General features: G+C 45.6%; 1 protein-coding gene and 2 pseudogenes across 1 annotated transcript; all 3 read left to right on the top strand.

The window, feature by feature from the left end:
• Nucleotides 1–2025, top strand: part of LOC120987275 — a 6220-nt pseudogene extending 4195 nt beyond the window's left edge.
• A 28986-nt stretch (nucleotides 2026–31011) lies between these two features.
• Nucleotides 31012–35637, top strand: LOC120989009 (zona pellucida sperm-binding protein 3-like). The gene is made up of 8 exons (XM_040416852.1): nucleotides 31012–31494; nucleotides 32224–32342; nucleotides 33464–33567; nucleotides 33640–33817; nucleotides 33912–34032; nucleotides 34998–35089; nucleotides 35179–35312; nucleotides 35396–35637. Exons 1-8 carry the CDS (start codon nucleotides 31012–31014, stop codon nucleotides 35635–35637), a joined length of 1473 nt encoding a protein of 490 aa, XP_040272786.1.
• A 12651-nt stretch (nucleotides 35638–48288) lies between these two features.
• LOC120989018 lies at nucleotides 48289–98178 on the top strand (annotated as a pseudogene).
• Nucleotides 98179–144179: the final 46001 nt, after the last annotated feature.

Raw genomic sequence — 144179 nt, forward strand, 5'->3', positions numbered from 1 at the left:
TTCTTAAATTTGTCAAATTGTAGAAAAACTGGGAATTATTAGCTCTGGGTGGCGTCCCACCTATTATCGAGCTGCCTTATTCCCTTACCTCCAACCTCCTGAGTGCGGCTTTTCCTTTTGGTCGCCGTTCCTTCACCGTCCCACGTGTTCAGCTTCTCCTTAGCTTCAATTTAGGTGAAGGTGGAACTGTGTCATTCCAAGAAGCTATCAGGCATAAGTCTTTATGTAGGACGAATCAGTCACTTGAGGTTAAAACGGAGGTAGAGCTGTAAGTGTCCTTTGCGTACGCCAGAATGGTGGTAATGTGGGGGTCCAGATTCCTCCCAGATGCGTTTCGAAGTCCTAAAAGGTACTGAGGAAGAAGTCAGTACCTTTTAGGACTTCAAAACGCGTGCTGGAAGGAATCTGGACCCCACATTACCACCATTCTGGCGTACTGCAAGGACACTTACAGCTCTACCTCCGTTTTAACCTCAAGTGACTGATTCGTCCTACATAAAGACTTATGCCTGATAGCTTCTTGGAATGACACAGTTCCACCCTTCACCTAAATTGAAGCTAAGGAGAAGCTGAACACGTGGACGCTGAAGGAACGGCGACCAAAAGGAAAAAGCCGCACTCAGGAGGTTGGAGGGTAAGGGAATAAGGCAGCTCGATAATAGGTGGGACGCCACCCAGAGCTAATAATTCAGTTTTTCTACCAATTTGACAAATTTAAGAACTGTTATAAGAATAATATGACTCTTTCATAAAGTCTAACATTGCGTTATAACATCAAGAATCGCTTATTTTACTAACTGAAGAATTGGTGACTATCGAATCTCGGAGAATTACTAACAAACAGCCTATATAGTGCTGATAACCATTTTTCTGTGGGTGGACTAATCAGATTCAGAAAGCACCTATAAGCTGTCTGACATACACATTTATACCTCAAGTGATTTTTTTTACCTTACCGTCATTTGTGATGTTTTATCCTTTTGTTATTTCTGTACAACTTACGTATCTTGTATGATATTTTAAATCTTTTAATAATTGAGAACTGTTTAGTAGTAATAAAGTAATTTGCTTTGAGCAGTCCTCCAGATATTGAGTGCCATATCTTTATTAATCCCTTTAAATGGACTGAGGTAAATGTATTGGAATTTATATTCTCCTTTTGATACCTGATTATAATGGTATTCTGCTTGATACTGTAACAAATCAAACTAATGTACTTTAACTGTTTGAAATGAGAAACTCAATAAAAAACTATTGAAACAGAAATAACCCATATGGGAATCCTAATCCTTTCTAGTATGGGGCCCTGAGGGTAATTAACTTCTCCAGCTGTCCAAGATTATGCATGTACAAATTATTTCTCATTGGGATATAAACTAATTGTGGTGTCTTAGATCTACATAACCTGTCACCTGAGAGCTGCTGACATCAACCAGACCCCTGATCCAATGAACAAGGCCTGCTCCTACAACAAGGCTACCAGCAGGTATAACCTTGCCACATCTGAGTGTCTTCAGTTGGATAACAATGTATGTTCTCTCAATGGTTGACACTTGATTTGCACTTGCTTTTTCAGTTGGTCACCTGTGGAAGGCCCCAGTGTGAACTGCCAGTGCTGCAACACTGGGAACTGTGCTACAGTTGGCAGCCGGAGAACAGCATGGGGCCCACAACCTGCCAGGTCAAGAGGAGTTGGGAAGAGAGATGTTGGTGAGTTCTTCATTTAAACGTCTCCTAAAGCTTCCATACATGTCAAGCTATTTGAAAATGGGTGTTGCTAATTCTTCCACTAGGTTTCTCATCTAGAGAAATACACTCTGGCCAGACTGGGCCCTCTACTAGTGGACTGGATCTAAGCCTAACCAGGTCTCCAAAGGAGGAATTTCCCAAGGTTCCAGAATGGGTGTAGAAGAACCTCTGCAGTTGTGGGTGCTGGTGGCCATGGGCTCAATCACTTCAGTAGTTGTTGCTGTGACTCTTATTGTGGCTGCAAAATGTCTTCTGAAAAAACGGTCTCACAAATAGTCCAGAAATAAAAATGGGGGGAAATGTTACTTGTTCTTGGGTCTTTTTGTCTCAGTCTATGGTAATAATGGTTGTATGGGACTCACTGGTTTCATGTGGCCCATAACTTCATGCATGGTCCAGCACAACAGACCATCTCCTGGTACTTTATACATGAGTACTATGGGGCTACATGGAGGATTTTCTGTGGGTCACATGGAAGTATGGTATGGGCACATCTGTATAGAGCTCATGGGTGGTTCATGGCTCGCACTCCTCAGGAGCAGAAATAAGACTTGAAAGCTGCTCTAGAGGGCTTTGTGGAGCTGAGTTGTAATACCAAACGCCCCCCCATGGTCAGGTGTGGCATGGTTTCTGGCAGAAAGCAGCTATCCTGGATAATAAAGGGCTGAGCCACATCAGTAGGCTTAAACTGCCTTAGATTCAGACTGTTAATATTGATCAGGTCAGAAAAGCAGGTCTGTATAGATGTGAATGGGGTTGCTAATCGTTATACAGATGTAATTGAAAAAATAGAAAAGCTACAATTTCTGTGGAATTTGTGTGAAGTGTTCTTGCCTCTACCAGTAGTCTACAACTGGAGTGGGCCGAGTAACTGGCAAGGATGGAGTGGGCCGAGTAACTGGCAAGGATGGAGTGGGCCGAGTAACTGCAAGGATGGAGTGGGCCGAGTAACTGCAAGGATGGAGTGGGCCGAGTAACTGGCAAGGATGGAGTGGGGCGAGTAACTGGCAAGGATGGAGTGGGCCGAGTAACTGGCAAGGATGGAGTGGGCCGAGTAACTGGCAAGGATGGAGTGGGCCGAGTAACTGGCAAGGATGGAGTGGGCCGAGTAACTGGCAAGGATGAGTGGGCCGAGTAACTGGCAAGGAATTACACAAACCAAATTGACTAAATTTAAAAAGTGCACATGTCAAGCTTGATGGAGTGAGAAATGCATTTCAACACTTATTTTATATAGCACATTTAATTGCAATGTTGCCCAAAGTGCTTCAGTTACATTAAAACCTACATTTATAAGAACATTAGCAGGTCTATTTGTGTAGGTCGGTGCTGAAAATGAGGGAGTGGTGGCGGTTTAGAAATAATGTCCTGATTTTTTTCAGCTCCCGCTCTAGTTTTGAACATTCCGCCATTTATTCCTATCAGACCAATTTCGCCACAAACCAATATTTAGTGAACCATTCGGCGAAATGTTACACAAAGTAAGAGTGCACCAATCGGGAACCATCCGCGTGTTTCGGTATTACTGTCTATGTAGTGTAAAAACTGTGGGAGGAGTTAGGGTAGTAAATTTAGCTATAATATATGTGAGAACAGTAGGTGGTCTTGCCATGCAAGAACACTTAAATAGTTGTGCTTGAGGCCTAAGTGTTATGATCTGGACCTACTAATAACCGAGATAATCTATAATCTGGATTACGCCACTGGAATCCCCCCCCCCCCCAACAATGACATATGGATTTTCTCATGGCATAGCAATAGTATGTGCCCTTAAATGTCTGATGGGTGTGGGCTTCACCTTCAAGGAAGATCCTGGCTTGAAGTGCATACTCTTCCATTGACTATGGGAATTCTGACAAGACTGCTGGCTTAGCTGTTTTTGGAGATCCCATACCAGTCAATGGAAAGGGTGGCATGTTGTGTTCTTGGCTGGACTGCGTTCTAAATGTAGGTCCAGTGGCAGTCTTGAGACCCACACCATTCCTTGGAACCCTTTGACAGTGCCATATCTTTCATCAGGACATTGGGCCTATAGCTCAATCTCTGCTATTCACTATCTTAGGCCTCTAGACCTGAATCCTAGGAGTTGGTACAATAGGACAGGTGGTTGGGATGACCTGATGTGACAGTTCTTAGGCAGTGCACTAACTTGGTCTGCCTGGTGCAGGCTAACCATTGCAGATGGCAACATGAATGGGGAGTGAGGTAAGTACTATTCTATTTTGACACTTGGGAGGGAAAGTATAAATAAATGCAGCACTCCTGGGGCCAGCCATACTGGAGGGGCATTATAAAGTGGGCACTGTTGGGTCGCAGCAGTGCCCTCTTAGGGTCCCCTCCTGGTAGCACCCTCTTTATATAAAGAGGAGCACTTTCTGCAGCATACTGCATTGGGGGTAGCAACAGAGGTCAGCATTTAAAATCTTAGAGAAAGTGATTTTTTTTTTTTTTTTTTGTGGCAATACTCGTGTGCAATGTGTGTCTTACAACTAGGGAGCGTAGCGTTTGAAATCTGAGTGATAACGTTAAATACTAGTCCAAAATTTAGGCATCTCCAGACAGTTCACCAGAGTTTTTTCTTTTTTTGTGTGCGCAAAATATAGCAACACAAGTGTGCTATGTCTTTTAGCCCTTTCGCTACCAGCGCCGTACATGTACAGCACTGAAGCAGTGTTTAAACATTAAGCCATGGCTTGCAGAGCTCTGCTGTTTCAAACAGCAGAGGCCTGTTGCTAATGACCGGAGAATAATCACGGTCATTACAGCCTTTTAGATGTTGCTATCAAGTGTGTTCTAAGCATCTAAAAGGTGAAAAACCCGGAAGCACCCACTTCTGGGTTAATACTGGCATCCCCATGCGGCGAGGATGCCGGTAATGAATTCTAATAGGCTGGCTCTCGGAAGAGACCCAGCGTATTAGAGCTGCAATTCTTATGTTGGCCAGCAGGTGGAAGGCCAATATAATAAATCTGCAATTCACATAATACTGCACTATTATTTGCAATATGGTAATAGTGAATAAAAAAATAAAAGTACTGAACATGTTAGCCTCTTAGAGTGACCTGAAAAACATAAAAAAGGAACCCACCCTGACATAGCAGTTTGATAAAAGTTGCAGAGAGGGAGAGGACTCTGCTGAGGATTGTGTTTGGCTGGATCGGGGTGCCAGAATGCAGGCGGATAAGGCAATGTAGGGCCAAAACCTCCCAAAGAACTGGCAGGACCAGATCTGCTTAAATATTGTGGTGAGCTTAGAAACTGGTGATGCCCCTAACACTGTGGGCGCAGGCGCAAAATGTGCCAGACCTTGCAGAAGCTTGGCTTCTGCTACCTCTGTGCGAGCATCTCTATTTAGTATTTTTTCCTCCACAGGCCAGCACACAAAACAGCCGAGCGCAAGATCTGCAGGATTAAAATAAGCTGTGGGCACTCAAACATACATGGTATCAGAGCTCTCTTGCGGCACATGAGGTGGCATCACCGGATGATCCAAGTCCTTTGGGAATGCTAGCTGTTGTATTTTCCCAATCAGGAGTCTTTCCTTCTCCGGGTCCTCTTTGCTGCAGCCAACCCGCATCTCCCAGCAATAGTGTCCTTGTCGTCATCATCCGTGTTTCTCCAGCTAAGACTTCTTGTCCTCCACACCATCATGAACCATCCATAACTAAATGTATAGGCCATAAAATTTACTCTCTCAGCCATCAATTGTCTTGTCTCTGCTGTATTTAGTAGTGCCTTGTACTCTCATGTGGAAGAGGACGTTGGAGACTCCTTGTGATTCTCACTGTGCCGCATGGTGCAGGGACAGTAATGTCTTTCACAGCCCACTGGGTCAATTTTTAAAAATTAGGGATCTAAACAGCAACGGGTAAAGTTTGATCCCACCCTGATTGTGTTGGCCTGGCACTTATCCACCTCCTCCACCATGGACACTCTGCTGTCCCCAACAGCCTCCTCGCTCCCATTCCCCCCCCCCCCTAATTGCTTGGGCAAGAGTAGTCACACCAGCAAGCAGTTGCTAAAGTACATCAAGCAGCAAACATCCCACTGGTTGTCACCAAGCTGATTCCAACTGGGAAAAGGGTTCAGTGACAATGACACAACATCCTGGCTGCCCTGAACCTGGGAAACATGCATGGCACACCTCAATAAAGGGGTTATCCAGGAAATAATAACGATGAACTATCAGGATAGTCATCGTTATCACATAAGCAGGGGCCTGAGTCCCAGCACCCCCACCGATCAGTGGTGCAGGGAGCCACACACCAACCGAGCTCTGGTGAGGGCAGCTATAGTATTGTGGCTGTGCGTGGTATTGCAGCTCAGCCCCTTCAAGGGGCTGAGCTGCAACTAGGCCATGTGCCCATTGTATGGTGACGTCACATGGCCCGGGAAGAGGCCACGGCATTCACAGAGCGCCCAGTATTCCTAACAGCTGATCTGCAGGGTTCCCTGAGGATAGGTCAGGAATAATATTTGCAGAATAACCCCTTTAACCTAGTCGTACAACGCTTTAAAAAAGTACACTGGCTTCCGCAAGGTGCTGGCAATGTCCAGGAGACTTTCCTCGCATTTCAGACATTCTCATGTGGTGAGGAACGCTCTCTTGGACTTGCAGCAACAGAACGGTCTACAGCTACCCCACTTTATCCACAACGGTCTAACTCAGCATTGCACATGCAGCAGAAAGCCGTGAATGATTTTGTCATGCATCAGACTGCCTCCGCATGTGTTGTTCCCAGGTCAGGCAGTGGCAGCTCATGCTGTTCATGCTTCAGATGTCCCTCGTCCCTTCATATTTATCTTAGAACAGGTGCTCATGCAGCAGAGTGCGATGGAGGAAGAAGAACAGCTAATGCAGTATCCCAGGGGGTCAGTAGCCGCTTTGGGTATGCGGGGAGTCGTAGTGCAGGGCAACCCACTAACCTGGGATTCACTGTCGTCTTCAATCTGGGTAAATACTGGAACAGGCAGTTCATAAACGTCGTGACGCCAGTGCCAATTGAACGGTGACACACCGTGTAGTGATAGGTGGAATAATAGAGTAGTCCAGGTATTCATACAACAGGTCAACTTTACTGCATGGATTTGTAGTAGGCTGAACAGCCAGAGAATACAGTTCCAGAGTTATTCCACACTTTACCATACAGTTAACAGTAGTGGTTCAGGCTTTTACTTACAACAAGGTTAACTTCGAGACAGGCCTCCTAGGTTCAGGGATTCCCTCTTATGCTACTTGCAGCAATACCCTCAAGGTCCAGACACCTAATTCCTGGTGATAACCCTTGAGCAAATACTTGGTAGAGGTATTCTTCCCTCCTGATGGCAGGCTCTATCTTTTGAGTTCTTCAGGTATAACTAACCTGGAAAGCTGGGTGGGTATGACCCTCCACACCAGTAGTGCAATCTCTGCACTCTTGACTGAGCCCTGAATCTCTCAGCACTCTCTCCAGAAACTTCTAACCACCTTCCTAGACTAGGCCCTAGCCTATTTATACTGAACTGGGGGCTCCCTCTGCTGGCTGGAATAAAGATTACCTGCCACAGGCCTAACTGGCTTAAAGGGAAATACACATTACAATCTAGCAGTGTCGGGTAACCTACCCGTATGCTGCACACCCCAGACTTTAACGTGAGTAAGGCCTCGTACTCACACACACCTTCCTGAACCGGCATAACATGGTACTTAAATAACTTAACATTATAAATATAATAAATAATTATTTAACATTTGTAACTCAATGAACAAATGACACAAGGGAAAGGGGCGTCTTCTTGCTTCTTAGGCACGGCCGCTGACCTGGCACAGCGGACTTAAGGTGAACCAGGTTAGTCCATTTTTCTTTGGTTGCAGTGTAGTAACGGACCTACCCAGGGGTTTCCTGTGGGTGTATAATAGGCAAGGGCTCACGTGGAGGAGTCCATTCTTGCGCACAAACGTCAAGCAAGCTATTTCCAGTAGCAACTGCTCGGGAAGAGACACCACCAGCATAGTCAAAGTCTCCTAACCGGACTGGCGGACGTCCCCTGGTCATCCGGGTAGACCTTCTCAACACAGGGGTCTCCTCTTCCCTTAGAAGAGAGAGGAGCAACAGGAGGGTCTCCATCAGTGAGACCTTGGTCAGGAACAACAGGAACAACAATATCCCTTAGAAGGGGGACTGGATCCGGGGCATCTTGAACCGGCTCTTCTGGAGGTGAAGATACATTAGGTGCCGGAGCGGGCACCAACAAGTTCAACCATGGTGTCAGAAGCCAATGCATGGGATATGAGTCATACCTTAGATTATTGACAGCCTGCATAGGATCCTCGGGCTGTATTGCTGACTCTGACACAGGGGATTCAGATCTAGAACTCTCGGCACTGGGTTCTGGTGTCAGGCAGAGTTTTAACCGGTTTCTGTGTACAATTTGGGATCCCCTGCCTTCCCGGGTGATCTCATAAGTGTGAGTTCCAACATTTGGGATTGCAGTGACAACATAGGGACTTTGCTCCCATTTACTGTCCAGTTTACTTGTACGGCGGTTATTTTTTAACCATACCACAGCCCCTATTGTCAAGGGTTCTGCATGGGCTGCTTGATCATAGTCTCTCTGCTGTCGGTCTCTAGCATAATCCATACGTTCCTGAACAATAGCTTTGGCTGTATTCAATCGCCTTTGGTGCTCAGCAACCCAGTCGGTATTAGGTAATGGGTTGATGCAATCAGGTACATGTATGTCCAAGGAGTGATCAGCAGGCAATGTCCCTTGGCGCCCAAACATCAAATAAAAAGGGGTATACCCAGTGGAACAATGGATGGTATGATTGTACGTGAACATGAGCTGTGGCAACAGACTAGGCCAATCTCCTCTGGTTTCAGGAGGTACGGCCCTCAGCATCTCTATCAAGGTCTGATTCATTTTTTCACACAATCCATTACCTTGAGGATGGTAGGCTGTTGTCCGGATCTTCTTACAGTTGTATAAGCGGCACAGTTCATGGAACAGATGGGACTCAAAAGCAGGTCCTTGATCGGTGAGGATCTTTTCTGGACATCCGTAGGGCAGGAGGAAGTGTTTCCAGAACAGTTCGGCTGTAGTCTTGGCTGTCTGGTCTCTCACAGGCACCGCTACAACAAACTTAGTGAAATGGTCAATAATAGTCATGGCATAAGCATACCCTGAGCGACTAGACTCCAGCTTCACATGGTCGATGGCGACAAGTTCAAGAGGACGGGTACTTACAATGGGTCTCAGTGGTGCCCTCTGATCATGGTGCTCACTTCGTTTTAAGGCACAGGCTACACACTCCCGACACCACTTCTCAATGTCTTCTCTCATGCCCACCCAGTAAAACCGCTGGCGGATATTAGCCTCAGTCTTTTGGACCCCAAAGTGACCGGATTGATTGTGGTACATCTCCAACACCATACCTGCATCTCGTCGGGGTATGAGAATCTGGTGTACTCTTTCGTTGGATACTGGGTCTAGGCTTCTCCGTAGCAATAGGCCCTTTTGTATGAAGAGCTGATGGCGCTGTCTCCACAGTTTGATGAGTTCGGGATCTGCACTCTTACGCCGAATCCTCTCAGGGGCTCTGCCACTAGTAATGAAGTCCAACAACTCACCCAGCACTCTACTTTCAGACTGTAGTTTCACCCACCTTTCTTCTTTAGGTTCAGGCCTACTGGAGGGTGAAGGAACTGCAGCTCTGTCATTGGTAGCTCGAGCCTGATCCTGTTGAGCAAATTTGTTATAGAAAGCCGGCATTTCTACATCTTCCCAAGCATCTCGCCCATCATCAGGAGCTGTCTCTGTGGGAAGCCTGGATAAAGCATCAGCATTGTCATTAGTACGTCCAGCACGGTATTTTACAGAGAAATCATAGTTGGCCAGGCGAGATGCCCATCTCTGCTCCAAGGCCCCCAATTTAGCTGTATTTAGATGCGCTAGAGGGTTATTGTCAGTGAATGCAATGAACGGGGTGGCGGCTAGATAATCTTTGAATTTCTCCGTCACTGCCCACACTAATGCCAGGAACTCTAGTTTGAAGGAACTATAATTCTGGTCATTTTTCTCAGCCCCTTTCAGGGAGCGGCTTGCATAAGCTATCACCCTTTCTTTTCCCTCTTGGATCTGGGCTAACACAGCTCCCAGGCCTCGCTTGCTAGCATCGGTATACAGATGGAAGGGCTTGCTGTAGTCTGGATAACCTAACAGGAGGCTCTGTCAGTTTCTTTTTAACAATTGGAACGCTATCTCTCTTTCCTCATTCCACTCAATGGGCACAGGAGTTCTAGGACTTTTCTTGGGTTGCCCCCTCAGGAGTTCCTAGATAGGATCAGCTATTTGAGCAAAATGGGGTATAAAACGTCTATAGTAGCCTGCAAAACCAAGGAAACCCCTCACTCCCTTGACGGTAGTAGGAACCGGCCAATTACGGACAGCCGCTAACTTATCAGGGTCAGGTTGCACGCCCTCTCCTCTTACCACATGCCCCAGGTATTTTACTGCAGGTTTGAGCAAGTGACACTTGGATGGCTTTACCTTCAAGCCATATTTGATAAGGATTTCAAATACTTCTGCTAAATGTTTCAGATGGTCTTCATATGTTTTTGAGTACACAATGACGTCATCTAGATACAGCAGCACTGTTTCGAAGTTTTTGTGACCCAAACACCGCTCCATTAGTCTCTGGAAAGTTCCTGGGGCATTACATAGCCCGAACGGCATACAATTGAATTCAAACAGGCCCATGGGAGTAGTGAAAGCAGTCTTTTCCCTATCTGCAGGGGCCATGGGTACTTGCCAGTAGCCACTGGTCAAGTCCAATGTGGAGAAATAGGCAGAGGAGCCCAGAGCAGTTAGTGACTCCTCAATGCGGGGCAGTGGGTATGCATCTTTGTGGGTTATTTGATTAATTTTCCTATAATCCACGCAGAAACGGATACCACCATCCTTCTTCTTTACAAGGACCAGGGGTGCCGCCCACGGGCTACGACTGTCCCGGATTATATTAGAGTCTTTCATCTCTTGGATAATTTCCTTTACAGTCTGATATGAAGTAGGCGGTAAAGGTCTGTACCTTTCCTTGATAGGAGGATGTGAGCCAGTAGGTATGGTGTGTTGTATGCCACTAACCTCTCCATAGTCAGTAGCATGCTTACTGAAGGCCTGGTGGTGCTCTTTGACAAGCTGTATAATCCCTTCTTGTTGTTGTTGGGGGGTAGTCTCGTCCCCGACATGGAGCTCTTCCCACCAGGGCACTTGTGGCTGGGTCACCGGCGAACATCCGCTGTCTGCAGCTGGCGGCTTCTCTGTCGCTGGAAGACGAATGATGTCTTGGAAGGACACCTGGGACAGCTGAGCAACAGGGTAATGCTTAGTAAGCGCCACAGGATGATCACTCAGGTTAATCAGACGGACAGGTACTTTACCTTGGGAGACGTTCACCAGGCACTTGGCAGCTCTCACATAAGGGTATTTCTCCATCTGGATTGGTTCCACCAGGGCTGGATAATCTCGGCCTTGGACTCCCAGGACAGCACGACACCATAAAAGAGTTTGAGAATTAGGAGGCAAAGTCACAGGCTTAATATCACGGATCCTGGTAGTACAAATTTCTCCTTTCCCATTAGCAAACCTCTGCTGGGCACTTAACACAGTAATAGTCTTTTGAATCACCCTCTTGGATGCAGAGGAAGCAGTGGGCAAAGTATGGTGTAATACGGCAAGTATTTCTGAATTACAGTTTTTGAAGACATTGGTGCCTAGGATGACAGGATGTCCTCCTCTGTCGCCGGCCTGTACTACTATCACCCCCTGTTGCGGTAAGGTTACTTCTCCCACCTGCAGGGTGGGTTCCCAGTATCCATGAATCTTTACTGGTTTGCCATTGCTGGCGATAATCTCTACCCAGGATTCAGGCGGCTGGATCAATTGGTCGGTGTCCCAGAATTTTTCAAAGGCGGGCAGCTGAATAGTAGTGACTTGAGACCCAGTATCTAATAGGGCTTCAAATGGGACCCCGTTGATCTCTATATTGATTTTAGGATGGGATCCTACATACCGTGGCATCCAATTTGGATCCTTTGGACCTATTGTTCTACCTCCCGAGGGGTGGTCCTCAGCCTCGAGGGTAGCCCGTTTAACTGCCAGCACGTGGATTCTGTGTGTCCCACCTTTTCGCAGTATGTACACACGGGCCGCTTGCGATCTCTATTACGCCTCCCAGGATCCCTGGGGTGAGTCTCTTGGTATGGAGGTGGGAACGGCCTAGGAGGTGACAAGAACTCTTCCTCTGACATTATGGGTTTTTCCCATTCCTCTATTTTTCTGCACACTCTCTCTAGACTTTTAGTGAGGTGATTTACTTGCTCTGTCTGCATGGCGATAGTATCGGTAGCTGAAGCTTGAACAGCTTGACCGGCCTGAGCCTGGTTAGTGATAAGCGGTTTTGGCCTGCAGGCTGATGACTCATGTGGGGTGCTCAACTCCGTAGATACTGCTGACCCCAGAATTTTTATCGCCAGTTCTTTAAAGTCCAGAAAGGCACTGTTAGGGTGCTGGGCGGACAGCATCTTTAATTGGGTCCTTATTTGCTCACTAGACACCCCGGTGATAAATTGTTCCCTTAGGGTCTGGTCCTGATTATCAGCCTCCTTGGGATCTATCTGGATTACAGCCCCTAAAGCCTCCTGAAGTGATAGGGCATAGTCACAGAGGGACTCACCGGACTTCTGTTTCTTGCCAAAGAAGTGCATCTTTATCTCTGAGGCAGTCCTTGTTTCAAAAGTGGCCCTGAGGCGGGTGAATATCTGCTCCAGAGTACTCCGCTCAGTAGCAGGCCAGGATAATACCTCTCTGCGGGCAGCTCCCTCCAGTTGTGCTAGCAGGATTTCCATCTGCTGGTCGGCATTTATGGGGTACAGTTCTAATAATGCCAGCAACTTTTCTTTAAAGTCTCTTAGGGTATGGGTCTCTCCTTTATAGCGGGGAAACCATGGGGCCCCAAAATAGTAAGGCATGGTAAAGGGCATCATGCTGGGGGCTATAGGATGATTAGGAGCCGCAAGCTCTCCCGGGGCCGGCTGCTCGGGCACTCCCGGTTCTGACATGTTAGTCTATTAAGATGTGGCCGCTGGCGACTAAAGGGGCCGGAACAATCCCCTTCCCTCCGGTTACAAGTCCTTACCGGTATCGCCGGGTTTGCGCAGTCCAAATCTCGAGAGACTCAGGACGTCCTGAGTATGCGGTGACGTAGAAGAAGCAGGGCCGCGGCGGTGCGATGATGAAGAGGGGCGGGATTCTCTGTGTCTTTGAAGGGATCCGCCCACGAAGGTCCTCAGCAGCGCGGGAAACTTTACTCCAGGCGGCCGGTGGCCATCTTGGTCACCATTCCCTGACAGCAAGCAGGGTTGTTGACAAGTGAATAAATTGTAATCCACAGCCACGATTTTCTTTTCCTGGGGGTAGAGCAACACAGCACAGCGCCTCCGATTCCTCCCAGGCACAATTGTAATACACCGACTTGAAAATAAAGGGTTTAGTCCTTGCAATACGGTGGTGGAATAGTTAAAGCACACAGTTCACACTTCTCTGCACTCCAGAAGCATGCGGATCCTGTTCGTGACGCCAAAAAGAGCGATGCAGTATCCCAGGGGGTCAGTAGCCGCTTTGGGTATGCGGGGAGTCGTTGTGCAGGGCAACCCACTAACCTGGGATTCACTGTCGTCTTCAATCTGGGTAAATACTGGAACAGGCAGTTCATAAACGTTGTGACGCCAGTGCCAATTGAACGGTGACACACCGTGTAGTGATAGGTGGAATAATAGAGTAGTCCAGGTATTCATATAACAGGTCAACTTTACTGCATGGATTTGTAGTAGGATGAACAGTCAGAGAATACAGTTCCAGAGTTATTCCACACTTTACCATACAGTTAACAGTAGTGGTTCAGGCTTTTACTTACAACAAGGTTAACTTCGAGACAGGCCTCCTAGGTTCAGGGATTCCCTCTTATGCTACTTGCAGCAATACCCTCAAGGTCCAGACACCTAATTCCTGGTGATAACCCTTGAGCAAATACTTGGTAGAGGTATTCTTCCCTCCTGATGGCAGGCTCTATCTTTTGAGTTCTTCAGGTATAACTAACCTGGAAAGCTGGGTGGGTATGACCCTCCACACCAGTAGTGCAATCTCTGCACTCTTGACTGAGCCCTGATCCTCTCAGCACTCACTCCAGAAACTTCTAACTACTCCTAGGCTAGGCCCTAGCCTATTTATACTGAACTGGGGGCTCCCTCTGCTGGCTGGAATAAGGATTACCTGCCACAGGCCTAACTGGCTTAAAGGGAAATACACCTTACAATCTAGCAGTGTCGGGTAACCTACCCGTATGCTGCACTAACGTATCTTGCTGTCTGCCCTGCAGCTGTTGGGGACCCACAAGGAGAAACTCTCATGGAGGAGGAGGTTGATGATGATGATGATGATGATGATGATGATGATGATGGCACCAGCCACAACACCTAATCGTCTCAATGGGCGGCAGAGCTGGAACGAATTGGCTTCTCAGACAAGCTGCCCAGAATGGTGACCTGTACACTCGCTTGCTTGCTACCATGACAGGCGTATCAATGACATCAAGCAGTCTGATGATTACTGGATATGCAGCACGCCAGACCTGCAGGGTATAGCGAAGCGAGGTCACGGTTATAGGCAATCGAGGGTTGCTCACTATATTAGAGAACCCTGGGCAGGCATGCGGCAGTGAATGAGAGGTAGACACAGTTCCTCTGGGGCACACTCTGTTTGTAGGGACCAGGCCTGATGGTGGATGAGGTGCCCTGGATGTTACAGGTATTTTTAGTGCCTGGGGCAAGGTCCCTGTTGGTTTCGTGACGCCAGTGCCTGTAACGGTGGCACACCGATTTATAGGAGGAATAACTGAGTACTCAGTGGATAAACCAAACGTTGCTTTACTTGGTGAACACAGTCCAACTTTGTACATACAGTTACAGGTGATTGTGATGATAATGCAGTCCCTTGAACAATACTTCACAAGCAGGTAGACTTTGAATAATGGCAGGAATTGATCATGCAAGATACTTGGAGGGCACAACGGTTGATGCTTTACAGTACAATGCTGCTCTATTCCCTTCAGCTATTCTAGCTGGCTGGATCCCAAGGCCCGGATGCCTAAATGCTGGCTTTAATCCTTGGTATATAAATCCTCTCTCCAGTATTGGCGCTTGCTTTACTTTATAGAACCTCTGCCCATCAGGGTACTTATCTGACCTGGTATTGTCCTTACTCGGCTTGAGGGTAACTGCAGGTTTCTCCCAGGAGGTGCTGTCCTGCAACCGGGGTGTCTCTACTGAGCTAAGCCTAGCCTCAGGAGCTTCAGGTGGACGAAGTAACTCTCTCTAGTCCCTGGAATGAACTAACCCTCCCCTGTCTGGGCCTTCCTATATATATCTAGGGCTCTCTATCTCCCTCTAACTTCTGGGAGGCTAAACTACACCCTGACAGGCCTGACACCCAGCTAACACAGGGAAATGCATACATATAACATTACAGGTAATAACAACACATTAACCCCTTTTGTGCAGTGCCCACCTTAACCTAGTGGGACACTACAGATAGCGATGGTTTTAAGCAAAATGGGGGAATGTTTTACTTCTGCAGGAATGAAGGTCAAATGATTCAAACAGGGAACAAACACCTGCCACCATCATGTCAGAAAGAGAGTCCCCTCTCCACCCCCTGCAGAGTCAACCACCTCCCACCGCCACAAGCAGCAGAAGCCGCAGCAGCCATTTCAGTCTCCTTAACATGATGGAGCAAGATTAGCAAGCCAAGACTTCCCGCCACAGCACCCAGGTTCAGGCCTACCTACAATCTGGCTTGCCCCAGCACATACCCTGTTCTCTAACTCAATAGATTTCCGGGCAAGCACATCACGCTCTCTGTCCTCTTTCTTTCCCAGCCTCCGGTGTTATCTCAGACAGTTTTCAGAGCCTTAGGCTGCGTTCACACGGGCGAGATTTCTGCGCGGGTGCAATGCGGTAGGTGAACGCATTGCACCCGCACTGAATCCGGACCCATTCATTTCAATGGGGCTGTTCAGATGAGCGATGATTTTCACGCATCACTTGTGCGTTGCGTGAAAATCGCAGCATGCTCTATATTCTGTGTTTTTCACGCAACGCAGGCCCCATAGAAGTGAATGGGGTTGCGTGAAAATCGCAAGCAAGTGCGGATGCGGTGCGATTTTCACGCATGGTTGCTAGGAGACAGTCTATTCACTGTATTATTTTCCCTTATAACATGGTTATAAGGGAAAATAATAGCATTCTGAATACAGAATGCTTAGTAAAATAGGGCTGAAGGGGTTAAAAAAATAAACAAATTAACTCACCTTCTCCTCTTGTTCGCGAAGTTCCCGGTATGATAAGCCCACAACTCATCATACCGGGAACTTTGCGAACAAGAGGAGAAGGTGAGTTAATTTGTTTATTTTTTTTTAACCCCTTCAGCCCTATTTTACTAAGCATTCTGTATTCAGAATGCTATTATTTTCCCTTATAACCATGTTATAAGGGAAAATAATACAATCTACACTACAACTAACCCAAACCCAAACCTGAACTTCTGTGAAGAAGTTCGGGTCTGGGTACCACAGTCGGTTTTTTATCACGCGCGTGCAGAACACATTGCACCCGCACAATAAAAACTGAACATCGGAACGCAATCGCAGTCAAAACTGACTTCAATTGCATTCCTACTCGCGCGGAATTGCCGCAACACACCGGGACGCATCTGGACCTAATCCGGACACGCTCGTGTGAACCCAGCCTTAGGGGACTTGGTGACACCCAAACGGACCAAGTTGTCCTCCCCCAGTGTCCAAAACATCGCTTTTGTTAAAATGAACCAAGCCTGGATTGAGGAGGATTTTCACACTCCTCCCGCTGAGGCTGATGAATAGATCTGGCCTTGCTGATGGTGCCCCATCATGTAGCCTGCATACCATCATGCTGCTGCCTGACTACAGACATGTACCATATGTGCAATAGGCGCCTCCCCCCATGGCCCTCCTATAACGCGTCCCTGGTGTAGAAAATGCTGAGTGGTGTAGTGCGGCCTCAAAGTCTCTTTATGTGTCACGGTGTTCCTACCTAGATATGGCTGAACCTAGTGGCGTAGGGATCGCCATAGCAACCATAGCAGTGGCTATGGGGCCCTACGCCACTGGGGGCCCGTCCGACCGCATTTAGTTTTTTTTTTTATTAACACACACAGACAGCCAGGAGGTGGCGTAACTACCGGGGAAGCAGCTGCCTCGGGGCCCGACAGTTTATTTTCAAGTTAGTTAAATATCGATTCTTGTCTTAATGTTGAGGGCCCCCTTCACAGCAGCGGTCTTAATGTTCAGGCCCCCTCGCTAATGTGATCTAATCTTACTGTATTCTAAAGTCTCCTGATGTGTCTGGGATTCGAACCGACAACCTCCAATGTATCAGTGGCAAAGCATTTACCCTCACAACCATAAAGGAGGCATTGCAACTGATTGCAAATATATGAGACTTCTACTGTTATAGCTGGCTAAGTGTACATCTATACACATGACAGCTGCCCCAACACACCCAGCACTGCTATATCTCTATATGATAGCTGTCCCAGCACACTCAGCTCTGTTATATCTCTATATATGAGCAGCTGTCATGTGTATAGATCTACACTTAGCCAGCTATAACAGTAGAAGTCTCATATTTTTTCAGTCAGCAGCAAGGCATCTCTTATGGTCTTGTGGTTAGATGCTTTGCCTCTGATACAGAAGGTCGTGGGTTTGAATCCCAGCAGAAACCTTTTCTGAAATACAAGCACTGACTCCATATATGGACATACAGGGCGGGACACAGTCAGAGGCTGCATCGCATCGCTGACATGGAGGTAAGTAGAAGTGTTTATTTTTTTTTTTTTTAATACCTGTCTGCCATGGGCGGAGCGGGGGGCACTTGATACTGGCACATGAGGGGAGGGGGGTTGGCACCTGATACTGGCACCTGATACTGGCACCTGGGGGGGTTGGCACCTGATACTGGCACCTGGGGGGGGTTGGCACCTGATACTGGTTTAGGGGAGGGGATCTGTGGATGGCACTGTTTATGGGGGGGGGGATCTGTGTTTGGTATTGGGGTGTTTAGGGAGGGGATCTGTGATGGCACTGTTTAGGGGAGGGGGATCTGTGGATGGCACTATTTAGGGGAGGGATCTGTGATGGCACTGTTTAGGGGGGGGGGTTCTGTGGATGGCACTGTTTAGGGGAGGGGGATCTGTGATGGCACTATTTAGGGGAGGGGGATCTGTGGATGGCACTATTTAGGGGAGGGGGATCTGTTGATGGCACTATTTAGGGGAGGGGGATCTGTGGATGGCACTATTTAGGGGAGGGGGATCTGTGGATGGCACTGTTTAGGGGAGGGGATCTGTGGATGGCACTGTTTAGGGGAGGGGGATCTGTGTGGCACTATTTAGGGGAGGGGGATCTGTTGATGGCACTGTTTAGGGGAGGATCTGTGGATGGCACTATTTAGGGGAGGGGGATCTGTGATGGCACTGTTTAGGGGAGGGGATCTGTGGATGGCACTATTTAGGGGAGGGGGATCTGTGGATGGCACTATTTAGGGGAGGGGATCTGTGGATGGCACTATTTAGGGGAGGGGGATCTGTGGATGGCACTATTTAGGGGAGGGGATCTGTGGATGGCACTATTTAGGGAGGGGGATCTGTGGATGGCACTATTTAGGGGAGGGGGATCTGTGGATGGCACTATTTAGGGGAGGGGGATCTGTGGATGGCACTATTTAGGGGAGGGGGATCTGTGGATGGCACTGTTTAGGGGAGGGGGATCTGTGGATGGCACTATTTAGGGGAGGGGGATCTGTGGATGGCACTGTTTAGGGGAGGGGATCTGTGGATGGCACTATTTAGGGGAGGGGGATCTGTGGATGGCACTGTTTAGGGAGGGGGATCTGTGGATGGCACTGTTTAGGGGAGGGGGATCTGTGGATGGCACTGTTTAGGGGAGGGGGATCTGTGGATGGCACTATTTAGGGGAGGGGGATCTGTGGATGGCACTATTTAGGGGAGGGGGATCTGTGGATGGCACTATTTAGGGGAGGGGGATCTGTGGATGGCACTATTTAGGAGGGGATCTGTGGATGGCACTATTTAGGGGAGGGGGATCTGTGGATGGCACTATTTAGGGAGGGGGATCTGTGGATGGCACTATTTAGGGGAGGGGGATCTGTGGATGGCACTATTTAGGGGAGGGGGATCTGTGGATGGCACTATTTAGGGGAGGGGGATCTGTGGATGGCACTGTTTAGGGGAGAGGGATCTGTGGATGGCACTATTTAGGGGAGGGGGATCTGTGGATGGCACGGGGGGGGGAGGGGGATCTGTGGATGGTACTATTTAGGGGAGGGGGATATGTGGATGGCACTATTTAGGGGAGGGGGATCTGTGGATGGCACTGTTTAGGGGAGGGGGATCTGTGGATGGCACTATTTAGGGGAGGGGGATCTGTGGATGGCACAGGGGGGGGGGCATAGTTTTTTTTTTGCTATGGGGCCCATGCATTTCTAGCTACGCCCCTGGCTGGGCCCCAGGCTTTGGCTCCGAAGCAATGAAAAGGGGGAATAATTGAGGCATTGGAAAGAATAACTCGAGTCCAGACCTTGAGATGAAGTTCAATGGCAGATTTACTTTGAATAAACATTTCTTCCCTTTTGTCCTAACCAGCAGCACAAGTGGGGAGTTCTCCCCTGTGAAACTGGTAGATCAGGTGGAATTTTTATTGATAAAAATTTACTACCAAGCTAATTAAACAATTAACCCACCCCTATAAAGGGACGCCCGCCCTTCTGCCAGTGCTTTTTTCTCTGTCCTGTGAACATAGGACAGGTTCAGGCAGAGCTGCCTGTTACCTTGTTCATATTTTACTGCCAACTTGGACCCTTTGTCCTTTCTTTACTTTTCTGGCTGGGGATGCGGCTTTCTGCCGCCTCGGTCCTGGATGGTGCGCGGAGCTTCCTGTCTAGTTGGGCATTGGCTACAGTTCCAGCACCTCCAGTAATGGCGCTGTGCCGTGCCCGGCGGTTCGTGCTGTAAGGGACACTGCCCTCCTGCCTTGTGCCCCTAGGACCGTTGCTCCGGCGTTCACGCGCGCGCCATAACCCGGATGTGCGTCTGACGACTTCCGGGTCAGCGCGCGGTGTATTCAAAGGCATAGTTTCTGCTGCGCGTACCCCTTTTTCAGGTTCTTTAACCTAGCAGGTATAGAATACCCTATATTGTAAGGCCTTTTTTAGTTTTTATTAAATTATAAGGTAGTGACCGTGGGTCACTTCCGGCGAGGGGTGGCGGAGCCATGCTAGGAGGGGTCTGTCAGCTATAAAAGCGCTGTCAGACGCCAGTCTCTCCCTCTCTGCCCTGCATTGAGTTAGAACCTAGCTTGCTCTGTGCTTGCTCACACTTCAAGTCTCTTTATTTCAGATGGCGTCTTTGAATGGCGATCAGCATGGGAAATCCTCCCATAAATAGAAGCACCTAACTTGTGCCAGCTGTGAGATACCAATGCCGGACTCCTATGAATATAATAGGTGTCCTTTATGCCGTCCTCCCCAGACACAACCCACGATGGGTGACATGGATCTCAACCTCTCCTCCAGGAAGTTGATATAATTCTTTCTTGGGCAGAAACCAGTCTATCCCACCTTTTGGCTTTTCACATCAGAGGGAATCTCAATATAGTTGCAGATCGGCTGAGTCAGGGTCTGCCAGTTCCAGGCGAATAGTCACTGAACAGAGACGTCTTCACCTAGATCACTCTCCGATGGGGTACTCCAGAGATCGACTTGATGGTGACCCGGTTGAACGCCAAGGTGGACAGATTCTGTTCCCTCTACAAGGAGGACAATCCTCTGGCGATAGACGCTCTGTTCATAACATGGAGGTTCAGGCTGGCTTACATATTCCCTCGAATTTCCATGATACCAAGGGTATTGACGAAAATCAAACAAGACAAGACCCCAGTCATTGCGTTAATACTATTCTGGCCAAAGAGGTCTTGGTTCACTTAGCTCATGAAGCTGAGTCAGGGCATATATTGGAGACTTCCCCTAATGCAGGACCTAGTGTATCAGGACACAGGTCCTTGCCTACATCTGAGGAGACTCAATCTGACAGCCTGGAGATTGACAGGTCCCTACCAGAAGCCTGGACAAGGGTCGTCAGCCCCTATGGATGCGTCCCTGGGTTGCTGATAACGCCTCCAAGTTTAATCTTTGTGGCTTACCATATGAACTAGGAAGACTAGTTCATACCAGTGCTCTTTCTGCCTTTTTAAGCAGACCTTTAGCTCAAGACCCCCTACTCAGAAGGTTCCTCAAAGGAGCTGAAAGATTAAAACCTAGAATCTTGAGACCTATCCCTGAATGGGATTTATCTGTTGTTCTGAAGAGGCTATCCTCTCCCCCCTTTGAACCCTTGGAAAATTTAGACCTTAGATTTTTATCCTTAAAGGTCACATTCCTATTGGCGATTACTTCGGCCAAGAGGATTGGGGAACTTCAGGCCTTGGCGGCCGCTGAGCCTTGTACCCTCTTCCTCCTGGCCAGAGTCCTGTTAAGGTTTCTACCGACCTTTGTCCCCAAGGTGCCATCATTCAGGAATACTAACCAGACCATCACCTTACCGGTTTTATGTCCCTCTCCCTCATCTCCGGAGGAGGAAGCCCCCCATTCCTTGGACATTGCAAGAAATCTCAGAATCTACCTGAACAGAACTGCAGACTTCAGAAGATCCAAACACCTCCTGCTGTCCTTTTCAGGGACTCTTTGAGTAGATGGGTAAAAGAGACAATCCATGAAGCCTTTCTAGCTCAGGGCTTGGCTCCTCCATACTTTGTCACTGCCCACTCTACAAGGGCAGTATCTACTTTGTATGCAGAGAAAAGTTTGGTTCCGCTAGAACAAATCTGTGCTGCAGCTTCTTGGAGATCCCACAGCACCTAGAAATGTGCTAGAAATGTCGCAAACATAAAATTTTCCGTTCGCGAACGGCGAACGCGAGTTTCCGCAATTGTTCGCGAACCGGGCGAACCGCCATAGACTTCAATAGGCAGGCAGATTTTAAAGCCCACAGGGACTCTTTCTGGCCACAATAGTGATGGAAAAGTTGTTTCAAGGGGACTAACACCTGGACTGTGGCATGCCGGAGGGGCATCCATGGCAAAACTCCCATGGAAAATTACGTAGTTGACGCAGTGTCTGGTTTTAATCCATAAAGGGCATAGTTTGGAATAACGTGTTTTAAAACATCAGGTATGATGTTGTATTGATCAGGTGGTGTAAGGGTTACGCCCGCTTCACAGTGACAGACCAAACTCTGACAGACCAAACTCCCCGTTTAACGCACCGCAAACAACCGCAAACAGTCCATTTGCACAACCGCAAACTCCCCATTTGTACAAGGTTGGATACCAAGCTAGCCATATCCCGTTCCTTGTCCTCACTGACGTCATTGAAGGTCTCTTCCTCCACCCAGCCACGTACAACACCAAGGGTCCCTGAAAGGTGACAACAAACCCCCTGGGATGCCTGCTATGGTTGGTCTTCCACCTCCTCAAAGCCACCTTCCTCCTCTGATTCCTCTTCTTCAGACTCCTCTCTCTGCGTTGCCGCAGGTCCAGCAATCGACGACAACAAGGCTGCTTCTGGTGGTGATGGTGACCACAACTCTTCCTCTTCATGCTCATCTACGGCCTGATCCAGCACTCTTCGCAGGGCACGCTCCAGAAAAAACGCATATGGGATGAGGTCGATGATGTTGCCTTGGGTTTGACTGACCAGGTTTGTCACCTCCGCAAAAGGACGCATGAGCCTACAGCCATTGTGCATGAGCGTTCAGTAACGCGGCCCAAAAATACCCAGCTCCGCAGAGGCTGTCCTCTTTTTTTTAAATTAAAAAAATCTGTTCTTACCAGTTTAATCTCTGTTTTGTCCCCTATCAGGGGCCGGTGTATGAAATAGATTTTAGGAACCGGGAGATAGAAAAAGATGGTTGGTCGGTCCTCTTACTTCCAATCTGGGAACTGCGTGTGCGCCGTGCAATGTACTGTGCTACCCTATATGAGTGGTGTGTTAAGTAGTACTATTCCTATCAGTTTAATCCCTGTTACGTCCCATATCAGGGGACGTGTATCAAATAGATTTTAGACAACCGCAAAACATTGTCAATAGTTGACACACTCATGACATTAATTTTATTCCTCTATGCGTCAATCGTGGTGTAGTGATGACTGTGCTCGTGCGCACGTTTGGGAGATTGCAGGCGATGGCGGTTTTTCAAAGCCTATGGTCGTGCTGAGGTAGTTCAGTGACAGTTAAGTGACCCAGAAAACAATGATTCTGCCTTTTGGGCCCATTGTTGGCCTAGTAGGCTTTAATGATCACCTTAGATGATCACAAAGAAAATTCATGTTTTTTCTATGCAAAATTATCCAGCCGATCGTTTTTGGTCTGTTCACAATGAAGCAACGACCTTATCATCTGGGGTGTGCCAACATTGCCATTGCCAACACACTCATAGAGGTGATCGCCTCATTGTAATTCGCAAGCCCCTTCACCACAAAAAGGTAACGATCACAAAGGGGAAAAGGCATGCATGTGCCTTTTTTTTTTGTTTTGTTTTTGCAGCCACAGTGCAGCACCAGAGGCCCGAAAAATTAGGCATGTACACATGCCTGAAAAATCTGGTATTGTTGCAGCCGGCTTAAACCCTGGTTGGTGGCGGAGAAGTCACGCAAGTCATCCGGCATGCAGAGATTAAATACAGCAGCGTGTGGACCATTTTTAGCCCAAGGCATCTCATCAGGCCTTTTTTAGTCAAATGCATTCCCCACTGTCAGTCCCTTCGGGATCCATGCCTCATTCATCTTAATAAAGGTGAGGTAATCTAGACTTTTTTGACCTAGGCGACTTCTCTTCTCAGTGACAATACCTCCTGCTGCGCTGAACGTCCTTTCTGACAGGACACTTAAGGCGGGGCAGGCCAGAAGTTCTATCGCAAATTGGGATAGCTCAGGCCACAGGTCAAGCCTGCACACCCAGTAGTCAAGGGGTTCATCGCTCCTCAGAGTGTCGATATCTGCAGTTAAGGCGAGGTAGTCTGCTACCTGTCGGTCGAGTCGTTCTCTGGGGGTGGACCCCGAAGGGCTGTGGCGATGCGTAGGACTTAAAAAGCTCTGCATGTCCTCCATCAACAACACGTCTGTAAAGCGTCCTGTCCTTGCCGGCGTGGTCGTGGTAGGAGGAGGATTACTTTCACCTCTTCCCCTGTTAGATTCCCGTTGTGCTGTGACATCACCCTTATACGCTGTGTAAAGCATACTTTTTAACTTGTTTTGGAACTGCTGCATCCTTTACGACTTCCGGTAATTCGGTAACATTTCAGCCACTTTCTGCTTATACCGGGGGTCTAGTAGCGTGGCCACCCAGTACAGGTCGTTCTCCTTCAGCCTTTTTATACGAGGGTCCCTCAACAGGCATGACAGCATGAAAGACCCCATTTGCACAAGGTTGGATGCCGAGCTACTCATGTCCCGTTCCTCGTCCTCACTGATCTCATTGAAGATCTGTTCTTCCCCCCAGCCACGTACAACACCACGGGTACCAGATAGGTGACAACGAGCACCCTGGGATGCCTGCTGTGGTTGGTCTTCCTCCTCCTCAAAGCCACATTCCTCCTCTGACTCCTCTTCCTCAGACTCCTCTTCCAGCATTGCCGCAGGTCCAGCAAGCGATGCTGTTTCTGGTGGTGATGGTGACCACAACTCTTCCTCTTCACGCTCATCTACGGCCTGATCCAGCACTCTTCGCAGGGCACACTCCAGGAAGATAACAAATGGGATGATGTCGCTGATGGTGCCTTCGGTGCGACTGACTAGGTTTGTCACCTCCTCAAAAGGACGCATGAGCCTACAGGCATTGCGCATGAGCGTCCAGTAACGTGGCAAAAAAATACCGAGCTCCGCAGAGGCTATCCTAGCACCCCGGTCATACAAATACTCGTTGACGGCTTTTTCTTGTTGGAGCAGGCGGTTGAACATTAGGAGTGTTGAATTCCAACGTGTCGGGCTGTCGCAAATCAAGCGCCTCACTGGCATGTTGTTTCGCCGCTGAATATTGAAAAAGTGCGCCATGGCCGTGTAGGGATGCCTGAAATGGCCACACACCTTCCTGGCCTGCTTGAGCACGTCCTGTAAGCCTGGGTACTTATGCACAAAGCGTTGTTCGATCAGATTCAACACATGTGCCATGCACGGCACATGTGTCAACTTGCCCAAATTCAATGCCGCCAACAAATTGCTTCCGTTGTCACACACCACTTTGCCGATCTCCAGTTGGTGCGGGGTCAGCCACTGATCCACCTGTGCGTTCAGGGCGGACAGGAGTGCTCGTCCGGTGTGACTCTCTGCTTTCAGGCAAGTCAACCCCAAGACGGCGTGACACTGTCGTATCCGGGATGTGGAATAGCCCCTGGGGAGCTGGGGGGGGGTGCAGTTGATGTGGAGAAAGACGCAGCAGCAGAAGAGGACTCAGCCAAGGAGGTTATGGAAGAGGATGGAGTAGGAGGAGTAGAGGAGGTGGCAGCAGGCCTGCCTGCAAGTTGTGGCGGTGTCACCAACTCCTCTGCAGAGCCACGCATTCCATGCTTGACAGCCGTCAGCAGGTTTACCCAATGCGCAGTGTACATGATATACCTGCCCTGACTGTGCTTTGCAGACCAGGTATCAGTGGTCAGATGGACCCTTGCCCCAACACTGTGTGCCAGACATGCCATGACTTCCTTTTCCACAATAGAGTACAGGTTGGGGATTGCCTTTTGTGAAAAAAAAATTTGTCCCGGTACCTTCCACTGCGGTGTCCCAATAGCTAAAATTTTTTTGAAGGCCTCAGACTCCACTAGCTTGTATGGTAAAAGCTGGCGGGCTAAGAGTTCCGACAAGCCAGCTGTCAGACGCCGGGCAAGGGGGTGACTCTGTGACATTGGCTTCTTACGCTCAAACATTTCCTTGACAGACACCTGACTGTGGGCAGATGAGCAGGAACTGCCGAAGGTGAGAGGCGGAGTGGCGGGTGGTTGAGAGGGGGCAAGGAGGACAGCAGTGGTTGACGTGGCTGAAGATGCTGGACCAGGAGGAGGATGGTGGCTTTGAGTTTGTGTGCTGCTTGTACTCATCCTGTGTTGATCCCATAGGCATTTGTGATGTGAGATCATGTGCCTTCGCAAAGCAGTTGTACCTAGGTGGGTGTTGGACTTCTCATGACTCAGTTTCTTTTAGCACAGGTTGCAAATGGCATCGATGTTATCAGAGGCAGACACACAAAAAAAATGCCACACTGCTGAGCTTAGCAATGACGGCATTCTGGTGGTGGCAACAGCATGCGTTGATTGGCGTGTTGTCTGGCTGACCCCGGGTGCCGATACATGCTGTCTGACTGTGCCACTAGCTCCTTGCGACGACCTCCCCCTTCTTCCAACTCGTCTCCTCCTCCTCTCTGTCTCCCCATCTGAACTTTCCCCCTGTTCTACTTCTCTTCGAGCGGGCACCCACGTGACATCCACGGACACATCGTCATCATCAACCGCTTCACTTGTATCTGACAACTCAGTAAAGGAAGCAGCAGCGGGTTCAACATCATCATCATCACACCGTACGTCCATGTGTGTAATGCTGCCTGACTAAGACATATCCCTGTTATCTACATCCTCTGGCAATAATGGTTGCGCATCACTCATTTCTTCCAACTGATGTGTAAATAACTCCTCTGACAGATCAAGTGAAGCGGCTGTGGTGCTAGTGTTGGTGGTGGCGGCAGGCGGGCGAGTGGTAACTTGAGAGGTGCCCGAAGCTGAGCTGGAGGAGGATGGTGCGTCAAGGATCCGAGCGGAAGCTGTAGAAGATTGGGTGTCCTGTGTTAGCCAGTCAACTATGTCCTCAGAACTTTTCGAGTTCAGGATACGTGGCCTCTGAACACTGGGCATTATTCTAGGGCCAAAGGAAATCACAGCACCACGATCACGATGGCCCCTGTGGGGTGGCCTGCCTCTGCCTGTGGTACTATGCGTGCAAGGTACTGTGCCATTCGATGTGAGTGGTGGGCAGTGGGCACAGTACACTCTGTGGGCCTGACACACACTGGCAGGCAACTGCAATTATATTACAGAGAAAAAATGGTATTACTTTTTTATCTGCAAGCTACTGTGTCACCAGATATGAGTGGTGGGCACTGGCAGTGGGCACAGTACACTCTGTGGGCCTGACACACACTGGCAGGCAACTGCAATTATATTACAGAGAAAAAAATGTATTACTTTTTTATCTGCAAGCTACTGTGCCACCAGATATGTGTGGTGGGCACTGGCAGTGGGCACAGTACACTCTGTGGCCCTGACACACACTGGCAGGCAACTGCAATATATATATATATATATATATATATATATATATAAAATAAAAAAAGAAGACTGATGTACCAGCCCTAAAAAGGGCTTTTTTGGGTGCTGTCAGGACGCTGTCCTTACAGCAGATCAGATGAGTCTTTGAGGACTGGAGTGAACACAGAACACTGGCCTAGCTAACGATTTCCCTATTAATTCAGCAGCAGCAGCACTCTCCCTGCTCTCACTAACACTGCAGCTTCAGAATGAATCTAAGATGGATGCTGTCCTTGCTTTTTGATAGGAGGAGGGAGGGTATGTTGATTGGCTGGAATGTGTCTGCTGACTGTGAGGTACAGGGTCAAAGTTTGCTCAATGATGATGTATAGGGGGCGGTCCGAACATCGCACATGTTCGCCCGCCACGGCGAACGCGAACAAGCGATGTTCGCCGGCGAATAGTTCGGGACATCTCTACCTAACAGCAGCACACAAATTTCCCACCCGGCTTTTATTTGTGTACTTGGTAATAAAGCACTGGCAGAAGGGCAGGCGTCCCTTTATAGGGGTGGGTTAATTGTTTAATTAGCTTGGTAGTAAAATTTTAACGATAAAAATTCCACCTGTCCTACCAGTTTCACAGGGGAGAACTCCACACTTGTGCTGCTGTTAGGACTAAGGGAAAACAAATTTACGTTAAAATGAATGCTTCCAACAGTTACAGACTTTGTCTTGGTTCCAGCAGGCTTTAGCATGAAACTGGCAGGCAAACTCAACTCTGCTCTATCCTTCTCTTACACTGCTGTACTGACAAGCTGAATTGATAATTTGGCTTCTTCTTTATGCTGCACTTCACTCTGTAGTCGGACTTATCTTCAGCCAAGGAAGTTTACTCCTGGCTCCTGAAGTTTTAGGCCTCTTTCACACGGGCGTTATGGGTGACGTGCGGGTAAAGATGCGGGTGCGTTGCGGGAAATTTCACGATTTTTTCCCCGTGAACATGGTTATAAGGGAAAATAATAGCATTCTTAATACAGAATGCTAAGTAAATTAGGGATGGAGAGGGTTAAAAAAAATTTTTTTCTAACTCACTTCATCCACTTGATTGCGCTGCCCGGCTCGTCTTCATTCTTCTTCTTTGAGGACCTGGGAGGAAAAGGACATTTGGTGACGTCACTGGGCTCATCACATGGTCCATCACCATGGTGAAGGGCCATGTGATGGCTCCGCGCTCATCATGTTCTATTTTTTTATTTTTTATGTAACAGACATGCGGACCTACGGATACAGAATGCAGAAGTTTTTTTGCAAGCTCCATTGAAGTGAATGGTTCTGCATACAAACCACAAAAAAAACGGAACAGACACGTTTTACACAGGTCTCCTAATTTATGAGTAGGCTCAGGCCTCCTTAATAATTTAGACACACCGCCCGACAGTCCGTGTGCCTGGAGTAAAAGTAATACCAGACCCTGGGCACAAGCTTGCACGGTTTTTTTTTAGTAATTGGCAACGTTTGCGTCTCATAGAATGCGCTTGAAAATGTTGAGCAAGTGAGCTGAAATTAGGCGCATGTCTCCATGACAGTAGGGTGGCACATCTCACCTCTCAAAACAGAGACAGAAAAGTCTGCCGGCCCTGGAGTGGAGTAGAAATTAGACTGTTTTTATGACTAAATCAGGTGCAAAATCAGGTGCACCTACATAAATAGGTCGTAAAATAGGCGCAAAACTTTCAAAACCTCTGAATTAGGCCTCCTGCATATGAATGTATTCGTTCCGTGCATTGGGGACCACAATTTGCAGTCCCCAATGCACGGGCAACCTCCGTGCGGCCGCCGGGACAGATCTAGACCCATTCAACTTGAATGGGTCGGCATCTGTCCGTTCCGCAAACAGAGCAAGTTCTAACTTTTTGCGGAACGGAAGTACGGAACCCCACGGAAGCACTCTGCAGTGCTTCTGTAGTGTTCCGTTCCGCACCGTTCTGCGTCTCCAGATTTGTAGACCCATTCAATTCAATGAGTCCGCATCCGTGATGCGGAATTCACACGGAACGGTGCCTGTGTAATGCGGATCCGCATATGCGGTCCGCAATGCGGCACTGGGACACCTACGTTCGTGTGCAGGAGGCCTTAGTCTTAAAACTCAAAATAGCCAAAACAGGTGGAAATGCCTTAAAAGCAAACGCTAAATCAGTTGGTAAATGAGACTGAAAAATAAGACCGTCAGAGACAGGCATTGTACTCATGAAAACTATAGTAAATGTGACCCCCTGACTGGGATACTTTTTAATTCTCTTTTACGCCTATCTTCAGCCCTGGCCCTCACCTCTCCCAAGTGGAGGGGACGGCAAAAAATAATTTGTCACATGGGTTGCCGAGTGTTTATTAAAAGTCACACAACAGTTGATGAATTAGACTCGCCATATTGTTATTAGTCTGCCCTCTGGTGTTTTTTTTCAGTACAACAGGTTAATATTCACTTAGACTGGTCTAATTTATTTGCGCATGAAAAAAGTTGCATCTTTGCAGCGAAAAGTCACATGTCTCCAGAAAACGGTGACTTTTAATGTAAAAAATGTCGCATTTCACCACAAAAAACAGACGAAGAAAAGTATGCCAGCCCTGGGGTGGAGTGACTATTTTTGCAACAAATTCAGGTGCAAAAAAAGGTGCCCCTACCTACATAAATAGTTCAGAAAAAAGTTGCAAAAGTTAGAAAACGTCTTAATTAGGGCTCATGCACACAACTGTATGTATTTTGCGGTCTGCAAAACACGGATCCGCAAAAAAAATGGATGACATCTGTGTAACATCCGTGTTACAGATCCATTGTAACAATGCCTGTCCTTGTCCGCAAAATGGACAAGAATAGGACATGTTTTATTTTTTTCGCGGAATGGACATACGGACATGGAATGCACACAGAGTCATTTCCGTTTTTTTCAAACCCCATTGAAATGAATGGTTCCATATACTTACCTGTAAAAAAAACATAATGAAAACTGAAGTCAAATACATTTGTGTGCATGAGCACTTGGCCTAAAAAATTAAAATAGTCTAATGAGGGGCAAAAGCCTCCAAAACATGTGCAATTTCAGTAGTGTGACAAAAAAATAAAAAGATTTTAGGCTAAGGCTACTCAGCGACAGCTGTCGTGCGACTTCTTGTTGCACAAAAGTTGCGCGACAATTTTTATAATGGTAGTCAATGGTGTCGCACTGCAACACGACAGTTGCAAAAAATCCATCCAGGATGGAGCATGTCGCAGTGCGACACCATTGACTACCATTATAAAAATTGTCGTGCAACACATGTTGCAGTGTAGTTGTACCCTTTATGTCACCGTGCAGCCTTAAGCTAGGGCTACACGACATGTATCGCGCAACAATTTTTATAATGATAGTCTATGGTGTTGCACTGCAACATGTTGCGACTGCGACATGACAGTTGCAAAAAATCCATCCAAGATGGATTTTTCTTAGACTGTCGCGTCGCAGTCGCAGTGCGACCCCATAGACTATCATTATAAAAATTGTCACGCGACACATGTTGCAGTGTAGCCCTAGCCTTAAACTACAAACAGGCGCAAACACTTTTGTAAATGTGCCCCACAGTTTTTACCCACACGGCTTGTACAGGTGAATCACATTACAATCATGAACTTAACCTATAACAGCCAGGTGAAGTGATGACCACATGATGGGTGGGGTAAAAAGCTCTTCTCCCTCCACAGGCGCCTGGTGTGACTTCTCCTGTAGTCAGGATGTTGTTAGGAATTAGGTGGAGTTGGCTGCTTGTGGTTCTCATTTATGGGTCAGGCTTTAGCAGTGCTTTGATTAGACATCGGCGCCAGCCAGACACTCGGTGGAGGAGTTATCAGCCTGGATGGGAATCTTCTAGAACTGTATCTGCAGTAGGTTCTCCTAGGGGAAATCTTTTGTCTGGAATTGGGCCTCTAAGAAGTTCTGGTCCTGTGTCTGGATGGGGCCGCATGTATCCTGGAGTAGGTTATCAGTCCAGACAGCTTACACAGCCCACACCGATCATGCCGAACCCATCGTCCCCTGTCAGTGTGCAGTGTGCTGAGGACAGTATGGTGGTGACTGTAGAGAGAGACTTCTATGGTAATGGTAGGCTGGTGAATCCTTCAGATCTGGTTCTTGGGACCTGCACAGCTAGCTCTCAGGCTTCAGTTACCACTGTAGTCTTTCAAATTGCTCTTCAAGAATGTGGAAGCAACCTAGAGGTAAGTTGGTGGAGGACTAAAGGTCCCTAATAGTAGACAAATATGCACTGGGCAACAATTACTGTGTTTATCATGGAAACCCCCTATATTTAAATGGTTGTGGATAGAGATGAGCAAATTTCATATTTTGAAATTAGTTTATGCTTTTACTGGTAAAAGGTGAATTGCGTTATGGATTCCATTACCACGGACCATAATGCAGTTCTATGACTGGATGCATAATGGAATGCCTTTAGAGGTATTCCGTCATAATAGACGTCTATGGGTTGCAAAACTGCTCTGTTCCCGTTATGCAAGGGAGTCCTCTCCTGCATAACGAAAAACGGGACTGATCCATTTTGCAGGCCATAGACCTTTTCAAGGCATTCCGTTATGCATCCAGTCATAGAATTGCATTATGGTCCGTGGTAATGAATCCATAACCCAATTCACCTTTTACCAGTAAACAAAGCGTAAACAAATTTCATAACCTGAAATTCGCACATCTCTTGTTGTGTACATTAACCCTTTTCTACTGCTTGTGCCCAGGAATGTTGGCTAGTTTTAGCCAATATACTATGGTGTCATGATCTTCTGATGCAATCTAACCAGTTGTCCATTTCTGGCCTTGCAGTGTACTTGCCCCACTGCTTTGTCCAGTTTCTCCTTTTGTATATCTTATAGGGTGGCTAGTTCTTACTAAATTTTCCTACTGATTTGGTACTTATTATGGCTTTTTATCTTCTCAAGATGACTTCAGATATACTTATCTACAAGATCAACTTGTCTTACACCCCCACCACCTCCCCCAATGTGCTGATCATCCGGTCCAATCCTGCAGTGGTTCCCATCTGGTGTTACTACCCAAGGTAAGTCTGTACCAATAGTGGGTTCTATAGCTGTGTCTTCTAGAGTCTTCCAGTGCTGAAATGTCTTCCAGGACTAACAAGTTAAGCTAGATGGTAGTTGTTGTATGTGGTCAGATTGAGACAACTGGTTTTTCCCCAAAGAGCCATAAGACAGTCCCGTCCTGCTGGATCTGACTGGGACAGTCACAGCTTGATTCCACTTACATTATGAAGCAATGTTCTGTAGTATCAGTACTGTGATCTTTGGCCATGTAATGAGTATAGCAGCTGTACTGTCCATGTAGCCCCATCCTAATTATTGCATTAATCATCCTGCTCCTCTTTAAGGTTCATGATGACTCTAAAAGGGATCTTGACAAACATTCCCCTCTTGCTCTGTCAATACTAGTGAGAGGCTTTGTGCTGTCTCTTCTCCAGGCATGTCTGTTTCACCAACTACTTGCTCTCCATGTAGTAATTCTGGAGAACCTTGAACTGTGTTCCTCTGATTCCTAATGGAAGTTAGCAGTATGCCATAAAGGTCTGAGTGTTCAGTTTTGGGGTGTCTGACACTAATTCTATTGGTGCTGCCAGTCACTATGCAGGAACACCCAGATTGGCTTTTATTGGAAACTGCCAGCAATTCAATACTAGCAGGAATAATGGGGGGGGGGGGGATACTCCAGAAATGTTATGACCTGGGAATTGGTTACTAAAATGTTTGGGGAGGCAACAGGCCCTCTTTTAAATGGGACCTGCCTGTAGGACTCTAGGCAAATATTGAAGTCGGTGACCATCAAAGTCTTTGGTGTAAGTAGGGCAGGACTGGTCAGGGTGTCTTAACTTCAGTTAAATGCGCTACAACACCTAAGGCCTCAATGCCGTAAGTGTTCGCTACTTTACCATATGGTTGACAAGATAGTTTCAAGTTCCAGTCAACCTCTTAAAAGGCTTGTCCACCATTACGACCATGGCTGCTTACTTCCAAAAGTCACCCCCTAGTGACCATTGGCTCAGCTCTATAATGAATAGGGCTTAACTGTGGTACCACATGCCACCTGTGGAGACATGGGATGATTCTAGAAAACTGCCATTTACGTCCAATCATGTACAGTTGTCCTTTCATTTCTCTACTCTTCCAGATTTGGCAATGTAAGCAGCAATGCCATCAAGCCAACATGGGCTCCCTTCAGCACCACAGTGAGCTCAGAAGAAAGGTTGTCTTTCTCCTTGACTCTCATGACTGGTAAGACTTCTTCCAGTAGAGGAGGGGTGCATAGTCTCTTGTCTTGTACTAATAGCCTTATTTTGTCTGTAGAGGACTGGAGTGCTCCTCGTCCATCACTGGTCTACCAGCTTGGTGAGATCTTCTACATAGAGGCCTTTGTGGACATAGAGAACCACGTCCCGATGATGCTGTTTGTTGATAGCTGTGTTGCCACCCTTACTCCAGATGAGACCTCTAATCCTCACTATGACATCATTGCTTATAATGGGTGAGTTCCTTGTTCTTGCATTGCCTTGTTAATTCAAGGGCATGGTTCTCCCATTGTTAATTTAAGGGCATCTTTACTGAAATATCTCCTACAGGTGCTTGATCGATGGTATGCTAGGAGATTCCTCTTCAGCCTTTGTTTCTCCAAGACCTGAAGCGAATAAGCTTCGATTCACAGTTGATGCTTTCAGGTTCATTAACAGTGACCTTTCTATGGTAAGGACTAGAGATGTTAGTATGACCCTGAATGCCAAGCAATTAACTTTTTGCACCTGTCTTTAACATCCTTGTTTTCGCCCCACTAATTTAATGGGGTTGAAGGCACACAACTGGCCACTGTTCTAACCTACTCTTTCCACATTAAAGGGAGTCTGTCCCCAAAATTAGATGTTACACACTGCTGGCGCTGTAGCACAAGTGCCAGTGGTACCTTAGTTTCAGCTGGTGAAAGTCACACCAAAAGAACAATGTTCAATCCATATTCAAATGAGGGCTCGTAGGTGCCCAGGCCGCTCTGCCTTTCACATTACTTGTCCAGCCCTGTAAGTCTGTTGCGTCATCCCCAGTACCGGCCGAGAACCCGCACATGGCAGTTCACCAACGGCCTGGGCATGCCCGATGGTTTCACATGGCGCATGTGCATTTGATTTTTTTGCTGCTGCCCACAATGGGCATCGGTGACAAAGACTTACAGGGCGGGACAAGCAAGAGGCTGGGGAGTAGTAATATGGAAAAGGCAGTGGCCTGGGCACCTACATCACGCACATAGCCCCTGGGCACTTGCGAGCCCTCATCTTTATATGGATTAAATGTTTTTCGGCTGGTGACAGTCTAACAAAGGAACCATTGGTACTTGTGCAAGAGTGCCATGTAAGCAATGTGTAACGTCACATTTTGGTGACCTAATCCCTTTAATGGACTGAGGTAAATGTATTGGAATTTATATTCTCCTTTGATAACCTGATTATAATGGTATTCTGCTTGACACTGTAACAAATCAAACTGTAATGTACTTTAACTGTTTGACAAACTCAATAAAAACTATTGAAACAGAATAACCCATATGGGAATTCTAATCCTTTCTAGTATGGGCCCTGAGGGTAATTAACTTCTCCAGCTGTCCAAGATTATGCATGTAAAAATTATTTCTCATGGGATAAAAACTAATTGTGGTGTCTTAGATCTACATAACCTGTCACCTGAGAGCTGCTGACATCAACCAGACCCCTGATCCAATGAACAAGGCCTGCTCCTACAACAAGGCTACCAGCAGGTAAAACCTTGCACATCTGAGTGTCTTCAGTTAGATAACAATGTATGTTCTCTCAATGGTTGACACTTGATTTGCACTTGCTCTTACAGTTGGTCACCTGTGGAAGGCCCTAATGTCAACTGCCAGTGCTGCAACACTGGGAACTGTGCTACAGTTGGCAGCCGGAGAACAGCATGGGGCCCACAACCTGCCAGGTCAAGAGGAGTTGGCAAGAGAGATGTTGGTGAGTTCTTCATTCAAACGCCTCCTAAAGCTTCCATACATGTCAAGCTATTTGAAAATGGGTGTTGCTAATTCTTCCACTAGGTTCTCATCTAGAGAAATACACTCTGGCCAGACTGGGCCCTCTTCTAGTGACTGGATCTAAGCCTAACCAGGTCTCCAAAGAAGGAATTTCCCAAGCTTCTAGAATGGGTGTAGAAGAACCTCTGCAGTTGTGGGTGCTGGTGGCCATGGGCTCAATCACTTCAGTAGTTGTTGCTGTGGCTCTTATTGTGGCTGCAAAATGTCTTCTGAAAAAAACGGTCTCACAAATAGTCCAGAAATAAAAATGGGGAAAATGTTACTTCTTGTTGGGTCTTTTTGTCTCAGTCTATAGTAACAATGGTTGTATGGGATGCGCTGGTTTCATGGGACCCATAACTTCATGCATGGTCCAGCACAACAGACCATCTCCTGGTACTTTATACATGAGTACTATGGGGCTACATGGAGGATTTTGTGGGTCACATGGAAGTATGGTATGGGCACATCTGTATAGAGCTGATGGGTGGTTCATGGCTCGCACTCCTCAGGAGCAGAATAAGACTTGAAAGCTGCTCTAGAGGGCTTCGTGGAGTTGAGTTGTAATACCAAACGCCCCCTACTAATAACAGAGAATCTATAATCTGGATTACGCCACTGGAAATCCCCCCCCCCCCCCCCCCCCCCAACAACGCATACCAGCCTTTAAAGGACTATTTTGTAAACATCCATATAGAAAAATCAGTTATTTGATGGTTCTTAGGTTGGGACATACAGATTTTCCCATGGCATAGCAATAGTATGTGCCCTTAAATGTCTGATGGGTGTGGGCTTCACCTTCAAAGAAGATATATATAAAGAGGAGCATTCTGCAGCATACTGCATTGGGGGTAGCAACAGAGGTCAGCATTTAAAATCTTAGTGAAAACATGAAATACTAGTCTGAAATCTGTTTCAGGGCATCTCCAGTTCAGTTGATTATTTTTTTTATTATGGCAATACTCGTGTGCAAATTATGTATGTCTTACAACTAGGGAGCGTAGCGTTTGAAATCTGAGTGATAACGTTAAATACTAGTCCAAAATTAGGGCATCTCCAGACAGTTCACCAGAGGTTTTTTTTCTTTTTTTTGTGTGTGCAAAATATAGTAACACAAGTGTGCTATGTCTTTTAGCCCTTTTGCTACCAGCACCGTACATGTATGGCACTGGAGCAGTGTTTAAACATGGCACCATGGCTGGCAGGTCTCTGCTTTCAAACAGCAGAGGCTTGTTGCTAAAGACTGATCAGGAATAATTCCGATCATGGTCATTACAGCTTTTAGATGTTGTGATCATAGCATATAAAAGGTGAAAAACCCGGAAGCACACACTTCTGGGTTAATACTAGCATCCCCATGCGGCGATTGAGGATGCCGGTAATGAATTCTAATAGGCTGACTCTCTCTAAAAAGACCCAGCGTATTAGAGCTGCAATTCTTATGTTGGCCAGCAGGTGGAAGGCCAATATAAGAAATCTGCAATTCACATATTACTATACTGCTATTTGCAGTATGGTAATATTGAATAAAAAAAAAAAAGTAGTGAAGATGTTAGCCTCCTAGAGTGGCTACAGAAACATAAAAAAAAGTAACCCACCCTGACATAGCACAGTTTGATAAAAGTTGCGGAGAGGGCTTTGAGGATTGTGTTTGGCTGGATCGGGGTGCCAGAATGCAGGCGGAGAAGGCAATGTAGGGCCAAAACCTCCCAAAGAACTGGCAGGACCAGATCTGCTTAAATATTGTGGTGAGCTCAGAAACTGGTGATGCCCCTAAAACTGTGGGCGCAGGCGCAAAATGTGCCAGACCTAGCAGAAGCTTGGCTTCTGCTACCTCTGTGCGAGCATCTCTTTTAAATAGTATTTTTTTTTTTTCCTCCAAGGCCAGCACACAAAACAGCCGAGCGCAAGATCTGCAGGATTAAAATAAGCCGTGGGCACTCAAACATACATGGGTATCAGAGCTCTCTTGTAGCACATGAGGCGGCATCACCGGATGATCTAAGTCCTTTGGGAAAATACAACTGGCTAGCATTCCCAATCAGGAGTCTTTCCTTCTCCGGGTCCTCTTTGCTGCAGCCAACCCGCATCTCCCAGCAATAGTGTCCTTGTCATCATCCTCCGTGTTTCTCCAGCTAAGACTTCTTGTCCTCCACACCATCATGAACCATCCATAACGAAATGTATGGCCATAAAATCTATTCTCAGCCATCAATTGTCTTGTCTCTGCTGTACAATTTAGTAGTGCCTTGTAGTCCCATGTGGCAGAGGACGTTGGAGACTCCTTGTGATTCTCACTGTGCTGCATGGTGCAGGGACAGTACATGTCTTTCACAGCCCACTGGGTCAATATTTAAAATATTTTTTTAGGGATCTAAACAGCAACGGGGTAAAGGCTTTGAGTCCCACCCTGATTGTGTTGGCCTGGCACTTATCCACCTCCTCCACCATGGACACTCTGCTGTCCCCAACAGCCTCCTCGCTCCCATTCCCCCCCCCCCCCTCTAATTGGCTTGGGCAAGAGTAGTCACACCAGCAAGCAGTTGCTAAAGTACAATCAGCAAACATCCCACTGGTTGTCACCAAGCTGATTCCAACTGGGAAAAGGGTTCAGTGACAATGACACAACATCCTGGCTGCCCTGAACCTTGGGAAACATGCATGGCACACCTCAATAAAGGGGTTATCCAGGAAATAATAACGATGAACTATCAGGATAGTTCATCGTTATCACATAAGCAGGGGCCTGAGTCCCAGCACCCCCACCGATCATGTGGTGCAGGGAGCCAACACACCAACCGAGCTCTGGTGAGGGTAGCCGGCAGCTATAGTATTGTGGCTGTGTGTGGTATTGCAGCTCAGCCCCTTCAAGGGGGCTGAGCTGCAACTAGGCCATGTGCCCATTGTATGGTGACGTCACATGGCCCGGGAAGAGGCCACGGCATTCACAGAGCGCCCAGTCTTTCCTAACAGCTGATCTGCAGTGGTCCCCTGAGGATAGGTCAAGAATATTATTTGCAGAGTAACCCCTTTAACCTAGTTGTACAACGCTTTTTAAAAAAGTATACTGGCTTCTGCAAGGTGCTGGCAATGTCCAGGAGACTTTCCTCACATTTCAGACATTCTCATGTGGTGAGGAACGCTCTCTTGGACTTGCAGCAACAGAACGGTCTACAGCTACCCCACTTTATCCACGACGGTCTAACTCACTGGAACTCCACATTGCACATGCAGCAGAAAGCCGTAAATAATTTTGTCATGCATCAGACTGTCGCGGCATGTGTTGTTCCCAGGTCAGGCAGTGTCAACTCATGCTTTTCATGCTTCAGTTGTCCCTCATCCCTTCATATTTATCTTAAAACAGGTGCTCATGCAGCAGAGTGCGATGGAGGAAGAAGAACAGCTAACGTATCTTGCTGTCTGCCCTGCAGCTGTTGGGGACCCACAAGGAGAAACTCTTGAGGAGGAGGAGGTGGTTAATGATGATGGCACCAGCCACAACATTTAATCGTCTCAATGGGCGGCAGAGCTGGAACGAACTGGCTCCTCAGACAAGCTGGCCAGAATGGTGACCTGTATACTCGCTTGCTTGATACCATGACAGGCGTATCAATGACATCAAGCAGTCTGATGATTACTGGATGTGACGGACCCCCAGTACTCAGGAAGAGTATGTCCGCCTCTGTATTCTTTCTTTCTCAGGAGATATCGCAGATCTGTAGCTTCCAGTTTCCCCAGTCACTGGACGGGACTCAGTGTAGGTGAAACCAATTCTGCTTTATTGAACAACTGCACAGACTTATATACAGAAAGCGAACAGATGAGACTGTAATCTCATCACATCCCCCTTCCCCTCCCCAAACATTCTGTCTGCCCCCACACCACAGGTGTCCACCTGCTAAAATAGCTCCAGACAGCCCTAGCAGGAGCCTGGCCAAAGTGTCATTGCCCTGAGCTCTTTCAGAGTACAATGGGAGATAACGAAGGTGGGGTGCGACAGTCTTTTGAAACAAGTTACACAACATAACATAACTTGGTAATTAACTCAAACTGATGACCATGTCGTCACATAGCTCCGCCAAGTTAAAGGATGGCAGACCCGGTGAGACCATCTACGGGTCCACTTGAGGATGTCCATGAGGGTACAGTCACCCTCTTTAGTTCCCTTTGCCGAGATAGTCCATGGTCATTGGCCTTGGGTTTCCAGAGCCTGTATAGGGTGTAACTAAAGACTGAATTTTGCGTATGTATGTGGAAAATAGTTTTACTGCCTGAATATACGCTTTAAAGGAAATTTTATTTATCATATATTAAAATTGTGGCGAGCTTGCCACATGTAGGATTTATCAGGCTAAGCCTGGATGAGTGGCCCACTCCACAATTGTATGGGTACAGCCACTCACAACAGGCTTGTAAGACGTGCAGAGCTGGAATATCAGTATGGTCTGTTCTAGATATCTCTTCTGATAATTCACAGATGCACTCCCATATATTCACTAGTGGTGCTTGGATTCCCAAAGATGTGTCAAGGGTACCAGCAACAAAGTTTGCAGCTTCAGAGGTCAGCTGCAACAATGTTTCCACATAGTGAATATGGGTAGATAGAAGAAAGGATAGGTGAACTGTGGGTGAGAGCCGTTATGTACGAGCTCTACTTACAACCCAGCTGATTAGCATCCCTATTGTCCGATCACTATCTAGTAGAGAACTGTCTCTGCAAATATAAGCGTCTGCTCGACGCGTTTCTATGTCACTCTATGTGTGGTGACATTTCTTCAGGAGCAGAAATAACAGCGGCATGTATTTAGATTATTATAGTCATGGACAATCCAAACTCTGCACACTGATGGAGGACGCTGCACGCTGCTATTTGCGCGCATGCAGCTTCAAGAGATACAGCCTCCGGCGATATGTTAGCAGCCGTCCAGAGCCTGTGTTAAATTGGGAAATTGGATGGCTGTAGGGCCAGGCTTCACCGCAACATCCAACCCTGGGCCCTGGACCCCCGGTTCAACCAAACAAGGGGGCGGTCTCCAAATTCCTAGGCCCGTAGTCGCTAGGAAGGAGGCTGGCCATCAGCTCCCTCCAGGAGCCCAGGTCATGGTGGGTTCCATGACACATGGTTTTAAGCAAAATGGGGGAATGTTTTCCTTCTGCAGAAATGAAGGTCAAATGATTCAACCAGGGAACAAACACCTGCCACCATCATGTCAGAAAGAGAGTCCCCTCTCCACCCCCTGCAGAGTCAACCACCTCCCACCGCCACAAGCAGCAGAAGCCGCAGCAGCCATTTCAGTCTCCTTAACATGATGGAGCAAGATTAGCAAGCCAAGACTTCCCGCCACAGCACCCAGGTTCAGGCCTACCTACAATCTGGCCTGCCCCAGCACATACCCTGTTCTCTAACCCCATAGATTTCTGGGCAGGCACAGCATGCTCTCTGTCTTCTTTCTTTCCCAGCCTCCGGTGTTATCTCAGACAGTTTTCAGAGCCGTAGGGGACGTGGTGACACCCAAACGGACCAAGTTGTCCTCCCCCAGTGTCCAAAACATTGCTTTTGTCAAAATGAACCAAGCCTGGATTGAGGAGGATTTTCACACTCCTCCAGCTGAATAGATCTGGCCTTGCTGATGGTGCCCCATCATGTAGCCTGCCTACCATCATGCTGCTGTCTGACTACCAACATGTATCATATGTGCAATAGGCGACTCCCCCCATGGCCCTCCTATAACACGTCCCAGGTGTAGAAAATGCTGAGTGGTGTAGTGTGGCCTAAAAGTCTCTTTATGCGTCACGGTGCTCCTACCTGGATATGGCTGGTCCCCAGGCTTTGGCTCCGAAGCAATGAAAAGGGGGAATAATTGAGGGATTGGAAAGAATAATTCGAGTCCAGACCTTGAGATAAAGTTGAATGGCAGATTTACTATGAATAAACGTTTCTTCCAACAGTTACAGGCTTTGTCTTTGTTCCAGCAGGCTTTAGCATGAAACTGGCAGGCAAACTCAACTCTGCTTTATCCTTCTCTCACTCTGCTGTACTGACAAGCTGACTTGATAACTTGCCTTCTTCTTTATGCTGCACTTCACTCTGTAGTCGGACTTATCTTCAGCCAAGGAAGTTTACTCCTGGCTCCTGAAGTTTTAGGCCTCTTTTACACGGGCGTTGCAGGTGAAGTGCGGGAAAAGATGCGGGTGCGTTGCGGGAAAATGCACCATTTTTTCCCCGCGAGTGCAAAGCGTTTTAATGTGTTTTGCATGCGCGTGAGAGAAATCGGCATGTTTGGTACCCAGACCCGAACCCGAACTTCTTCACAGAAGTTCGGGTTTGGGTTAGGTGTTGTGTAAATTTTATTATTTTCCCTTATAACATGTTTATAAGGGAAAATAATAGCATTCTTAATACAGAATGCTAAGTAAATTAGGGATGGAGGGGTTAAAAAAATTAATATAAAATTTAATTCACATCATCTACTTGTTCGCGCTGCCAGGCTCGTCTTCATTCTTCTTCTTTTTTGAGGACCTTGGAGGAAAAGGACCTTTGGTGACGTCACTGCGCTTATCACATGACCCATCACCATGGTGATGGGCCATGTATTGGCTCCGCTCTCATCATGTTCTATTTATTTTTAGTTTTTTATGTAACAGACATGCGGACCTATGGATACAGAATGCAGAAGTTTTTTTTCAAGCTCCATTGAAGTGAATGGTTCTGCATACGAACCACAAAAAAAACGGAACAGACACGTTTTACACGGGTCTCCTAATTTATGAGTAGACTCAGGCCTCCTTATAAATTTAAACACACCGCCACAAAGTCTGTGCGCATCGAGTAAAAGTAACACCAGACCCTGGGCACAAGCTTGCATGTTTTCTTTTGAGTAATTGGCAACATTTGCGTCTCATTTATTATCCCTGAATAAATCAGGTTTTCTTTTTTGTCTTCAGTCTGACCTCTAGTGGTCATTTTCATGTAAGACAGATTCATATTCACTAAGACTGGTTTAGTTAGAATGCGCTTGAAAATGTTGAGCAAGTGAGCTGAAATTAGGCACACGTCTCCATGACAGTAGGCAAAATGTGGCACCTCTCAAAACAGAGACAGAAAAGTCCACCGGCCCTGGAGTGGAGTAGAAATTTTACTGTTTTTATGACTAAATCAGGTGCAAAATCAGGCGCACCTACATAAATAGGTCGTAAAATAGGCGCAAAACTTTCAAAACCTCTGAAATGGGCCTCCTGCATATGAATGTATTCGTTCCGTGCATTGGGGACCACAATTTGCAGTCCCCAATGCACAGGCAACATTCAACTTGAATGGGTCAGCATCTGTCCGTTCCGCAAACAGAGCAAGTTTTATCTTTTTGAGGAATGGAAGTACGGAACCCCACGGAAGCACTCTGTAGTGCTTCTGTAGTGTTCCGGTCCGTGCTTTCGTTCCGCACCGTTCTGCGTCTCCGGATTTGCGGACCCATTCAAGTCAATGAGTCCGCATCCGTGATGCGGAATGCACACGGAACGGTGCCCATGTAATGCGGATCCGCAATACGGCAACGGGACACCTACGTTCGTGTGCAGAAGGCCTTAGTCTTAAAACTCAAAATAGGCAAAACAGGTGGAAATGCCTCAAAAGCAAGCGCAAAATCAGTTGGTAAATGCGACTGAAAAATAAGACCGTCAAAGACAGACATTGTACTCATGAAAACTATAGTAAATGTGACCCCCTGACTGGGATACTTTTTACTTCTCTTTTATACCTATCTTCAGCCCTGGCCCTCACCTCTCCCAAGTGGAGGGGACGGCAAAAAATATTTTGTCTCATGGCATGGGTTGCCGAGTGTTTATTAAAAGTCGCACAACAGTTGATTAATTAGATTCGCCATATTGTTTTTAGTCTGCTCTCTGGTGTTTTTTTCCCCCAGTACAACAGGTTAATATTCACTTAGACTGGTCTAATTTATTTGCGCATGAAAAAAGTTGCATCTTTGCAGCGAAAAGTCACATGTCTCCAGAAAACTGTGACTTTTAATGTAAAAACAGTCGCATTTCACCACAGAAAACAGACGAAGAAAAGTATGCCAGCCCTGGGGTGGAGTAGAAATTAGACTGTTTTTGCAACAAATTCAGGTGCAAATAAAGGTGCACCTACCTACATAAATAGTTCAGAAAAAAGTTGCAAAAGTTTGAAAACGTCTGAATTAGGGCTCATGCACACAACCGTATGTATTTTGCGGTCTGCAAAACATGGATCCGCAAAATAAAATGGATGACATCTGTGTAACATCCGTGTTACAGATCCATTGTAACAGATTCAGGGTTAAAAGCCTCGAAAACATGTGCAATTTCAGTAGTAAATGTGACAAAAAAAATATATAAGACTGTCTGAAACAGTATTTTTTAGGCTAAGGCTACTCAGCGACAGTTGTCGTGCGACTTCTTGTTGCACAAAAGTTGCGCAACAATTTTTATAATGGTAGTCAATGGTGTCGCACTCCAACATGGCAGTCACAAAAAATCCATCCAGGATGGATTTTTGTGCAACCGTTTTGTCGCAGTCGGAGCATGTCGCAGTGTGACACCATTGACTACCATTATAAAAATTGTCGTGCAACACATGTTGCAGTGTAGTTGTACCCTTTATGTCACCGTGCAGCCTTAAGCTAGGGCTACACGACATGTATCGCGCAACAATTTTTATAATGATAGTCTATGGTGTTGCACTGCGACATGTTGCAACTGCGCCATGACAGTAGCAAAAAATCCATCCAAGATGGATTTTTCTTAGACTGTCGCGTCGCAGTCGCGGTGCGACACCATAGACTATCATTATATAAATTGTCACGCGACACATGTTGCAGTGTAGCCCTAGCCTTAAACTACAAACAGGCGCAAACACTTTAGTAAATGTGCCCCACAGTTTTTACCCACACGGCTTGTACAGGTGAATCACATTACAATCATGAACTTAACCTATAACAGCCAGGTGAAGTGATGACCACATGATGGGTGGGGTCAGGGCCGGATTAAGAGCATCATGGGCCTGGTGCTGAGGATTTTGCTGGGCCTTTTTATGGAACTGCACTCAAGTGTCTTAATCATTTGGCGTCTATCTTGGCAACATGGAGGGGGACCACGGGAGGGGGACCCTGAGGGTGGGGGCACCCTCAGGGCACTATAGTGTCAGGAAAACCGCTTTGTTTTCCTGACACTATAGTGATCATTTAACATGACTATGAAGATTACTGTTTTCTAGCTGCTGTGGACTGTGGACAGTTCATAGAGCTGTGTTATGATTTATGGACACAGCACTCAGCATGCTTAGCCAGTCAGATAGAAGGCTGGCTAAGCATGCTGAGAGCTGTGTCTAAATAACATAACACATTAAAGGGATTCTGTCACCAGGCTTCACCCCTGTCAGCTAAACATATGCTGATGTTCAAGGCGTGTTCACGATTCCTAATGTGGGCTTATAAATGTCATCTGTGGGCTTATTTAGCTAAAAAACTGCTTTTACTAACCTGTCAGTCAAACAAATAAGGGGATGTTAATGAATGCAAGGTGTCGGCCGCACCCGCCGCTGTTCGTGCCCAGCGCCGCCTTTCCGGACTTCTGCGCCGCCTCCTAATCCTCTGTGCCGCCTCTCGCTCTCCCTCCCTCCCCCCTCCTCCTGCTGTAAGATCTCGCGCATACAGGGGTTGAGCGAAGTGCCGGCGTATGCGCACTTCGCTGTAAGAAGCCAAATGGAGAAGTCTGCACGGGCGCATCAGGCAGAGCCCTGTGCGCAAGCGCGAGATCTTACAGCAGAAGGAGGGGGAGGGAGGGAGAGCGAGAGGCGGCACAGAGGATTAGGAGGCGGTGCAGAAGTCCGGAAAGGCGGCGCTGGGCACGAACGGCGGTGGGTGCGGCGGGCATCTTGCACCCATTAACATCCCCTTAGGCACCTTATTTGTTTGACTGACAGGTTAGTAAAAGCTGTTTTTTAGCTAAATAAGCCCACAGATGACATTTATAAGCCCACATTAGGAATCGTGAAGACGCCCTGAACATCAGCATATTTTTAGCTGACAGGGGTCAAACCTGGTGACAGAATCCCTTTAAAGAAAATTACTGTTTCTAGCTGCTGTGGACTGTGGACTAGCAGCTAGAAACAGTAATTTATTTAATGTGTTATGTTATAGAGACTGAGCTCTCAGCATGCTTAGCCAGTCAGTAATTCTCATAGTGCTGTTATGATTTATGGACACAGCTCTCAGCATGCTTAGCCAGCCTTCTATCTGGCTGTGCTTCTTGAGAGTCACAGTCCACAGGCTGTTTCTGAGCCTGTGGCTCTTAAGAAGCACAGCCAGATAGAAGGCTGGCTAAGCATGCTGAGAGCTGTGTCCATAAATCATAACAGCACTATGATTGCCCTCCCTTCCAACTGGATGAGTTTATCTGATACCTGCCCTGCTCCAGAAGCTCCTGCTGTCTCACAGGCTGGTGTGGCTGAGCGCTGTGGGACGTGTGCTGGTCGAAACTGCTGAGTAGGTTGTACACAGCGCAGCGTGCAGGAGGGATAACCGCGGGCGCACTGAGGTCATATCCGGCGGGCCGGCATTACAGGAACCGCACCAGCTGCTCTGACGTCCTGCCGCCGGATATCCTGTGACGTATATCCGGCGACAGGACGTCAGAGCAGCTGGTGCTGTTCCTGTAATGCCGCGGCCCGCCGGATATGACCTCAGTGCGCCCGCGGTTATCCCTCCTGCACGCTGCGCTGTGTACAATAGTGATGGGAAGTTCGTATCTTTCAGATTAATCGGTTCATGAATCGGATCTTCAGTTCACTTGCTGAGTCACTGACTGCTGAGCTGACTCACAAGTGAACCGAAGACTCTAGGTGCCGGTGCGCATGCGCAGATGCTATCCATTCGATTCACTTGCTGCTGCTGACTCAGTCGGCTCTTCAGCTCTCTAATGAGTGAGTCCGGATCAGGAAGAGTGATTGATTATAGTGATAGTGAAGGGAAGCTGAGGCTGACGCCGGACAGGAGGACTCAGGACAGGACTCAGGAGCTGTCACTGTGGTGTGCATTGTTGTCTGCTGTGCATTGTTACCCACAGTGACAACAGTCTGACACTGACAGTAGTACAACCAACCAAGTGAAGTGAAATGTGAATGCACAGGGAAAACTATGTGCTGAATTGATAACAGTATTACAGTAACACAGTCACTGGCTGATAATAAAATAGTCCCCACAGTCCCCACTTAACGGAATGCATAAAGGAGATGTGAACCCACCCTTAGTTATATAGCTACTGAATGAGATGCCTTTAACATATATATCTCCTGAGAAGCCAATTTGATCCTAAAGGGTTAATTCAACCTGTAATCTAAACTCTGTGTCATCTGTCACTTCTCTTATCTCTCTGCTCCTGTCAAAGGCGTACATAGAAATCACTGGGCCCCATAGCAAGAATCTAAATTGGGCCCCCATTCCCCTTTTATAGCCCCTCCCACTACCCATTCCAGGCCTCTCTCTTTGTTCCATGAACTATGTTCGCTGCTGTTTTATAATTTATGCCATCAGGGCCGGATTGGCACACAAAAGAGGCATAATAGATACAGTGTGTACAGATGTATAGTGTATACAGCAGTGTACTGATATGTGAGGAATGTGGTATAATATATGCAGTGTGTTCAGGTATATAGTATATACAGCAGTGTACTGATATATGAGGTATAAATTACAGCTCATACCTCACATATCAATCCAATACTGTATATACAATATACCTGAACACACCATCTATTATACCTCGTACCTCACATATCAGTACACTGCTGTATATACTATATATCTGTACACAGTGCATCTATTATACCTCGTACCTCACATATCAGTACACTGCTGTATATACAATATATCTATACACACTGAATATATTATACCTTGTACCTCACATATCAGTACACTGCAATATATATTATATATCTGTACATATTGCATCTATAATACTGTTTAATATATGCAGTGTGTGTGTATATATATATATATATATATATAGATGTGAGGCATACAAGGTATAATACTGTAGATGCATTGTTTATAGAAATATGTGGTCAGTTATACATTATGGTCACTGTGTGTGTGAGGTACATGAGGTAGTGGTGGTCACTGTAACTGTCTGAAGTATTATACATGAGTGAGCAATGAGTAAAAACAGGGCATGGAGGGGGGGGGGGTAAATGATGAAAAGTGGAGGACCTCCTCTTACCACTCCATTCCAGTCTGTATGGATCAATGCAGAGCTGCTTGTGAACTTCTAATACTTGCTGTTAGGGGTTGAAGGACCTGTGATGATGTCATCACAGGTCCTGGCAGATGTACCTTTCAAACCTAGGAACTACACCATTTTTGGTGCAGTTCCTTTGCTAGATTCTGCAGGACCTGTGATGCTGAAGATGATGTCATCACAGGTCCTAGCAGATGCACTGTTCTAACCTGGGAACTACACTTTACACTGTGCAGTTCCCTTACAGGACCTGTGATGACTCCCTGTACTACTCAGACGACTCAGAGCTGCTAGTGCTTGCCTTGCCTCAGCTCTGGTTGGTTGGTGGGCGGGGAGGGGAGGGGCTGGCAGAAGCATCTTCCACTCTAGGATCATATTACGCTCCTCCCGAGTCCCTCCCTCAGGCTCCTGCTGCCAGCGTGAGGTGAGCGTCTCTGCATTGTCTCTGTGCTATGTGACGCTGCGCTGTGTACAACAGAGGACTTTTAACCCTCCCGACGGCCTTTTGGCTGGCGGATGGGCCTATTTTATGGTAGGGGCCTGGAGCTGCAGCTCCATCAGCCCCTACGTTAATCCGGCCCTGGGTGGGGTAAAAATCTCTTCTCCCGCCACATGCTCCTGGTGTGACTTCTTCTACGGTCAGGATGTTGTTAGGGATTAGGTGGAGTTGGTTGTTTGTGGTTCTTCTTTATAAGTCAGTATTTAGCAGTGCTTTGATTAGACAATGGCGCCAGCCAGACACTCGGTGGAGGAGTGTATCTGCAGTAGGTTCTCCTAGGGGAAATCTTTTGTCTGGAATTGGTCCTCTAGGGAGTTCTGGTCCTGTGTCTGTATGGGGTCGCATGTATCCTGTAGTAGGTTATCCATCCTGACAGCTTACACAGCCCCCACCGATTATGCCGAACCCATCGTCCCCTGTCAGTGTGCAGTGTGCTGAGGACAGTATGGTGGTGACTGTAGAGAGAGACTTCTATGGTAATGGTAGGCTGGTGAATCCTTCAGATCTGCTCCTAGGGACCTGCACAGCTAGATCCCAAACTTCAGTCACTACTGTAGTTTTCCAAATTGCTCTTCAAGAATGTGGAAGCAAACTAGAGGTAAGTGGCTCCATGTTTTTTTAGTAGATAAACATGTTCTGGTCACCAATTATTTCTTGGCCATAAAACCACTTTAGATCCTCTATGCTCTAAAGTGGGATTATTGAAGTATCTGTGGAATAGTGATGGATGCAGTTCTGGTTTCCATGAGGATCATCAGCTCTCTGTACATGTGTTATCAGAATTGTTGCCTGTTCTTGAGTTACTGAACTCTTAAACACTTAGGGGTCTTATTTCACGATAATATTGATTTATGAATTTTATTTTATTTCCCCCCCCCCCCCAAGATGACTTTAGCTGAGTTTATCTACACAATCAACCTGTCTTACACCCCCACCAGCTCTAGCAATGTGCCTATCATCAGGTCCAAATCTGCAGTGGTTCCCATCTATTGTTACTACCCAAGGTGAGTCTATACTAATTATGGTCTATAGCTAAGTCTTCTAGAGTGCCTCCAAGTGATGAAATCTCTGCCAAGGCCACCCTGGTAAGTTAGATGCTGTAGGGGATATCAACTGGAAAAGTTGTTGCACTGGGACTGTATCTGCAACTACTTTTAGGTTGGTGCTACATGATGCTGGGGTTAAAGATGGCCGCATTAATACTACTGCACATTACAACTTGAAGGAGTTATCCCATGACTAGTGTTAAAAAAAATTCTAATTCTCTATCATAGTACATGAACCAGCCCATTATCACGCATAGATCCAGAGATCTCTCCATTCATTTATTTAATTCTGTTGGATTTTTTATTTATTTTTTAAGCTGGCAGCTTAGGGGGTGTGCATTCTCAGGGGTGTGTCCTTTCTACTGCAGTTGAAGGATACAAGTGAGCATGTGCATCCATCTTGGTGAGCAGGACAAATTAGGGAAAGAGCAAGTGGCACTATACAGATTCAGTGAAATTGAAACAACTTTAATTACACGCAATTGTATAAGTATTCTATCCAGGTGCAGGTTTGAAAAATGTTAAATATTTTTGTGGGACTACTCCTTCAGCCACCATGATGTACCTGTACGTCAGTGGCTGAGGGCTATAATGGAGCAGCTGCTGTGCTGAGCCTGCTCCATACGCGGAAGGTGCCAGCTATACAATTTAGATGCTGCGGTCAATATCGATTGCTGCATCTGTGAGTTTAGGCAGAGGCTCCCTTTGCATTCCGATTGGCGCCCCTACAGTGACTTGGCGGGGCTCTGATCAGTTACCATGACAGTCTGGGGACTACAGAAGTTTCCCAGGTCTGTCATGGTAAACTGCCTGCAAAGCTGTGCATGAGACACAGCTCAGCAGGCCGAGCAGCAGAATCCCATATGGCTATTTTCCGGCACTCCAGCTGTAGTGAAACTACGACTCCCAGCAAGCTCCCTTTATTTATATGGAGTTCTGAGAACAGCCAAGCAAGTGTACATCTTGATGCTTGTAGTTTTACCACAGCTGGCATGCCAGAGATTAGCCATCACTGCCATAGACCATAATAGTTCTCTATCCCTTGTCCGATAGACCATAATAAAAAGATTCCAGGTTCTAACCTTGGGTATGTTAAAGATAATACAACTGGATCTGTTCATAATGGATGCAGATGGTTGTATTATCAGTAACCGAAGCGTTTTTGCTGAACCCTGCCAGATCCAGTAAAAACACTAGTGTGAAAGTAGCCTTAATACGGGCTCCTTATATCTGCTCTCTGACATCATAAATGCTCATTATAGCTCTGCTCTTATTTTACTGTTAAGAATGTTATTTAAATACTGTTTGACCTCAGTGGTTTATTAGATGACAGGCACAAAGTGAAGTCACACTGTTAGAAGAAATAATAAACTCTTTGTGACAGAATGGCTCAATATTTTTAATAAAGACCAATTGAAGTGACTTTTATTTCCCCCCCCCCCACTTTCCTCCCTAAATATTGCAGTGATTGTCCTGCTCCTCTTCCAGGTTCATTATGGCTCACAAAGGAGCTCCTCAAACATCCATTTGCATGTGGCTGGTGAAATGCTTAAAGAACCTGTTGCCTCTCCGGTCATGTCTGTTTCAGTACCTACCATTTCTATACATGCAACAATTCTGGGGCATATTTCCCTAGAATTGTTGCATCTTTCCTTTTATTCCTTCTTGGAGCTTAGGAATGAGTAGCCAGCAGTCTGCAATGAAGATTCAGCTGGGTGTTGCCAGTTTGAATAGTGTCAGACTGCAGGGACCCCCCCCCTTCCCAAACTGGTAACACTCGGGCTGCTGCCAATTCATTCATAACTAGTGTTGAGAAAAGTGAGCTTTAGATGCTTTGCTTCAAAGTCACTTTATTCAAAAGTTTGGACTAATACTGTATGGAGATCTCTCTACAGTATTAGAATGTATGGGCTCTGATGAGCCAAAGTAAGTTATTCGCAAAGTTGGGCGTGACTTAGTTGAATAACTTCGGTAGTTGAGTTTTAAAGTGGAAAACCACTTTAAAACTTGAAACCGAACTCTGCTTTGGTTCCAACTAGCACCTTGGAACTGATTAGAAGTTCGGTTTCATAACTTCTAGTAGGAATACATGCTCCAGAATTAAAACATGGAGAATGCAAGTGGTTATCAAAACAGACCTGTTAGGGGAGGTGACAGATCATCTTCAAAGGAGGCTGTCTGACTTTGTGCAAAAGCTATGTCTGAATGGACTGTAAGTAGAGTGGGACTGGAGTTGAAATGAGCAGCTGTCTTAAAGGGGTTCTCCAGGAATTTAGAACATGGAAATATTTATTACTTTATTGTAAATATATTACCATATACCTTTCATTTATAATGGCTCGTTTTGTCAAAGGAGCAATCATTAGGAGAGATGAAATGGGCACTCTCCTAGTAATACAGACAAAACCTGTCCTAATCACACAGCAGGACATGTTACTTTAGAGTACTGAGGTAAAGAGCTGCCTCGTCGTCTTCTCCTACTTGTCAGGGGTTATGAGTAGGGATGAGTGAACCCGAACTGTATATGAATTTTGGGGTGTCCGTGACACGGACCCGAACCTGAACATTTTCGTAAAAGTCCGGGTTCGGTGTTCGGCGCTTTCTTGGCGCTTTTTGAAAGGCTGCAGAGCAGCCAATCAACAAGCGTCATACTACTTGCCCCAAGAGGCCATCACAGCCTTGCCTACTATTGGCATGGCTGTGATTGGCCAGTGCAGCATGTGACCCAGCCTCTATATAAGCTTGGGTCACGTAGCGCTGCACGTCACTCTGCTGATTCAAGCATAGGGAGAGGTTGCTGCTGCGACGTTAGGGCTAGATTAGGCAGATTAACTCCTCCAAAAGACTTCATTCTGTGATCGATCTCCAGCTGTGGATCATTGAAGTGCTAATATCGACTTGCTCACTTTTTTTAGGCTGCCCAGAGCGTTTTTTTTATATCACTTTTTTCTGGGGTGATCGGCGGCCATTTTGTGGCTTGTGGTGCGCCAGCACAAGCTACCACCAAGTGCTTTTAACCATCAACAGTGTGGTTATTTTTTGCTATATCCTACATCAGCTGCAGGCTGAGCCTGTGTCACCCAAGTGCATTTAACCATCAACAGTGTGGTTAATTTTTGGCCATATACTACATCAGGTGCAGGCTGAGCCTGTGTCACCCAAGTGCATTTAACCATCAATAGTGTGGTTATTTTTTGGCCATATACTACATCAGGGGCAAGTTGAGCCTGTCACCCAGCGCCTAAAAAATAGACCTGACATTTCTATTCAACCAAATCTGTACTGTTTTAGCTGGTCAAGTTATTTGTAGTGACCGCTAAAAGCACAGTTTTTGTTCTGGGTTGAAAAACTAATTCCCAAATTTGACATTATCAAAATTGTGGTGAACGGGAACAATGAGGAAACATCTAATAAGGGACGCGGTCGTGGTCGTGGTGGTGTTAGTGGACCCTCTGGTGCTGGGAGTGGGACGTGGCCGTTCTGCCACAGCCACACGTCCTAGTGAACCAACTACCTCAGGTCCCAGTAGCCAGCAGAATTTACAGCGATATTTGGTGGGGCCCAATGCCGTTCTAAGGATGGTAAGGCCTGAGCAGGTACAGGCCGACCAGTGGATCCAGCACGTTCACATATCTCCCACCCAGTCTTCTGCAGAGAAAGCGCACAGATGGCGCATGATAAACCAAGCCCATCGGTCTGTCACATCACCCCCATGCATTTCAGGGAAACTGTCTGAGCCTCAAGTTATGCAGCAGTCTCTTATGCTGTTTGAAGGACTCTGCTGCCAGGGTTTCCCAAGGGCATCCACCCTAGCCCCTTCCCCAGGGGTGGAAGAGATAGAATGCACTAACGCACAACACTTATTTTTCATGATGATGAGGGCATGGGAAATACCACTCAGCACGTCTCTGATGATGACGAAACACAGGTGCCAACTGCTGCGTCTTTCTGCAGTGTGCAGACTGAACAGGAGGTCAGGGATCAAGACTGGGTAGAAGACGATGCAGGGGATGATGAGGTCCTAGACCCCACATGGAATAAAGGTCGTGCCACTGAATTTCACAGTTCAGAGGAAGAGGCAGTGGTGAGACCGAGCCAACAGCGTAGCAAAAGAGGGAGCAGTGGGAAAAATCAGAACACCCGCCGCCAAGAGACTCCGCCTGCTACTGACCGCCGCCATCTGGGACCGAGCACCCCAAAGGCAGCTTCAAGGAGTTCCCTGGCATGGCACTTCTTCAAACAATGTGCTGACGACAAGACCCGAGTGGTTTGCACGCTGTGCCATCAGAGCCTGAAGCGAGGCATTAACGTTCTGAACCTTAGCACAACCTGCATGACCAGGCACCTGCATGCAAAGCATGAACTGCAGTGGAGTAAACACCTTAAAAACAAGGAAGTCACTCAGGCTCCCCCTACCTCTTCTGCTGCTGCCGCCTCGGCCTCTTCTGCTGCTGCCGCCACCTCGGCCGCCGCCTCGGCCTCTTCCTCAGACTCTGGAGGAACGTTGGCACCTGCCGCCCAGCAAACATGGGATGTACCACCAACACCAGCACCTGCGTACCAAGCATCTCAACATGTCACACGGCAGTGTTCAGCTTCCATCTCACAACATTTGAGTGAAAGCGTAAATTCCCACCTAGCCACCCTCGATCCCTGGCCCTGAATGCCAGCATTTCTAAACTACTGGCCTATGAAATGCTGTCATTTAGGCTGGTGGACACCACACAGCTTCAAACAGCTCATGTCGCTTGCTGTCCCACAGTATGTTGTTCCCAGCCGGCACTACTTCTCCAAGAGACGCCGTGCCTTCCCTGACACAACAAGTGTCCGATAAAATCAAGTGTGCACTGCGCAACGCCATCTGTGGCAAGGTCCACCTAACCACTGATACGTGGACCAGTAAGCACGGCCAGGGACGCTATATCTCCCTAACTGCACACTGGGTAAATGTAGTGGCGGCTGGGCCCCCAGGCAGAGATCTGTTTGGCGCAACGTCCTTCCGCGCCAAGGATCGCAGGGCAACATTCTTTGCCTCCTGTCTCCTCTCCTCCTACTCAGCTTCCTCCTCCTCTTCTTCCACCTGCTCATCCAGTCAGGCCACACACCTTCACCACCAACTTCAGCACTGCCCGGGGGTAAACGTCAGCAGGCCGTTCTGAAACTCATATGTTTGGGGACAGGCCCAACCGCACAGGAGTTGTGGCGGGGTATAGAACAACAGACCGACGAGTGGTTGCTGCCGGTGAGCCTCAGCCCGGCCTGGTGGTGTGCGCTAATGGGCTAAATCTCGTTGCAGCTCTGGGACTAGCCGGTTTGACGCACATCCCTTGCATGGCGCATGTGCTGAATTTGGTGGTGCAGAAGTTCATTCGAACTACCCCGACATGTCAGAGCTGCTGCATAAAGTGCGGGCCGTCTGTTCGCGCTTCCGGCGTTCACACCCTGCCGCTGCTCGCCTGTCTGCGCTACAGCGTAACTTCGGCCTTCCCGCTCACCGCCTCATATGCGACGTGCCCACCAGGTGGAACTCCACCTTGCATATGCTGGACAGACTGTGCGAGCAGCAGCAGGCCATAGTGGAGTTTCAGCTGCAGCACGCACGGGTCAGTCACACTGCTTTAAACTTTCTTTTAGTTGGTCACCTGTGGAAGGATTCCATGACATCTGCCACTGCTGCTCACCTGGGACCTGTTTTTCCGATGTCTGGAGAAGAACAGCATGGGGTCCATACCCTGCAAGGGAGTTGGGAAAAGAGATGTTGGTGAATTCTATAGTGCTATGTGTCATAGTTTACTTATATTTGTCAAGTTCTTCAATATAAAGATTCCTCTACATCCAGGTTCTCGTCCAGAGAAGCGCTCTTTGACCACACTGGGTCCTCTTCTAGTGATTGGATCTAAGCCTAACCAAGTCTCCAGGACAGGAACTGTCCAAACTTCCAGAATGGGTGCAGGAGGTGAACCTCTGCAGTTATGGGTGCTGGTGGCTATCAGTTCGGTCATTTCAGTAGTTGTTGCTGTTGCTCTTGTTGTTGCTGGAAAATGTCTTCTGAAAAAAAATTCGCAAATAAAAATGGAGGGAAAATACTTTGATTTTGCTCTTGTTGGAATTATGGCTTCATGCTTGGTCCAATAGAACACGCCCTGTTCTGGTACCGTTATGCATAGGAGTACTAGAGGGGTCAAATTGTGGCTCTTCTGTAGGTCACATGGAGGTACAGTATGGACCCATACACCTGTTTAGAGCTGATGGCTTGCTATAGGCAATCCTTCACACCACAGCTCATGCTCTTGAGGAGCAAAAGAAATGAAAGCTGTGATTGCTTTAGGCAACATACACTTTTACTGTCTCTAAACTAGCGCATTGAATACTGCTTGTGCTATGGCTGTTACAAGAAATGTAGTTCGGTGTTCGTCTTCATCCACTTGTATAAGGCCTGGTTTACTAACTGCTGCTATATTGCAGTCGTCTGGCTGCTGCACGTTTCATGACACTATTCTCAACACAAGAGAATGCTTTTTTGCCATAAGTACATGTAAACCTGGCCTAAGAGGAAACTGTTACTGGATGTTGAGGTTTTCTGGCTCTGTGGCGCTCAGTTGTAATTTCCATACCCATGGAAAAATGTGGAACATTTTTTCATGCAGATCCTCAAAAATGAGCAATTCCTCTAAGGGCTCATGCACACAGACATCTGAGTCTGCTAAAAAAAATAAAAAATTGCCTGGAATTCTCATATGCGCCACATGGGTCAGATAATTAAGGGGTGGTGCCACCAGAGCAGAGGATGGTAGTGGTCCTGATGAGATGTTGTCAGAGTACTCCCTCAGGCCATCACTCCCTGGGGTTGGTGCAGTGAAAGAAGGGCAACTTGTAGTAATGGGCTCACTGCCTGGTGGTAATGTGAGGTGCCTTGATGTCCATGGAGGTACAAGATGAGGTATTGGCCAGCATGTGGTGGGGAAGATTTATCAAAACTGGTGGAAAGAAATCTGGCTTGGTTGCTCATAGCAACCAATCATAGTTCCTTTTTGGAGAATGGAAGGTGGAATCTGGTTGCTATGGGCAACTCGGCCACTTTTCCTTTACACCAGTTTGATAAATCTCCCACAGTAACAAGGCCAGATTGAACTTAACCAAGGTCTCTTTATTATGTACCAAATAGGAGTTTAGTGCATTCAGCAATTATCTGTACACAACGCAAAAACCCCACAGATGTACTAAGCAAGTAGTTGAAAGTAATGGCTAGGGATGAGCGAATCTACTTCGGATGAAGTTATTACTTTGAGAAGTCTCACAAGACTTCGCATAATTTCAGAAATTGATTTATACTGTAAAAAAAACTTTCCAGAACTCTGGTTCGGTTCCAAGGTACCACTTGGAACCGAAACCACGTTCGGGAATATTTTTTTTTACAGTACAAATTCATTTCTAAAGTTGTTACGCGTAGTATCATGAGACTTTGCGAAGCAGTAACTTCAGCTCATCGGGACCCATACATTCTAAGGCCTCTTTCACACTACCGTATGGCTATTTCAGTGTTTTGCGGTCTGTTTTTCACGGATCCGTTCAGTTTTTTTTTTGTTGTTTCCGTTCCGTTTTTCTGTTCCTCTTTTCCGTATGGCATATACAGTATACACTTATTACATAGAAAAAATTGGGCTGGGCCTAACATTTTCAATAGATGGTTCCGCAAAAACTGAACGGATACGGAAGACATACGGATGCAATTCCGTATGTGTTCCGTATTTTTGCGGACCCATTGACTTGAATGGAGCCACGGAACGTGATATGCGGGCAATAATAGAACATGTCCTATCTTTCAACGGAATGGAAATGCGGAACCGGAATGCATACGCAGTACATTCCGTTTTTTTTGCGGAACCATTGAAATTAATGGTTCTGTATACGGAACGCAAAAAACGGCCAGCAAAACGGAAAAAAAAAAACGGTAGTGTGAAAGAGGCCTAATGCTGTATGGAGCTTCTGCTCCTATGCGAATGGAGCTTCTGCTCCTATGCGAATGGCCTTCGGATGTTTCATCCGAAGTCGATTCGCTCATCCCTAGAGAGCATCACACACTTTACACTGGCATATGCTAGCTTTGAAGCATACACAATACACTAGAGGGGGACTCATTGAGGGTCAATGTTTTATGCTGGTCTTTGATGGGGGGGGGGGGCGCCACTGACAGAGGGCGCGCCTAATTTATGATGAGGTGTGCCCTCCACCAATAAGTGTGCCAGAAGCTCAGATCTATGCCAACACCTGACTGGAGTAGATTTTTAGTTGCTATCCATGCCAAAAAAAAATGGCCTAAATAGTGAATGTCTGGGCTGATGGCCCGGCCCCTCCACTCCCCAGTGTCAAGGGTGGGATAAAAACTGCGCTTGTGCCTAAATTTGATGCATGGCCTTTTTGCACCCAAAACTGTCGTAAGTGGCAATGATGAATGACCCTCCCACTGAATTCTATGGGAGATTGTTTTCTAGACATACTTTCTGACCTGTTCAGAGATGACTGTACAAGGAGGAGGGGGGGGGGGTAGATGTGAAGATGTGCTGACACCTATTGTGAATGGTGGATCCTGTGCTCTCCATAGGTGATAGTTATCTTGTAATCCTGCCTGTCATAATGATACAACTGCAGTATTTTTATAATTTAAAAAAAATATGTGGAAAATTTAAAATGTAAAAAAGTCATTTAACCCCTGAGGAGATCGGGGCTGTGTATAACTAAGCCGGCCCCCCTTCCCCCTTTCAATTTTAGGATGGCTGAGCGGGCGCCCATGCTGGCACTGATGTCTGCCGTTAACACCTTCCATCCTGTGGTCCGTAGGGACTGCTTTATGGAAGGGGTTAACGGGGAGGGAGCTCCCTCCCCATCGGGTGCTGCGCTGCCGTGGTTATCATGGCAACCGGACCCCTTCACAGGCATCCGGCTTGCCATGGTATATCTAAGCCTGATCAGGCCGGAGCCTGACCAGGCTAAGTGTAATAGAAAATACACTGAAGTACACTATATACAGTGTATTATAGAGGCATAAGACCCAATGGATCTTCAAGAACCAAGTGGGTCTGAGTCAAAAAAGTGTAAAAAAACTAACATTTTCCCATATACGCATTTTTTTAATTCAGTAAAAATCAATAAAATAAAATACCCTAAACATGTTTGGAATCGCCACGTCCGTAACAACCAGCTCTATAAAAATATCACATGACCCTTAGGTGAACACCGTAAAAAAAGTGCCAAAAAAAGTGCCAAAAAGTGCCCCCCTCCAACATAGTACCCATCAAATCATCTCATCCCGCAAAAAAAGAGCCCCTACCTAAGACAATCGGCTAAAAAAGCTAATACAAAAAAAAAGCTATGACCTACTGTATAGGAATAGGCAGCTCTTTTATGAGGTAATAAATTGCCATAGAAGCCAAGAGGAAGCTTTTTTTTGGCCTCCATCAGGTGAATACAGCCCTATGGCTACATACGCCAACTGCGTCCACTGACTGCAGTGTGAACGCAGGTTTATCAACACTAGTGCATGGTACAGAGCAGCGCTTCATAAATACAGCATTTTGTCCAGTAAATTGACAGATATGCCCCGTTATTTTTCAGTTATTTGCATTTAACCATCAATACAGGGAGTGCAGAATTATTAGGCAAGTTGTATTTTTGAGGATTAATTTTATTATTGAACAACAACCATGTTCTCAATGAACCCAAAAAACTCATTAATATCAAAGCTGAATATTTTTGGAAGTAGTTTTTAGTTTGTTTTTAGTTTTAGCTATTTTAGGGGGATATCTGTGTGTGCAGGTGACTATTACTGTGCATAATTATTAGGCAACTTAACAAAAAACAAATATATACCATATTAATTATTTATTTTTACCAGTGAAACCAATATAACATCTCAACATTCACAAATATACATTTCTGACATTCTAAAACAAATCAGTGACCAATATAGCCACCTTTCTTTGCAAGGACACTCAAAAGCCTGCCATCCATGGATTCTGTCAGTGTTTTGATCTGTTCACCATCAACATTGCGTGCAGCAGCAACCACAGCCTCCCAGACACTGTTCAGAGAGGTGTACTGTTTTCGCTCCTTGTAAATCTCACATTTGATGATGGACCACAGGTTCTCAATGGGGTTCAGATCAGGTGAACAAGGAGGCCATGTCATTAGATTTTCTTCTTTTATACCCTTTCTTGCCAGCCACGCTGTGGAGTACTTGGACGCGTGTGATGGAGCATTGTCCTGCATGAAAATCATGTTTTTCTTGAAGGATGCAGACTTCTTCCTGTACCACTGCTTGAAGAAGGTGTCTTCCAGAAACTGGCAGTAGGACTGGGAGTTGAGCTTGACTCCATCCTCAACCCGAAAAGGCCCCACAAGCTCATCTTTGATACCAGCCCAAACCAGTACTTCACCTTGCTGGCGTCTGAGTCGGACTGGAGCTCTCTGCCCTTTACCAATCCAGCCACGGGCCCATCCATCTGGCCCATCAAGACTCACTCTCATTTCATCAGTCCATAAAACCTTAGAAAAATCAGTCTTGAGATATTTCTTGGCCCAGTCTTGACGTTTCAGCTTGTGTGTCTTGTTCAGTGGTGGTCGTCTTTCAGCCTTTCTTACCTTGGCCATGTCTCTGAGTATTGCACACCTTGTGCTTTTGGGCACTCCAGTGATGTTGCAGCTCTGAAATATGGCCAAACTGGTGGCAAGTGGCATCTTGGCAGCTGCACGCTTGACTTTTCTCAGTTCATGGGCAGTTATTTTGCGCCTTGGTTTTTCCACACGCTTCTTGCGACCCTGTTGACAATTTTGAATGAAACGCTTGATTGTTCGATGATCACGCTTCAGAAGCTTTGCAATTTTAAGAGTGCTGCATCCCTCTGCAAGATATCTCACTATTTTTGACTTTTCTGAGCCTGTCAAGTCCTTCTTTTGACCCATTTTGCCAAAGGAAAGGAAGTTGCCTAATAATTATGCACACCTAATATAGGGTGTTGATGTCATTAGACCACACCCCTTCTCATTACAGAGATGCACATCACCTAATATGCTTAATTGGTAGTAGGCTTTCGAGCCTATACAGCTTGGAGTAAGACAACATGCAGAAAGAGGATGATGTGGTCAAAATACTCATTTGCCTAATAATTCTGCACTCCCTGTATATTAGAATGCAGGACAGCCACATGTTACGGTCTTAGCTCACTTCCCATGGCTCTCTGAGCATGATTGCCCAGCATGGGGATGGACTTCAGACACTGCAGGCTGCCAGACTGATGACTCATACTATCCACATGAACCAGAATGCAAGGATTAGGTTCTCAGTGTGATGTCATAAGGAGGCGTGGCTGGCTTTCACTCAAACTGCCTAAGCCCGCCCAGCCTTAGCAGCAGGAAACCAGTAGAGCTGGCTGCAGGTGAGGAGGAAATGGCAAGATGGGAAAACCCCTTTTAAGGCTGACATATGGCAATGTAGGGTGTGTGAAATTCTCTGACATAGACCCACTGAGTTCTCATTAAAGTTTGGGCTCTTGCAGACAAGCATGTCCTGTGTAGGAATCGTGCTCTGTGTGTGAGCGTGATTTCCCCCATTATGGATACTGCTCATTATACTGATTTATAATGCTGTGTGTCTCTGTATGACCTTACCACTACAGAATTATACTGACAGTATAAGGCTTTATGCCCATTATCATAGCGGGTCTGTGCCTATATTGCGACCTGCAAACAGAGGCACTACGGAGTGGTTCAGTGGATTTTCTGTTCATGTCTCCATACCTCAAAAAAGTAATGTGAGGCCCCCCCCCCCCCCCCCCGAGAGCATATAGCTTGGGGGACACATGGTGACACTGTCACTTGACTTGGATTATCCTTTATTGGTGGTTTTATTGTTTTGGGTGTAAGTGGTGCTGTGTGGTATATCTCCCCCCCCCCCCCCCCTCTTGTTTTCTACAGGGCTTACCTGAGGTAAATGTGGTTTAGGTGCTTCTGCCTGGCAACAAGTTCTCTTGGGTCAGTTGTCCAGCAGGGGAACATGTTCATCAGCTGAATGGATGAAGTCTTCTGCAGCGGGAAACCTGTGGGTTTAAAGGAAAGGACATCACCATTAGCTATCTGCAGTTTTAAGAAGACCTGGACCAGCACCCTGCCCACCCTCCCTTTTATTTAGTCGTGTTGCTCTTATTAGGGGGATATTGTCGCCCAGCTATGCTGGGTGGACTTATTGGTCGATAATTTATTGATTAAATTATTGATGGTTATTGATTATTTATTAAATATTTATATAATTTGGGTAACCCCAAATAAAGCAACATGGCCTATTTTTATCCAAAAAATTAAGTGTGGTCTTATTTAACATTTCTATTTGAGGACTTTCGGATGCAGATCATAGACCCCATTCAAGTGAGTGAGTCCATGTCCACAGAGAGTGGGCACAAATTCCTGTCCACAGAACGGCAGGCCTCTATGCCTCATTCACACGTCGGTGTTCGGTCAATGATTTCCAAAAGTGATTTTGAGCCAAAACTAGGTGCGTCTCTAAACGCAGAACAGGAGCAGATCTTTCCCTTATACCTTATCCCTGTAGTGGCTCCAATCCTGGTTTTGGCTCACAATCACTGATTGTAGTATGCATATTAATGTATTTCTGTGTGACCTGTAATTCCTTATAACCGGCTGGTTTATTTGGGGAGAACATCCGTACAGCTAGCTAGCAAAGACCAGAGTAAACTGTGGATATAGCAAAAGTTTAGTGGAGATAGAAGCAGCGATTGCTTATGGGCTCCACAGCACCAGTGACCGGGAGAAGCCTAAAAGCACCTGGACACAGCTGGATGACTAGGCGCAAGGTTGCCCATTACTAGTGTTCAGCGAGCATGCTCGGCCGTACTGCTGTTCGGCTCGAGCATAGCTATGCTCGGCACATGGCTGTACTCGGCCAGCCAATAAACATGCAGGTAAGTACTGGCATTACAGTGATTGGCTGGCCGGAACACATCATCGGGTGCTATATAGCACCCGCGGATGCATGTTCGGCTCATTTGTGGTCAGGGAGAGCTGCGCATCGGTAGGGACAGAGTGTAGAGAATCTGATCGCAATCAATTGACTAGAAAAACATTTCAAAGACCTAAAAGTCCTTTTAAGCACTATTGTGTGTGGTGGCAGGCTCGCAGTATTTTAAAAGCTACAGTACAATTTTTATCTTTTTTTTTTTCCAGAATTCTCAATACTTTTTATATCCAGTGCCTTGAAAAAGTATTCACACCCCCCCCCCCGTTGACTTTTTTCATATTTTGTTACATTACAGCCTTAAGTTCAATGTTTTGTTAATCTGAATTTTGTGATGGATCAGAACACAATAGTCTAAGGTGGTGAAATGAGAAAAAATATATAAATAAAACTATTGTTTAGAAATAGAAAACAGAAAATTGGCATGTGCATTTTTATTAACCCCCCCCCTTTGTTAGGAAGCCTGTAAAGTCCGGTGCAACCAATTATCTTCAGAAGTCACATAATTAGTGAAATAATGTCCATCTGTGTGCAATCTAAGGGTCCATTCACACGTCCGTTTTTTCTTTCCTGATCTGTTCTGTTTTTTCTGGACCAGATCTGGACCCATTCATTTTCAATGGGTCCTGGAAAAAAACGGACAGCACAATGTGTGCTGTCCGTTTCCGTTCCGTTCCGCATGTCCGTTTAAATATAAAACATGTCCTATTCTTTTCCTGAAAAATCGGATCCTGGTACAATACAAAGTCAATGGATCCGCAAAAAACGGATGACATACGGATGTCATTCCGTATGTCATCCGTTTTATACGGAATCCGTTCCTGGAAATGACATTTTAATTTTTTTTTTTTATTATTTTTTTTAAGAAATCCAAACAACTTTATTTGCTTATTGAAATTTATACATGTTTCCGTTTTTTGCGGATCCGCAAAAAACGGATGACATACGGAAACATTTTAAGGAACAACGGATCCGCAAAAAACGGACAGAAAATCGGATTATAGAAAAATACTGACGTTTGAATGTAGCCTAACTGTCACATGATCTGTCATTACATATACATACCTTTTTTGAAAGGCCCCAGAGGCTGCAACACCTAAGCAAGAGGCGTCACTAACCAAACACTGCCATGAAGACCAAGGAGCTCTCCAAACAAGTAAGGGACAATGTTGTTGAGAAGTACAAGTCAGGGTTAGGTTATAAAAAAATATCCAAATCTTTGATTCCCAGGTGCACCCTCATCTATATTGCCACCACACAGGTATAGACAAATCTTACATGTTGTCTATTTATATGCATTAGTCACTTTAACTTCAATCAGATAGATACATGGACACAGGCGCGTTCTAATCCAGCAAGGATTATTATATCCTGCAGTTCATTTATTCACTCACACAGTGTGTCCTTTCCATACTGATCCATGATATATGTGGTTTTATTGTATAAGTAATTGGGCGTTATAGATGCGGCATTATAACTTTGGAAACTCTTATTATATATTGTTCATGATAGTGTTTTGTACACTTTTTTAAAAATTACCAATAAACATATATTTTATATTCAAGGAATCGCATATACTCTCTCGGTTGTTGTATTGAATAATTGAGTATTCCGGTCACGTTAGACCACACTAACTGTAGACCTCGTTGTATAATACTCACTTATGCATGTCTAATCCCAGATGTGCACTATATAAAACAATGTTTTTTTTCGCCCCAGTAAGCAAAAAGCCGTATTTGTGGCCTAAATTTCAGTCACTTTTGCACGTCTAATCCCAGATGTGCAGTATATTAGAGGGTTTTTTTTTATCCCTAGTAAGCAAAAAGCTGTATTTGTAACCTAAATGTGACACTCACTTATGCACGTCTAATCCTAGATGTGCACTATATGAAACAGATGTTGGATGCCAAGCTACTCATGTCCCGTTCCTCGTCCTCACTGATCTCACTGAAGGTCTGTTCTTCCTCCCAGCCACGTACAACACCACGGGTACTAGATAGGTGACAACGAGCACCTGGGATGCCTGCTGTGGTTGGTCTTCCTCCTCAAAGCCATATTCCTCCTCTGACTCCTCGTCCAGCAAGCGATGCTGATAAGGCTGTTTCTGGTGGTGATGGTGACCACAACTTTTCACGCTCATCTACGGCCTGATCCAGCACTCTTTGCAGGGCACGCTCCAGGAAGAAAACAAATGGGATGATGTCGCTGATGGTGCCTTCAGTGCTACTGACTAGGTTTGTCACCTCCTCAAAAGGACGCATGAGCCTACAGGCATTGCGCATGGGCGTCCAGTAACGTGGCAAAAACATTCCCAGCTCCACAGAGGCTGTCATAGCACCCCGGTCATACAAATACTCGTTGACGGCTTTTTCTTGTTGGAGCAGGCGGTTGAACATTAGGAGTGTTGAATTCCAACGTGTCGGGCTGTCGCAAATCAAGCGCCTCACTGGCATGTTGTTTCGCCGCTGGATATCTATAAAGTGCGCCATGGCCGTGTAGGAACGCCTAAAATGGCCACACACCTTCCTGGCCTGCCTGAGGACGTCCTGTAAGCCTGGGTACTTCAATGCCGCCAACAAATTGCTTCCGTTGTCACACACCACTTTGCCGATCTCCAGTTGGTGCGGGGTCAGCCACTGATCCACCTGTGCATTCAGGGCGGACAGGAGTGCTGGTCCGGTGTGACTCTATGCTTTCAGGCAAGTCAACCCCAAGACGGCGTGACATTGTCGTATCCGGGATGTGGAATAGCCCCTGGGGAGCTGGGGGGGTGCAGTTGATGTGGAGCAAGATGCAGCAGCAGAAGAGGACTCAACCGAGGAGGTTAGCAAAGAGGATGGAGTAGGAGTGCAGCGTACTCAAGTTAGGTGTAGAAATGTTCCTGGGTGTTGTAGTGCAATAGACACTAACCTGAGACGGCTGACTCTCTGCAAGGACAGGTGATGATGAGAAATGTTCGTGACGCCAGTGCCAATTAAACGGTGGCACGCCGTTTGCTGATAGCAGGAATAACTGAGGAACCACGTGATGTTAAAGCAGAACTCAAACTTTAGTAGTCATCATATAGGGACATTAACGGAAACGCAGTTCCTTTGCAGACAGTTGATTTTCAATACAGTTGATGCAGGCAATATATGTATAGCAAGGTGACTTCAGAGTGTTAAACACAGGACTTGCAGTACAGGCAGCTTGCACTCTATTCCTGACTGATCCTGGAACATAGAAACTCTTCTCCAAGGCCCAATGCCCTAGCTCTGGCGTATATCCTTGGTTTTATCTTTATCAAGTACCTCCTCTGTTGTCTTGAGTACCTCTTGCTTTTCTGAGCTTTGCCTCTGTCTCTCTCTCAGCTTCCTCAGACTCTTTAACTGAGGTGTTCCTGCTTCTGCATAGGTGAACTCAGGAGGGGAACCTTCTCCTTGGATCTGGAACCCGGTTACAGGGACTGCAATACCCTCTCCTGGTCTGCAGGCTTCAGGCCTGGACTTGACTCAGACATAGTCTGATCTCTAACTCAGTCTAAAGTCTGCAACTTCAACTCCCCTGACTGGGCCTTATATAACCTAGGGCTCCCTAGCTCCCTCTAGTGACTCAGAGCTGGAATGACACCCCTAGCAGGCCTGTACATGCAAGTTTCACAGTAACAAGGAAATACATAGCATTACAGTTTATAAAGATGACTTATACCAACTTCCCCATAAATAAGGGGGACGACAGCACACAAGTGACCCTTCTGTAGTGACGGGCATTACAGTCCCCGTACACTACATACCCCACTGCTTTAAGCTGAGTACGACCTCGTACTCCATCAGGGCCCGCCCAAGTGGAATCTTTACCTGAAACAGAAAAAGAGACATGCAGGCATACATATATGTAATTTATCTGCATTTACATTCACATCAGGTCCAATTGGCAAAGGTGAAGGGTAGTGACAAGGGGCGTCGTTCTCTTCTCTCAGGATAGTGAATGGAACTGGGGCGCTGACCTGGCACAGCGTAACATTATAACCAGGATAGTCCATGACAATGAATAAGTCCATAATAGAACAGCAAAATAGATAAAACAGTATAAAAGTTCTTGGAGGCTCAAAGAACAAACATGAGTCCGTACCCAGGTTATTTTCCTATTAAATCACAGAGGCTCTCGTGCGGTGGAGTCCATCTCTGGGCACATTTCCTTTAAAAAGAGTAAGAATCTCAGAGGCTCAGGTTCTTTTGAGTCTGTCTCCGGGCACGGTTCCTTAGTATCAAGTTGCACAATATAAAACAAGTGCTGTAATACCCCTGATCAACCTGAAAAGGGGGTTAAGGGTAAAAGGTGCAACAAAGGAACAGGCACAACTTGGCGTGGGATAGCAAAAGCAGGCAGGAGATCCTGGAAACAAACTTGGCTTTGTTGACCTTGTGATTTCAGTGGTTAACACCTACCACTGAGCCGTGGATGAACTGGCAGCAGCAACAAAGAACCAGAAAATATAGGACTCCTGTCCTGGAAGGGTTAAGCTTTCAACAACATCATTTCTAACAAAATAAATCAAAGGCCTAGCAGGCTGATTCACAGTGGCATGTTATAATTACCCGGCTCTGCTGGCAAGTACGGCCTGTAGTAGTCCTCTACAGGAGGATATGCCCACATAACGGTGTCAGGGGGCAGCTGCAAGGTAAAGGGGCCCCTAATAGGTATTGGCCCCATGGGCCTAGGGGTAAACCCTCGGGTGGACCGTACCGGTCCCGGCATACTGATTGTGGGTGATGCTGCATTGGGTACCGCCGCCGCAAGCGGTCCGGTGGGCTCTGTGCAGCAGTTCACAGCAATAGCGGGTCCTCTTTGGGGCCGCAACGGAGCGGTGGTGACAGAAGGAGGTCTACGGGTGGTGACAGGCACCCTTACCTCGTCCTTCTTTGGCGGCGTCCGGATCCTGGCGGTCGCGATCTTGCGCAGCTCCCGCAACTTCTCTTCCAGCCGGACAATCTGGTGACCGATGCTCTCCGTGTCGGAGTCGCTGTCGTCTGCTGGTGCCGCCGGCGCAGGTACATTCAACGATGGCTCGGACTCGGCCTCTGCAGGTTCTGGTGGCGCATCGGGTCTCCGACCCTTCCGGATGTTCTCCAAGGTAACCCGAAGTCCTTTTAAGTTCTCTAGGTCCTGTATGGTCTTCTCCCGACGAGGCAGCTCGGGGGAAGGATAAGGGCTCACCCATTTTTCCAACACGGTTGGCTGCCAGAAGACATTAGGCCCAATGAAGGAGCTCCGCTCCTGGAAGGCGTGATGGGCTGGCTCTGGAGAGCGTTCAGGTTCCCGCTCGCAGCCAGAGTAGTCTTCTTCTGCCTCCCAGTCCTCAGGTTCTCGCTTGGGACGGGTCACGGCAGTTGCATAAGGGCCTCTCAGGCTCTCGGCAGGGGTGAACTCCACTTCCTCTCCCTCGCGGAGGCTGTGCTGATAGGAAGGGAGGTAGTCTCTCTTGACAGATCTTCTGTTAACATACAAGTCTCTGCCAGTTAAATAATCTTGGATGAACCCGTAGCCACGGGTTTTGTCAAAGGACACCACCAACCCCTTTCTCCTTTCCAGGCGGGGCTGGGTGTCGGTATGTCGTTCATGGATAGTCTTGGTCAATTCCTCATAATAGATTTTAGTCTTTGTATTCCGCTTTATAGCGGCCTCCCGGATCTCTGCCATTAGTGAAGACCACTTGAAAGAGGGCTGAAAGAAGTCTCTCCAGGAGCCATAGCAGGGCTCCGGTTCTTTCTCCCGTGGCGGGCAGGCGGGTCTCTCCTGTCCCGGAGAGTAGGCCGGCGGAGCCTCCTCTGGCTCTACACCAATATCAGTCATCTTTGGTATTTCAGGCGTGGACGTTGCAGCAAAGCGGTGCTCACTCTCCAACATGCTCGATCCTTCTCTGGAGAGCGATAGGGTGGCGCCAATAAGATCAGCCAGCTCCTCCCATTGCACTGGGAGGCCGCCCCCCAGGTATTCCAGTATATGGAAGGCGGAGTCCATGCTGGCCGACATGCAAATGTCCAGATAAGCAGTGGCGCCTGACCTTGAACTCCTTCCCGCAACTTCCTCAAAAAGGCGCCAATTTTTCCTGCCTTTTCGGGATGAAGATGACGCAGCAGCTATTTCAGCAGCCTCAGCGGCCATCTTTAGCAAAATCCGCTGTCTATTCACTGACAGCAAGCAGGATGACAAAAAGTCCATAAAACCACACTCCGGTGTGGCGATTTCTTTCCTCTTGATAGCGCAACACTGCACAGCGCTTTTTGGAGGTATTAGGCACACTTTTAGTATGTTTTTCAGTTCACAAAGTCCACTTTAATAAAACAGGCAATATGTCACTTTGGTCACAGGGCAACTGTATAAGGCACAAAGTTCACGCTTCTTGCACTAGAAAGCGTGCGTATCCTGTTCGTGACGCCAAAAGAGAGGTGCAGCGTACTCAAGTTAGGTGTAGAAATGTTCCTGGGTGTTGTAGTGCAATAGACACTAACCTGAGACGGCTGACTCTCTGCAAGGGCAGGTGATGATGAGAAATGTTCGTGACGCCAGTGCCAATTAAACGGTGGCACGCCGTTTGCTGATAGCAGGAATAACTGAGGAACCACGTGATGTTAAAGCAGAACTCAAACTTTAGTAGTCATCATATAGGGACATTAACGGAAACGCAGTTCCTTTACAGTTGATTTTCAATACAGTTGATGCAGGCAATATATGTATAGCAAGGTGACTTCAGAGTGTTAAACACAGGACTTGCAGTACAGGCAGCTTGCACTCTATTCCTGACTGATCCTGGAACATAGAAACTCTTCTCCAAGGCCCAATACCCTAGCTCTGGCGTATATCCTTGGTTTTATCTTTATCAAGTACCTCCTCTGTTGTCTTGAGTACCTCTTGCTTTTCTGAGCTTTGCCTCTGTCTCTCTCTCAGCTTCCTCAGACTCTTTAACTGAGGTGTTCCTGCTTCTGCATAGGTGAACTCAGGAGGGGAACCTTCTCCTTGGATCTGGAACCCGGTTACAGGGACTGCAATACCCTCTCCTGGTCTGCAGGCTTCAGGCCTGGACTTGACTCAGACATAGTCTGATCTCTAACTCAGTCTAAAGTCTGCAACTTCAACTCCCCTGACTGGGCCTTATATAACCTAGGGCTCTCTAGCTCCCTCTAGTGACTCAGAGCTGGAATGACACCCCTAGCAGGCCTGTACATGCAAGTTTCACAGTAACAAGGAAATACATAGCATTACAGTTTATAAAGATTACTTATACCAACTTCCCCATAAATAAGGGGGACGACAGCACACAAGTGACCCTTCTGTAGTGACGGGCATTACAGTCCCCGTACACTACAGGAGGAGTAGAGGAGGTGGCAGCAGGCCTGCCTGCAAGTCGTGGCGGTGTTACCAACTCCTCTGCAGAGCCACGCATTCCATGCTTGGCAGCCGTCAGCAGGTTAACCCAATGCGCAGTGTAGGTGATATACCTGCACTGACTGTGCTTTGCAGCCCAGGTATCAGTGGTCAGATGGACCCTTGCCCCAACACTGTGTGCCAGACATGCCATGACTTCCTTTTGCACAATAGAGTACAGGTTGGGGATGGCTTTTGGTGGAAAAAATATTCGGCCGGGTACCTTTCACTGCGGTGTCCCAATAGCTACAAATTTTTTGAAGGCCTCAGACTCCACCAGCTTGTATGGTAAAAGATGGCAGGCTAAGAGTTCCGACAAGCCAGCTATCAGACGCCGGGCAAGGGGGTGACTCTGTGACATTGGCTTCTTACGCTCAAACATGTCCTTGACAGACACCTGACTGTGAGCAGATGAGCAGGAACTGCTCAAGGTGAGAGACGGAGTGACGGATGGTTGAGAGGGGGCAAGGAGGACAGCAGTGGTTGATGTGGCTGAAGATGCTGGACCAGGAGGAGGATGGTGGCTTTGAGTTTGTGTGCTGCTTGTACTCATGTGTTGATCCCATAGGCGTTTGTGATGTGAGATCATGTGCCTTCGCAAAGCAGTTGTACCTAGGTGGGTGTTGGACTTCCCACGACTCAGTTTCTTTTGGCACAGGTTGCAAATGGCATCGCTGTTGTTAGAGGCAGACACACAAAAAAAATGCCACACTGCTGAGCTTTGCAATGACTGCATTCTGGTGGTGGCAACAGCATGCGTTGATTGGCGTGCTGTCTGGCTGACCCCGGGTGCCGATGCATGCTGTCTGACTGTGCCACTAGCTCCCTGTGACGACCTCCCCCTGCTTCCAACTTGTCGTCTCCTCCTCCTCCTCTCTGTCTCCCCATCTGAACTTTCCCTCTGTTCTTCTTCTCTTCGAGCGGGCACCCACGTGACATCCACGGACACATAGTCATCATCAACCGCTTCACTTGTATCTGACAACTCAGCAAATGAAGCAGCAGCGGGTACAACATCATCATCATCACACTGTACGTCCATGTGTGTAATGCTGCCTGACTGAAACATATCCCTGTTATCTACATCCTCTGGCAATAATGGTTGCGCATCACTCATTTCTTCCAACTGATGTGTAAATAACTCCTCTGACAGATCAAGTGAAGTGGCTGTGGTGCTAGTGTTGGTGGTGGCGGCAGGCAGCGAGTAGTAACTTGAGAGGTACCCGAAGCTGAGCTGGAGGAGGATGGTGCGTCAAGGTTCCGAGCGGAAGCTGTAGAAGATTGGGTGTCCTGTGTTAGCCAGTCAACTATGCCCTCAGAACTTTTCGAGTTCAGGGTACGTGGCCTCTGAACACTGGGCATTATTTTAGGGCCAAAGGGAATCACAGCACCACGACTGCGGGGTGGCCTGCCTCTGCCTCTCATTTTTTTTTTTAGATTAGTTTAGTTTTACTATGCGTGCAAGCTACTGTGACACCAGATATGAGTGGCACTGTGCACTGGCAGAAGTTGGCAGAGTAGACGCTGTAGGCCTGACACACACGCTTGCAGACAACTAACTGCTATTCAATCTATTACAGTCAAAATTGTTTTTTTTTTTTTAAATGTAATCTACTGTGACACCAGATATGAGTTGCACTGGTGACACTGTGCACTGGCAGGGCCTAAAACACACACGCGTGCAGGCAACTAACTGCTATTATATTACAGTCAAAAAATTATTTATTTTTTTTAATGCAAGCTACTGTGACACCAGATATGAGTGGTGGTGCTGGGCAAGTGGGCACAGTATACGCTGTGAGCCTGACACACACGCTGGCAGGCAACTGCAATTAGATTACAGAGGAAAAAAAAGCAGACTGATGTACTAGCCCTACAGCAGAGATCAGATGAGTCTTTCAGGACTGTAGTGGACACTGAATACACTGGCCTAGCTATCGATTTCCCTATTAAATTAGCAGCAGCTACACTGTCCCTCCTCTCACTAAGACTGCAGCTTCCGAATGAATCTAAAATGGATGCTGTCCAGGAGGTGGGAGGGTCTGGGAGGGAGGGTCTGCTGCTGATTGGCTGGAATGTCTCTGCTGACTGAGTTACAGGGTCAAAGTTTGCTCAATGATGACGAATAGGGGGCGGACCGAACATCGCATATGTTCGCCCGCCGCGGCGAACAAGCTATGTTCGCCGGCGAATAGTTCGGGACATCTCTATTTCTGGCCTAAATGTGACACTCACTTATGCACGTCTAATCCTAGATGTGCACTATATGAAACAGATGTTTTTTTTTTTCACCCCAGTAAGCAAAAAGCTGTATTTCTGGCCTAAATGTGACACTCACTTATGAACGTCTAATCCCAGATGTGCATTAAATCAGAGGGTTTTTCAACCCCAGTAAGCAAAATCCGGATTTGTGGCCTAAATGTGACAGTGACTTATGCACCTATAATCCTAGATGTGCACTATATAAAACAAATTATTTTTTTTCACCCCAGAATGCCCCAGTATAAGAAAGCCGTATTTGTGGCCTGAATTTCAGTCACTTATGCACGTCTAATCCCAGATGTCCTAATCCCAGATGTGCAGTATATCAGAGGGTTTTTTCACTCCAGTATGCAAAAAAAGCCGTATTTCTGGCCTAAATGTGACACTCACTTATGCACCTAGAATCCTAGATGTGCACTATATGAAACAGATGTGTTTTTTTTCACCCCAGTATGAGAAAGCCGTATTTGTGGCCTAAATGTTAGTCACTTATGCACGTCTAATCCCAGATGTGCACTATATCAGAGGGTTTTTTAACCCCAGTAAGCAAAAATCCATATTTGTGGCATAAATGTGACACTCACTTATGCATGTCTAATCCTAGATGTGCACTATATGAAACAGATGGTTTTTTTTCACTCCAGTATGCCCCAGTAAGTAAAAATCCATATTTGTGGCATAAATGTGACACTCACTTATGCACGTCTAATCCAAGATGTGCAGTATATCAGAGGGTTTTTTCACCCCAGTATGAGAAAGCCGTATTTGTGGCCTAAATTTCACAGTCACTTATGCACGTCTAATCCCAGATGTGCAGTATATCAGAGGGTTTTTTCACCCCCAGTAAGCAAAAAGCTGTATTTCTGGCCTAAATGTGACACTCACTTATGCACCTAGAATCCTAGATGTGCACTATATGAAACAGATGTGTTTTTTTTCACCCCAGTATGAGAAAGCCGTATTTGTGGCCTAAATGTTAGTCACTTATGCACGTCTAATCCCAGATGTGCACTATATCAGAGGGTTTTTTAACCCCAGTAAGCAAAAATCCATATTTGTGGCATAAATGTGACACTCACTTATGCATGTCTAATCCTAGATGTGCACTATATGAAACAGATGGTTTTTTTTCACTCCAGTATGCCCCAGTAAGTAAAAATCCATATTTGTGGCATAAATGTGACACTCACTTATGCACGTCTAATCCAAGATGTGCAGTATATCAGAGGGTTTTTTCACCCCAGTATGAGAAAGCCGTATTTGTGGCCTAAATTTCACAGTCACTTATGCACGTCTAATCCCAGATGTGCAGTATATCAGAGGGTTTTTTCACCCCCAGTAAGCAAAAAGCTGTATTTCTGGCCTAAATGTGACACTCACTTAGACAGCGATAATCCTAGATGTGCACTATATGAAAAGTTTTTTTTTTAACCCCAGTGTCTCATAGCAGTATTTCTGGACTTGTAGACATGCAGATATCCTGTGCTGGTGCACTATCGTTGCATAAAATGGCTGCCGATTATGTATTGATATTGACTAACTGAAGGGGGAAAAAGTTTGTTTTCAGCAGTAGTTGGCTCAGGGCAGGCTTAAAACAATTGTGCACTGCACCCACAAAACACATTTGCTGTAGATCGCTGAGTAAAGAAGCAGTTCTTCATAAGATTTTTCCCTGATCTCTCCCTCACAGCAGCTGCAGCCTATCCCTACACTAATCCGAGCAGAGTGACGGGTGGCGCTACGTGACTCCAGCTAAAATAGAGGCATGGCCAATAGTAGGCATGGCTGTGATGGGCTTTCGGGGCAAGTAGTATGACGCTTGTTGATTGGCTGCTGTGCAGCCTTTCAAAAAGCACAAAGAAAGCGCCGAACACCGAACCCGAACTTTTACGTAAATTTTCAGGTCCGGGTGCCGAAAAACCTAAAGTTCGGGTTCGCTCAACTCTACCTGTCAGTATAGAGTCTGCAAATATCAGATATAAGGGTCTGGCTATGACATTACTTAATTCCCTTAGGATACGGGGGTGTATGCCATCTGGTCCTGGCGATTTGTCTATTTTGATCTTTTTAAGTCGCTGTTGTACTTCTTCCTGGGTCAGACAGGACACTTTTAATGGGGAATTTATTTTTACATTCAGCATTTCATCTGACAGTTTATTTTCCTCAGAGAATACATTGGAGAAAAAAATATTTAACAGCTTTGCTTTCTCCTCGTCACTCTCTGCGACTCCCCCCTTATTTCTCTTTAAAGTGCCGACACCTTCAGATTTATACTTTTTAACATTTATATAATTGAAGAACATTTTAGGGTTAGTTTTACTCTCTTTGGCAATTAATCTCTCGGTCTCTAGTTTGGCCGCTTTTATTTGTTTTTTACATGTTCTATTTTTTTCCTTATAGTTTTTCAGTGCTTCCGTGCTACCCTCCTGTTTTAGTGTTTTATATGCTTTCTTTTTGTCATTTAATGCTTTCTTTACAGTTCTGTTTATCCACATTGGTTTCTTTTTGTTCCTTAACCTTTTATTCCCATACGGTATGTACCTCTCACAATGAGATTTTAGGATGCTTTTAAAGATATCCCATTTTGTGGCTGAATTTTTATTTTTGAGGACTTTGTCCCAGTTAGTTAGGCCTATGGCCTCTCTTAGTTGGCTAAATTTAGCTTTTTTGAAGTTTGGTATTTTTGTTCCTCCCTGTAGAAACGCTCTTTTGAATGATAATTGGAAGGTTATTACTTTATGGTCACTATTTCCCAGGTCTCCCCCAACCTGCACGTCTGTTGTTCTGTCAGGCCTATTGGTTAATACTAAGTCCAGTATGGCCGTCCCTCTAGTCGGGTCCTGAACCAGTTGGGAGAGGTAATTGTCTTTGGTTAATGCCAAGAACCTGTTTCCTTTATGAGATATACAAGATGTACACCAGAATACATTCTCCCTAGAGTTTAACTGCACGCCGGGATAGACCTGATTTAACATGCTTCAGGACGAATTAATTTGAACCAAAGCTAATTTTTGGGAAAAATTTGGCGAAGCGACCAAATCAATTTTTTTTTTTTACTTTTCTAATTTCTAATTATTATCATTTAGTTTATTTCACATATAGTTGGGGGGAGATTTATCAAAACTGATGTAAAGGAAAACTGGCTTAGTCACCCATAGCAACCAATCAGATTCCTCCTTTCGTTTTTCAGAGCTCCTTTGGAGAATGAAAACTGGAATCTGATTGGTATGATCAACCAAACCAGTTTCCCTTTACAACAGTTTTAATAAATCTTCCCCTTTGTGTCATATGAATTTCCTGTATTGCGCAGCACACTGAGCGCTTCAGCTTTTTATTTTTATTTTTTTAGAAACTTCATCCCTCAAATTATTCAAAACTGATTTTATGATCTTCGTTAACCCTTTAGGTGTTGTATAGGAATTAAAGTAAAATGTAAGTGAGATTTTAAAATTTCCCTTTTTATTTGCAGATTTTCCATTTCAATTCTTTTTTTCTTGTAACACTTCAAGGGTTAACAGCCAGGTAAATCTTAATATTTAATACCGTCATTCTACAGTTTACAGAAACACCCCATATGTGCTCATAAACTACTGTATTGGCACACCGCAGGGCTCAGAATGAAAGGCGCACCATATGGTTTTTTGAGGGCAGATTTCACTGAAATAATTTTCAGGCACCATATCACATTTAGTAACATAGTACATAAGGCCGAAAAAAGACATTTGTCCATCCAGTTCGGCCTGTTATCCTGCAAGTTGATCCAGAGGAAGGCAAAAAACCCTGTGAGGTAGAAGCCAATTTTCCTCACTTTAGGGGAATAAAAAATTCCTTCCCGACTCCAATCAGGCATCAGAAAATCTCCCTGGATCAACGACCCCTCTCTAGTAGCTATAGCCTGTAATATTATTACACTCCAGAAATACATCCAGGCCCCTCTTGAATTCCTTTATTGTACTCACCATCACCACCTCCTCAGGCAGAGAGCTCCATAGTCTCACTACTCTTACCGTAAAGAATCCTCTTCTATGTTTGTGTACAAACCTTCTTTCCTCCAGACGCAGAGGATGTCCCCTCGTCACAGTCCTGGGGATAAATAGATGATAGGAGTGATCTCTGTACTGACCCCTGATATATTTATACATAGTAATTAGATCTCCCCTCAGTCGTCTTTTTTCTAACGTGAATAACCCTAATTTTGATAATCTTTCAGGGTACTGTAGTTGCCCCATTCCAGTTATTACTTTAGTTGCCCTCCTCTGGACCCTCTCCAGCTCTGCTATGTCTGCCTTGTTCACTGGAGCCCAGAACTGTACACAGTACTCCATGTGTGGTCTGACTAATGATTTGTAAAGTAGTAGTAATATGTTCTCATCACGGGCATCTATGCCCCTTTTGATGCAACCCATTATCTTATTGGCCTTGGCAGCAGCTGCCTGACACTGGTTTTTGCAGCTTAGTTTGCTGTTTATTAAAATTCCTAGATCCTTTTCCATGTCAGTGTTACCGAGTGTTTTACCATTTAGTATGTACGGGTGACTTGTATTATTCCTTCCCATGTGCATAACTTTACATTTGTCAGTGTTAAACCTCATCTGCCACTTATCTGCCCAAGCCTCTAATCTATCCAGATCCATCTGTAGTAGTAATCTGTCCTCTGTAGTATATATACAGTATACTGTCCTCTGTAGTAGTATACTGTCCTCTGTAGTAGAATACTGTCCTCTGTAGTATATATACAGTATACTGTCCTCTGTAGTATATATACAGTATACTGTCCTCTGTAGTATATATACAGTATACTGTCCTCTTCAGTGTTAATTACTTTACACAGTTTAGCGTCATCTGCGAAAATTGACATTTTACTATGCAAGCCTTCTACAAGATCATTAATAAATATATTGAAGAGAATAGGGCCCAATACTGACCCCTGTGGTACTCCACTAGTGACAGTGACCCAATCTGAGTGTGTACCGTTAATAACCACCCTCTGTTTTCTATCATTGAGCCAGTTACTTACCCACATACAGACGTTTTCTCCCAGTCCGAGCATTCTCATTTTATATACTAACCTTTTATGTTGTACAGTGTCAAATGCTTTGGAGAAGTCCAGATAAATGACATCCATTGATTTGCCGCTGTCAAGTCTAGAACTTACCTCCTCATAGAAACTGATTAAATTAGTTTGACATGACCGATCCCTCACGAAGCCATGCTGATATGGCGTTATTTGCTTATTTCCATTAAGATTCTCTAAGATAGCATCTCTCAGAAAAACCTTCAAACAGTTTACCCACAACTGATGTTAAACTTACCGGCCTATAGTTTCCAGGCTCTGTTTTTGGACCCTTTTTAAATATTGGCACCACATTTGCCATGCGCCAATCCTGTGGGACATTCCCTGTCAGTATAGAGTTCGCAAATATCAGAAATAAGGGTCTGGCTATGACATTACTTAATTCCCTTAGGATACGGGGGTGTATGCCATCCGGTCCTGGCGTTTTGTCTATTTTGATCTTTTTAAGTCGCTGTTGTACTTCTTCCTGGGTCAGACAGGGCACTTTTAATGGGGAATTTATTTCAACATTCAGCATTTCATCTGACAGTTTATTTCGCTCAGTGAATACATTGGAGAAAAAAATATTTAACAGCTTTGCTTTCTCCTCGTCGCTCTCTGCGACTCCCCCCTCATTACTCTTTAAAGGGCCGACACCTTCAGATTTATACTTTTTAACATTTATATAATTGAAGAACATTTTAGGGTTAGTTTTACTCTCTTTGGCAATTAATCTCTCGGTCTCTAGTTTGGCAGCTTTTATTTGTTTTTTACATGTTCTATTTTTTTCCTTATAGTTTTTCAGTGCTTCCGTGCTACCCTCCTGTTTTAGTGTTTTATATGCTTTCTTTTTGTCATTTATTGCTTTCTTTACAGTTCTATTTATCCACATTGGTTTCTTTTTGTTCCTTAACCTTTTATTCCCATACGGTATGTACATCTCACAATGAGCTTTTAGGATGCTTTTAAAGATATCCCATTTTGTGGCTGTATTTTTATTTGTGAGGACTTTGTCCCAGTTAGTTAGGCCTATGGCCTCTCTTAGTTGGCTAAATTTAGCTTTTTTGAAGTTTGGTATTTTTGTTCCTCCCTGTAGAAACGCTCTTTTGAATGATAATTGGAAGGTTATTACTTTATGGTCACTATTTCCCAGGTGTCCCCCAACCTGCACGTCTGTTGTTCTGTCAGGTCTATTGGTTAATACTAAGTCCAGTATGGCCGTCCCTCTAGTCGGGTCCTGAACCAGTTGGGAGAGGTAATTGTCTTTGGTTATTGCCAAGAACCTGTTTCCTTTATGATATATACAAGTTTCAGTTTCCCAGTCTATATCTGGGTAGTTGAAGTCCCCCATAATAACCACCTCATTATGATTTGCCACCTTGCCTATCTCGTTTAGTAGTAGTTTTTTTGTGGACTCTGGTATATTAGGCGGTTTATAGTAAATTCCTATTAGTATGTATCTCTACCCACAGTGACTCCACATGTTCATGTCCCTCACTTATATCTTCACGGAGTGTGGGCTTTAGACAAGACTTTACATAAAGGCAGACCCCTCCCCCTCTCGGGTTTTGGCGATCCTTTCTAAACAGACTGTAACCTTGTACATTAACTGCCCAGTCATAGCTATCATCCAGCCATGTCTCAGTTATTCCCACTATATCATAGTCCTCCTCACACATCACTAATTCCAGTTCACCAGTTTTATTAGTCAGGCTTCTGGCATTAGTATACATACATTTGAGAGGTTTATGTATATTTTTTACCCTACACCTTTCCTTCTGAACTGTTCTAGTCCCTCCTTCCATTCCTCCCCCAGTCCCACTACCTTGCCCCCGGTCTCTATCTGCACTATCTTCCCCTTCTATAGTGTACTTACCCTCCCCCCCAGTCCCTAGTTTAAACACTCCTCCAGCCTTCTAGCCATCTTTCTCCCCAGCACAGCTGCCCCTTCCCCATTGAGGTGCAGCCCATCCCTACGATAGAGCCTGTAGCCGATAGAGAAGTCGGCCCAGTTCTCCAGGAACCCAAACCCCTCCTTCCTACACCAGTTCTTGAGCCACTTGTTAATTTCCCTAATCTCCTGCTGCCTTTCTTGTGTGGCCCGTGGTACAGGCAGTATTTCGGGAAATACTACCTTTGAGGTCCTTGCCCTAAGCTTTTGACCTAAATCCCTGAAATCATTTTTAAGGACTCTCCACCTACCCCTAACTTTGTCATTGGTTCCGATATGGACCATGACCGCTGGATCTTCTCCAGCCCCTCCCAGTAATCTGTCAACCCGATCCGCGATGTGTCGAACTCTAGCGCCAGGAAGACAGCACACTGTTTGGCGATCACAGTCTGTGACAGATTTCCCTATCTGTTCCCCTAATAATTGAGTCTCCTACTACCAGCACCTGTCTGGCCTGCCCTGCTCTCCTGGTCCCCTGCTTACCGGAGCTGACATTCCCCTGGACTGATATCCCCCTCATCTGCCAAACGTGCAAACTTGTTGGGGTGTGTCAGATCAGGGCTAGCCTCCCTGGCACTCTTCCCTCTACCCCGCTTTCTAACTGTTACCCAGCTAGCTACCTCACTTTCCTCAGCCTCCTCTCTGTCACCCTCCCCCTCATCTACCCCAAAGAGTGCTTGCTCGGTGAGAAGCAAACTCTTTTGCAAATTGTCAATGCCTCTCAGTGTTGCAACTTGCCCATTTAGAGACTCGATTAGCGATTCCAAACGGGTAATTTGCTCACATCTTGAACAAAGATACACACCCTTGAACGGCTGTTCCAGGACTGCAAACATCATGCAAGATGTGTACTGGACTGCGTTGTCAATTGTGCAACACATACTAAATGGGGATTACACCACAAAAGCAAAAAATACAATACAATGTAGTACTAAGAAACTGGCTAATTGCAGTCCCCCACTGAAGTCCCTGAATCTAAAGTCACTTAATCTTAAGTCACACACTTACGCAACCACACTTAATCAACCACGCGTTGCGGTCAAACTCGCGTTATATATCTCCTTATATAAATGCAGCTCACTACACCAGCCTGGTTTGTTTCCCCTCTGGATTAAAAAATACACTTTGAAGTGTACTTACAGTGGAATCCCCAAAAAAGTGACTATTTTTGAAAGAACACCACTCTTTGTTAACAAACTTTGTTAACCCTTTAGGTGTTCCACAAGAATGAAAAGAAATTGGAGATTTTCTATTTTAATCTCTTTTTTTCACAGCAAGGGTTAACAAACCTCAATATTGATGACTCTGATTCTGCAGTTTACAGAAACACCCCATGTTGTGTGGTAAACTTGTATGGGCACACAGCAGGGCTCAAGTGTTTTTGGGCACTGTGTCACATTTCAAGACACCCTGAGGCACCCCTATAGTGAAACCCCCAAAGTGACCCTATTTTGGCAATGACGCCTCCCAAGGAATTTTTAAATGGGTGTCCAGAGCACTTGGACTCAACAAGTGTTTTAAACAATTTAGAAATACTTGGCTGTGAAAATAAAATTAATTTGTTGCAAGAAAATGTCGATTTAGGCCCACATTTTTCATTTTCCCAAGGGTAACAGGAGAAAATGCACCCCACAATTTGTTACCCATTTTTTCCTGAATATGGAAACACCTCATATGTCCTTGTATACTGTTGTGTGGGCGCACCACAGGGCTCAGAAGGGAAGGAGCACCATATAACTTTTGGAGGGCAGATTTCACTGGAATAATTTTTATTCACTACACGTATATCGCATTGAAGACCTTGAGGTACCTCTACAATGATGACCATATTTTAGAAACTATTCCCGCCACTGAATTTTTAAAGTGGTATACTGAACACTTTTATCCAACTGATGTTTCATAGAATTTAGAAACACTTGGCAGTGAAAATGAAAATTACATATTTTACAAAATTATGTTGAGGAGAAAAAGCACCTCACAATTTTTTACCCATCTCATATGCAGTTATTAACTGCTGTATGGGCACACGGCAGGGCTCAGAAGCGAAGGAGTACAATATGAATTTTGGAGGGCAGATTTAACTGGAATGTTTTCAGTTGCCTTGCCGCATTTGTAGAGACCTGGAGGTACCCCTACAGTGGAAGCCCCCAAAACAACCCATTTCAGAAACGACTCCTCCCAAGGATTTTTAAAAGGGTGCAGTGAGCACCTTGGCTAAACAAGCATAGAATTTATAAACAATTGGCTATGAAAATGAAAAAAACAAAACATTTTTTACAAGAAAGGTTCACTTTAGGCCCAAGTTTTTCTGAAGAAAATGCACCCCAAAATTTGTTACTCATTTTCTCCGTAATACGGCAACACCCCGTATGTGGTTGTAAAGTGCTGTGTGAACACACAGCACTGCTCAGAAGGGAAGGAGCGGCATGTGCATTTGAGGCCTACCTTGGTAACTTATACAGCACTGGCCGACAACTGCTGAGTCTCTGAGGTTAAATTACAAAAAAGAAACCCCCAAGAAGTCACCCCATTTTAGAAATCACACCCCTTAGAGAATTTACCAAATGGTTTACTGAACATTTTGACCCAACAGGTCTTGCACCTAGGCCTCCATAGCTTTGCAAGGCCTGAGGCTGCCATGACAACCATCGGTTCCCTGTCATCGGGGGGGGCAATGGAGAGACAGAGGGAGCCCCCTCCCTCTGTGAACCTCCTATATGCCATGGTCAGCATTGTACAAGAAATATATTATGGAACTATTTTTGCGATATTCCTATTGCAATACCCTTGCGAACTGGGACTTAACAATCACTATGGTGGTTTGGAGACATGCAGTGTGATACATATTACATATACAGAGTGGATGCAAAATCCGAACAGACACTAAGCAACAATTATCATTATGACTTAGAAACACACAGTTTGATATACAGGGTGGGCCATTTATATGGATACACCTTAATAAAATGGGAATGGTTGGTGATATTAACTTCCTGTTTGTGGCACATTAGTATATGTGAGAGGGGAAACTTTTCAAGATGGGTGGTGACCATGGCGGCCATTTTGAAGTCGGCCATTTTGAATCCAACTTTTGTTTTTTCAATAGGAACAGGGTCAGGTGACACATCAAACTTATTGGGAATTTTACACGAATAACAATGGTGTGCTTGGTTTTAACGTAACTTTATTCTTTCATTAGTTATTTACAAGTTTCTCTTTGTTTATAGTCATTGACATGTCGCCGAGGTTAACACGTGAGGAGCGGATAGAAATTGTGTTGATGTCTGGTGAACGCAGTAACCGGGTCGTTGCAGCAGATTTCAATGCAAGACACCCTACGAGACCACCCATCTCCCATGCTACAGTTAGCAAACTGCTTGCTAAGTTTCGTGAAACTGGTTCAGTGTTGGATTTGCCAAAATCTGTCTCTAATGAAGAAACATCAGTGGCTGTCCTAGCTTCATTCAGCAAGAGCCCACAGCGTAGCACTCGCCGCATGTCACTGGAGAGTGGCATTAGTCGAACATCCCTTCGGTGGATATTAGCTACTCACAAATGGCACCCTTACAAACTCCAGCTACTGCAGCATCTCAACGAGGATGACCCAGATCGGCGCACTAAATTTGCAGAATGGGCAAAACATAAATTGGAACAGGACCCTCAGTTTACGCAGAAGATTTTGTTCAGTGATGAGGCAAACTTTTATGTTAATGGTGAAGTTAACAAACAAAACCACCGCTATTGGTCTGACACTAACCCACATTGGATAGATCCCTCCAAGACTGTTGGAACAAAAAAAATTGTGGTATATGGGGTACGAAGATAGTGGGGCCATTCTTCATCAATGGAAACCTCAAGGCCACTGGATATGCGAAATTGCTACATGATGATGTGCTTCCCTCTTTATGCACTGAAGCTGGCACGTTCCCTGAGTTTTTCTAGCAAGATGGTGCACCACCACATTATGGGTGTCAGGTCCGAGCATTCCTAGATGAACAGTTTCCTGGAAAGTGGATTGGTCGTCGTGGGCCAGTTGGATGGCCCCCAAGGTCTCCCGATCTGACCCCCTTAGACTTTTATCTTTGGGGTCAACTGAAGGCAATTGTCTATGCTGTGAAGATACGAGATGTGCAGCACCTGAAACTACGGATACTGGAAGCCTGTGCTAGCATTTCTCCTGCGGTGTTGCTATCAGTGTGTGAAGAGTGGGAGAAGAGGGTTGCATTGACAATCCAACACAATGGGCAGCACATTGAACACATTTTATAAGTGGTCAGAAACTTGTAAATAACTCATGAAAGAATAAAGTTACGTTAAAACCAAGCAGACCATTGTTTTTCTTGTGAAATTCCCAATAATTTTGATGTGTCACATGACCCTCTTCCTATTGAAAAAACTAAAGTTGGATTCAAAATGGCCGACTTGTAAATGGCCGCCATGGTCACCACCCATCTTGAAAAGTTTCCCCCCTCACATATACTAATGTGCCACAAACAGGAAGTTAATATCACCAACCATTCCCATTTTATTAAGGTGTATCCATATAAATGGCCCACCCTGTATATCATACACACAGTGTGGATGCACAGTCTGAATAGCGAAGTAGTGACTGCAATTTTTTGATGTGTGAGCGCTGGCCCAGCAGCACATGTTTTAATTAAATTTTATTTTTTATTTAGACTAGAACAGACCAGGACCATACGATTAATAGGAGTTTATCTATTTGTTTATTTATGTACTTTTATTTCTATATCTTTTGTGTCTCAGACAGGTAGATATCTCTTAGGTACATATTTTTTATGAATAATTCTTTAATGTAACAATGTCCATGTGGTTTGCTGATATGTTTCTATATATTTCACTTTGTTGTTTAGCAGTGACTGGGCACTCTTCAGTATAAGGCTCCATTTACACGATTGTGGTTTTGGTCAGTGTCCAATCTGAATTTTTTGGGGATAGGAAGCGGACCCATTCATTTCAATGCAAAGGATGCGGACAGCACATTGCACATCCGTTGCAGACAAGAATAGGTAGTTCTAACAGAGGGCAGGGCGTAGAGATAGAGATACGCAAAATACTAATTGATTTTATTACTATTTCTAGATGAAGAAGCTGACAGGCTCCAGGAATGGAAGGCGTATGACTGTTGCTGAAGGGAAGGGTGGCTGTATAAGATGCAAATTTTTTTTAGGAAATATCAGAAATGTTTATTTGTAAATTTTGAGTTGTTGGTTTATTATTCTCACTTTACTAGATGAAAATAAGCAAGTGAGAAGATACATTTCCCTTTTTCACTTAGTTACATAATAATTCTGCATACATAGATATTCTCCTAAGAAAGCCAAAACCTCACTTTTACTTCCTTTAGGGTAAATAAATGCACATGGTCAGGATTGCGTGCGAAAACTCCGCACCGGAGGTCATGTACATTGTATTCTATGAGAACTTGAAATTTTCATGCACACGATGCAGATTTTTTCATACCGGATTTTGGCCAACGGTGCGGATTTTAAAATCCACAGCATGTCAATTTATTATTTTTTCCTGCACGGATTTTCTATTCCGCATGCGGAAAATATGCACCGAATCTGCATTAAATCCGGATCAATTGATGCGGATTGACCGCATGGATTTCCCTGTGAACACCTGCGGATTTCAGAGTGGATTGTCTGCACATTGAGGTTTATTAACATTTTGGGTTGACCGACAACAGTCTACAATAATAAAATGAAGCCTCAAAATACAACTTGCCTAATAACTGTGCACACAGTGGATGCTACCAAGTGTATTATTAATGTGAATCAGCCAGTATTCATTACATTATTCACAATCATAAATCTTCTACAATAATACACTGCGTGCAGAATTATTAGGCAAATGAGTATTTTGACCACATCATCCTCTTTATGCATGTTGTCTTACTCCAAGCTGTATAGGCTCGAAAGCCTACTACCAATTAAGCATATTAGGTGATGTGCATCTCTGTAATGAGAAGGGGTGTGGTCTAATGACATCAACACCCTATATCAGGTGTGCATAATTATTAGGCAACTTCCTTTCCTTTGGCAAAATGGGTCAAAAGAAGGACTTGACAGGCTCAGAAAAGTCAAAAATAGTGAGATATCTTGCAGAGGGATGCAGCACTCTTAAAATTGCAAAGCTTCTGAAGCGTGATCATCGAACAATCAAGCGTTTCATTCAAAATAGTCAACAGGGTCGCAAGAAGCGTGTGGAAAAACCAAGGCGCAAAATAACTGCCCATGAACTGAGAAAAGTCAAGCGTGCAGCTGCCAAGATGCCACTTGCCACCAGTTTGGCCATATTTCAGAGCTGCAACATCACTGGAGTGCCCAAAAGCACAAGGTGTGCAATACTCAGAGACATGGCCAAGGTAAGAAAGGCTGAAAGACGACCACCACTGAACAAGACACACAAGCTGAAACGTCAAGACTGATTTTTCTAAGGTTTTATGGACTGATGAAATGAGAGTGAGTCTTGATGGGCCAGATGGATGGGCCCGTGGCTGGATTGGTAAAGGGCAGAGAGCTCCAGTCCGACTCAGACGCCAGCAAGGTGGAGGTGGAGTACTGGTTTGGGCTGGTATCATCAAAGATGAGCTTGTGGGGCCTTTTTGGGTTGAGGATGGAGTCAAGCTCAACTCCCAGTCCTACTGCCAGTTTCTGGAAGACACCTTCTTCAAGCAGTGGTACAGGAAGAAGTCTGCATCCTTCAAGAAAAACATGATTTTCATGCAGGACAATGCTCCATCACACGCGTCCAAGTACTCCACAGCATGGCTGGCAAGAAAGGGTATAAAAGAAGAAAATCTAATGACATGGCCTCCTTGTTCACCTGATCTGAACCTGTGGTCCATCATCAAATGTGAGATTTACAAGGAGGGAAAACAGTACACCTCTCTGAACAGTGTCTGGGAGGCTGTGGTTGCTGCTGCACGCAATGTTGATGGTGAACAGATCAAAACACTGACAGAATCCATGGATGGCAGGCTTTTGAGTGTCCTTGCAAAGAAAGGTGGCTATATTGGTCACTGATTTGTTTTTGTTTTGTTTTTGAATGTCAGAAATGTATATTTGTGAATGTTGAGATGTTATATTGGTTTCACTGGTAAAAATAAATAATTGAAATGGGTATATATTAGTTTTTTGTTAAGTTGCCTAATAATTATGCACAGTAATAGTCACCTGCACACACAGATATCCCCCTAAAATAGCTAAAACTAAAAACAAACTAAAAACTACTTCCAAAAATATTCAGCTTTGATATTAATGAGTTTTTTGGGTTCATTGAGAACATGGTTGTTGTTCAATAATAAAATTAATCCTCAAAAATACAACTTGCCTAATAATTCTGCACTCCCTGTATATTTACTCTGGTGCTGATAGTGCAGCAGACATATCATGTTCTGTGTCACAGTTATATGACCAAACAAGAATACATTTTTTTATTTTAAAAAACATAAAAAATGTAATCTGTTTCTTATCACCGGCTATCCATGTCTTCTCCCCTAGCCATACATGTCACTGTCTTACATTACTAATGCTGTCTTGGCGTTAAAGAGCTTGAAAGGGGTTGGATATGCAGCGACCCATGGGGAGAAGGAAAGGAGTGGTAGTTATGGCTTTGAGGACAATCATAGTACTCACAGGCCACAGTGGCAATCTCCACCTCAGGCTCTCCCTGGGACTCCTGCCTGATGGTAGATGGGGTGCCTGTGATGTTAGGTGTTCATCTGAGTGCAGGGCAATAGACCAGGGTAAATGACTGACTAATGGAGAAGTCAGTAACCAGGCCAGTTGGTGTAAATAAATGTCTCTCTTTAGTAAAGTGCAAAACAGGAGTAGTAGTACCTCGAACAGTAAAAAGCACAGATCCAAAGCATATTGGTACATCTCTCTCTAAAGTCTCTCAGCAGAATCACAGGCTTGCAACAACGTTCTTGTTAAATCCTTCGGTTTGAAGACTGAGGGATGCACAGTCTTTAGACCGCAGTGGCCAATCTGTTTCAAAGTGTGGGGGATGCTTTACCAATGTTCCTTTCCACAGCAGTAAGGTCTCTCTGCCATAAACGTGTACCTGTTCTTGCTGACCTCCTGACTCTGATGTGCGGTCTTGTGTGTTGTAGACCTTCTAATCTCCTTCTCTCTGGAGTACTCCAGTAGTGAAGTTCCTTCCTTGGCTGTGAAGTCTCAGAGATGCAAGTTCTCAGAACTTGGGCCTAGCTCTAAGGAGCTTGCACATGTAGGTTTTCACTTCAGCTCAGCCAAAGCTAGACTAGTCTAACCAAAGGTGGACTCGGGTCCATCACCCTGGAAACCTGAAACAGTAAGCCAAGATATTAACCCTTAGTTGTCAGTACAGGGCCATTAAGTGCCCAAACATAAAAAAAACATTTAACTCAATAACATAATATTACAGCAATTAACCCTTTGCAGTAGTTTTTGGGAACTACAGATACAGCTGATAAAGATGCCCTCAATCGGGGCTGATTTACATTTTCTCTACTGCTCCAAATTAATAGTAACCCAAGGGTTTTAAGTGCACGTAAGAAAATAACTATGACACACACACGGGTCAAAGCAAATTCTTGTTTATTACTGGAAGTACAGCAGTTTATATAGACATCAGAGAGGAATTCCCCCTGAGGCATGTGGCATTGTTACATGGGAGACCCCATAGTCGTATGTGAATTTTCAGGGCAATTGGGGCACTTTCAGTTCTAGTTGAATATATTTGTACTGAATTGATAGAATTGGAACTCCAAGAAATTCGCTCATCTCTATTCTTCACTCATTCTGCTCTTCTACATATTTTGTGTCCAGTATTGCTTAATTGATTTATGTCTAGTATAGCTCCATTGATATCAACCATGAACCAATATACTGCATTATTTACAGTAGTATAGGCAGAAATGCACCAGTACCCAATCATTTTATTGGATCATTCAGTTTTTTTTTTAAATACAGTTGCAAGAAAAAGTATGTGAACCCTTTGGAATGATATGGATTTCTGCACAAATTGGTCATAAAATGTGATCTGATCTTCATCTAAGTCACAACAATAGACAATCACAGTCTGCTTAAACTAATAACACACAAAGAATTAAATGTTACCATGTTTTTATTGAACACACCATGTAAACATTCACAGTGCAGGTGGAAAAAAGTATGTGAACCCTTGGATTAAATAACTGGTTGAACCTCCTTTGGCAGCAATAACTTCAACCAAACGTTTCCTGCAGTTGCAGGTCAGACGCGCACAACGGTCAGGAGTAATTCTTGACCATTCCTCTTTACAGAACTGTTTCAGTTCAGCAATATTCTTGGGATGTCTGGTGTGAATTGCTTTCTTGAGGTCATGCTGTCACGGCGGGGAGTAGGGGAAACCCCCCACCGTGCGGTGTCAAAGGGTAAAGGGGATCAGCCTGGCCAAAAGGAGAAATAAGGGAGCAGGTCACCTCCTACCGTGTCCCTAATCCTCTCCCTGACTCCTCACTGTATGAGCAGACCCCGATGGTAGGACAACTCATACTCAGGATTCCTAGAAACCCTAAGTCGCCCTGGTAATTCCTCACTTAGGAGCAGGGGAGAGACAACCTGTTCATCCCAGTCATGGAGGAAGTCTCTATCTGAGGCCAGGCTGCAAGGAGAGGGGAACACATACAGCTATAGAGATGGCAGGTAAGCGAGACCAGTAACACACTTACCTGCCACAGACACACTGACTGGAACCTGTGCACAAGTGCTGGTGTCCACACCAACATTAAAAGGACACGGCACACACCACAAACCACCCAGGACACCCATAGCTGCAAAAAACGTGAGACACCATAAGAACATCTAACATCTTAAAAGGGAAAGCGCACACACATGCATATCAACAAGTTGCCACTGGCAACCAGCATGCGCGGCGAAGTGTCACGGCACACACCAAAGGGCGTGACATTCCCACCCCTCAAAGCCCCCCCAACAAAAAAAAGGGGAAGTTGGTGGGGCACAACAAACAATGGGAGGGGGGGTGGGGAATGAAAGGTCAGTGTCCGCATGTCCCTCCTAGACTGAAGCCAGCAAGCCAGGACTATCACCTAGGTCCCTGGCCGCCAGCCGGCAAAGCAGTCTGAAGGACATACTGGACACCGCGTCCGACTCAAAACACGCTCCCACTCCAGGTCGCTGCCAGCCGCCACTCCCCAACCAGCACACAGCCGGAACACCAAAGGAATGCTGCCAGCAGACGACCAGAGATAGGAACAAAGAAAGGGACGAGGGGGCACCAACACAGATAACGGTAAAAACGAATGGCGGGGAAAAAGCCACTCACCGCACCGTAAACGGTGAACCCCCGTAACGCTCTCCCTCCAGAGAAAGCGCATGTATGCCCACAATGGCTCCTTGCTTGGAGCCTTCGGAAGAGGGCCCAGCATGTGTCGCCTGCCATTTTCTGGCGCACATGCTTATCCTCCGGAGGGAGGGTGAAAGGCGAGACGCTGTTAACAGTGCGGTTCCCTGTGACAGTTGGTGTGAACCGTCACTGGTGTTTGCATCCCTCCTCGTCCATTCCTCAGTGGTTCAGGTGCGTGTGTTGTGTGCTGGATGCATTCCTTGGTTTACTAGCTGTGTGCTGGTTGGGGATGCATGCCGGCAGCGACCTGCTGTGAACCGTGTCTGAGGTGGACGCAGCGTTCAGTGCGGTTTCTCTGGGCTGTTTGGTGGCTGGTGCCCTGGTTCCTGTTTGTTGTTCCAGGGGCTGTCGGCAGTCTTAGAGAGACATCCTTGCTCTGACGCTGATCCTGTTACTTTCCCCTACACCCCCCGTCCTGTTGTTTTTTTTGGTGTTCTGTTTAGTTCCCTTTTTTTTTTGGTGGGGGGGCTTTGAGGGATGGGAATGTCACGGCCTATGGTGTGCGCTGTGACACTGTTGCTACACTTGCAGTTGCCCGCCGCAACGTGTTGCTGTGTGTGCATGCAGTGGCAGTGTCTCGGCCTTCTGGGTGATTACCGTGACATGGTTGCCACGCATGTTGTTGCCTGCGGCAACATGTAGCTTTCTATGCTTGTGTGTGCACTTCCCCTTTAAGTGGCTTCCTTCCCTTGTCTGGTGTTGGAAGGGTTAACTCCCTTCCTAGTGTTTTGTTTGTGTGTGTAGGTGTGGCTGCTTGGGCTATTTAGCCTCTGCTGGATGCCTGAAGCTGAGGGGTACTCCAGCCATGGTGTATGCTGGAGCTATCCTCCTGGTCTTCATATTCCATCTGTCCAGTGAGGGCCACCCTTGTGGTCATACTGTCACGGCGGGGAGTGGGGGAAACCCCCCACCGTGCGGTGTCAAAGGGTAAAGGGGATCAGCCTGGCCAAAAGGAGAAATAAGGGAGCAGGTCACCTCCTACCGTGTCCCTAATCCTCTCCCTGACTCCTCACTGTATGAGCAGACCCCGATGGTAGGACGACTCATACTCAGGATTCCTAGAAACCCTAAGTCGCCCTGGTAATCCCTCACTTAGGAGCAGGGGAGAGACGACCTGTTTATCCCAGTCATGGAGGAACAGGAGTCTCTATCTGAGGCCAGGCTGCAAGGAGAGGGGAACACATACAGCTATAGAGATGGCAGGTAAGCGAGACCAGTAACACACTTACCTGCCACAGACACACTGACTGGAACCCGTGCACAAGTGCTGGTGTCCACATCAACATTAAAAGGACACGGCACACACCACAAACCACCGAGGACACCCATAGCTGCAAAAAACGTGAGACACCATAAGAATATCTAACATCTTAAAAGGCAAAGCGCACACACATGCATATCAACAAGTTACCACCGGCAACCAGCATGCGCAGCGAAGTGTCACGGCACACACCAAAGGCCGTGACACATGCCACAGCATCTCAATCGGGTTGAGGTCAGGACTCTGACTGGGCCTCTCCAGAAGGCGTATTTTCTTCTGTTTAAGCCATTCTGTTGTTGATTTACTTCTATGCTTTGGGTTGTTGTCCTGTTGCAACACCCATCTTCTGTTGAGCTTCAGCTGGTGGACAGATGGCCTTAAGTTCTCCTGCAAATTGTCTTGATAAACTTGTGAATTCATTTTTCCTTCGATGATAGCAATATGTCCAGGCCCTGAAGCAGCAAAGCAGCCCCAAACCATCATGCCCCCACCACCATACTTCACAGTTGGGCTGAGGTTTTGATGTTGGTGTGCTGTGCCTCTTTTTGTCTACACATAGTGTTGTGTGTTTCTTCCAAACAACTCAAATTTGATTTTATCTGTTCATAGAATATCTTGCCAGTACTGCTGTGGAACATCCAGGTGCTCTTGTGCAAACTGTAAACGTGCAGCAATGTTTTTTGGACAGCAGTGGCTTCCTCTGTGGTATCCTCCCATGAAATCCATTCTTGTTTAGTGTTTTATGTATTGTAGATTCGCTAACAGGGATGTTAGCATATGCCAGAGACTTTAGTAAGTCTTTAGTTGACACTCTAGGATTCTTCTTCACCTCATTGAGCAGTCTGCACTGTGCTCTTGCAGTCATCTTTACAGGACGGCCACTCCTAGGGAGAGTAGCAGCATTGCTGAACTTTCTCCATTAATAGACAATTTATCTTACTGTGGACTGATGAACAGCAAGGCTTTTGGAGATACTTTTATAACCCTTTCCAGCTTTAAGCAAGTCAAAAATTCTTAATCTTAGGTCTTCTGAGAGCTCTTTTGTGCAAGGCATCATTCACATCAGGCAATGCTTCTTGTGAAAAGCAAACCCATAACTGGTGTGTGTTTTTTTTATAAGGCAGGGCAGCTGTAACCAACACCTCTAATCTCATCTTATTGATTGGACTCCAGTTGGCTGACACTTCACTCCAATTAGCTCTTGGAGATTGTCATGGTCTTACCTGCTTGCTGCTCTCCTTCGTTTGACATGTGCTGGCGGCCATCTTGGGTCCTGGGTTTCTTGTAGCCTTCCACCCTGCGGCTCCTCCTTCCCCTGGGAGGAGCTGGATGCCTAGCTCATATATATAGGAGGTCTGTGGCTTCAGTTCCTTGCTTGGTCCTCTTGTGTTCACATGCTTCTAAGACTGCTGCTGCTTCTGGTTCCTGATCCTGGCTTCGTCTGACTACCCTGCTGGTTCCTGATCCTGGCTTCGTCTGACTACCCTGCTGGTTCCTGATCCTGGCTTCGTCTGACTACCCTGCTGGTTCCTGATCCTGGCTTCGTCTGACTACCCTTCTGGTTCCTGACCTCTGGCTTCGCAAAGACTCTGCTCGGTTTCACCATCCGTTTGGACTTTTGCTTTACAGCTTTATTTTCAATAAAGCCTTCTTATTTTCATTTATCTCTTGTTGTACGTCTGGTTCATGGTTCCGTGACATTAGGACCAAGCCATGAATTCTGACGGTACAGGGCCATCCTCGCTACCCACGCTGGTTGCCAGACTTGATCAGCAGGATCACCTGTTGGGTCGGTTCGCTGTGGCGTTGCAAACCCTGCTTGAACGCACGGCTCATTTCGCTCCCGTTGCCGATGGGTCGGTTGTCGCTCCTGGGCTCGCTCCTACTGCCGCTCCGGTTGTTGCGCCAGAGTCTACCCCGACACCTGTTGTTGCGCCTGCGGTGTTTCGGGGTATGACCGGTTCTGCCCCTCTTCCACAGCGCTTTGGGGGAGAGCCAACTCAGTGCCGAGGTTTCCTTAACCAGGTGGGCATTTATTTCGAGTTGCTGCCACATGCCTTTCCTACTGAGAGATCAAAGGTGGGCTTCTTGATCTCGCTGCTCTCGGACAAGGCCTTGGCCTGGGCCAGCCCTTTATGGGAGAACAACAATCCGGTGGTTGCCGAGTTTTCCGGTTTTGTTGCTTCTCTTCGGAAGGTATTCGATGTGCCGGCTCGTGCTGCCTCTGCTGCGAAGCTCCTTATGTCCTTCAGACAGGGTTCACGATCCGTAGCTGAATACGCCATTGAGTTTCGTACCCTGGCAGCAGAGGTGGGCTGGAATAATGAGGCTCTGGTCGCTGCTTTCTCTCATGGTCTCTCGGATGCCTTGAAGGATGAGGTTGCAGCTAAGGACCTACCAGTTGAGCTCGAGTCTCTTATTTCTTTCCTGATTTTGATTGACACCAGACTCAGGGAGAGACCTTCCTTTAAGGAGAACCTGCGGAGGTCTTCTAACAGATTGGTGCCTACGTTTGCTGTCCCACCCGTGCCTCCCTCTCCTCCCACGCCTCCTGGGGATGACTTGTCTGGGGGTGAACCCATGCAGCTGGGGTTTGCTCGCCTGTCAGAGGGGGAGAGGGCACTCCGGAGACGCGAGGGCCGATGCATGTACTGTGGTCTCGGTGGGCATTTTCGGTTGGCATGTCCGAACCGTCCGGGAAACGCTCGTACCCTGAGATCCTGTCGGGGGCAGATCTTGGGTGGAGTCTCCTCGTCCCCGGTTTCCCGTGTTGACAAACCACTGATCACTGTTGTCCTCTCCTGGGTCGGGGGCTCGGTGACGACCCAGGCGTTGGTGGACTCTGGTGCTGGTGGTTTGTTCATTGATAGTGTGTTCGCTGCCGCCAATTCCATTCCTCTGCAGGCTCGAGGTTCCCCACTGGCTCTTGAGGCGATAGACGGCAGACCCCTTCTGCCGCCACACGTGACTCATGAGACCCTTCCAGTGGGGATAGCCATTGGTGCCGTTCACAGAGAGTCGGTCTGCCTCCAGGTTATTTCGTCTCCACACTACTCGGTGGTCTTGGGGTACCCCTGGCTCCAGAAGCATAATCCGACTTTCGATTGGAGATCGGTCGAGATCCTCTCGTGGTCACCGCAGTGTGGGGCTAGTTGCATCCATGGGTCTGTCAAGTTGCTGTGTACTTCCTCGGACTCTCTGTTGCCTCCTGAATACGAGGAGTACCGGGATGTATTCGATAAGGTGCGCGCGGTTGCCCTACCTCCGCACCGCCCATACGATTGTGCCATAGAGTTACAATCTGGTGCCGTTCCTCCTCGTGGCAAAGTCTATCCACTGTCGGTAGCGGAGAATGAGGCCATGGAGGAGTACGTGAGGGAGGCGCTTTCACGCGGACACATTCGCAAATCTTCGTCCCCGGCAGGGGCTGGATTTTTCTTTGTGAAAAAGAAGGGCGGTGAGTTGAGGCCTTGCATCGATTACAGGGGTCTCAATCGCATCACGATCAAGAACGCTTACCCGATACCCTTGATTTCCGAGCTGTTCGATCGCCTTAAAGGGGCCACGGTCTTTACCAAACTCGACCTGAGGGCGGCATATAACCTGGTAAGGATCAAGGCGGGCGATGAGTGGAAGACCGCGTTTAACACCAGGACCGGTCATTACGAATCCTTGGTTATGCCCTTTGGGTTGTGCAATGCGCCCGCAGTCTTTCAGGAATTCATCAACGATGTTTTCCGTGACCTGTTGCAGCAGTGTGTGGTAGTCTATTTGGATGACATCTTGGTATATTCTGAATCCATGGAGGCCCACATTCTGGATGTCAGACGAGTGTTGCAACGGTTACGAGAGAACAAGCTGTTCGGGAAGCTTGAGAAATGCGAATTTCACCGATCCCAGGTAACCTTCTTAGGTTACATCATTTCCGCTGAGGGGTTCTCCATGGATCCTGAGAAGGTTTCGGCTGTCTTACAGTGGCCCCAGCCCAGTGGTCTTCGTTCCCTGCAGCGCTTTTTGGGCTTCGCCAATTATTATCGGAAGTTCATCAGGGACTTTTCCATGCTGGCCAAGCCTCTCACGGATCTGACCAGGAAGGGCAGTAATTCCCAGGTCTGGCCGCTCGAGGCCATCCGAGCTTTTGAGGCCCTAAAGTCCGCCTTTGTGTCGGCTCCGATTCTGTCGCATCCCAACCCTGGGTTGCCCTTTGTCCTCGAGGTGGACGCGTCTGAGACGGGAGTAGGCGCCCTTCTGTCTCAGCGTAGAACACCAGAGGGTCCTCTGCTTCCTTGTGGGTTTTACTCCCGGAAACTGTCTTCCGCGGAGTGCAACTATCAGATTGGTGACAGGGAGTTATTGGCCATCGTGCAGGCCCTTAAAGAATGGAGGCACTTGCTCGAGGGTTCGGTGGTTCCGGTTCTCATCCTGACGGACCACAAGAACCTGACCTACCTTTCTGAGGCCAAGAGATTGACACCACGTCAGGCCAGATGGGCTCTGTTCTTGTCACGTTTTAATTACGTGGTCTCCTACCTACCCGGTTCCAAGAACATCAGGGCGGATGCCTTATCACGGCAGTACTCCGAGCTGTCCAGGGAGGAGTCGATTCCGACTTCGGTCATACCTCCGAATCAGATCCTGGCCGCCATTCGCACCAGCCTGACCTCTCCCCTGGGTGAGCAGATTTTGGCGGCTCAATCTGGTGCTCCCTCTGGGAGACCCAACGGCAGATGTTTTGTGCCTGAGGAGTTGCGCACTCGGTTGTTGCGAACCTACCATAACTCCAAGACCGCGGGGCATCCTGGAAAGAATCAGCTGTCCTGGGCTGTTTCACGTCTGTTCTGGTGGCCTTCCCTACGTTCCGACATCGCCGCATATGTAGCGGCATGCTCCGTTTGTGCCCAGAGTAAGTCCCCTCGGCACCTTCCGTTGGGCCTTCTGCAACCCATAGCCACCGGGGAGCGCCCATGGTCACACCTGGGGATGGATTTCATTGTGGACCTCCCTGCATCCCGAGGCCATACGGTCATTCTCATGATTGTGGATCGGTTTTCCAAAATGTGCCACTGTGTTCCTCTCAAGAAGTTACCCTCTGCACAAGAGTTGGCCACGATTTTTGCCAGGGAGGTCTTCCGGTTGCACGGTTTGCCTAAGGAGATTGTGTCGGATCGGGGGAGTCAGTTTGTGTCCAGGTTCTGGCGCGCCTTTTGCTCCCAGTTGGGGATTCATCTCTCCTTCTCCTCGGCCTACCACCCTCAGTCCAATGGGGCCGCAGAACGATCCAATCAGGCCTTGGAGCAATTCCTTCGTTGCTATGTCTCCGATCACCAAGACAATTGGGTTGACCTCCTGCCTTGGGCTGAGTTTGCCAGGAACACGGCGGTGAACTCTTCCTCTGGGACGTCTCCCTTCATGGCCAATTATGGGTTCCAACCTGCCGTGTTACCGGAGGTATTCTCTCGCCAGGATATTCCGGCTGTGGAGGATCACCTTTCCGTCCTACGTGCTTCTTGGGTACAGATCCAGAAGTCCCTTGAGGTCTCTGCGCAGCGCCAGAGATTCCAGGCTGATCGCAGACGAGCGCCTGCTCCTTCCTACCAGGTCGGAGACCGTGTATGGTTGTCCACCCGCAACCTCAACCTTCGAGTGCCCACTCCCAAGCTGGCGCCTCGCTTTGTTGGTCCCTTCCGAGTGCTTCGCAGGGTAAACCCGGTAGCCTATGCCCTTGCGCTTCCTCCTGGCATGCGGATCTCCAACGTGTTTCATGTCTCCCTGTTGAAGCCACTGGTGTGTAATCGTTTCACTTCCTCGGTTCCTCGGCCTCGTCCGGTCCAAGTGGGCAATCGTGAGGAATATGAGGTGAGCAATATCCTGGACTCACGCCTGGTCCGCGGTCGGTTGCAGTTTTTGGTCCATTGGCGTGGTTATGGTCCAGAGGAGCGTTCCTGGGTTCCCTCCGCAGATGTCCATGCTCCTGCCTTGCTCCGAGCCTTCCACGCACGCTTCCCTCAGAAACCGTTTTGTGCTCCGCGGAGGAGGGGCCCTTGAGGGGGAGGTACTGTCATGGTCTTACCTGCTTGCTGCTCTCCTTCGTTTGACATGTGCTGGCGGCCATCTTGGGTCCTGGGTTTCTTGTAGCCTTCCACCCTGCGGCTCCTCCTTCCCCTGGGAGGAGCTGGATGCCTAGCTCATATATATAGGAGGTCTGTGGCTTCAGTTCCTTGCTTGGTCCTCTTGTGTTCACATGCTTCTAAGACTGCTGCTGCTTCTGGTTCCTGATCCTGGCTTCGTCTGACTACCCTGCTGGTTCCTGATCCTGGCTTCGTCTGACTACCCTGCTGGTTCCTGATCCTGGCTTCGTCTGACTACCCTGCTGGTTCCTGATCCTGGCTTCGTCTGACTACCCTTCTGGTTCCTGACCTCTGGCTTCGCAAAGACTCTGCTCGGTTTCACCATCCGTTTGGACTTTTGCTTTACAGCTTTATTTTCAATAAAGCCTTCTTATTTTCATTTATCTCTTGTTGTACGTCTGGTTCATGGTTCCATGACAGAGATGTCATTAGTCTAGGGGTTCCCATACTTTTTCCACCTGCACTGTGAATATTTACATGGTGTGTTCAATTAAAACATGGTAACATTTAATTATTTGTGTGTTATTAGTTCAAGCAGACTGTGATTGTCTATTGTTGTGACTTAGATGAAGACCAGATCCCATTTTATGACCAATTTGTGCAGAAATCCATATCATTCCAAAGGGTTCACATACTTTTTCTTGCAACTGGAAAACCACATTACCAGCTCTAATAAAGGAGGTCAAATGATATCAATTCAGCCTCGCAGTCAACTCTTGCTTAGTTGTAGAATTTGGCCAAACGAATAAATGGCGTCTCTAATGTCTTTGTTTCTCAAGCTGTAGACCAGAGGGTTGAACAGAGGAGTCACAAGAGCATAAAGCAATGTCAGACCTTTGTTTGCATTTATGAACTTTTCCTTCAATGGAAATATGTATATGGAGGACAATGTCCCATAATACAAACATACCGAGGTCAGGTGGGAGCTACATGTGGAGAAAGCTTTCTGTTTCCCTATACCAGATGGGATTTTGAGGACTGTTTGTAGGATGGAGATGTAGCTGGCCACTATGAATAGAAATGGAGACAATATGATGGGGTAAGCTAGCAAAGCTGCGACCAATTCAACTGAAGATGTATCTGAACAGGAGAGCTTGATCAGAGGAGCAATGTCGCAAAAAAAATGGTCAATGGTGTTATGGTAGCAGAATCTCAGTTTTCTTAAAAAAACATATACAACAAGAGACAAGAAGAAACTCAACAACCAACACACTGTAACCATCTGTATTTGATGGGTGAAGGTCATAATAATGGCATAGTGCAATGGTCTGCAGATGGCCACGTGTCGGTCAAAGGACATTACTGCCAACAATAAGCACTGGGCAATAGTTGGGACACCTGATAAATAAAACTGCAATATGCACTGAGAAACTGAGACTTTCCCTCCGCCCTGTAGCACGAGTCGCAGCATGTTGGGCACAATGTCTGTGGTGAATAAGATCTCCGATAAGGACAGCTGGCTAAGGAAGAAGTACATGGGACAATGAAGACTTTTTTTGGCTGCAACCAAGGTAATGACAAGGACATTTCCAGATAAAGCCATGATATGAACGACCAGTAAGATGATGAATGTTAAAATCCTGAAATTGTTGAGGTTCCCAAATCCCAGGAGAAGAAATTCCATGACCACTGTCTGATTCCTATCATCCATTCCCTGGGGAACAGAAGAATAAACTTTCTGTCAACAATATTCAGAACAATTTAAAATGTTGCCTCCACACCATTGGTGAAGTCATTGGCCAATGATGAGTTGATCATTTGGTACATGGTCCTTGTTAGTCACCTATTGTCCATCTGGTCCGTCTAATGCTGTGGGTCAGTGCTCAAAGCTAGAACCAATTAGAATAAGTAGAAGAGTCCAATGACATAATAGCCAACTTACCAGGCAAAAATAAGTAGTTGACTTGACATAGTTTTCTCCACACCTAATCCTTCAAATCCAAAGTAGTAGACAACTGATGGACAGTATGTGTCAGGTAGTCTAAGAGCTAAGCGACTGGTGGATCTGCAGCTGAAAAATTAAAAGGAGGTCATTGTGTAAGTGTTCTGTTCATTTCCCAGTTGACATTTTTTTTTTTCTTGTATAGATACTTTAAATACTTTTTAGAATTTTATAATAACATGGTTGATTACTTCCAAAAACTGAGCCACATCTGTCCAAAAATTGCTTGTAGTACCTGGCTGTGTGCTCAAACGTCTTTATCTAAACGGGGCTAGAAACAACCCATGGACATGGGTGGTGTTGTTTCTGGATTAAGGCAGGCATGTTATTCCAACAACATACAATCCTCTTAACAAGTAATCACGAGGTCCCAGAGCAAAACTTGGAAGGCATTGTGATCAGAAGGGACTGCATTTAAGAACTAGAAAGGATGTAGTCATCATGGTCCCTAATCTGCCCCCTAGGTCTTTTTCTCACTTTGTTTCTAGAATGAAGCATGAGGTAGTATATGGAGGACCACAATTTATTTTTAATCCATTTGAAAATCTGCAGTTAAACACACTGAGGGTGAGTCACAGCAGCTCTGTGCACCCTTGCTGCTCCTGATTCCTCTGTCAGACCCTCCCTCTCCTTGATTGGCAAGCACAAGCAAGATGCCTATGCAGGAACCTGGCCCTTTCAATCAAGGAGGATAGGGAGGGCCTGTCAGAGGAAGCAGGAGTAAGGGTGCACAAAGCAGCTTAGACTTGCCCTTGATCCATTTAAAGGGGTTGTTCAGCCCACAATATTGATGACCTATCCTCAGGATAGGTCATAAATATCTGATCGGCGGGGGTTCGACACCCGGCACCCCGGCCAATCAGCTTCTTGGAAGCGCAGTGTAATACAGACAACCTGTAATAACACTATGCCACCGCTACACTGGAGACGAGACGTAGTGTGATGACAAGGAAGCGTTGCTCGCATGGAGCGTCACCTCCTCGTCTCATAGCTGACTGGTGGAGGTCCCGGATGTCGGACCCCTGCCGATTTAGATATTGAAAACCTATCCTGAGGATAGCCCATCAATATAATGGGCTGGACAACCACTTTAACTGCATCTTTTGCAGATTGCTGATGGATCACTAAGTGAAAGACTCACTTGCAGCTAGCCTAGTATTCTATTTAAGTTTTATGCAAATTGACTTTGGATGAAGCATCTGAAGTCAATTCGCTCATCCCTAGTTGCAACCATGTGTCAAAATAAAACAAAAAAAAAATCTAGTTTTCCCTCATTAATCTGCACTCAATATCCATAATGAAAAGAGTATTTCTCCTGGACATAAGTATTCAGACCCTTTGCTGTTACACTTGACATTTAGCTTTGGGGGCCCCTTTTCTATTGATTATCTTTAAGATGTTTCTACACCTTTATTGGAATCACCTGTGGTAAATTCAGTTGATTGGACATGATTTGGAAAGACACAGAATAAAAACCAAGCCACAAGGAGTAAAGAACTGCCTGTAGAGCTCAGAGACAGGATTGTGTGGAGGCACTGATCTGGAGAAGGGCACAAAAATATTTTGCTACACTGAAAGTTCCCAAGAGCTAAGCGGCCTCCATAATATTTAAATGGAAGAAGTTTGAAACAACCAGGACTCTTCCTATAGCTGGCTACCACACCAAACTAAGTAATCGGGAGAGAAGGGCCTTGGTGAGAGAGGTGACCAAGAACCCAATGATCACTCTGCCTGAGCTCCAAAGATCCTGTTTGCAGATGTGAGAAACTTCCAGAAGGTCAACCATCACTGCAGCACCAATCTGGGCTTTATGGCAGAGTGGCCAGAAAGAAGCCTCTCCTCAGTAAAATACACATGCATGTTTGCATAAAAGGGCAAAGGACTGTCAGACTGTGAGAAACCAGAATCTCTGGTCTGATGAAACCAACATGGAACTTTTTGGTGTCATGGCTGGAGGAAACCAGGCATTTCTCATCACCTGCCCAATACCATCACTACAGTAAAGAATGGTGGTAGCAGCATTATTCTGTGGGGGAGTTTTTCCTCAGCTTGGACAAGGAGGCTGATCAGAGTTGAAGGAAATCTGAATAGAGTAAAGTACAGAGGGCCGCAGGGTCACCTTCCAACAAGACGATAACACTAAGCACACAGCCAAAACAGCACAGTAATGGCTTGGGGACAACTCTGTGAATGTCCTTGAGAGGCCTAGCCAGAGCCCTAACTTGAACCAAATCGAATATCTCTGGAGAGACATGAAAATGTCTGTCCACCAATGATCCCCATCCAACCTAACAAAGCTTGAGAGGATCTGCAGAGAAGAATGGCAGAAACCCCCTAAATCCAGCTGAGCAAACATTGTTGCGTCATAGCCAAGAAGACTGTAGGCTGTGATCACTGCCAATGGTGCTTCAACTATGTCCTGAGTAAAGGGTCTGAATATTTATATCAATGCAAGATTTTAGTTTTTCCATTTCAATAAATTAGCAAAAACATTGTAGTTTTCACTTTCTCATTGTGGAGTATTGTGTGCAGATTATTGTGGGAAAATTAGAACATTTTTACTTGACCACAAGGCTGTAACATAACAAAATGTGAAAAAAGTGAAAGGGCCTGAAGGCTCTCCGAATGTGTTGTATTGTCTAATAAATTTCTACTTTAAAATCCCATGCCAGAAGCTATGTACACCAGCAATAATCTGACTAAATTACACTGCATATTATACTATACCAATATCATACATAACACATGGTAGATAGGGGCCCTTTTATAGGTTGTATAGGAGCCCAGAAGCTACAAGTTACATCTCTGGAAGGGGAGCCCATAAGAATAAACCCTAGCAGTAGGTTAAACATAGATATCATATTAGTTGTAATAAGTTATTTTTTTAAATTCAGGGAATGTAAAAAAACGGACAAAAAAAATCGTATGTTAAACAAATATCCATGTTCAGATCCAGGAAGAAATAAAGAAAGTTAAAGTGAATGGAGGCGTACAGTACCTGTATTTCTGATACGATTGACGACTTGACATAGAAAAAAATTAGAAGTTCCTATATCTTATATGACAATCTGCTGTTCTGTTGAGGAGCATGAGAGTCATTAGTGTACAAGGATTATATAATGTGATGAGGTCCTCAAGGGAGGTCCCAGAGTCCCACAGCTGATGTCATTATTGTTGTCTTTACTCAGTTTTCTCTGCAACTAATTTTAATATAGCTCTAGGGACACCACACAATACTAAAGGGCTGTATGCCAGGACTAAAATGTGTGCTGATGGACAATATAGAAGTTGGCCATCACTAATTTAAAGGGAGAATGTTCTTTGCCCCTTAACACAGCGCTCAGTACTTACTGGATCTGTTCACACAGCTTCCATTAGTTCCCTTGTTTTGGCCCATTCTTATCTTATTCAGGTAAAAATACATTTATAACTTATATGGCAATGAGCCTACATAAGTCATAGAAGTGGAGGGCTAGCCACAAAAGTCAAGCCAGAGCAGTAGGAACATCAATGTATGTCTGTGCAAAATCTTGTGCATTCACTGTTACTATTCAACTCTGGCTCATGCATACTACACCCTGAAGAACTTCCGCTAGCTTCAGAGGTGTTCAGCACATTGGTGAGATCACAAATTTAGGCCTGTACAAAATCTTGCACATGTGCCCTTAAGCTCCATTATGCTCTGTTACTCTTTAACTCCAGAAAATGTACTGTACACCTCTGATTAAAGTTCTCTAGGTTGTAGTACTCATGAACTGGAATTGGAGTAATAGCAGATGTGCAAGACTTTGTACTGGCTTGTACTAATGTTCTCTTGGAGGTCAATGAAGCCAGAAAGGCTGGATTAGAGGCCTGGAAATGCTGGATTAGGGATCTGGAGTGCTTGACCCTTGGAGACAGCTCTCCAACCCTTAGCTTGAAACAGCTCATTTACACACAAGTTTTCACGAGTGACATAATGATTATCCATAAGAAGAGGACCATTGATCAGGTATTGAGGATAATTTGAGGAGGAAAGATAATGTTGTAGGTTCCCTTTAAAGGGTTGTTTAGATGGCCCAAACCAAAGCAATAGTGATCCTATTTCCTCACACCTCCTCCAGCCTCCCTCCCTGGATATCATTAGTCACCTAACCAAAATATTTCTCCTATCTTCTGGTATGTTTCTCTCCTCTTTTAAACATGCTGTTATAACCTATTACTAGCAAAACTATCTCTTTACCTATCCTTACTACCAACCTGTCTGTAAATTCCCCTTCATATCTAAATTCTTGGAAAGCCTGGTCTACTCTCACCTCATTCTCTATGTCTCTGCTAAATCTCTTCTCGACCCCTTACAATCATCTCACTGCTAAACATAAGGGCAACTACTCAGTACTCATTCTTCTGGATCTCTCTGCAGCGTTCAACACTGAAGATCACCTACTCCTCAGTATGTGCCACTCTATTGACCTTAGGGGGACTGCTCTCTTGGTTGTCTTTCTATTTCTCCAGCTGCACTTTAAAAGTGTCATTAGCTGGCTCTGCTTCTTCTCTTTCTCATGCTATTGGAGTTCCTCAGGGTTCAGTCTTAGGTCATCTACTCTTTCTCTCTACCAAACCCTTATCGGACAGACAATCAAAAGATTTGGATTTCAGTACCATATCTATAGTAATGACTCAACTATATAATTTATCCTGTGACATCATCCCTGTGAAACTATAAAACACCAGTGATTGTCTTTAATATAATGTCAATATGTTAATATAAAGTCATTTCTCATAGCTTATCTTCAGTAGAAGTCTCCAGTAGTATATGTCAGTACTGTGACACTCATCATTATGAAACATGGGGCTTGTCCCTTGCGATGGGGAGTAGATTTTGAAAAATTTAAATTGCAGAAGGTAAGATTCTAAGATACATATTTAAAATGGGATTGTACCGGTCACGTACACACACACACAGGGGGAGGATAGTAACCACTGCGCTCCACCCTCAACCCTGGCCCTGCCTACTTGCCTTGCAAGTCCTGATGACAGGGGACAACTGAACAGCAGTCCCTAGCTTAGAATACGTGCTGGAAGGACAGACAAGACAATTAACGGATAGTGAACGGACCGAGTCAATACCAAGAGAGCAACGAAGTGCAAATGGAGTAAGCAGAGAATAGTCAGGAGAAGCTGGGGTCAAATACCAGGAGAGTAATAAAGTACCACAGGAGTCCGCAGAGAATCGTCAGGTGGAATCCGGGGTCGGAATACCAGGAGAGTAGTGCAGTACACGAGGAGCAGGCAGAGGATCTTCAGGGAACACAGGAACAGGTAAGTATGCCAGGTAACAGAATCGCAAATGAACCTAATTAACAGGCAACCTGTGGCAGCAGGCTGCCTGTAAAATACTGACTAGTTGGAGTCATGTGACGTGGCCAGCGTCACATGACCCACGCTGCTGAATACAGCTGAGCACAGAGTGCCCAGTTCGGTGCTCAGACCTCCCCTGGTTGCCGGGGGAACTGAGGACGCCGGCCGCGCTGAGGAGACATGTGTGGCCGGTCCGTCCCGCCCCCTATTACCTAGGAGACGAGGACGCTGCACGCGTCCTCGCTCCTGCACAGAGGCGGGACGCCTCGTCGGCGTCCCGTGACAGGGATGGTTGATAGATTTGGAATCAAACTTTCCCTATTGGTATAGATTTTGGGCCCTTCATGGTGTCACAAGCTGAGAAATTGTTTCTGAGACTCCAGACTTAAGTTGCTGCTGATGGAGCTTGTGCTGCTCTTACCCCCCTCCCTCCAGTGGAACATGAGCACAGAGGGCCCCCATCCTGCTCAGACCTTCATGAGGATGGGCAATGGCACACATAGGCAGCGGCCAACTGACTACATAGGATTTCTCGATAGTAGTTGAGTTTATCCTCCCTCTTAGCGAGTGGAAAAAAAAGCCCCCATTTTGGAGGGGTAGTAAGGGTCGAACATGGTGGAGAGCCAGTAGTCATCCCTCTGCCGAATGGTGATAATACGGCTGTCACTACACAAGAAACTCAGCATGCATCTGGCCATTTGCGCAAGGGATTAAGATGGACTCCCTGCCTCGATCTGCACTGCATACTGCCACGATGTGTCGGGGTCATCTGCCTGGTCTTCCTCCTCGCCCTCTAGCTCCTCCTGCTCCTGTCATGTCACTTGTACAGAAAAGCCACCCATTTCTGTATACATTGCTTGGGCTTCATTGTCCTCCTCCTCCAGTTCAGCCCCCACAAGGCTCAGGTGGCCGTGAGATGTAGGCGCCACGTCTCCTGTCCCCTAGCCAGCCAGATTTATCAGCATCTGCTCCAGGACGTGAAGGAGTGGAATGACGTCGTTCATCCCGTAGTCTTGGCCCTGTAGTCATTTACGGCCTTCCACTGCTCAAATAGTTGGTCCAACATGTGGAGGGTGGAGTTCCAACGGGGGTAAACGTTGATATTAGGCAATGTTTGGGAACGTTATTCTGCTTTTGCAGCTCAAGGAGTGCGTGTTTTGCAGTACAAGAGTGGCAGAAGTGCATGCACAGTTTCCTAGCCACTTTCAGGATGTCTTGCAGTTGGGTGGAAGACTTCAGGAACCGCTTTACAACCAGAGGAGGATATTGGCGCTGGACCCACAGCTTGAGAACGTGGAGGCGGCAGTGTCGTCACCTGGCCAAGTTGCTGGTGTGGCTGGGCAGAAACCACATTTACCAAGTGGGCCATAAAGGACATATATTGTCCTTGACCATAGCTATGGCTCCACACGTCGGCGCTGCCGTGAACTTTAGCAGACCCTGACAGGCTCAAGGACTGGCCCACTTTCTGTTCAACAAACATGTGCAGGGCTGGTACAGCCTTTTTGGGGAAGTAATGATGGCTTGGGACTCTCCACCTTGGCTCAGCACAAGTATCAGTTTTCCTAAAGGTGCAGAGTCCATCGTCGCTACTTGACCGCCTACCGTAGGAAGCAGCGGATCTCTCCTCTACATCTTGGATGGGCAGTAGCTGCTGACTGTCGTTTAGTAGCTCATCCTTGCTGAAAAGTGAAACCGAGCCGATGGCATAAAATACTTCCCGAGCAGAAGAAACAGAAAATGAAAGAGGAAGGTTCAGGACAGGTGGGGGCACAGAGCTTGTTCCCGGGCCATGCCAACTAAGCGTGGTGTCAGATGAACCCACCAACGAGTCAACCATTCAAGGACAGCTGGGTTGTTGGTCAAAACACTACCGCTGGATGACACTGGCAGTTCTGGCCTGTCACTGCAACTGCTGCTACCACCCCCCCCCCTTCTTCTGCTGCTATTAGCCTTTAGATTCGGAGGAACAAATACAGTCTGGTTTGAAGTTGTTTGGGAGCAGCACCTATACAAGCAGGCAAACAATGCGAGATTGTGAGCATTCGTGTTTTTGATTTCAAGTGTGTGTTTGTATTAAGTGTGTGACTTTAGATTACGTGACTTGAGATTCAGGGACTTTAAGAGGGGACTACAGTAATCAGTTTCTTATCACTGCACTGTATTGTATTTTTTCTCTTTTTTTGCGTAATCCCCATTTAGTATGTGTTTCATTCTTGACAGCGCAGTCCAGTACACATCTTGTCTAATGTATGCAGTACTGGAACAGCTGATTGAGGGTGCAAGGCATTGGGCAGCCTCTGCACGGCATCGGGTCCCTGCCACAGCAGTGCTGGTACTCGATGCGATCACTCACCCACCACAAACCTCTTCTATGTCGCTGTCAGCGGGGACCGCGGCATAGAAAGGGTTAATCCGCCGGCATCAGCTTTTACAGCGATACCGGCGGATACAGCAGGGGCCCGGCTACCACGGACTGCCGGGCCCCTGCAGTGATCGCGCGCACCGCTCTAGTGCCCGCGCGATCACTATGACGTACTATTACGTCAAATTGCGGGAACGCAGTGGTTCCCATGACGTAGTAATATGTCATAGGTAGAGAAGGGGTTAAAAGCATCCTAAAATCTAATTGTGAGAGGTACATACCTTATCGGAATAAAAGGTTAAGGAACAAGAAAAAAAACAATGTGGATAAATAGAAATGTAAAGAAAGCAATAAATGACAAAAAGAAAGCATTTAAATCACTAAAACAGGAGGGTAGCGAGGAAGCATTGAAAAACTATAAGGAAAAAAATTGAATATGTAAAAGACAAATAAAAGCAGCCAAACTAGAGACAGAGAAATTAATTGCCAAAGAAAGTAAAACTAACCCTAAAATGTAAAATGTGAAAATATTTATTTAAATGGTAAAAAGTATAAATCTGAAGGTGTTGGACTTTTACAGAGTGATGAGGGGGGAGTTGCAGAGAGCGATGAGGAGAAAGCAAAGCTACCCCGTATTAAAAAAAAAATTCTACACTACATTCACTGAAGAAAAAAACTGTCAGATGAAATGCAGAATGTAAAAGTAAATTTCCCATTAAAAGTGCCCTGTCTGACCCAGGAAGAAGTATAGCTGCTTCTTAAAAAGTTTAAAATAGACAAATCACCGGACCCAGATGGCATTCACCCCCGTATCCTAAGAGAATTAAGTATTGTCATAGCCAGACTCTTATTTCTGATATTTAAGGACTCTATATTGACAGGGAGTGTTCCACAGGATTGGCGCATAGCAAATGTGGTGCCAATATTCAAAAAGGGTCCAAAAACAGAGCCCGGAAACTATAGGCTGGTAAGTTTAACATCTGTTGTGTGTAAACTGTTTGAAGGTTTTCTAAGAGATGCTATCTTGGAGTACCTCGATGAAAATAAGCAAATAACGCCATATCAGCATGGCTTCATGAGGGATCGGTCAGGTCAAACTAATTTAATCAGTTTCTATGAGGAGGTAAGTTCTAGACTTGACTGCGGCGAATCAATGGATGTCGTATGTCTGGACTTCTCCAAAGCATTTGCCACTGTACCGCATAAAAGGTTAGTATATAAAATGAGAATGCTTGGACTGGGGGAAAATGTCTGTATGTGGGTAAGTAACTGGCTCAGTGATAGAAAACAGAGGGTGGTTATCAATGGTACAAACTCAGATTGGGTCACTGTCACTAGTGGAGTACCACAGGGGTCAGTATTGGGCCCTATTCTCTTCAATATATTTATTAATGATCTTGTAGAAGACTTGCACAGTAAAATATCATTTTTTGCAGATGACACTAAACTGTGTAAAGTAATTAACAGAGAAGAGGACAGTATAATGTATGTATGTGTGTGTGTGTGTGTGTGTGTATATATATATATATATATACACACACACTACAGAGGACAGTAAACTGTATATTTATATAATACAGAGGACAGTATACTGTGTATATACACTCACCTAAAGCATTATTAGGAACACCTGTTCTATTTCTCATTTGCCTTCAGAACTGCCTTAATTCTACGTGGCATTGATTCCACAAGGTGCTGATAGCATTCTTTAGAAATGTTGGCCCATATTAATAGGATAGCATCTTGCAGTTGATGGAGATTTGAGGGATGCACATACAGGGCACGAAGCTTCCGTTCCACCACATCCCAAAGATGCTCTATTGGGTTGAGATCTGGTGACTGTGGGGGCCATTTTAGTACAGTGAACTCATTGTCATGTTCAAGAAACCAATTTGAAATGATTCGAGCTTTGTGACATGGTGCATTATCCTGCTGGAAGTAGCCATCAGAGGATGGGTACATGGTGGTTATGAAGGGATGGACATGGTCAGAAACAATGCTCAGGTAGCCCGTGGCATTTAAACGATGCCCAATTGGCACTAAGGGGCCTAAAGTGTGCCCAGAAAACATCCCCCACACCATTACACCACCACCACCAGCCTGCACAGTGGTAACAAGGCATGATGGATACATGTTCTCATTCTGTTTACGCCAAATTCGGACTCTACCATTTGAATGTCTCAACAGAAATCGAGACTCATCAGACCAGGCAACATTTTTCCAGTCTTCAACAGTCCAATTTTGGTGAGCTTGTGCAAATTGTAGCCTCTTTTTCCTATTTGTAGTGGAGATGAGTGATACCCGGTGGGGTCTTCTGCTGTTGTAGCCCATCCGCCTCAAGGTTGTGCGTGTTGTGGCTTCACAAATGCTTTGCTGCATACCTCGGTTGTAACAAGTGGTTATTTCAGTCAACGTTGCTCTTCTATCAGCTTAAATTAGTCGGCCCATTCTCCTCTGACCTCTAGCATTCACAAGGCATTTTCGCCAACAGGACTGCCGCATACTGGATGTTTTTCCCTTTTCACACCATTCTTTGTAAACCCTAGAAATGGTTGTGCATGAAAATCCCAGTAACTGAGCAGATTGTGAAATACTCAGACAGGCCCGTCTGGCACCAACAACCATGCCACGCTCAAAATTGCTTAAATCACCTTTCTTTCCCATTCTGACATTCAGTTTGGAGTTCAGGAGATTGTCTTGACCAGGACCACACCCCTAAATGCATTGAAGCAACTGCCATGTGATTGGTTGACTAGATAATTGCATTAATGATAAATAGAACAGGTGTTCCTAATAATTCTTTAGGTGAGTGTATATACTACAGAGGACAGTATACAGTATATATACTACAGAGGACAGTATACTGCCACAGATGGATCTGGATAGATTGGAGGCTTTAACACTGACAAATGTAAGGTTATGCACATGGGAAGGAATAATGCAAGTCACCCGTACATACTAAATGGTAAAACACTGGGTAACACTGACATGCAAAAGGACCTAGGAATTTTAGTGAACAGTAAACTAAGCTGTAGAAACCCGTGTCAGGCAGCTGCTGCTTAGGCCAATAAGATAATGAGTTGCATCAAAAGGGGCATAGATGCCCGTGATGAGAACATAGTCCTACCACTTTACACATCACTAGTCAGACCCCACATTGAGTATTGCGTACAGTTCTGGGCTCCTGTGAACAAGGCAGAAATAGCAGAGCTGGAGAGGGTTCAGAGGAGGGCAACTAAAGTAATAACTGGAATGGGTGGCCTACAGTACCCTGAAAGGGTTATTCACTTTAGAAAAAAGATGACTCAGGGGAGATCTAATAACTATGTATAAATATATCGGTACAGAGATCACGCCCATCATCTATTTATCACCAGGACTGTGACGAGGGGACATCCTCTGCGTCTGGAGGAAAGAAGGTTTGTACACAAACATAGAAGAGGATTCTTTACAGTAAGAGCAGTGAGACTATGGAACTCTCTGCCTGAGGAGGTGGTGATGGTGAGTTCACTAAAAGAGTTCAAGAGGGGCCTGGATGTATTTCTAGAGTGTAATAATATTACAGGCTACGAGAGGGGTCGTTGATCCAGGGAGTTTTTCTGATTGCCTGATTGGAGTCAGGAAGGAATTTTTTTCCACTAAAGTGAGGAAAATTGTCTTCTACCTCACAGTTTCTTTTTGCCTTCCTATGGATCAACTTGCAGGATAACAGGCCGAACTGGATGGACAAATGTCTTTTTTAAGCCTTATAAACTATGTTACTATGTTACTTCTGCCAGCTCCAGAAACATTTTGGCCACTGCCCGTTCCCTTAGAAGGGCTTGTCACCTGTCTGTCGGACATACTGTACTGTAACAGTAACTGTAAAGGTAAAAGTGTAGTGGTGTCACGCCGCAATTTCACTCTGGAAACAAGTATGAATAGATATACTTATATATGCGAACGTAAGCACCCTAAAATGTGTAGTATCAGGTTGCAATTTCACCCTAGAATCCAGGATGAATGGATGTACTTACTGTATATAACCAAAAAATTAACAACCCAAAACTTGTAGTTTCAGGCCACAATTCCACACCAATTCCACAATTAGGGATTAATAGATATACTTATGTATAATAGAACTAGAGCACCCTAAAATGTGTAGTATCAAGCCGCAATTTCAACCCAGAATCAAGGATGATTAGATGTACTTGTATAACAAAAACAATTTACACCCCCTGCAAAAAAACTTGTAGTATCAGGCCGCAATTTCACAACCATTCTACAATTAGGTATCAACGGATATACTGTATTTATGTATAATAGAACTTGAGCACCCTAAAATGTGTAGTATCTGGCCGCAATTGGAGACAGGTCAGAGGTTTTGAAACAGGGGATTGTGGGTGGTATGGTAACCAATGATCTTTAAAACAAAGGGGTACAAGGGCTATGCTGTTTTGACTCCTATTGCCTTTAGTAACTTTCTATTCACTTTCTTTGCAAATTCTATATATTTTCACAGGTCCACTCTTGGCTCTCAAAGTGAATCTGCAGGAGCAGAGCTTTGAATCGTTTACCCTTTCATTATACTGCCTTTTGAGGTTCTCTGAGCCTCAATTTTTCTTTCATAATGCTTGGGCCATGTCTGTCACCTGGTAATGGATAACCGTAGTAGCAAAAAGTTAAATACTCATTGTTTCTTTTAGGAATATAACATCTATAGATGAGCCATTGAACTTTAATGGTGTAAGTTGAGCCAGGACAAGAGTTACATGACCGCCTAGGGAACCATCTTGCCACAAGTGAAGAGAGGGGTGAATTTTTATTGAAGAAAAAAATATGCAACATTGTGCTGGTGGTCTATATTAACTCTGGGGACTGAATTCATCTTGGGATCTTAATTCAGGGGTCTGATTTGATTTTGGGGTCTGGGGTTTAATGATTTCAGGAGTCGCTTATTCAGTTTACATGGGAGTTCTATGGTTGGGCACCATGATGTCTTCTGGTACAAACCGGATTCCAAAAAAGTTGGGACACTATACAAATCGTGAATAAAAACTGAATGCAATGATATAGAGGTGCCAACTTCTAATATTTTATTCAGAATAGAACATAAATCACGGAACAAAAGTTTAAACTGAGAAAATGTAAAATTCTAAGGGAAAAATATGTTGAATCAGAATTTCATGGTGTTAACAAATCCGTAAAAGTTGGGACAGGGCCATTTTCACCACTGTGTGGCATCTCCCCTTCTTCTTACAACACTCAACAGACGTCTGGGGACCGAGGAGACCAGTTTCTCAAGTTTAGAAATAGGAATGCTCTCCCATTCTTGTCTAATACAGGCCTCTAACTGTTCAATCGTCTTGGGCCTTCTTTGTTGCACCTTCCTCTTTATGATGCGCCAAATGTTCTCTATAGGTGAAAGATCTGGACTGCAGACTGGCCATTTCAGTACCCGGATCCTTCTCCTATGCAGCCATGATGTTGTGATTGATGCAGAATGTGGTCTGGCATTATCTTGTTGAAAAATGCAGGGTCTTCCCTGAAAGAGATGACGTATGGATGGGAGCATATGTTGTTCTAGAACCTGAATATATTTTTCTGCATTGATAGTGCCTTTCCAGACATGCAAGCTGCCCATGCCACACGCACTCATGCAACCCCATACCATCAGAGATGCAGGCTTCTGAACTGAGCGTTGATAACAACTTGGGTTGTCCTTGTGCTTTTTGGTCCGGATGACATGGCGTCCCAGATTTCCAAAAAGAACTTCGAATCGTGACTTGTCTGACCACAGAACAGTCTTCCATTTTGCCACACTCCATTTTAAATGATCCCTGGCCCAGTGAAAACGCCTGAGCTTGTGGATCTTGCTTAGAAATGGCTTCTTCTTTGCACTGTAGAGTTTCAGCTGGCAACGGCGGATGGCACGGTGGATTGTGTTCACTGACAATGGTTTCTGGAAGTATTCCTGAGCCCATTCTGTGATTTCCTTTACAGTAGCATTCCTGTTTGTGGTGCAGTGTCGTTTAAGGGCCCGGAGATCATGGGCATCCAGTATGGTTTTACGGCCTTGACCCTTACGCACAGAGATTGTTCCAGATTCTCTGAATCTTCGGATGATGTTATGCACAGTTGATGATAGATGCAAAGTCTTTGCAATTTTCCGCTGGGTAACACCTTTCTGATATTGCTCCACTATCTTTCTGCGCAACATTGTGGGAATTGGTGATCCTCTACCCATCTTGGCTTCTGAGAGACACTGCCACTCTGAGAAGCTCTTTTTATACCCAATCATGTTGCCAATTGACCTAATTAGTGTCAATTGGTCTTCCAGCTCTTCGTTATGCTCAAATTTACTTTTTCCAGCCTCTTATTGCTACTTGTCCCAACTTTTTGGGGATTTGTTGACACCGTGAAATTTTGAATCAACGTATTTTTCCTTTAAAATAATACATTTACTCGGATTAAACGTTTGATCTGTCAGAAGACTTAAAGGTGGGAAGACAATGTAATAGAGCAGCACGAAATGCCAGCAGAATGCTTGGATGTATAGGGAGAGGTACAGTCATGTGAAAAAATTAGGACACCCTTTGAAAGCATGTGGTTTTTTGTAACATTTTTAATACATGGTTATTTCATCTCCGTTTCAACAATACAGAGAGATTAAAGTAATCCAACTAAACAAAGAAAACTGAAGAAAAGTCTTTTCAAGATCTTCTGTAAATGTCATTCTACAAAAATGCCTATTCTAACTGAGGAAAAAGATAGGACACCCTCACATGTATTCCCTCTTAAATTGGCTCAGATCTCACACAGGTATATCACACCAGGTGCACATAATTAGTAGATCGTTACTCTGCATGTTGAATGAGGCTTGCCCTATTTAAACCTCAGACATTTAGTTTGGTGTGCTCCTGACTGTTGAAGTGAGAGTGAGCACCATGGTGAGAGCAAAAGAGCTGTCAGAGGACTTCAGAAAAAAGATTGTAGCAGCCTATGAGTCTGGGAAGGGATTTAAAAAGATCTCAAAAGATTTTGAAATCAGCCATTCCACTGTCCGGAAGATAGTCTACAAGTGGAGGGCTTTCAAAACAACTGCCAACATGCCCAGGACTGGTCGCCCCAGCAAGTTCACCCCAAGAGCAGACCGCAAGATGCTAAAAGAGGTATCCAAAAACCCTAAAGTGTCATCTCGAGAACTACAGCAGGCTCTGGCTACTGTTGATGTAGAAGTACATGCCTCTACAATCAGAAAGAGACTGTACAAGTTTAACTTGCATGGGAGGTGTGCAAGGAGGAAACCTTTGCTTTCCAAGAGAAACATCGAGGCCAGACTGACATTTGCCAGCGATAAAGTTGACAAAGACCAGGACTTCTGGAATAATGTTCTTTGGACAGATGAGTCCAAAATTGAATTATTTGGACACAACAGCAGAGGACATGTTTGGCGTAAACCAAACACAGCATTCCAAGAAAAGAACCTCATACCAACTGTGAAGCATGGAGGTGGAAGTGTCATGGTTTGGGGCTGCTTTGCTGCAGCAGGACCTGGTCAGCTCACCATCATAGAATCCACGATGAATTCTACTGTGTATCAGAAGGTGCTTGAAGAACATGTGAGACCATCAGTTAGAAAATTAAAGCTGAAGCGGAACTGGACCATGCAACATGACAATGACCCAAAACATACTAGTAAATCAACCAAAGATTGGCTGAAAAAGAAGAAATGGAGAGTCCTGGAATGGCCAAGTCAAAGTCCAGATTTGAATCCCATTGAGATGCTGTGGGGTGACTTGAAAAGGGCTGTACGTGCAAGAAACCCCTCAAACATCTCACAGCTGAAAAAGTTCTGCATTGAGGAGTGGGGTAAAATTTCCTCAGACCGATGTCGAAGACTGGTAGATGGCTACAAGAACCGTCTCACTGCAGTTATTTCAGCCAAAGGAGGTAACACTCGCTATTAGGGGCAAGGGTGTCCTATCTTTTTCCTCAGTTAGAATAGGCATTTTTGTAGAATGACATTTACAGAAGATCTTGAAAAGACTTTTCTTCAGTTTTCTTTGTTTAGTCGGATTACTTTAATCTCTCTGTATTGTTGAAACGGAGATGAAATAACCATTTATTAAAAATGTTACAAAAAACCACATGCTTTCAAAGGGTGTCCTAATTTTTTCACATGACTGTATAAGCAGTAGAAAGAGTGAAGTGCTTATGCCGCTGTACAGAACACTGGTGAGACCTCACTTGGAGTATTGTGCGCAGTACTGGAGGCCATATCTCCAGAAGGATATAGATACTCTAGAGAGAGTTCAGAGAAGAGCTACTAAACTAGTACATGGATTGCAGGATAAAACTTACCAGGAAAGGTTAAAGGACCTTAATATGTATAGCTTGGAAGAAAGAAGAGACAGAGGGGATATGATAGAAACTTTTAAATACATAACGGGAATCAACTCGGTAAAGGAGGAGAGCATATTTAAAAGAAGAAAAACTACCACAAGAGGACACAGTTTTAAATTAGAGGGGCAAAGGTTTAAAAGTAATATAAGGAAGTATTACTTTACTGAGAGAGTAGTGGATGCATGGAATAGCCTTCCTGCAGAAGTGGTAGCTGCAAATACAGTGAAGGGGTTTAAGCATGCATGGGATAGGCATAAGGCTATCCTTCATATAAGATAGGGCCAGGGACTATTCATAGGATTCAGATATATTGGGCAGACTAGATGGGCCAAATGGTTCTTATCTGCCGACACATTCTATGTGTCTATGTTTCTACGTTCTATTACAAATAAAATATTGACATTTGCCATCTCCACATCATTGCATTCAGTTTTTATTCACAATTTGTTTAGTGTCCCAACTTTTTTGGAATCCGGTTTGTACATAGGGTAAAACCATGGAATTATCACAAGACAACCTTGATGTTCCATTATGGAGAAAGTCTTCTTATGTCCTTTGACTGCAAGGCAATGAAGGAACAATGGGGTCATATTAACCCAACAGTAGTGAGATTTTGGATGCTGGACACAAAAACCATTAGTTGTCAACTAGTTTCCTATTATCAGATGCTTAGCTATAGTGGAAGCAGGGGAAGCGGCTGCTATGAGGCCTGAGCTCAGTTTATAGTGAGGGCCCCCTAAACAGTATTATACAAAGGCACTATATGCAGTGACAGTATATACCAGGGATCAGCACCCTCCGGCTCTCCAGCTCCACTCCCAGAATGCTTTATTGACTTCTCTGGGAGTTGAGTTAGAAGAACAGCCAAGCATCTTTTCAGTTGTAGTTTCACAGCAGCTGGAGTGCCAAAGGTTGCTGATTTCTGGTATATACAGTGACATGACATACAGTATATACGTGTAGGAAACGGACACAGTGGCTGCCAGGCTTGGTCTGAGAGAGCGATCTTGACTAGCCACAGGAGAGGGGGTTGTGAAGAAGTTGCTGAAGGAGGGGGGGGGGGAGACGAGAGGAGGCTTGTTCAAAAATTTGCTGTGGGGCTCAGTCATCTCTAGTTACGATAGATTATTCTAACCTATAGGCTGTGCCTAATATTAGAGGTCATCACTATTTTATACCATGTACAGTGCAAAGGAATATTTGGAAGATGGCAACTATATTTTTATATCAAACTGTACAATTCCCATACATTACTTGTCATGAGTATTGATGCTCGGCTCTGTTGAAGTTAATGCAGCAGAGTTGCTGTACCACACACATTCAGTGGACAGGTGTGTGGCACTGTCAAATCGATTCTACATAACTTGAATTCATTACAAATTTCCCCAAAACTTCAGTTTCTAGTGAAACGGAAGCTTTTGGGATTTATCCTGTGTGAATCATTTAAAATGGCATCTGCTATTTTGCATATCAGAATACAGGGCATGTGAGAAGATAAAGAAGGAGGATCACATAACCCCATCCTGGCGGACTTGCCCATAATGCCTTAATGTCAGAATCAGCCAGTTTTAAGGGACTACAGCTATTATGTCGGTGCACTAAGATCTCAGCCAGGATTTGCCATGTTTATTCTGGGCTTGTAAATTGAAGGGATAATATGACGGTTGGATAGAGGAAAGAGATCTTTATAGGAAGAATATACAGTTACCTTAGGGTCAGAGAAGTTATTTCACAGTAAGGAGAAGACAATATCACTTAAAATTAAAGGTGGAATCTGATTGGTTGGGCAACTAAGCCAGTTTTCCTTTTTCACCACTTTTGATAAAGCTACCCCATAGTGTTTTACAGGCAGGAGTTAGTTTGTCATATTGTGCCACTTATTCAGGCTGCCTCAACGAGGCTGGAAGTGGCAACCAGCTGAGACTGCTTGTGCTAGTGTGCAATATTTAAAGCTATAGTACTCAATTTATTATTGTGAATCAACCAATTTTGATCACATCTAGTGTTGAGCGAAAACAATACATACTCACCTCATCCACTCATCCATTTGCGTGTGAAGAGGCCGTCACGTCCATCTTGATTGCAGAAACCGCACGAAAACTTGCGCAGGGTGATGACATGATGATATCATCACGCCACAGCGCAAAATTTTGCAAGGTCTCTTCAATCAAGATGGCTTTTACGCGAGCAAATGGATAAGGTGAGTATTTATATATTTTTTTTCATTTTTAAACTCATTAACCCCTGAAAGGCCTAAATTGTAGCCTTAGATGCCGTGATCAGTAATGAACACCGCATCTGAGGGGTTTAATGACAGGGGGGTACTGCAATCTCTGTTCCCCATCATTTTTCCTGCTACACACAAAGAATTGCGCTTTGTGAAAAACTCATTCGTCACAAATTCAATTACTTTGTGAAATTCGTCGAAGCAGCCGAATTGAGTTTTTACAAACTTCACTCATCACTAATCACATTATTCACAATCATAAATCTTCTACAACGATATATTAATTCTGGTTATACAGTTATACAGCAGTTATACTGGAAGTGTCCATTTTTCTTCAAATGATTTTTCATGTGTGCATAAACACTACCGGGGAGCTGCCCCCAAAAAGAAATACATTTTGGACAATTTTTTATTTTAAAAAGTATTAAAAATCCAACTGTACAATGTGTTATTAAACAGGCTGTTTCTTATCACCGGCTACCATGCTACCCATAGCTATAAATATCACTGTCACTTAGACATTACTAATGCTGTCTTGGCGTTAGAGAGCTTGAAAGGGGTTGGATGCATTGACCCAATGGGGAGTTTTGAAGTGGAGGAAAGGAGTGGTAGTTATGGATTTCAGGGTAATTGTAGTACTCACAAGTCACAGTAGCAATCTCTCCCTCTGGCTTTCCCTGGGGTTCCTGTCCGATGGTAGTTGTGGTGCCTGTGATGTTGGGTGTTGTCTGGGTGCAGAGCAGGTGAAATGGCTGAGGAATGGTGGCCAGTTGGTGTCAATAAATAAATCTATTTTTACTAGAGTGCAGAATGGGAGTAGTAGTACAACCAGCAGCAACAAGGCATTGTTCCAAAGCCTATCACTGTGCAATATTCTCTCAATAGTAGCGCATGGACATCAACAATGATTGTGGTTGTAGTACTTCTCTCTTTCTAAAATCTCTCAGCAGAACCACAGGCATGCAAATAGGTTCTTGTTAAATCAATCTGCAGTTCTGAGGACTGAGGGGTGCAGAAGCGTTAATTTTTATGTAAATTTATTTTCCCTTAGTCCTAACAGCAGCACAAGTGGGGAGTTCTCCCCTGTGAAACTGGTAGGACAGGTGGAATTTTTATTGATCAAGATTACCACCAAGATAATTCAACAATTAACCCACCCCCTATAAAGGGACGCCCGCCCTTCAACCAGTGCTTTATCAGCAAGTACACAAAACAAAAATAGGGTGGGAAATTTGTGTGCTGCTGTTAGGACTAAGGAAAGACAAATTTACGTTAAAATTAACGCTTCCCTTACGTCCTAACCAGCAGCACAAGTGGGGACCTAGCAAGGAGCAACAGACAAACTGGGATGGTTCCCCGTTCTCTTTTTCTTTTAATGAGAGGGCGGCACTGAGAATGGTACATCCAAATGCCACTCCCTCAGAGCGCCTAGAGTCTAGGCGGTAATGCTTTATAAAGGTGCTGTGAGAGCTCCAAGAGGCTGCAGCACAGATTTGTTCTAGCGGAACCAAACTTTTCTCTGCGTACAAAGTAGATATTGCCCTTGTAGAGTGGGCAGTGACAAAGGATGGAGGAGCCAACCCCTGAGCTAGAAAAGCTTCATGGATTGCCTCTTTTACCCATCTACTCAAAGAGGGTCAGCCTTTAGACCTTTGGTTTTCCCCGACAAGGACAGCAGGAGGTGTTCGGATCTTCTAAAGTCCGCAGTTCTGTTCAGGTAGATTCTGAGATTTCTTGAAATGTCCAAGGAATGGAGGGCTTCTTCCTCCGGATATGAGGGAGAGGGACATAAAACCGGTAAAGTGATGGTCTGATTAATATTTCTAAATGAAGGAACCTTGGGGACAAAGGTCGGTAGAAACCTCAACAGAACTCTGTCCTGGAGGAAGAGGCTCAGTGGCCGCCAAGGCCTGAAGTTCTCCAATCCTCTTGGCCGAAGTTATGGCCAGTAGAAATGTGACCTTTAAAGATAAAAATCTAAGGTCCACATTTTCCAAGGGTTCAAAGGGGGGAGAGGATAGCCCCTTCAGAACCACAGATAAATCCCATTTAGGGATAGGTCTCAGGATTCTAGGTTTTAATCTTTCGGCTCCTTTGAGTAACCTCCTGAGTAGGGGGTCTTGAGCTAAGGGTCTGCCTAAAAAGGCAGAAAGCGCACTGGTATGAACTCTGAGCATTGACGGGCTTAGACCCTTGTCCAGGCCATCCTGCAGAAACTGTAGAATAGCTGAAAGAGGAGGATCTGAGGGTACAACCTCTTTATCAGCACACCACTGAAGGAAGATCTTGAATATCCTTGAGTAAGCTTTGTTTGTAGACTCCGCCCTGGAGTGTGAAATGGTTCTCAAGACCTCTGCAGAAAGCCTTCTAGCTTCTAGTAGAGACCTGTTAATCTCCAGGTTGTCAGATTGAGTTTCCTCAGATCTAGGCAGGGACCTGTGTCCTGATACACTAGGTCCTGCATTAGGGGAATTCTCCAATATGTACCCTGACTCATCTTCATGGGCTGGGTGAACCAAGACCTCTTCGGCCAGAATGGTATTATCGCAATGACCAGGGTCTGGTCTTGCTTGATTTTCGTCAATACCCTTGGTATCATGGAAATTGGAGGGAATATGTAAGCCAGCCTGAAACTCCATGTTATGGACAGAGCGTCTATCGCCAGAGGATTGTCCTCCTTGTAGAGGGAGCAGAATCTGTCCACCTTGGCGTTCAAGCGGGTCGCCATCAAGTCGATCTCTGGAACACCCCACCGGACAGTGATCTGGGTGAAAACGTCTCTGTTCACCTGGTACTGGCAGACCTGACTCAGCCGGTCTGCAGCTATGTTGAGATTTCCTCTGATGTGAACAGCCGAAAGGTGGGATAGACTGGTTTCTGCCCAAGCAAGAATTAGACCAACTTCCTGGAGGAGAGGTTGAGATCTTGTGCCTCCCTGTCTGTTAATGTAAGCGACTACCGTCGTATTGTCCGAGCGGACTCTTACCGTCTTACCTCTCTCAATTCTCTCAGATTGAATGAGAGAAGCCTCTCCTGCGGACTCCAGGTACCTTGTACTGGATTCTCCTCCAGATGGACTCCCCAACCTAGAAGGGAGGCGTCTGTGGACAACGTGATTCAACGAGGTTTAATCAAGGACCTTCTATTTGATAGGTTCCTCCACCACCTGAGGGAGGAATGGACTTCGGTAGACAGGGAGTGCGTCTTGTCCAACCCCTTGGGGTTGCGATTCCAGACTGCTAACACTTGTTCCTGAAGTGGATGTAGGTGCCATAGGGCCCAAGGAACTGCTTCCGCAGATGCTGACATGTGGCCTAACATCTTCATGAGAGTTCTGATGGACACCCGCCAAGGTGCCATGAGGAACTGTGCGGCTCTTATCACTCGATCCTTCCTCTCTGGAGAAAGGGAAAGAGTCATCCGTTCGGAGTCCACAACGAAACCCAGGAACATCCTGGAAGTAAATGGAACGATCTCCGATTTTTCCCAATTTATGAGCCCGCCCAAGGGCTGGAAAGACTGAAGAGCCAGCTGAAGATGAGATAAAAGATCGTCTAGAGTGGCGGCTTTTAGAAGCCAGTCGTCTAGGTATGGCACGATCTCTAGCCCTTGCGGCCTGAGTTGGGCGACAACCGGAGCCACAACTTTTGTGAAAGTGTGGGGAGCGGAAGAAATGCCAAAAGGCAGCACAGCAAACTGGTAATGTTTTACCTCTCCTCTTATGGAGACCGCAATTCTTAAAAATCTCTTGTGAGCTGGGTGAATCGGGATATGAAGGTAAGCATCCTTCAGATCTAAGGTGATCATTAGATCGCCGGGGTTTAGGATGCTGATAAGTGATCGAATGGTCTCCATTCTGAAGCGCTTTGGTCTTAACGCAGGTCTATGATCATGCCCCAATCGCCTGGTGGCTTCGGGACTAGAAAAACGGGGGAGTATACTCCCAGCCCTTGTTCGTGAGGAGGAACTTCCTCGCGGGCCCTTTTTTGTACATAAAGGAGAACCGAATCCTCTAAGATAGACTGTTTGGTCTGGTTTAGGGTTTTGGTTAAAACAAACTTCTCTTGGGGAGGGGACAGAAAATTTATTTTGTACCCAAACATAATTATTTCTAGGACCCACTGGTCCGGAATATTTTGCAGCCAGGCCTGCTGAAACAAACTTAGACGACCTCCAACCGGAGGGGAACTGAAATTCTGAGCATCGCATGGGGGAAGATAAGGGGGAGAGTCATAGATCCGCTTTACAGTCCTTTCCACGACCGTTTCCCCGTCCGTGTCTGGATGACTCCTAACGTCTCTGAGACCTGGAGGGGCCCTGGGTTCTTAAACTTATGGACTTACTCCGCCCCCAAATGGATTGTTGGGGGAGGGACTTCCCCTTTTTATACGCAAGGCTCTCCATTCCAACTTATCCAATTCTGAACCAAAGAGTCTTCCTGGTTCATATGGTAAGCCACACAGATTAAATTTGGAGGCGCTATCGGCAACCCAGGGATGCCGCCATAGGGGCCGCCGACTGGCGGAAGAGAGAGCCATGCCTTTGCCTGCTAACTTCAGGTGCTGTGTGGAAGCGTCACACAAAAAATCCGTTCCTAGGAGCAAGGTTTTGAACTGATCTAGTACGTCAGTTCTAGAGACTCCAGATTCCAGGTCCGACTGGATCCTGAGAACGTGGGACTGAACAAGCTCCGCGACTTCTGAGGAAGCAACTGCAACTGAAGCAGAGGCTGCAGCTGCGGAATAGCTGCGCCTCAGAGTGCACTCGGCCCTACGATCTAATGGATCCTGAAGGTTGCTTCCGTCATCAGAAGGAACTAAGGTCCTTTTAGACAACTTGGAGATCGCCATATCGACCTTTTGGAGGCGGTACCCACAGTTCTGACTCCGACTCCTGGAGGGAAAACATCAGTTTAAATCTCTTAGTGAGAACCGGCCCTTTTTCAGGATGCTTCCATTCAGTTAACATAAGTTTCCTTAAATCTTTATCCACTTTAAAGGCCCTTGGCCCCCTAGAGGTGGACGGTGAAGCTTCCCCTTGCTCAACATCATGATCTCTTGATCGGATGGAGCGTAGAAGTCTTTGCGTCTTCTCAGCAGGAAAAATTTAAGTGGCATTATCTTCATCAGAGGAGGAGGAACGGTCTTCTATCGAAATGACGTCTTCAGTCATAGGTACAGGACCTGGCGATGAAACTCTGGCCCTCTTAGAAGAAAGGGCACTCTTGATTTTCATAATGGAGTTACCCATAAATTCTTTCATCCAGCCGAACATGTCACTCATCGTGGGTTGCGTCGGAGGAGGACGGCATAAAGGACATCTATTATATTCATAGGAGTCCGGCATCGTCATCTCACAGTTGGCAAAAGTTAGGTGTTTCGGTTTATGGGAGGATTTCCCATGCTGGTCACCATTGGGAGACGCCATCTGCAAAACAACTTGGAGAAGTACTTTAGTATGGACTCACTGCAGGCAGAGAGGGAGAGTCTGGCATCTGCTGTGCTTTCATAGCTGACAGACCCTCCCCCTAGCGTAGCTCCGCCACCCCCGCGCCGGAAGTGACCCACTGTCACTACTTTATTTATTCATAAAAATAAAAAAGAAGCCCCCCCCTATTATAGAATTGAATCTGGTGGGCAAAGTTCTGTAAGAACACCAGGGGGCCGAAGCGCAGCAAAAAAAACTGTCGATGACACGCACATGTGCGCAAAACGCCGAGCGTGGCAGCCAGGACCGCGGAAAACCTGCCTCAACAGCACAGAGTACCGGCCGAGCCCACAGAGTGGGATTTCGCCATGGTATAGAGGAGCCATAAAGCCCCCCGCTCCATCTAACTGTGGAGGCAGAGGCCGCATCCCGGCCGAAATGGGAAAAAAACGGGCCACAAGGGCCAAGACTTGGCAGCAAGCAAAATCATAAAGGTAACAGGCAGCGCCTGAACCTGTCCTAAGTCCACAGGACAGATAAAAAAGCACTGGTTGAAGGGTGGGCATCCCTTTATAGGGGGTGGGTTAATTGTTTAATTATCTTGGTAGTAATTTTGATCAATAAAAATTCCACCTGTCCTACCAGTTTCACAGGGGAGAACTCCCCACTTGTGCTTCTGGTTAGATCGTAAGGGAATCTTTTAGATACCGGAGGCCAATCCATCTGAAAGTGTGGAAAATGTTTTAGCAATGTTCCCTTCAACAGCAGTAAGGTCTCTCTGCCATAAATGTGGGCCTAGATCTAAGGAGTTCTACATGTAGGTTTTCACTGCAGCTCAGTCAAAACTAGACTAGTCTAACCAAGGGCAGACCCAAGTTTATTACCCTGGAAACCTGACCCAGTGAGCCTTGGTGTTAACCAGGGTGGATTTGATTTAAATCATAGTTTTTTACATAAAGACTAATTCTTGCTGGTATAACTTATAATATGCAGGTAGATGAAGATTTTTAGAATAACAACTTTTCATATTAGTTTGATTAGGTTGATTCTGCATTTATAGGTTTGTAGAAGTTAGGATTAAGGTATTTTTCTCAACTCTGTTCATGTTGTAACATTTTTGCTGTGAAGAAGAGGCATGTGATCTCTGCTGAGTCAACTTCAGTTTTGAGAACTGCAAAAGTAAACCAAGCATCTGTGATAATATCTTGTAGGCAGAGAAACTGCCCAATAATCTTACAAAAACCACTGGAAGAGCGTAACATTGTGAATGGATTAATGGAATTTATTTACCAAAAAAATTACACATATAGAAACATAGAATGTGTCGGCAGATAAGAACCATTTGGCCCATCTAGTCTGCCCAATATACTGAATACTATGAATAGCCCCTGGCCCTATCTTATATAAAGGATGGCCTTATGCCTATCCCATGCATGCTTAAACTCCTTCACTGTATTTGCAGCTACCACTTCTGCAGGAAGGCTATTCCATGCATCCACTACTCTCTCAGTAAAGTAATACTTCCTGATATTACTTTTAAACCTTTGCCCCTCTAATTTAAAACTATGTCCTCTTGTAGCAGTTTTTCTTCTTTTAAATATTCTCTCCTCTTTTACCTTGTTGATTCCCTTTATGTATTTAATAGTTTCTATCATATCCCCTCTGTCCCGTCTTTCTTCCAAGCTATACATGTTAAGGTCCTTTTAATCTTTCCTGGTAAGTTTTGTCCTGCAATCCATGTACCAGTTTAGTAGCTCTTCTCTGAACTCTCTCCAAAGTATCAATATCCTTCTGGAGATATGGTCTCCAGTACTGCGCACAATACTCCAAATGAGGTCTCACTAGTGCTCTGTAGAGCGGCATGAGCGCCCCCCTCTTTCTACTGGTAATGCCTCTCCCTATACACCCCAGCATTCTGCTAGCATTTCCTGCTGCTGTAGGACATTGTCTGCCTACCTTTTAAGTCTTCTGAAATAATACTCCTCAGATACTGAGGTTAGGACTGTATCACTGATTTTATATTCTGCTCTTGGGTTTTTACGCCCCAGGTGCATTATCTTGCCAGATTTTTGACCATTCCTCTACTTTTCCTAAATCCTTTTCCATTTGGTGTATCCCTCCAGGAACATCAACCCTGTTACAAATCTTTGTGTCATTAGCAAAAAGACACACCTTACCATCGAGGCCTTCTGCAATTTCGCTGATAAAGATATTAAACAATATGGGTCCCAGAACAGATCCCTGAGGTACCTCACTGGTAACAAGACCATTGTCTGAATATACTCCATTGACTACAACCCTCTGTTGTCTGTCCCTCAGCCACTGCCTAATCCATTCAACAATATGGGAGTCCACATACAGCCTTATTCTACATAATTAAAAAACTAATCTTTATTTCATAATGGAATAGCCTTTGGATGGTAATATATTTTCCTCAAAAAGCATTTTATATTTAAAAAAAATCCGATTTAAATCCAAAAAATCAGATTTTTTTGATTTTTTTTAAAAAAATCATAGATTTTTATCCACCCTGGTGTTAACCCTTAGTTGTCCATACAGTGCCAAACGATGACAAATCACAACATTTAATGCAATAACATGAAATTACAGCAATTAACCCTTTGAAGCAATCCCTCTAAGGTACTGCAGATGCAGACCTATGAGACCCCAGGGTGTCCTACATAACTTTTCAGGGCAATTGGGGCATTTTCAATTTGAGTAGAATTTATTTGGACCGAATCAATTCCTACGGCCGAATCAAAAGAATGGGCACCAAATTTCAGGAAATCCACTCATCTCTTTTCTCCATTCATTCTTCCTTCACACATTTAAGTGTCTAGTGTTGCAGCGCCATTGATTTCAGCCATGCAACCATGACCCAATTTATTGCTTCTGTTCATGCAGTATTGATGTCTATTCAAAGTAGGTTGACAGTAGTATAAGCAGAATTGCACCAATAATTGCATCATTTTATTGGATCATTCAGTTTTTTAAAATAAAATATATTTAGAACACTCTAACCAGCTCTAATGAAAGACTTGCGGTCAAGTCTTGCCAAGTTGTGAAATTTGGACAAGGGAATAAATTACGTCTCTAATATCCTTGTTTCTCAAGCTGTAGACCAGAGGGTTGAACAGAGGAGTCACAAGAGCATAAAGCAATGTCAGACCTTTGTTTGCATTTATAAACTTTTCCTTCAATGGAAATATGTATATTGAGGACAATGTCCCATAATACAAACATACCGAGGTCAGGTGGGAGCTACATGTGGAGAAAGCTTTCTGTTTCCCTATACCAGATGGGATTTTGAGGACCGTTTGTAGGATGGAGATATAGCTGGCTACTATAAATATAAATGGAGATAATATGATGGGGTAGGCAAGCAAGGCCGTGACCAATTCAACTGAAGACGAATCCGAACAAGAGAGCTTGACCAGAGGAGCAATGTCACAGAAAAAATGGTCAATGGTGTTATGGTAGCAGAATCTCAGTTTTCTTAAATAAACATATACAACAATAGACAAGGAGAAACTCAACAACCAGCACACTGTGACCATCTGTATTTGATGGGTGAAGGTCATAATAACAGCATAGTGTAATGGTCTGCAGATGGCCACGTGTCGGTCAAAGGACATTACTGCCAACAATAAGCACTGGGCAATGGTCGGAACAGCTGATAAATAAAACTGCAGTATGCACTGAGAAACTGAGACTTTTCTTCCACACTGCAGTATGAGTTGCAGCATGTTGGGCACAATGTCTGTAGTGAACATGATCTCCGATAAGGACAGCTGGCTGAGGAAGAAGTACATTGGACAATGAAGACTCTTTTTGGCTGCAACCAAAGTAATGACAAGGACATTTCCAGACAAAGCCATGATATAAACGACCAGTAAGATGATGAAAGTTAAAATCCTGAAATTGTTCAGGTCCCCAAATCCCAGGAGAAGAAATTCCGTAACCACTGTCTGATTATTATCATCCATTTCCTGGAGAGTGGAGGAACCAAGCTTTTGTCAACAACATTTACAACAGTTACCTGCAAACCAAAGAAGAATTCATTGGCTAATGATCAATTGATAATTTGGTACACGGTCCTTGCTTAGGGACCTGCTAGCCAGGGCATTTGTAGTAGATTGAGGAAACTATAATATTAATAGATTTGGTTTATAAAGTGCACCCAAAATGTGTTCTGATGAGCACTGTTCTGATTTTGGAGGAACATCTGGTCCTTCTAATACTGTGGGTCAGTGCTCAAAGTTAGAAACAACTAGAATAAGTAGAGGAGACATAATAGCTGACTTACCAGGCTGACTTGACAGTTTTCTCAATACTCTGTCAAAATCCAAAGTTGCCCTCCTGCTTCTAGGACCAAAATTGTATAGGTGGGGTGTGTGCTGCAGGTTATCACCCAATACTACACAATCGTTACCCTGCAGGTCCTATTCAACACCCAGTTATCTACAATCTCCCCTAAACATGTAAGCATTAGGTACTGTAACTTCGAATATCAACTTTGTACCACCAAATTCAAACCAGTAGAGAAATTCCCTGTCCCGGGTACACTGTTTGATGTGTGTCCACCCCCTCATGGTTGAACAAAGTGGGGAGGTATACCAGAAATAAATATCTAGCCCACATAATCTGCACTGGAGCAGAACAAGAGGGTCTGTTTAAAAATGTTTTAGAATTCGAAAACATTGCTGATTTCTTCCAAAACTGAACCACATCTGTCCAAAGATTGTGTGTAGTACCTGGCCTAATATTCGCCATAACGTGGCTCACTTTTGCTACATTTTTCAAGCTGCTAGAAGTTTCCTGAGAATGGAGAAAATGCACAGTACAGTAATTCCTATCAGCTACACTCTTTTACTATCTAACCTACACTGACTATCTCTCACTAACTATCTGTAATATATATATATAAAAAATCAAAAAGTTCAGTGGCAGCACCGTCAATGTAATAGAGGCGGGTGCAGCTGGCCCAGTGTGGATATAAGCCAATCCAAATAGATAAAAATAGCAGAAAAGGGCAGCACTCCAAAAAGTAAAAGATGAAAAAATCGTTATTTACCCATATGGGACAAGCGACGTTTCGGCTCAGTATGTGAGAAAGGCTCACATACTGAGCCGAAACGTTGCTTGTCCCACATGGGTAAATAAAGATTTTTTCATCTTTTACTTTTTGGAGTGCTGCCCTTTTTTGCTATTTTTATATATATATATATATATATATATATATATATATATATATATTAACTATCTAATGTAATTGAATAAGGATCCAGATTGTTCTGCCCAGCAGAGTTTGAATTTAACACGTCAGCCAGGTTTTAGTATTCCTGTAGTGATTAATTCGGTAACATCACCATCTAGCGGTGTTAAATTGTATTGCACCTTGTTTTTTTTGTTTCAAAGACTGCTATATTGTGGGTGGTGCAAAGCATTGTGGCAGTGCAAAGCATCCTGGGAAAGAGAAGTCTCCAAGACACAGTACAGAGCTGTCCTGCATATCTCCTTCTTAAACTCCACCATCCTGGTAAAATCATATCTAGTGAGAGATCTATCTTTGTGTTAGGGACATTATGTTATGCAGAGCTATTCAGCTAGTTTCATTGTTACTTAGGGAAGTTGTTATAGAGGTTAGATGTTAGACATGTAGTCTTATGTTAGGCAGCCATTTTACTATGTGCTATGCTATATACTTATTCATGTTATTTGTATTCTTATAGTTTTACCAAACAATTGATCAATCAATCTCAAATACTCTTGTTTTGCCAATAAACAAGTTAGACTACAAAGAACAGTCCTCTTTTTTGGAAGACAGTAATGATTTATGCTAAATGTCAGACTGCACACTGTGTGAACGTGTATGAAGACAGAACACAGATGACTCAGCAAAGCACATAGCACAGCAATGACACTGCTCTCTCTCTCTCTCTCTCTCTCTCTCTCAGAACTGCAAAAAAACAGCAGAAAATAGCTGCTGGGGAGTTAATTTTATATAGTAAGGGGTAGGCAACTTTCCTATTGGTTGCTAGGGATGTTGATAAGCTCAGACAAAGATATTGCAGCCTTCTCATTGGCCCACAAGCAAGAAGCAGTGAGCGTATTGATGAAAAAAATCTAGAATATTCGCGATTACGAAGATATAGCACTATTTTCCAAATCTTTGTGAATTCTCGAAGTGCCGATATTTGCAATAAAAATATTTGCGATCAACACAAATTAAAACAACATACAACCTCCTAATAAGTAATCATGAGGTCCCAGAGCCAAATTTGGAAGGGGGCCCCATCATAGTGATCAGAAGGGACTGCATTCAAAAACTATCATGATCCCTATTCTGCCCCTTGTTTTTTTTTTCTCTCTTTGTGGTCCTCAATATACTGCCTCACCTACATGAACGTCTCATTAGTCTAAACTATCTAGCCCTTTTTGAGGGATCTTTTAACTCTCAAAGACAAATTAAACTGATTGGTGTAATTATTCGACACTTTATCATCAAATTTATATTTTTGTGTCTTCAGCCTTCAGCCTGAATTCCCAGGTAACAGACTCCCTTTCCCCCAAATTTTTTTATCTAAAAAATGTTGATCTGATTTGATAAATTGCACACAACACCATTAGAGATGAGCGAATCAAAGTCGACTAAAAATTTGATTCGCGACGAAGCCGAATTTCCTCATGCTTCATGGTAACAAATCAAAATTTTTCCTAAAATGGCTGCTGCACATGTTAGGACATGGAGCAAAGATCTCTGGGAACGAGCAATCACCCACAATGCAATACATGCAGCCAATCAGCAGCCAGCCAGCCCCTTTGATGTCACAGCCCTATAAATAGCCTTAGTCATCTTGGATTCTGCCATTTTCCAGTGTACTTATTGAAGGGAGAGACACCAGCAGGCGCTAGGGACAGTGCTAGAAAATAGTTTATGTGCTGAAAAGGTTATTTAAGGTGTAGGGAACTGATCGGATAGGGAGGCATCATCTACACTATAAAAGGAGAACAGGGTGCAATAGAAGAGTGTACAACCTGGGTAATAGGAGCGATTCTATTATACCTTGCTGCACTAATTGGGGATCCAAACTGCAGTTTTACTGCTGCTTTTAGGTTGTTTTCACTATATGATACATCACTAATTCCAGCAAACCTTGCTTGTGATTGGGTTTGCAAGTTCTGTGTGATACAGCCATTTGCGGGGTGTATTAATAGGAAAGATACGTACGTTCTATTCGCCGTTCTGCATTGATTTTACATTGTTTTACTTTTTTGGGGGGGTGTATTAATAGTAAAAAAAAAGGAAAAAATATCCGTCTTAATTGCTGTGAAGTTACATTGTACTACAGCCATTTACGTGGTATATTAACCCCTTCCCGACACATGACGTAATATTACGTCATGGAAGCCACTGCGTTCCAGCAATTCTGACGTAATAGTACGTCATGGTGATCGGGCGGGCACAGGAGCAGTGCGCGCCCGATCACTGCAGGGGTCCGGCAGTCCCTGGCAGTCGGGCCCCTGCTGTATCTGCCGGCATTGCTGTAAAAGCTGGTGCTGGCGGAATAACCCCTTCTATGCCGCGGTTCGAGCTGACCGCAACATAGAAGGGGTTTGTGTCGGGTGAGGGAGCGCATCGAGTCCCCATGCTGCTGTTGTGGGGACTCAATGTGTCAGAAGGCAGCCCCTATGCCATGCAGAGGCTGCTCAATGCCTTGCACGGCATCGGGACCTGCCTTCTATGGGTGCCCAAGAGATACAGCCTCAGGCTGGGTTTCCTAGGCAACCTGTTAGTGTACTACTCACTGTAGTACACAAACAAGCAATGCATTACAATACAGATGTATTGTTTATCTATGTGTAAAAATGAGAATTTTAATGCTTTAAAAAATTAATAAACTCATAATTTACACAGATGTATTGTAATGCATTGCAGAGGGGATCAGACCCCCAAAAGTGAACTTCAGAAATAAATTTAAGAAAAAAAGTATAAAGTAATAAAGTTTTTAAGTAAAAAAAGATAAAAAAAACGCCCCTTTCCCTTTATTTTATAATAAAAAACAGGAAAAAAAACACACACATATTAGTTATCGCCATGTCCATAATTACCAGCTCTATAAATATTTCAAATGATTCAACCTGTCCGATAAACACCATAAAAAAGAAATAAAATAAAAAACGGTGTAAAAAAAGCATTTTTGTCACCTTACATCACAAAAAGTGCAACACCAAGCGATCAAAAAGGCATTTGTCCCACAAAATGGTATCAATAAAACCGTCACCTCATCCCACAAAAAATGAGCTTCTACCTAAGACAATCGCCCCAAAAAAAAAAAAATATTTAGCTCTCAGAACATGGAGACACTAAAACATATTTTTTTTTGTTTCAAAACTGCTATTATTGTGCTAAAGTGAAATACATAAAAAAAATATATACATATTAGGTATCGCCACGTCCGTAACAACCAGCTCTATAAAAATATCACATGACGTAACCCCTCAGGTGAACACTCTAAAAAAATAAAAAATTAATTTAAACAAGGCATTTTTGTCACCTTACACCACAAAAATTGCAACAGCAAGCGATCAAAATATCCCCCAAAATAGTACCAATCAAACCGTCACCTCATCCCGCAAAAAAATGATACCCTACCTAAGACAATCGTTCAAAAAATAATAAAATCTATCACTCTCAGACAATGGAGACGCTAAAATATGATTTTTTTTTTTTCTTCAAAACTGCTATTATTGTGTTATAACAACCTGCTCTATAAAAATATCACATGACCTAACCCCTCAGATAAACACCATAAAAAAAATAAAAACTGTTTAAACAAAAGCTATTTTTTTCACCTTACATCACAACGATCTGCTCTATAAAAAAGTCACCTGAACTAATCCCTCAGGTAAACGCTGCAAAAAAATATAAATAAAAACTGCGCCAAAACAACAAATTTTTTGGTCATCTTGCCCCATAAAGTGTAATAATTAATGATCAAAATATCATATGTACCCAAAAATGGTACCAATTAAAACGTCAACTCTGCAAAAAACTAGCCTCTGCACAAGACGATCGGCAGAAAAATAAAAAAAATAGGGCGTTCATAAAATGGAGACACAAAAACATAATAAAAAAAAATGCTTTATGTAAAAATGAAACAAACATAGAAAGTAGTCATATTTGATATCATTGCGTCCGAAACAACCTGATCTATAAAAATAGCACATAATCTACCCTGTCAGATGAATGTTGTAAAAACATAAAAATTTAAACGGTGCCAAAACATCTATTTTTTGGTTACTTTGCATCATAAAAAACGTAATATAGAGTAATTAAAAATCATATGTACCCCAAAATGGTACCAATATAACTGGCACCTTATCCCGTATTTTCCAAAATGTGGTCACTTTTTTGAGTTTCTACTATAGGGGTGCATCAGGGGGGCTTCAAATGTGACATGGCATCTAAAAACCAGTTTCTGCCTTCAAAAGACCAAATGGCGTTCCTTTCCTTCTGCACCCTGCCGTGTGGCCATAAAGCAGTTTACGACCACATATGGGGTGTTTCTGTAAACTGCAGAATCACGGTAATAAATATTGAGTTTTGTTTGGCTGTTAACCCTTGCTTTGTTACTCTAAAAAATAGATTAAAATGTAAAATCTGCCAAAAAAGTAAAATTCTCCATTAAATCTTGTGGAACACCTAAAGAGTTAAAAAAGTTTGTAAAATCTGTTTTGAATACCTTGAGGGGTGTAGTTTCTAAAATAGGGTAATTTTTGGGTGGTTTCTATTATGTAAGTCCCACAAAGTGACTTCAGACCTGAAATGGTCCTTAAATATTGGGTTTTGGAAATTTTCTGAAAAATTTCAAGATTTGCTTCTAAACTTCTAAGCCTTCTAACATCCCCAAAAAATAAAATGTAATTTTCAAAATGATCCAAACATGAATTAGACATATGGGAAATGTAAAGTAATAACTAATATATGAGGTATCACTATCTATTGTAAAAGTAGAGAAACTGGAATTTGAAATTTTTGGGTAAATGTGGGATTTTTTCACAAATAAAGGTGAAATATATTGACTCAAATTTATGACTTTTATGAAGTACAATGTGTCATGAGAAAACAATCTCAGAATGGCTTGGATAAGTAAAAGTGTTCCAAAGCTATTACCACATAAAGTGATACAGATTTGCAAAAAATGGTCTGGGCAGAAGAGCGAAAACTGGACGTATGTCCCATTAGCCGTTCTGCGGTGAATTGTGATTGTTATATGTCTTTTTTGGGGGTGTAGAAATAGGAAAAAGAATACGTCTTAATTTCCATTCTGCGGTGAAGTTACATTGTACTACAGCCTATTTGGGGGGTATTATTTTAATTTTAATTTAATTATTTTATTATACAGTATGTCAGACCCAGCGATGCTTGAATAGTGTACTCGGTCTTCGACTTCATGGCAAGTGACATCAGACACCCCCAGCCAAGAGTCGGTGGGTTTCTCTGACACGACGCTTACATGCATGGCCCGGGAGCAGGTCCTGTGCCCCCACCTGTCCTCAACCTTCCTCTGTCATTTTCAGTTCCCCCACGCGAGAAGAATTATATGCCATAGGCTCGGCTCCACTTTTCAGCGAGGTCGAGCTACTAGAGGACAGTCAGCAGCTACTGCCCAGCCAAGATCTGGAGGAGACATCCGCCGCTTCCTCCGGTAGGCGGGTAAGTAGTGATGATGAGAGTCGCGTTGGAGCAGGTGTTGCGAGCGATCAGGCTCCTGACCCTGAGACTGTTGAGGGGGACATCAGTGACGTGCAGAAAGTAGCGGATGAAGATGATGTAGCCGATCACCTATGGGAGCCGGGTGAAGAAGGGGCTTCATCATCATCAGGAGAAGAGGGTGGCAGCTTGCGCATGAGGCATCGGCTGAGCCAACAGGGTTGGTAGCGTGGCTGTGAGTCAGCAGGGTGGCAGCAGTGGGAGGTTGGGAGCCAACATGCCCAGGGTAGACCACTCAATTCGCAGGAGCCTACCAGCCCAGAAAGTAACAGTGTAGGGGTTCACAGAGGCAGCGGTAGCAGGCAGGAAGCACAGAGTGTTGGGGAGAAAATGCCATACTCGGCGGTGTGGCAAATTTTTGTTAGGCTGCAGGAAGAGGTGGAACATGGCCATTTGCCAAATTTGTGGGCAGAAGGTGAAAAGTGGGCAGGGTGCCAATTTTGGCACTACCGCCCTGCGTCAACACATGCAGCGTTACCATAAAGTGACCTGGGAGAACCGTGGCTCTGATGTGGTGGTCCAGCCTGCCGCAGCAACCGCTGCATCACCGAGTGGAACGCACCCAATTTCATGCAGTCAAGGCTCCACTACCTCATCCGAAGGTAGCTGTCTGTCCTTCCCATCATCTGCTGGTCCTGATGCTCCTGCTCCTCCTACTCCTTGTCAGTCATTCTGTCAGCAATCGATCACCGATAGAGATTGCCAAGAGACAACAGTATGCGTGCACTCATCCAACGGCGCAGAAGCTGAACATGCTCTTGGCCAAGTTGCTGGTGCTGCAGCCCCTTCCTTTCCAAGTGGTAGACTCTGCACCTTTCAAAGAACAGATGGCTTGTGCCGAACCGAGGTGGAGAGTCCCAAGCCGTCATTACTTTGGCCACAAGGCAGTACCAGTCCTGCACACATATGTAGAACAAGGTGGGCCAGTCCTTGAGTATGTCGGTGTCTGCCAAAGTGCATGGCAGCGCCAACGTGGGGAGCTGTAACTACGGTCAAGGACAATATATGTCCTTTACGGCCCACTGGGTAAATGTGGTTTCTGCCCAGCCACACCAGCAACTTGGCCAGGTGACGCCGCATCCGCCTCCACATTCTCACGCTGTTGGCCCTGCGACAATGTCCGCCTCTGCCTCCTCATCCTCCACCTAGTTTGCCTGGGTGAACTGATTCACACGGGGGGGGGGGGGGGGGGACTGCTCCACTTCCTTCATCAAGAAATATAATCCTGGCTTTCTCCTCAACAACTCAAAATCAGAACCATGGTGAACGACAATGGGAAGAACATGGTGTCGGCGCTTCGTCAAGGAGGGCTGAGCCATGCGCCCTGCATAGCGCACGTGTTCAATCTGGTTGTAAAGTGGCTCCTGAGGTCCTTACCCCATCTGCAAGGCATTCTGAAAATGGCCATGCACTTCAGCCACTCATACACCGCAAAGCACCCTCCTTGAGCTGCAGCGGCAGAACGACGTCCCCCAAAATAGGCTGATATGCAATGTTTCCACCCGTTGGAATTCCACCCTCTATATTTTGGACCGCTTATATGAACAGAGAAAGGCCATAAACAATTTCTTAATGATACAGGTGGACAGAGGTACTCCCCTGTAGAGTTGTTGCGATACCAAATTTTTGATTCGGTTTCGATACCATGAAAAAGTATTGCGATACTCGATACCATTCGATACCACGCGAAAAAAATAAACAAAAAAAGCCACGTGCATTCCTCATTTTCAAAAATGGCGAATCGCGCAGTTTTTATTTTATTTTTTCTGTTCCGGCATTCACCACCTAGATTTTTTTTTTATATTTTAATAGTTTGGACTTTTCTGACGTGGCGATGTAATATGTTTATTTATATATTTTATATGTGAAATTGGGAAAAGGGGGGTGATTTATACTTCATATTTTAGTGTTTTTTTTTCACTTTTTATTTAATAACTATTTCCCCCCTTAGGGGCTAGAACCTGGGATCTTTCATCCCTTTTCCTATTCACCCTGATAGATCTCTATCAGGGTGAATAGGACTCCACACTGTCCCTGCTGCTCTGTGCTTTGTGCACACAGCATCAGGGATGTTACCATGGCAACCAGGGCTTCTGTAGCGTCCTGGCTGCCATGGTAACCGATCGGAGCCCCAGGCTTACACAGCTGGGGCTCCGATCAGAAGCTGCCACTGCACCACCAATGAGGGGGAGTGGAGAGGTCCCTGTGGCCACTGCCACCAATGATTTTAATACTGGAGGGTTGAGAGGGGCCGGCGCACTGTGCCACCAATGATTTTAATGGGATGGGGGGATTGAGGGGGGGGCACACTGCACCACCAATGATTTTACCCCTTTATACAGGAGGCGGGTACTAGCAGATCAGCGGCAGTTAACTGCCGCTGATCGCAGCTCCCTGTCAGGGGCAGGGTGCCGGCAATGCGATTCTGCTGCCGGCACCCGCCTCCTGTATGTGTTAAAGACTGACTACTGTATATGAGTCCAGACTTTCACTATTAGGCCACACAGAGCGGCGCCCAGCGATGTCTCAGCACTCACCATTTAGTCCTGGGCGCCGCTCCGTTCGCCCGCAGTGCCCCATTACTGTCTCCTCTCCTGCTCCACATGCTGCTGATTACTATCGGAGCGATGGGAGGAGACATCAGCTTCACTAGTGGGCGTTCCTTCTCCCTGGCTGTAGCGCTGTCCAATCGCAGCGCAGGGAAAAGGAACGCCCACTAGTGAAGCTGATGTCTCCTCCCATCGCTCCGATAGTAATCCTATCATTGGTGGCGCAGTGCGCCCGCCCCTCCTCCGCCCCTCTCTTCTCATTGCCGCCCCTCCTCCACCCCCTCTCTTCTCATTGCCGCCCCTCCTCCACCCCCTCTCTTCTCATTGCCGCCCCTCCTCCACCCCCTCTCTTCTCATTGCCGCCCCTCCTCCGCCCCTCTCTTCTCATTGCCGCCCCTCCTCCGCCCCTCTCTTCTCATTGGTGGCAGCGGCAGCAGCACAGGGGGAGGGAGGACAGCTTCCTTCTCCCCGTGCTGCTGAGAGAGAACATGAGCGCGCCGATAGCAGCGCGCTCATGTTCAGAGATACTAGACTGCGCAGAAGCGCAGCCCAGTATCGAAAAAACGGAAATCCCGGTATCGTATCGATACCGGGACAAAAGTATCGATTGGGTATCGAAATTTCGATACCCGCAACAACCCTACTCCCCTGTGTAACTTCGATGTTAGCCAGTGGCAGCTCATGCGTGATACCTGCAGTTTGCTCGCGCCCTTTGATGAGGCCACTTTATTTGTCAGTCGCCAGGACTACGGGATGAACAACATCATTCCACTGATTCATGTCCTGGAACAAATGCTTCTAAATCTGGGTGGCCAGGGGACAGGAGATGTGGCGGCTATATCTTATGGCCACATGAGCTCTGTGGGGCTTAACTAGAGGAGGAGGAGGACATTTGAGCAAAAGCAATGTGTAGAGAAATGGGTGGTTTTTCTACACAGGTGCCAGGTGAGGAGAAGCAGGAGCAGCCGGAGGAGCTACAGGGTGATGAGGAAGATGATGCAGATGACCCAGACGCACCGTGGCAGTATGCAGTGGAGATGGAGGCAGGGAGCCCCCCCGAGTCACTTGTGCAAAATGGCCCAATGCATGCTCAGTTGCTTGAGTAGTAACAGCCGAATTGTCACCATTCTGCAGAGGGATGACTACTGGCTCTCCACCATGTTAGACCCTCGCTACCGGTCCAAAATGGGGCCCTTTTTAACACCCGCTGAGAGGGAGGACAAACTGAACTAATATTGAGACATCCTATGTAATCAGTTGGCCGCTGCCTATGTGCGCCATAGCCCTTCCTCATGCAGGTCTAACCGCGGGGTCTCTCTGCGCTCAAGTTCCACTGCCATGGCTGCTGGGGGGGTTTGGGCTGGCAGGAGCAGTACCAGCTCCATCAGCAGCAGCTTAAAGGGTTTCTATCACTTCGTTTCACATATTTAGCTGTCAGACACTAGCGATCCGCTAGTGTCTGCTCTACCAAACCATCCTAATATAATAGGTTTTGGGGCAGCCTTTTTGCTAAAAAAAGAACTTATATCGATATGCTAATGAGCCTCTAGGTGCTATGGGGGCGTCATAATCACCTAGAGGCTCGGTCTACCTTCACAAAATGCCGCCGCCCTGCGCATCCCTCCAGCCCGCCCATCTCCTCCAGAATGCGATCCTCCCTGTGAACGTATGTATTCGGCGCATGCGCAGTGAATGTCTGACCGCTTCCCTGCTCAGACATCTCCACTGCGCCTGCGCCGATGACGTCATAGTGCTCCGAGGAACAGGCGCAGTGGAGATGTCTGAGCAGGGAAGCGTTCAGACATTCACTGCGCATGCGCCGAATACATACGCTCACAGGGAGGATCGCATTCCGGAGGAGATGGGCGGGCTGGAGGGACGCACTGGGCGGCGGCATTTTGTGAAGGTAGACTGAGCCTCTAGGTGCTAATGACGCCCCCATAGCACCTAGAGGCTCATTAGCATATCGATAGAAGTTCTTTTTTTAGCAAAACAGCCTCCCCAAAACCTATTATATTAGGATGGTTTGGTAGAGCAGACACTAGCGGATCGCTAGTGTCTGACAGCTAAATATGTGAAACGAAGTGATAGAAACCCTTTATGTCTAGAGTCGCTGATGAGCAGTTTTCTTCACCCGCCTACTGAAGAAACTACTCACCAGCAGCCGCTAGACATAGAGCAGAACCTGAATCAGCAGGTTGTGGCATACAGTTGCAAGAAAAAGTATGTGAACCCTTTGGAATGATATGGATTTCTGCACAAATTGGTCATAAAATGTGATCTGATCTTCATCTAAGTCACAACAATGGACAATCACAGTCTGCTTAAACTAATAACACACAAAGAATTAAATGTTACCATGTTTTTATTGAACACACCATGTAAACATTCACAGTGCAGCTGGAAAAAGTATGTGAACCACTAGACTAATGACATCTCCAAGAGCTAATTGGAGTGAGGTGCCACCCAACTGGAGTCCAATCAATAAGATGAGATTGGAGGTGTTGGTTACAGCTGCCCTGCCTTATAAAAAACACACACCAGTTCTGAGTTTGCTTTTCACAAGAAGCATTGCCTGATGTGAATGATGCCTCGGACAAAAGAGCTCTCAGAAGACCTATGATTAAGAATTGTTGACTTGCATAAAGCTGGAAAGGGTTATAAAAGTATCTCCAAAAGCCTTGCTGTTCATCAGTCCACGGTAAGACAAATTGTCTATAAATGGAGAAAGTTCAGCACTGCTGCTACTCTCCCTAGGAGTGGCCATCCTGTAAAGATGACTGCAAGAGCACAGTGCAGACTGCTCATGAGATGAAGAAGAATCCTAGAGTGTCAGCTAAAGACTTACAAAAGTCTCTGGCATTTGCTAACATCCCTGTTAGCAAATCTACGATACGTAAAACACTAAACAAGAATGGATTTCATGGGAGGATACCACAGAGGAAGCCACTTTACAGTTTGCACAAGAGCACCTGGATGTTCCACAGCAGTACTGGCAAAATATTCTGTGGACAGATAAAACCAAAGTTGAGTTGTTTGGAAGAAACACACAACACTATGTGTGGAGAAAAAGAGGCACAGCACACCAACATCAAAACCTCATCCCAACTGTGAAGTATGGTGGTGGGGGCATCATGGTTTGGGGCTGGTTTGGGGCTGCTTTGCTGCATCAGGGCCTGGAGGGATTGCTAGTAAAAATGAATTCCCAAGTTTATCAAGACATTTTGCAGGAGTACTTAAGGCCATCTGTCCACCAGCTGAAGCTCCACAGAAGATGGGTGTTGCAACAGGACAACGACCCAAAGCATAGAAGTAAATCAACAACAGAATGTCTTAAACATAAGAAAATACGCCTTCTGGAGTGGCCCAGTCAGAGTCCTGACCTCAACCCGATTGAGATGCTGTGGCATGACCTCAAGAAAGCGATTCACACCAGACATCATAAGAATATTGCTGAACTGAAACAGTTCTGTAAAGAGGAATGGTCAAGAATTACTCCTGACTAGAGTTGAGCGGACACCTGGATGTTCGGGTTCGACGAGTTCGGCCGAACTTTAAAAAAAAATTGGAGTTCGGGACCCGAACTTGACCCCGAACCCCATTGAAGTCAATGGGGACCCGGCACTAAAATGGCTCTTAAATAGTCCTGGAAAGGGCAAGAGGGCTTCAAAAGGCATCAAAATGTGCTTAAGAGCATGGCAACTGTTCTGCAAACAAATGTGGATAGGGAAATGACTTAAAATAACATAAAATACAGAAAAATTTAAAATAACAATCTGGATCTAGGAGTGGGAGGTTGAGGAGGCAGTGGATGGGTGGATGTGGCGGTGTAGGTTGACTTGGCTGTGTAGGTGGAAGCGGCGGTGAAGGAGGAATAGGTAGCTAACACTGTTTTGTGTTATTATTATTTTTTTAATTGGGGTATCCCCCAAAATATTGGGACATATAACAAAGTAAAACAAAGAATAAGTGCACTTGAGTACAAGAATGGATGGTTCAGGCTGGTATAAATGTCTATTCTGCACAAGGTACGAACAAGTTCTATGGGATCCATGCCTGGTTCATTTTAATAAACGTAAGCTTGTCCACATTAGCTGCGGCCTGTGATAATGCTCTCCGCCGTGCTAAACACACGTTCACACTATACACTGGCTGAGGGCAGGTCAGCACCTCCAAGGCTTTTCCACATTTTGGCCATGCTAACCCTGCCTTCTCAGGTGCTGGCGGTGCCCCAGCTGCGTTGGCGACCTCTTCCTACTTCTCTGCCTTCGCCTTCTGCTTCCACTGTGCCCCCGCTGTCAGGTGGGAATGCCATCATCAGCGTGCGCTTGTAGAGATGTTTTCACTAAATTTAGTTCCCTGTCAGCAATGCAGAGCAGGGGTTTATTCACAGCAAAAGGGGGTTCTTGTCACCCAGCAATAGAACAGAGGATTTTGAGAGATTTAGGCCTCTGTCACCCAGGCACAGCAGGGGTTCATTCACGGCAAAAGGGGGTTCATGTCACCCAGCAATAGAACAGAGGATTTTGAGAGATTTAGGCCCCTGTCACCCAGGCACAGCAGGGGTTCATTCACGGCAAAAGGGGGTTCATGTCACCCAGCAATAGAACAGAGGATTTTGAGAGATTTAGGCCCCTGTCACCCAGGCACAGCAGGGGTTTGTATACGCCAAAAATGGTAAAATGTCACCCGACAATTGAAAATAAGAATTTTTTCAATTTAGGGCACTAAAATTGGCACTTTTTTGCATTAAAATGGCTCTAAAATAGTCCTTCAAAAGGCTAGAGGGATATACAAGGCAGTAAAATGTGCTTAAGAGCATGGCAACTGCTCTGCAAACAAATGTGGATAGGGAAATAACTTAAAATAAAATAAAATAACTAAAAATTACAAATTATTAACCTGCAACTCAGAGAAGGAGGTGGATATGGAGTCGGAGGTAGAGGAAGCGGTGAATGTGGTGTTGTAGGTGGAGGCAGCAATGGAAGAGGAGGAGGTAGCCAACAATTTTTTTTTTTTATTGAGGTAGGTAGCCCCCAAAATATTGGGACAAATAAAACAAATAAAACAAAGAATAATTGCACTTGACTTGAGTACAAGAATGTATGTTTGATGGTGGTATAAATTTCTATTCTGCACAAGGTACAGACAAGTCTTGTGGGATCCAAGCCTGGTTCATTTTAATGAACGTGAGCTTGTCCACGTTGGCTGTGGACAGACGGCTGTGCTTGTCTGTGATGATGCCCCCTGCCGTGCTAAACACACGTTCAGATAATACACTGGCTGCCAAACTCGATTTGTGGCTGCAACTGTCCGAGTTTGCCATGGACAAGCTTGAAGAGAAACTGACATTTGTGAAGATCAATCAGGCGTGGATCAGCCAGGATTTTCAAACACCAGTTCCTGATGCATCAGACTAGATCATTCATGGTGATACACCTACATGTTGACAAAAGAGACCTGTTTCTTCTGGTTACCTGCTTCAGCTACTATTCTGATGCTGCCACCTGCCTGATACCACACCTGCTGCCAGGTGCTCCTACTGCCACCCACCATCCACAGCTGGTATTGGTATTGCCCCCCACCTCCCTACTCTGTGGTCTTCTTATGCTGCTGCCACCTCTCCACTTTGTGGTCTCCTCATGCTGCTTCTACCTCAACACAATGTCACTGGGCCACTCTGTGGCCTCTCATGCTGCTGTCACCCCACCACTATGTCACTGGGCCACTCTGTGGTCTCCTCATGCTGCTACCACCTCACCACTCTGTGGTCTGCTCATGCTGCTGCCACCTCAACACTATGTCATTGGGCCACTCTGTGGTCTTCTCATGCTGCTGCCACCTCCCTACTCTGTGGTCTCCTCATGCTGCTGCCACCTCCCTACTCTGTGGTCTCCTCATGCTGCTGCCAACTCACTACTCTGTGGTCTCCTCATGCTTCTGCCAACTCACCACTTTGTGGTCTCCTCATGCTGCTGCCACCTCACCACTCTGTTGTCTCCTCATGCTTTTGCCACCTCAACACTATGTCACTGGATCACTCTGTGGTCTCCTCATGCTGTTGCCACCTCACCACTCTGTGGTCTCCTCATGCTGCTGCCACCTCACCACTCTGTGGTCTCCTCATGCTGCTGCCACCTCAACACAATGTCATTGGACCACTCTGTGGTCTCCTCATGCTGTTGCCACCTCACCACTCTGTGGTCTCCTCATGTTGCTGCCACCTCACCACTCTGTGGTCTACTCATGCTGCTGCCACCTCAACACAATGTCACTGGGCCACTCTGTGGTCTTCTTATGCTTCTGCTACCTCAACACTGTCACTGGGCCACTCTGTGGTCTCCTCATGCTGCTGCGACCTCACCACTCTGTGGTCTCCTCATGCTGCTATCACATCACAATGCTGTGGTCTACTCATGCTGCTGCTACCTCAACACTATGTCACTGGGCTACAATGTGGTCTCCTCATGCTCATTAATATGGCCAGGGGCATCCGCACATTTATATATCATACCGTGCAGGATGTTTTTATCTTTGTTTTTTCTGTGATTTTTTGTCTATGTAGTGTATGCTTGAGGGAGTGGCACCTTCAAGTGTGAATGCGCTCCTATTTTATCTTGGGAGTAGCATTCCTTTGCACTTTTGCCCTTCCTATCCAATAGAGCGCCTTGATTAGGGGGTACATATAGGTGTGCTTGCTCCTTCTCCCATTGGTTGCTTGATGCACATGGAGGTGACTAGGAGCAGCACACCATATGTGCGGCGTCTGCGCTTCTGAACATAGAAGCCCAACGGCTTAGGTAGGTTTAGCGTAGGACCCGCCTGACCTGAAACCACCTTGGCGCTTGGTAGGCGGGCACAGATGTGTTTTGATCAAAATATATTGGCTAAGTGTCTCAGATTTTATCATATCAGTGTGAGGACTTTGTCCATATATTATGCTTGCATCTACTTTACTAAGTGCATTATTATATTATTTCTGTGATTTTCTTCATTAATATGGCCAGGGACATCCGCACATTTATATATCATACCGTGCAGGATGCTTTTAACTTTGTTTTTTCTGTGATTTTTTTTGTCTATGTAGTGTATGCTTGAGGGAGTGGCACCTTCAAGTGTGAATGCGCTCCTATTTTATCTTGGGAGTAGCATTCCTTTGCACTTTTTCCCTTCCTATCCAATAGAGCGCCTTGATTAGGGGGTACATATAGGTGTGCTTGCTCCTTCTCCCATTGGTTGCTTGATGCACATGGAGGTGACTAGGAGCAGCACACCATATGTGCTGCGTCTGCGCTCCTGAACATAGAAGCCCAACGGCTTGGGTAAGTTTAGCGTAGGACCCGCCTGACCTGAGACCACCTTGGCGCTTGGTAGGCCGGCACAGATGTGTTTTGATCAAAATATATTGGCTAAGTGTCTCAGATTTTATCATATCAGAGTGAGGACTTTGTCTATATATAATGCTTGCATCTACTTCACTAAGTGCATTATTATCTTATTTCTGTGATTTTCTTCATTAATATGGCCAGGGACATCCGCACATTTATTTATCATACCGTGCAGGATGTTTTTATCTTTGTTTTTTCTGTTATTTTTTTTTTTCTCCTCATGCTGCTGCCACATCACTACTCGGTGGTATCCTCATGCTGCTGCCACCTCACCACTCTGTAGTCTCCTCATGCTGCTGCCACCTCACCACTCTGTGGTCTCCTCATGCTGCTGCCACCTCACCACTCTGTGGTCTCCTTATTCTGCTGCCACATCACAACGCTGTGGTCTCCTCATGCTGCTGCTACCTCAACACTATGTCACTGGACCACTATGTGGTTTCCTCATGCTGCTGCCACATCACCACTCGGTGGTATCCTCATGTTGCTGCCACCTCACCACTCTGTCATTGGGCCACTCTGTGGACTTCTCATGCTGCTCCCACCCTCCCCACTCCATTACTGGGGCACTATTTTGCCTTTTTGGCCTGGTTGACATTATCATTTATTTGACCCTTCTTCAGATCTGTCAGAAGGAAGTAAAAATGAGACTCACAACAGATCCTGTCTATGTAGCAGATGTAAGTGCAGTGGCCGGGTTTGGGGTGGCCCCAACGCTACGCTGGGTCCCCCGGACACCATCGAGGTGTCACCACTAGTGTTGAGCAAGCATGCTTGGCCGAATACCAGTTCGGCTCGAGCATCGCTATGCTTGGCACATGGCGGTACTCGGCCGAGTACCACATGTGCTCAAGCGCAATGCTCGAGTCTCCTTCACACACGTTTCGCGGCTGCTAAGCAGCCAATAAACGTGTAGGTAAGTTCTGCCCTCACTGTAATGCCAGTAGCCATGTTGGCTACTGGCATTACAGTGATTGGCTGGCCGTAACGCGTCATCGGGTGCTATATAGCACCAGATGACGCGTGTTCGGCTCATTCGAAGTCGGGGAGAGCTGAGCATAGGAAGGGACAGAAAGTGTAGGGAGTGT

Source organism: Bufo bufo, chromosome 1 (assembly GCF_905171765.1).
Source record: "Bufo bufo chromosome 1, aBufBuf1.1, whole genome shotgun sequence".
NCBI classification, from domain to species: Eukaryota; Metazoa; Chordata; class Amphibia; order Anura; family Bufonidae; genus Bufo; species Bufo bufo.

Excerpts from the sequence above, each read along its gene's own strand:
- LOC120989009 (XM_040416852.1), top strand. The coding sequence starts at position 31,012 with ATGTTGTTAGGAATTAGGTGGAGTTGGCTGCTTGTGGTTCTCATTTAT. Across the intron at positions 32,343-33,463 it reads ATCTGGTGTTACTACCCAAG|ATTTGGCAATGTAAGCAGCA; the intron begins GTAAGTCTGTAC and ends CTACTCTTCCAG. Across the intron at positions 33,568-33,639 it reads CTCCTTGACTCTCATGACTG|AGGACTGGAGTGCTCCTCGT; the intron begins GTAAGACTTCTT and ends TTTTGTCTGTAG.